Source organism: Zingiber officinale, unplaced genomic scaffold, assembly GCF_018446385.1.
Source record: "Zingiber officinale cultivar Zhangliang unplaced genomic scaffold, Zo_v1.1 ctg45, whole genome shotgun sequence".
Classification (NCBI taxonomy): domain Eukaryota; kingdom Viridiplantae; phylum Streptophyta; class Magnoliopsida; order Zingiberales; family Zingiberaceae; genus Zingiber; species Zingiber officinale.
In genome coordinates this window covers 1-138660 of record NW_024589947.1, presented here as the reverse complement: position 1 = coordinate 138660, position 138660 = coordinate 1, and the positions used below count along the sequence as shown (strand labels likewise).

The 138660-nt window shown below is 37.8% G+C and overlaps 16 protein-coding genes and 1 non-coding gene across 35 annotated transcripts in view; 9 read left to right on the top strand and 8 right to left on the bottom strand.

Annotated features, from left to right (window-relative positions):
* The window catches only part of LOC122037456 (probable histone acetyltransferase HAC-like 1), a 16845-nt gene extending 5965 nt beyond the window's left edge, over window positions 1-10880 (bottom strand). The window contains exons 1-8 of one of the 6 annotated variants that reach the window (XM_042596943.1): window positions 10412-10880; window positions 9744-9819; window positions 9531-9670; window positions 5903-6014; window positions 5377-5656; window positions 4798-5271; window positions 2817-4573; window positions 1-164 (exon numbers count right to left, since the gene is read on the bottom strand). The exon at window positions 1-164 is cut by the window's left edge and continues 133 nt beyond it. In XM_042596943.1, coding sequence (XP_042452877.1) covers window positions 1-164; window positions 2817-4573; window positions 4798-5271; window positions 5377-5656; window positions 5903-6014; window positions 9531-9670 — 2927 coding nt within the window. In that variant the 5' untranslated portion in view covers window positions 9744-9819; window positions 10412-10880. Of the gene's footprint in view, window positions 165-2816; window positions 4574-4797; window positions 5272-5376; window positions 5657-5902; window positions 6015-9530 lie in introns of all 6 variants that reach the window. The other 5 variants (XM_042596942.1, XM_042596940.1, XM_042596939.1 and 2 more) reach the window with 5 other exon arrangements.
* Window positions 10881-48791: 37911 nt separating this feature from the next.
* Window positions 48792-54126, top strand: LOC122037465 (squamosa promoter-binding-like protein 12). The gene is made up of 6 exons (XM_042596962.1): window positions 48792-48899; window positions 50252-50779; window positions 50975-51111; window positions 51334-51600; window positions 51742-52008; window positions 52650-54126. Exons 2-6 carry the CDS (start codon window positions 50385-50387, stop codon window positions 52685-52687), a joined length of 1104 nt encoding a protein of 367 aa, XP_042452896.1. The 5' UTR covers window positions 48792-48899; window positions 50252-50384; the 3' UTR covers window positions 52688-54126.
* A 1766-nt stretch (window positions 54127-55892) lies between these two features.
* Window positions 55893-64042, top strand: LOC122037453. 2 transcript variants are annotated; one of them, XM_042596933.1, is made up of 15 exons: window positions 55893-56224; window positions 56479-56606; window positions 56694-56762; window positions 56835-56948; window positions 58187-58255; window positions 58337-58393; window positions 61419-61472; window positions 61549-61611; window positions 61998-62060; window positions 62278-62442; window positions 62529-62684; window positions 63088-63168; window positions 63251-63312; window positions 63404-63534; window positions 63774-64042. In XM_042596933.1, the coding sequence occupies exons 1-14, from the start codon at window positions 56083-56085 to the stop codon at window positions 63492-63494; spliced, it is 1314 nt and encodes a 437-aa protein (XP_042452867.1). In that variant the 5' UTR covers window positions 55893-56082; the 3' UTR covers window positions 63495-63534; window positions 63774-64042. The 2 variants fall into 2 exon arrangements, with proteins under 2 accessions (XP_042452867.1, XP_042452866.1); XM_042596932.1 differs by having other exon boundaries at window positions 55895-56224; window positions 56691-56762.
* A 61-nt stretch (window positions 64043-64103) lies between these two features.
* On the bottom strand, window positions 64104-65801 carry LOC122037454 (protein CHLOROPLAST IMPORT APPARATUS 2-like). Of its 2 annotated transcripts, none has more exons than XM_042596934.1 (3): window positions 64782-65801; window positions 64433-64594; window positions 64104-64345 (listed from the first exon to the last, which is right to left on the bottom strand). In XM_042596934.1, exons 1-3 carry the CDS (start codon window positions 65799-65801, stop codon window positions 64295-64297), a joined length of 1233 nt encoding a protein of 410 aa, XP_042452868.1. In that variant the 3' UTR covers window positions 64104-64294. The 2 variants fall into 2 exon arrangements, with proteins under 2 accessions (XP_042452868.1, XP_042452870.1); XM_042596936.1 differs by having other exon boundaries at window positions 64439-64594.
* A 5224-nt stretch (window positions 65802-71025) lies between these two features.
* On the top strand, window positions 71026-73453 carry LOC122037450 (ELMO domain-containing protein C-like). Of its 3 annotated transcripts, XM_042596930.1 has the most exons (10): window positions 71026-71175; window positions 71464-71635; window positions 71726-71834; window positions 71904-71977; window positions 72142-72210; window positions 72336-72451; window positions 72534-72588; window positions 72658-72778; window positions 72848-72990; window positions 73087-73382. In XM_042596930.1, the coding sequence occupies exons 2-10, from the start codon at window positions 71492-71494 to the stop codon at window positions 73192-73194; spliced, it is 939 nt and encodes a 312-aa protein (XP_042452864.1). In that variant the 5' UTR covers window positions 71026-71175; window positions 71464-71491; the 3' UTR covers window positions 73195-73382. The 3 variants fall into 3 exon arrangements, with proteins under 3 accessions (XP_042452864.1, XP_042452863.1, XP_042452862.1); XM_042596929.1 differs by having other exon boundaries at window positions 71464-71629; window positions 72658-72990; window positions 73087-73453; XM_042596928.1 differs by having other exon boundaries at window positions 72658-72990; window positions 73087-73388.
* Window positions 73454-73806: 353 nt separating this feature from the next.
* Window positions 73807-77215, top strand: LOC122037449 (glutamate receptor 2.8-like). 2 transcript variants are annotated; one of them, XM_042596927.1, is made up of 5 exons: window positions 73807-74051; window positions 74131-75473; window positions 75546-75858; window positions 75927-76321; window positions 76400-77215. In XM_042596927.1, exons 1-5 carry the CDS (start codon window positions 73907-73909, stop codon window positions 76952-76954), a joined length of 2751 nt encoding a protein of 916 aa, XP_042452861.1. In that variant the 5' UTR covers window positions 73807-73906; the 3' UTR covers window positions 76955-77215. The 2 variants fall into 2 exon arrangements, with proteins under 2 accessions (XP_042452861.1, XP_042452860.1); XM_042596926.1 differs by having other exon boundaries at window positions 75927-77215.
* On the bottom strand, window positions 76796-81495 carry LOC122037452 (protein PHOTOSYSTEM I ASSEMBLY 2, chloroplastic-like). The gene is made up of 6 exons (XM_042596931.1): window positions 81178-81495; window positions 78652-78801; window positions 77883-78592; window positions 77447-77796; window positions 77210-77354; window positions 76796-76937 (listed from the first exon to the last, which is right to left on the bottom strand). Exons 1-3 carry the CDS (start codon window positions 81406-81408, stop codon window positions 78515-78517), a joined length of 459 nt encoding a protein of 152 aa, XP_042452865.1. The 5' UTR covers window positions 81409-81495; the 3' UTR covers window positions 76796-76937; window positions 77210-77354; window positions 77447-77796; window positions 77883-78514.
* A 409-nt stretch (window positions 81496-81904) lies between these two features.
* LOC122037460 (hydrophobic protein RCI2A-like) lies at window positions 81905-82509 on the bottom strand. Its single transcript, XM_042596957.1, has 2 exons — window positions 82318-82509; window positions 81905-82229 (listed from the first exon to the last, which is right to left on the bottom strand). Exons 1-2 carry the CDS (start codon window positions 82405-82407, stop codon window positions 82113-82115), a joined length of 207 nt encoding a protein of 68 aa, XP_042452891.1. The 5' UTR covers window positions 82408-82509; the 3' UTR covers window positions 81905-82112.
* Window positions 82510-88645: 6136 nt separating this feature from the next.
* LOC122037461 lies at window positions 88646-90079 on the bottom strand. The gene has a single exon (XM_042596958.1). It carries the CDS (start codon window positions 89875-89877, stop codon window positions 88786-88788), a length of 1092 nt encoding a protein of 363 aa, XP_042452892.1. The 5' UTR covers window positions 89878-90079; the 3' UTR covers window positions 88646-88785.
* Window positions 90080-91821: 1742 nt separating this feature from the next.
* LOC122037448 (40S ribosomal protein S24-1) lies at window positions 91822-93852 on the bottom strand. The gene is made up of 5 exons (XM_042596925.1): window positions 93682-93852; window positions 93559-93600; window positions 93291-93461; window positions 92135-92221; window positions 91822-91982 (listed from the first exon to the last, which is right to left on the bottom strand). Exons 1-5 carry the CDS (start codon window positions 93754-93756, stop codon window positions 91941-91943), a joined length of 417 nt encoding a protein of 138 aa, XP_042452859.1. The 5' UTR covers window positions 93757-93852; the 3' UTR covers window positions 91822-91940.
* Window positions 93853-98997: 5145 nt separating this feature from the next.
* LOC122037455 (casein kinase I-like) lies at window positions 98998-108504 on the top strand. Its single transcript, XM_042596937.1, has 14 exons — window positions 98998-99679; window positions 99798-99838; window positions 100302-100371; window positions 100443-100591; window positions 100682-100777; window positions 105959-106029; window positions 106687-106748; window positions 106843-106906; window positions 107004-107088; window positions 107203-107329; window positions 107420-107493; window positions 107566-107626; window positions 107703-107836; window positions 107907-108504. Exons 1-14 carry the CDS (start codon window positions 99604-99606, stop codon window positions 108243-108245), a joined length of 1449 nt encoding a protein of 482 aa, XP_042452871.1. The 5' UTR covers window positions 98998-99603; the 3' UTR covers window positions 108246-108504.
* Window positions 108505-110043: 1539 nt separating this feature from the next.
* Window positions 110044-110115, top strand: TRNAW-CCA. Its single transcript has one exon. It is a non-coding gene; the product is annotated as a tRNA-Trp (tRNA).
* Window positions 110116-110522: 407 nt separating this feature from the next.
* On the bottom strand, window positions 110523-117702 carry LOC122037457 (protein SCO1 homolog 2, mitochondrial). 9 transcript variants are annotated; one of them, XM_042596946.1, is made up of 8 exons: window positions 117400-117699; window positions 115686-115818; window positions 115479-115554; window positions 113626-113832; window positions 113282-113371; window positions 113059-113191; window positions 112861-112987; window positions 110523-110840 (listed from the first exon to the last, which is right to left on the bottom strand). In XM_042596946.1, exons 1-7 carry the CDS (start codon window positions 117489-117491, stop codon window positions 112879-112881), a joined length of 840 nt encoding a protein of 279 aa, XP_042452880.1. In that variant the 5' UTR covers window positions 117492-117699; the 3' UTR covers window positions 110523-110840; window positions 112861-112878. The 9 variants fall into 9 exon arrangements, with proteins under 9 accessions (XP_042452880.1, XP_042452887.1, XP_042452882.1 ...); XM_042596953.1 differs by lacking the exon at window positions 110523-110840 and having other exon boundaries at window positions 112738-112987; window positions 113059-113138; window positions 117400-117702; XM_042596948.1 differs by lacking the exon at window positions 110523-110840 and having other exon boundaries at window positions 112738-112987; window positions 115686-115761; window positions 117400-117701.
* Window positions 117703-117866: 164 nt separating this feature from the next.
* On the top strand, window positions 117867-120589 carry LOC122037458 (RNA-binding protein pno1-like). The gene is made up of 2 exons (XM_042596954.1): window positions 117867-118229; window positions 120008-120589. The coding sequence occupies exons 1-2, from the start codon at window positions 117975-117977 to the stop codon at window positions 120428-120430; spliced, it is 678 nt and encodes a 225-aa protein (XP_042452888.1). The 5' UTR covers window positions 117867-117974; the 3' UTR covers window positions 120431-120589.
* Window positions 120590-121148: 559 nt separating this feature from the next.
* Window positions 121149-128508, bottom strand: LOC122037459. The gene is made up of 7 exons (XM_042596956.1): window positions 128072-128508; window positions 127893-127963; window positions 127650-127788; window positions 126018-126104; window positions 125815-125937; window positions 125350-125606; window positions 121149-121574 (listed from the first exon to the last, which is right to left on the bottom strand). Exons 1-7 carry the CDS (start codon window positions 128250-128252, stop codon window positions 121464-121466), a joined length of 969 nt encoding a protein of 322 aa, XP_042452890.1. The 5' UTR covers window positions 128253-128508; the 3' UTR covers window positions 121149-121463.
* Window positions 128509-129754: 1246 nt separating this feature from the next.
* LOC122037463 (trafficking protein particle complex subunit 3-like) lies at window positions 129755-133048 on the top strand. Its single transcript, XM_042596960.1, has 5 exons — window positions 129755-129885; window positions 130005-130102; window positions 130672-130771; window positions 131924-132106; window positions 132763-133048. Exons 1-5 carry the CDS (start codon window positions 129829-129831, stop codon window positions 132883-132885), a joined length of 561 nt encoding a protein of 186 aa, XP_042452894.1. The 5' UTR covers window positions 129755-129828; the 3' UTR covers window positions 132886-133048.
* A 1057-nt stretch (window positions 133049-134105) lies between these two features.
* Window positions 134106-138625, top strand: LOC122037464 (GDT1-like protein 4). The gene is made up of 7 exons (XM_042596961.1): window positions 134106-134278; window positions 134360-134428; window positions 135874-135933; window positions 136012-136059; window positions 137489-137577; window positions 137680-137716; window positions 137796-138625. Exons 1-7 carry the CDS (start codon window positions 134258-134260, stop codon window positions 137895-137897), a joined length of 426 nt encoding a protein of 141 aa, XP_042452895.1. The 5' UTR covers window positions 134106-134257; the 3' UTR covers window positions 137898-138625.
* The last annotated feature ends 35 nt before the right edge of the window (window positions 138626-138660 follow it).

Sequence of the window (138660 nt, the reverse complement as noted above, 5' to 3'; positions counted from 1 at the left end):
GTCCCAACTGTATAATAAAAAGCATTTCGTTTTATTCGAGCGCCACATGGGGAACAATATATTGGAGGGGGGTCAAAAGTGAGTTTTTCTACTGCACAAAGCTGGCATGAGTTCTCTGTCATTGAGCGCTCCAATGCTTGATTCTTCTCAGCTTTTGCTTTACTCTGAAATCAAAACTATAACTTGCTATCAACAAGCATTAGGAATTTCCATAACCTTTTGCAGGAAATGATGAGTGCAGAACATAGAGGAAGACAGTCTGAGACGGACAGATAGAGCTTTATAAGTTTTTCCATCAAATCCATTCATTCAATAGGAAAAAACTAGAACAAGCATCCCAACTATTTGGCATTCTCTGCATGGATCCTAGTCCAGTAGTAGTCGCAATTTTTTTAATACATGAACCTTATGGTGCATGTTGCCCCAAAGAAATAAAATTTCCACCATCCATGCATCGTGGCATAGGAACAGTCTGGAAATATGAAAATTTAACATACACCGGCGCACACACTCACACGCACGATACTCATTGACACAGGCTGGAATTTCAATAAGCTTTTGCAGGAAATGGCAAATGCAGAAAGGGAGAGGAAGAAAATTTGACAAGGACAGAGAGATTTTATAAATTTCTTCCATCTAAACCATTAGTACAGTACAATGGAAAAAAAACAAAGAACATGCATCCCAACTATTATTTGCCATCCTCTGCATAGGATCTAGTCCAATAGCAGTTACAGTTTTTTTTATACACGTGGCAAAAGGCGATTCGCTCATCCCTAGCGCCCCCGTCAACCTATCCCTATGCCAATACAGAGGAGGTAAATCACGGACGGCTACTAGGTATTAGTGACAGTTTTTTTATACACAAATCTTATGGTGAATGCTGTCCCCGAGAAATAAAGTTTCCATCATAGATAGGGCTCTAAATGAATAGGACATTCATGAACAAACTTGGTATTAGGCTTGATAAAGTTCGTTTATGTTCATTCAATCGTAAACATATATATATAAAACAAACGATTAAGTAGTAAACTTGGTTCGTTAACATTTATGAACAAAGTTCATGAATAAAGTTCATGAACAAAATTATTTATTAATATAAGTAAAATTTAATTATAAATTTATTTCTTAATTTTTTATTCAAATATACACAAATAATAATTTTTTATAATCTAAAATTATTCATAATATGTTATAAATAATAAAAGTTGACTAGATAAAAAGCTCGAGCTCAATAAGATTTTTAATAAACAAGCTTGAACAATCTCGATAAGTGAATAAACAAGCTTGAACACAGTTCAGTACGGCTCGTTTACACTCCTAATCATACATGCCACATGGCATGGCTACAGTGTTGGAAATATGAAGATTAGCACACACCTACTTGCATACATGCACCACAACCCGCACGTGCACACACACACCCAAGTGAAAAAGTGCATACAAGTAAAAAAGCCAGCAACCAGGAAAAAAAAAGTCCAGCCATAATGAACATACTGATTATTTTTAAAATTATTGCAAGAGATCTGCTGCTCTACATCATTCATGTGGACTTCTAAAATCTAAGAATTGAATACATAAATAGATGTACCCTTTTTGGCAGTGAATTAGAGCTTATGATATACAAATAGTACATCAGCTTAGATGAACATAAAAAATGTACGATATGTAGGAAACAACTTCAGAAGCATCCTCCAGAATTGTATGCTTAGAAATACACAACAATAGACTTGTTTTCTCAGTTAAAGTTGTCTATGGATGAATTTGATATAGATTGTCCATTTGGAATCCAAGCAATTAAAATTATATTGATACCAAGAATATCCTACATAATAGGCATTATGTCAGTGGATGTAGGTGCAGCGAGGGAAAGGATTTTTGATAGACAAATAAATCTAGTGACTAGTAAAACTGGCTACAAAATAAGGACATGCCAAATATACAAATGATTATTTGCATTTTCACCATTATGGTAAAGTTACATCTTCTGCATTGCCTTGTCGACAGAATCATCACATGTTCTTTGCCTCTAACAGAATAATTGAAGAACATGTTTAACATGTAACAATCACTATCAACTATTAAGTTGTTTCAATGTGCCTTCTACAAATTGATTAGTGAAGAAAAATAGGTTCCATTTAATCTAGGCTGGTCCAAATATCTTGTCTCTATAAATTGTGTTCCAGTTCTTTGGCCAAAAAAAAAAGACGTAGTGTAATCTCTGGTTCAAGAGAAAACTAATGCGAACTTTACCTAAAAGATAAGAAGGTAGAAAGGACTCAAGTACCACAGTTGTGTAACTCCTAAGTTCAAAAGAAAAAGAATTTAAGATCTGAGTGCTCACCTTTCAACATAAGCTTCAACCCCTAAGAAAAGCCTAAATGCTAGCATATTTCTGGAACCTGAACCTCATACGACTCAAAATCAGATCTACACAAAGAATTTACCAGAAAAGATTGAGACATTTCTTCTCAGATACAGAAATGCCTAAATCAAATACACACTCAGGTGCAAGTTCAACGCAACTTTTGAACTGACAATTAAAGTTTATTTAAAGTAGTATAAATCAACTTTTGAAGGATTGCCTAAGGTGCTAGAAGTTTTGTTACCTAGGAATCACAACAGAAACTAAAAGGTAGAAGGATGTAATATATAAATAATATAAGGCTAAACATCAAAAAATCTAACCCAGTTAACTTGAAGGAAGCAAGAAATAGTAGAGACAGAGGAAAATTAGTTATTTAAGAAAAACTACTCAGAAAGATAACTTAATATTGCTGCCATCAAACAAAATTAATGAGTGCCAAAAACCTAACCTGACCAACCCATTGCCTCAGACCAACTATGTGCTCCTTAATTTGTTCGGGAGTGAACAGTTCGATCAATGAAACACCTTTTATTTTTGGCTTTCCTGATTTATTTCCACTAACTAAATCTGTTTGTAGGTTTTCATGATCCTGCTGGATATTACTGACTGACTGGTCTGGCATGTTATCAACCAACATGCTCTCTTGTTTCACATGAACATCAACAGACTTAGTAACAATAGGATCTTTTTTCCAGTTTGGTGAACTTACAAACCCATTGCTTGTACTGCTAAGAGTTGGTTTTTTGTCTTGCCTGGATCCAGAAGATTCATCCATCTTCACAATCACCTCAGAAATAGCAGGAAGAGTTTGTTTGAATTCCAAAGACTGTGCCTCCTGGGGATCAGATGCTTGATTCCCAGATGAAAACTGAACTCGTGAAAAATCATTGTTAGGAGAAAAGGTTGTATTTTGAACCTTCAGGCGCTTAGCCAAATACTCTTTGTCCTCAAAATTTTCAGTTGGCATGGTATCTTTTTTTATTGTTTCAGTAACCTTTTTTGTTTCAGTTTCCCCAGCGGTACCAGATAAAGCATGAGCATGTGCTTTATAATTTGCAGCTAAATGGTTGCGCACTGGGATGCAGACAGGACAATCAGGCACTTTGCAATTGCGAATATGCCCAACAAGTTTCCTAGATTGGAAACAGCGTGGAAAATTACAGTGGTCATTCTTACAGGTGTCCATATGCAAAACCAACTCTTGAACTTTGGTGCAGTTAGCTTCTTTGCATAATCCCTTCGGTGCTGGACACCGGCGAGCATGGTGTATAAATAGCAGCCACCTTACTTGTTTAATATAATTTTGCTTGTTTATATAGTCTTCATGTTCAGAGTTCACATCTCTGGTAGATAGATCACATCGCTGAGGGTCATCTTGCCTTATTGTTCTTTCCAGCTCCTCCTCAAGTTGTTGACAAGATAATTTATCTGGCATCTGTGCATGTAATGGTTGAGAATTCCACTGAAACTGGAGATCCTCTGCTTGCAGTTCAGTTGACAAATGATCAAACTTGTCTGAAAATCCATCAGACTGCACATTTGGATGCAGCAGAGGTTGTGAATCCTCTGAAACTGAGACATGAAAACCTTGAGATCCCAGATGACCAAGGAATTGAACACTTTTAGCATGGTCCTCAGAAGAACCAATCTGGTGGTATTGTGTCTGAGACTGGTCCTGTGCAGATGATGACTGAATCAAAGGATCGGAATAGACTATTTTTGCATTACCAGGTATTAGCTGCTCGGCAAAATGTGAAGCCACTGAGGAATCTCTCGATGAATCAGTCTTTGGCATCAATTGTTGGTTCTGTATGCTACCTTGATGTCTCCGTAATAGTTGATACTGGTTCGGAACATACTGCGGGTAAGCTTGACTAGGCTGCTGTGAAGACTGTTCTGCATGTTGTGGTGATTGTAGTAAATTTTCACTGGTTGACTGGGATGACTGGTAATTCAATTTCTCTGATTGATCGAGAAATTGGGCTCTTACATTCAAAGGAAGCCTCATTGATTGTAAACTAGCATGATGATTTAGCAAACCTGAGTTGGTTCTTAACTTAGGATGCAAATTTACAGCATTCATGTTGTTCATTGCAGATAAAACAGATGAATCAGGTCCAGGAAATGTCTCAGAGGATGTAGCATTAGTTGCATTTGAGTTGTAGACATCATCAACGATAGATGATAGTTGATGTGACAATGATGCTGCAGATAGGGAAAAGGCTAACATCTACTTAGTTTGTTATGAAGAACAAAATCATACATTAACAATAGTAAATAAGTAAACTGGCAGAAGCTACAACATAGATAGTGACATTATATTTGATAACATCAATAGTCCAATGAAAACAAACATAGAGAAGAGAACCAGAGAAGTAAACGTGCAAGTAAAGAACACAGATAGTATGCTTGTGATAGGAGAAGATTACTTGGCTCTCTTAGTTGGTGTTGTTGCTGATCAAAGTTCTTCTGCAGGGGCTTTAAAGAACTAACATAAGGAGGTGGGCCTACAAAACCCTCTGATGTTGCAGAGCCATTGTTCCCAACTAAACCAAATGTACCATTTGCAAGTCCATTTGAGAGCCCATAGGGGGAACTCTGGTGAATAACATTGGACCTTATTCCAGCACCAATTTGATGCAGCATATGGCTGTTCTGATTTACTATGTATTTTTTTTGCTGGAGTGGATGTTGAGCCACAGCAGTGTCAGTGTTAGAAATTCCGACTACATTAGAAGACTCAGAACTGGCAGCTACATGTTGATTATTAAATCCAGGAGTTGGTATCATCTGAGGAAATTGTCTTGACATGTTACTTGGTGTTACTGAGGGCATCATACTTCTTCCACCTGCACCAAGAGCATAATTGGCAGATTGTTGATGGTAACTACTTGAAACTGTTCCTATATGAATGTCAAAAAAACAGTCAGCAAAGGATACCAAAAATATTATTAAAAAAAAATCTTATAAAGGCTTGCCATCTGAGAGGATGGAAGAGGAAAAGTTACCAGCATCATTAAGACCATATGAGGTAAAATTTCCCATGTTTGTTGTATTTTGAGGAGCAATAGCATTATTGATGCCAGTAAGTGTAGGGTTCTCTGGTTGAACTGAAACAGAAGCATTAATACCAATATTGTTGGATATGCCCGGAGTTGGAATCATTGTGCTAGCAGTTGAGGAAGGTAAATTCTGATGCGGCAAAGATCGACTGTGACTGACAACATTCTTGATTATTGATGATAAACGGTTTTCGATTGGTTCTAAAGCTAAATTCAAATAATCTTCCTGGTTGGAAATAATATCATATGTTAGATCAAAGCAAAAAAATACAACCTTAAAAAGCATCACATTTTATGAAGCTTCCTTAGAGAAAACATTGTTTCATCCTAAGAAAATTCTAGAATTGAAGCCAATTAAGTAGTGCTTACGAAAATTATAAATATCTGACTCAAAAAGATAAATGAGGCACAATATTTTAGAAAAGAGATCTTACAAAAATGCAAAGGACCATAATATAACAAAGAAAGTTACCCTAGTGGGAGTATCCTTGTATATACGCTCCTCCAAACGCCTAACAATTTCTGGTAACTTCCGTACCCACTCTTCAGAAGACGTTTGGTTTCTTTTTAGAAGTGCATTATAGCTGGAAAATGTAAAGAAATAAATCAATACTGGTATACAAATTTAACAATTCATTTGATACTTTGATAAGATTACAAAAGTCCAAAATAAGTAGAAGAGTTACTTATGATGTATATTCTCAGCTCTACTGATGAGAAAAGCCTAACCCACAATTCCACAAGTATTGTTTTCTATTGCCATAATGAAGGCTCTTTCCAATTCTAGAATTTTATAAAGTTCTCAAAGCCCTGTATGAACTTGAAATTTCTAGTTGATACCATCTCTAGTCACTTTGTTGTAGTAACTACAAACAAATATGAATACTAGGGGAACATATTGATCAAGATTCATAAGCTTGAGTTAATAATCACCACGGATCAATAAATTTATCCCAGACTAATGATGCAAGTTGCAGATAGAATAAAAATAAAAAATAAAAAGCTGGGACAGATATCATATTGATATTCGAAATAAAGAACTCAATTGTGATTCTTACATAGATCACACTAATTCTTTTCGAAGAATGATGGGCTTAACTGAAGTTATCCCAAAATTAATAGATCAACTAGATGAACTTCGTGTAGCAATTGTGATTAAGATTTCAGTTTAAGCAGGACAGTATGGAGAATTAAACAATTGTGAATAGTTATGTATACAAGTGCACAGTGCACTTGATGTTTCTAAATTTTCATATTGAGAAATTCACTGTATAGTATTTATTTCAAACTAGAAGATAAATGATAAATCCTTCATGAGCAACCGAACCCCATAAAGATAGATGATAAGGCTAGTCAAATAATTACTTTCCATGAACAGTTTCAAATCTAATAAAACTTTCTTATAATATACTTTGTTGTGTCAGGTTTTATCAACCAGGCCTCCACAAGAAGTGCTAGACTGAGTTGGAGAGCACTTAAGAAAGAAGCTGGCAGACACCGAGTAATGTCATGCTTAGGGGAAAGTAAAGATGCATGCTCATAATCACCATTTAAAATCCCAAGTCATGCTGAAGGCGAAATTTTCCATTCCAACTGTTGACCAGCATGCAAGGTTTTGGATACAATTTCTCTGAATAAATAATTGTGTCAAGCTCCTCCTCCTCTGCATCACGAACCCACTTTGCATCTTCTTCCAAGACCGGCATCAAACCACACATGCAACATAATGTATATTCCAAAGGCTGCTTCTCCAAATAATTGCAATGAGCTCCTCCTCCACATCTTCTCCTAAGGTCGCACCTTCATTTCTAAAACCCTAGCTTCCTCCTCCAACACCGATTCACTCTGCTTCTTCTTTCTCCTCTATTGTCAACTCACGTAATGTCTCTCCACATTCAAGTAAACTTCCTCGTCTTCTACTCCTGACAATGGCGCCCTCCTCTCCTCTGTTGGCACACCTCCAGCGTCAACAATGGCACCGATAGCACATCTCAAGCCGGCCAAGGACTAAAACTGTAGGTCGGAACAAGATTTCAATCCTTGCCCGTTATAACACCACATCCGATTCTAGAGTTTACAATTTAGTGGGTTTTCTAGACTTAATTTAGCGAGCATCAGCAAACCTAATCATGCATTGAACAAAACTGTGGTTGAAAACAATTTCCACTCAAGTGTATGGTAAAATTATGATAGAAACAATGTAGGAATGTGAATGACCAAAAAGGACATACATTAACCTGACCAATATATAGCAAAAAACAGTCGTTCTCAAAAAAACATATGTTACTTTTTGGTTCACATTATCTACTAAATAAAAATGAATTTACTTGTAATGTTAACAAAACAGTGTAATAATCAATTATAAATAAATAAAAGTGTGAAATAAAATATAATAAGAAAAAAATCAATATCAGCCCCTAGTTATTTTTTATTAAAAAAAGAATTGAACTGCAATGTATGCCAGCTTACCAAAAATTAGATTTCAGTATTCTTAAGAAATATAGAGTGAAGTTCCTGTGGCAGATTTAGGAAAAATCTTTTGCAATTAATTCAAAAAATTTAAGCAAAACAAGCAACATGTATGGAAGAGGCAACTTTTGTTGGAAAAAAAAAATTGTTGAAACAAAATCTAGCTCACATAAGACAAACTAAAATTGAACATAACGTACAAGTATGCATGCAAATAAAACATCACTAATGGCGTAGTTAGGTAAAGATAGGAGGGGAAAGAAAGAAAAAGAAATGATTTTCCCAAGACAAAAGGAGGAAGGAATTGAATTCCATCAAATCATTTCATTTTATTTCACTCAAATCAAGAGGACGTGTCAAGAAAAAGTCTCTTTATTAAAGAGTCTTTAATAAACACAATATTTGCTTTTTTCCTTTCTATTCCATCGAAATAAACAAGATGGATTGAAGTGAATGGAAGAAATACAATATACTGCCTTTATTTATTTTCTTTTTCACTTGTCCAACTTCATTCCTCCTTCCTCCTTCCTACCTTATAGGTGAAAACAAACATGGAAATGTCATATGTATAAATTATGCAATCGAACATGGTTCTAAAAAAGCATCCCAGACAACCAGCTAAGCAGTTATGATAGGGCAATGCATAGCAAACCTAATACACTGTCACATTTAAGAAGTAGTTTCAAGATGCGGTCCAGGCAGGCTGCTTAATAGGATGCTCAATAGGATCAAGGGGGCATTGGGGAGAAAATATTCGGTAAGATAAAAAAAAATATGGTTCTTTTGTGAATACCAATTCACTCCTTTAACAACAAAACCCTGACCTCAATCACTCTCCCATTCTCAAACTCCCTCTTCACCTGACTCCCTTTATGCTATTCATAATCTCATGAAATAGCTCACTCCAAACTTGTAGAACACCACCAACCACCAGAACCCCAAACCCAAATCACTGATCCAGTTATCCTCTCCCTTTTCTTCTCTTTTGAGAGGTATAGTCTCCACATTTTCTTTATTTACTTCTCTTTTAATATCAGATTATTCATCTTTAATCTTAGTTTTCTCTTGCAACTCCTTCGAAGATTTCTACTCTTTCAGTGTTGCAGAGTGCAAATTTCTTTCTCCTCAAAACAAGGTATCTTCTATCTTCTTCTCCACATCTCCTTTCCCCCAACCCTCCACTTTTAATTGCAATGTTATGCTCTTCTAATATTGCTAGAATTCTTTTCGAATTTCTCCTCTTCTATCACTGTAATGAGAAGAAAAATCCTCATCTAAATGAGATATTGTCTATCTTCTTTTCATCATCTTTTTGGTTATGCTTATTTTGAATTGGATCCTACAAAAGTCTTTGATTCTGTTTACTTGTTTGGTAATTTACTGTTTAGTCAATTATAGTATTTCTTGTTTACTTGTGATTGTGAACTGATTAGTTTACTTTATTGGATGGATAAGTTACTCATTTTAGTTTTTAAACAAATTTAACTATTATTTTTACATTTCTAAGTGTCGACCATGAATGCCCAATACCACATATACACTATCATACTGAGAAATTGGACACTAATGATTATAAACAAGTGCTACCAAAAAAAGGGAATTACAAAACTGTGAGACAAAAACTTGCTTACATCTTCTGTTGCATGGTTTTTCGAGCCTCTTGAAGTTCAGGATCCAATGGTCTAGGTCCGAGATTCTGCATCTGGGATGACATATAGTTTCCAATCTGCTGGGGCGGAACAGGCATTTGGCTAGACATCTGGTTAGCCATCTGCCCAGAGAAGGCATGTGCATTCATATTTCTCTCTTCGCAGACAATTACACAGATTGTCTGAAAAGTTTACCAGTTAGGAGCCAAACCATCAACCCCCTACTGTCAACTGTAACCTGGCCACCATATGTGATGAAAGCACAGGATTTCTGCAGAAAGTGTAAATTTTCTGTAACTGAGAATGATAGAGGCCACTTTCTACATTTGGGCAGGCCACCAGCTCGTGGGATATGACCTAGAAAATCATCAATTTCTGTATAGAACACGCGTTTACCAGAAGATTCAAAGGATATTGGCAAGCGTTAGCAACATAAATAGAAAAAGAAAGAAAACACAAATTGATGTATTATGTACCCAACTCTCAAGGTTCAGTGTCTTTAATCCACTCAAGCAACCATAATCAAAGTTATCAAACATGTGGTTTAGACAAGGATCGTATTCATTCTAGTGGATGCTATAACAATATTCAAGAACACTATATTGGGAATGGTTTAACTCGATAAGTTCGCGCACGTTCAACGACGTCGCTGAAAGCCCAGAAAAAAATATTTCAGGCAAGAGCTAAACTACGAAAATAGTTCCAGGCCTACCAAAATTCCCTCTTTTCTGCACAAGAATGTGTTGCGCAAGATAGGCAGCTCAAAACATAATACTCTACAAGCCCCAAACCCTAGCTAGCTCGGCATCGATCGAAAGCGCACTCACTTGAAACCCTAGAACCCGCAATCGAGCTTAACTAACCTCAAGATGGCAACTTTTTTGCAGTTGACGCCGCTGCTGGACGAGCGCCGGCGGCGATCTCCGGAGGTCGCCGGATCAAGAAACACCGAATCAGCAACCGAGATCCCGTGCAGGAACAGGGACGAATCCAACCGACAAGGAAACGAACCAAAGCCCCTTGATTCGGATACCCAATTCCTTGCTTGGCTTCGACTAAATTAATGCGGCCGGGCTCGTCAAATCGCGCTCTCGATCTCCGCGCTCGCGATCGATGAGTCCTTGTCCGAACGAGGCCTCGATCAAACCTGTGCAGTTAATCGAATTCGACCGCGATTCGGATTCAATTCTCTGCCTTCCTTTCGATTGGTTGGTGGCGCTGTTGCCCACCGCCGATTAAAAAGCGCGTCCGGAGGATGAAGGCCAAAGCTCCAGCCGTCGAACTCCCGGTGGAGCACGCGAGGACAGGTAGGGCAAGCGGATCCGCCCAATACTTCACCTGCCTTCTTATTCAGTTTATCCGCGGACCCTAATGGGCCCCGTACTGCCAAGCTACTAAAGAGCCAGGTGCCCGATGGAGGAAGTTCGGGAGCAGTAAATGTAACGAAGACGATAAACTGGAGTGGGCCAGAGTTGACAAATAGTCAGAGAGGTAAGTGCGCGGGTACGACTCAGACTCGAGCTCCCAGCCAAAATTTATAGGTGATATTTGGATAACAGTCGTTAATGTTAACGGCAAATTGCGTCCTCTTTATTTCCGTTTATGGTTAAAAAGATATTTCTATTTTAAAATATACTAAATGAGTATTTCCCCTTACTTGTTGATTTTATACTAAAATCAAATTATTTTAATTTAATTAACATTATTACATATAAAATATTACTATATTAAAAAATCTTTCTCTTATCTTATTTATTAGGTAAATCTATAATACAGTTTAAATATTCTTCTTAGTTTTAAATTTTAATTCTGTTATTATTTCTAATAATTTAACAATTTAATCAAATTATTTAAAATTAATTTAAATTCATTTATCTTTAAAATTATTTTAATATAACTTGATAAAATTCAACGAAGTATTTTATTTTTCATATTTTAGTTTTTAAAATGGAATTTTTTTAATAATAAATAAAGAACGCTTTTAATTTTTTATCCTAAATTTAAATGATATAAAAAAATGTCTTTTATTAAATAGTGCCTTTGTCTGTTATTTAATTTCTAAAATTTTAAAAAATGTCATTATAACGTGGTAAAAAAATAATTAGCTCACCTCATTAGTACAGTGGAAAAGATATTATAATGAACTTTAAAAAATTATCCTTTAATTTTTTGATAAATTTAATTACGGATTTCATTTATTAAGTATATTATTTTTTTGTCTTAGGTTATAATATCTATTAATATTGAGTTAATTTTATATTTTAATAAATTCCTAAAAGATGCATCAATTTTTCTGATTTTTCAAAATGCGCACTTATTTTTCATTTTATCCATTTTGTCAATTATTGTGCTACTGCTTTCAATGAATGACACAATTGTAATATTCTATTTCAAAAATCAATATTATTATAGTGTTAATTTTCAAAAATTAATATTACTTTGGTACTATTTTGATGTTGTATAATTTTTAAAATAAGCATCTTTATAGTATTTTTAAAATTCTATCATTTAAATGTACTTTTTGATCGATTCTCAAAAACTATTATAAAATTTAAATTTTGGTAGGGATGAATATTTTGTTGGTAATTTTATTGAAATTAGATTATAAAAGTTAATATGATTATGAGAAAATTAATTAAAAGGAAGTATCTTATTTGTCAAATACATTGCCTATTGTGGTTGAGTAACGGAGAGAGCCGCGCCGCCTGTTGCTGGGAAACGACGCAAAGCCCTCGATTTCCGCGGCCGCCTGTCGCCGTGGCGCCAAACAATGATCCCAAGGGCTAATTTGCAAAATGTCACGCCCTTTAATTTTATTTTTTACTACTTTTTTATATTTTATTAAATGGTAAAACATTAACATTTGCTTCGATAGTTTTTAAAAATATCCTTGGTCCAATTTTGTTTAATGACGATCAAACACTCAAAATTTAAAAATAAATAAATAAATAAATATATATATATATAATAAAATTGTCCAATAACTTTACTCGATTGTGCAAAAAGGCGGGTCCCGCCGCCCAGCGGGCCCCTAGGCCTGGCCCCACAGGGATCCTAGGAGGAGGTAAATCAGCGGTGAATATTGGCCCGAGTAAAGCGTGGTGTCTCCGGAATTTAACACAGTCGGCCCAGATTATTCATCCGGTGCACGTCCGTGGACCTTCGACCCTACGACTCATTGTGCAAGGATGTCACGCCTTAACCGGTTGATCCAGCCCGCGGGGGCAAAACGAGTAACCCAATAACTTTACTCGAGGTTATAGAAGAAGAGGAGCCGGTACATAAAATTTTCATCAATATGAAATCTCTAGAAAAGATTTATGGTACGTAATTTTATCATATTTTATAAGAAACAATTTCTGTTGATGCACTTCTAGGATTTGATATTTATTTATCAATATATTTAATAAAGTTTGATCAAGGTTGACTTAGTCAAGTGGGAAGTCCTAATTAAAAGTTAGGTAAGGATGAAAATATACAGAGTGACTAGTCATAATTGGATGTTAAGCAAGAGAATGATCAGAAGTCTATTGAGTAGCTAGTCCTAACTGGATGTTAGGTAAGAGAAAACTCTAGGAGGAGGTAATCCTAAGTAGTGAAAAATCCTGGAGGAGCGAACTCTAAACAAAGGAAAACCCTAGCGGAAGTTAACTCTAGATAATAGGAAGTCTTAGAAAAGTGAACTCTAAGCAAAGGAAACCTTAGGGGAGGTAACCCTAGGTAATGAGAAGTCTTAGATAAATGAACTCCAAGAGAGTGTGACTGTGGTCAACCAGACAAGCAAATTTTAAATGCTGCTAACACTGTTTTATTTTATTATTTTATATCTATTGTGTTAACTTAGTGTTGCAGGAAAATTTTAGTCAATCAGGTTGATCAGACATTGAGCAAGACCAGAGAAAATCCAAATAGGTCTGGAAAATCATATGTTTAGCGGATAAGTCAGGTAAACAAGTGTAGGAGAGAGTTCAGTGAGGACGAGTCCCAATGGAATTGTAGGCGCTGATCCAACTTAGATCCAATGTGAAAATCTAAGTTGAGATTAAGACTATATTTTAGTCTTGACAAGATGAGATCTAATTCATAATATATAAACTATTCATGAATGTATATTTTTAACTCCATGTTGCAAAGGCATATGTAGATCTTTGAATGCATGCATCGACAAATTATAATTCCAAGTCCCGAGTCAAAAGTTATGATCTCCGGAAGATTGTCGTGTCAAACTAGTGGATTGGAGACACCCTAGGTCAATCGAAGGCACCTTGGATCAAAAAAGTTATCAAGATGATAACACACAATTGCATTGGATCAGATAAGCTTCACATGAGATGCCTTAGATCATTAGAGGCGCCAATGCAGTAAAAAATGCACATTCAGCAAAAACACTGAATATATATTACTCTATACATTTCAACTTGATTCTACAGCACAGTTTATGCCCAACTGCTACAGTTAGAACGACATTGACATCGAGCTTTGTTCTTCAACTATAATCTGTGACGGTAGAACAGTGTTTTTGTTTGTTCTTATTATACTTACACAAGAGAGTGTAAGTTGTTACACTCTCTTTATTCATGTATTTGACTTCTCTGCCCGAAAGTTCTTCGGGAGAGAATTTAGTAGACTACTCAATTAAAACGGTCCAAGAGATTGTGGGCCTTGGAGTAGTAGACACGGGCTACGAACCAAGTAAAAACAAAGTGTCTCTTTTCTTTGGGCAATTTGTACTTTTGTTTATTCGTTATGTACTCAAGTTTTCGAAAAGTTTTTAAAAGACAAAAAGAAAAGTTTTAAAAATGAGATTCACTCCCCCCCCTCTCATTCGTTTTGATCCTATAATTGGTATCAGAGCGAGATTGCTCTGAAATAGCGGATGAGTTTTTCAAGCATTTTAAAACATTTTTTCTCTTTTTTAAAAAGTTTTCTTCTTATTCTTTTCTTCTATAGCATTCCCTTTTCTTTCCATTACTCTATTTATCCTAAGACCAAGTCTTGGAATATTCTAGTCTATATTTCTTGCAAGCATGCTGACGTCTTATAAAGAAGGGTGAAACATCTATGAACCTTCACTATACAATCAAGAAGATTTCAATTACAGGAGGCGAACAATGTTGGATCGAAAGCGCTAGAGGGGGGGGGTGAATAGCGCTCGTGACTTTTCACTTTTTTTACTTGGTTCGGAGCCTGGGGCGACTTAGCTTCTACTCCAAGTCTCATGCTCGTTGAGCGTTTACTTTGAGCAATCACTATAAGTTCACGAAAGTTAAAGTTTAGAGTACAACAATTAAGTACAGTAAGAACATATACCAACAACTTAAGAATAGGAATTCGAAACTTCAGGTCGTCGGTGTCTTGCTACAGCTTTATCGGGTGGTTCTTTGAGCAGTGCATGAAAGATGGATCGTGTTTTCGTTATTGTCCTAAGCTGCTGCCTGGAACCTGCTTATAAAGCCTATGGAGGGCGCCTCCAAGCCTATGGAGGGTGCCCTCAACCCCACCATTTCTGCAGCATGGATAAGCCCTAACTTCTTCGCCGCTTATCTGTCTGAGGGCGCCTCCAACCGCATGGAGGGCGCCCTCCACCTGCATCCAGGGCACCCTCAGCTCCATATAGGGCACCCTCTGCTCAGCGTCCAAGGCGCCCTCAACTTCATAGAGGGCGTCCTCTACCATCTAGTGAGAAGACCAGATGCATGTATAATGTTATGAAACATATGTAATGCTATATCTATATCCAAACGCTGACAGAGGGCGTGCAAAAAGAAGGAATGAGAAGGACGCATCGTCTGAACATTCCGAGATGTGATCGATAAAATGCAGGAAGTCAGGACTCGATACATGATATAGTCCTAGACCCTAAGAGATAGTGACCTGAAGTCAGTCGCTGCAGGTGGCCTCTCCTCCCCAAAATGACAGATTCCTACTAGGGTAACACAAAAATAAACATATAGATGGCCTAAGTCCAAGACTAGTGCATACGAGGGTGGGAGAAAACTGAAAATCTCTTCCACCAACTCTGGTGGAGTAAGTCAGATCATTTACTCTATCTAGATTATTATAAAACTGAGCACACAGGTCATGATTAACTGCATGGTTGCAGTACATCTGGATGATAGATGGACAATATTTAGCAAAAATAAATCTTCTTAAATATCTACATTTTAATGGAGTAAATTTATGCCTAAGGAACTCTATCCTATGTCACTCAAAAGGAAACCGAGCATCAGTGGATGAGGTACTACTAGAAGCAGTATCTACATTCCTTCTCTTCCTATTTTTATACAAGCAAACGTATAACAGAAAAATACATATTGAAGCAATATAATGGAATAGGTATACCTAAGAGGCATTTTGGGGTCGGAAGGGAGAAAATCTGGTCGAGGAGGGCGCCTCGGTGTAAGTTGTATCGTGAAAAACACGAACAAAGAGGCTCTCTGTTCGCTAGGAAAAACAGCATGGAGGGTGCCCTCAATGGGTTATGAGGGGCGCCTCCGACTGGTGGGAGGCGCCTTCGTGAGGCGTCCTATGCATTTTTTTTATTTATTATTTAGATTAATTGATTTATTAATTAGGTTTATTAATTTATCAATTAGGTTAATTAGATTAAATGATTTATTAATTAGGTTATTTGATTTATTACTTAGGTTAATTGATTTTTTAATTAATTAATTAGATTAAATTAATTGATTAATAAATTAATTGATTAAATTAGATTAAATTGATTGATTAAATTAATTAATTGAAGTAAATTGATTGATTGAATTGTTCTAATTGATTACATAAATCCATCTCATTCCTTTTCTAAGTTATCAATGGGAACCTTATGGATTTTGTGAGATGGTTTAATTTTACCTTTGATTTAGGTTATCATCTAAGAATTAATTTATATTTGAGTTAGACTTAGGTTTTCCAATTAGTCAATTAAATATCTATTTCAAGGATTGACTTCCAGACTGTAGCGAGGCACTAGACCTTCTTGGGTATGGGATCATCCACCACTTCTAGACAAAGTCTTTCAAAGAAATTGGATATTTAATTTTCTTTTTGAAACCCCTAGGTCTAACTAGTCAAGTATAAATTACGCTTAGGTTCTTATCTAACCTAATGTAAGCATGTATAATAAAAGAAGTAAAAGCAATCATCAAACAATTCTATCTGTTGATAAAAATGGTTTTTCTATTGGCTCCCCCTGGATCATAGCCTCGATAGGATTTATCAAGGTAATGAATTTGATCATTGGGGATTCAGTATTGTCCAAGTCCAACTTGATTAACCAAGTTTGACTTGGGGACCCATGCTTGGACTAATTTTCTATTATTTCGATTAACAAGGGATAAATAAGATTTGTATTTTCTATTAGCCTTAAATCCAAGTCTGGATCGGTTGTAAACGGCTCGTTGTTTTTCAAGAATCAAATCAAGATTCTTGGAGCCCAAAGTAAACCGTTCCAACGTGTCCTTTAGTTCCTTGACTTGATTTTCAAGCTAGAATTCTCTTCCTCAAACTTTTGGACATGAGTTGAGGTTCCAGTCTAAATGAGATCAGTCAAGGAGCTAGGGGTAGTCACTTCTTTAAAGGTTGTTATCTCCTTTTGAAGTGATTTGACCTAGACATTTGATTTAGCTAACTTGCGCATTAAATAATTAACTAAAATATGCAGTGAATTTCTTACAGTGGGTTTGGGTCCTTCGGAAACGAATACAGATCCGTGGCTTCGCTCGGACTCGGCTTCTGATTCGCTCTCGGTCTCTGATTCGTCGATGTGTTCTCGGGCCGTCAGTGCAAGAAAGCTCGTCTGTTCGAGCTCTGTGTCGGAGTCTTCTGACGACGACTCACCCTATGTTGCCTGCAGTGCTTTCTTCTTCCTCTACTTCTTTGCTTCTTTTAGGTTTGGACAATTGGCCTTGACGTGTCCCTTTTGATTGCACTCATAGCAGGTTACTTCGAACTTTACCTTTGGACTTGTTTGTACCTTTTTGGACTGAACCACCTTCTTGATATCCGTCTTTGTGAACCCCTTCTTCTTTCTGTAGAGCATGTGTATTAGGTTGACAAGTTCGAATGCTATCTCGTCGTCGTCATCTTCTGAGTCCTGTTCTTCTTCGGACTCTAGTTCGGTTTTACGCTTTGTTTTTGCTTCCCGGGTTCTACTTGTACCTGCAATCAAGGCAATGCCCTTCTCGGCTTAGCGTGCATTAGTCTATTCATGCAATTCAAATTCGAAAAAAGTTCGCCTAACTTAATTGAAGAAAGATCCTTGGATACCTTGTAAGCATCTACCATGGATGCCCACAAGGTATTCCTTGGAAAAGCGTTTAATGCATACCTGATTATGTCACAGTTCTCCACCTTCTGTCCAATGGCGTGGAGGCCGTTGAGGAGGTCTTGTATATGAGCATGAAGTTGACTCGCTGACTCACCTTCCACTACAACAAAAATTACAAACGACAACGGATATTATCCATTGTCGTAGGGTCAAAAAATCGTTGTAACTGAGGGTGTTGTAGAATGTATTGCCCTACGACAACGGTTTTGAATCCGTTGTCTTTGTAGACATTTGACAACGATTTTTATCCGTTATTGTTTATATGTTAAAAAATTATTTACGAATGATACGACAACGTTTTAAAATCGTTGTGGTAAATAATTTCAACAACAGATATAAATCGTTGTGGCAGATAACATTTACTCGATTTGTTTCTTTTACAACAGTTATAAACTGTTGTGGTATATAATTTTAATATATTTTACAACGGATAAAACCGTTGTCTTTTATCACTTTTTACAAAAAAAAATTCGTTGTGGTTTACATAATTTTTACAACATTTTTAACTGTTGTCTTTAATGTTCATTAATACCAAACAACCAATCTTATTTTAATATAAGCAAACCACCAATACAAAACTAAATATTTACTACATTAAATCCAAAATAAACATCCATATATAATTCATCTTGTAGCCACACATATACAAAAATATACAAAATGAATTGTTACTCATCAAAATACACATGTTTTCCATTACTGTTCTCCATATACATTAAATCACATGTTTTCCATTTGTTGTTCTCCATATGACTTTTAATTTACAAATTAGCAAGGCAAGCTACATCCTAACAAAGCTCACTTCTTGCATCAAAAAAACTCAAGCCTCACTAATTGCCCGACCTGTAAGAGAAAAATTTAACAAAACTTGTCAATTTCCAGAATTCTATATTATAGTCTACATGACAACACGAATTCCTGGAAAACAAGCAATACAAGATAGAACAGATATTAGGTGTTGTTTCATGCTACACAAGTCAAACAAAATGATACAAATCAATGTGTATCAAGAAACAGTCGGCAACATCCATTCATGCAGGACAAAATTCCATTATATTCAACACAAAAGAAGGAATGTTCTTTTCTTCCTTGAGAATTATACCTCCTTGTCACTCGTTTGACCAAACTAACATGCAGTATATAAAGCGAACTATTAAGAGATCAAACTGCAGTATATAGATGTTTTCTATATCAATATACTATGGATCATACACGAAATGTCTTTACAAGCTCTTCATTTCATTCTCAAGCAATCACTAACATGCATATAGATTAACATAGTTGAGCTTGATGAAGCATCATAATTGCCATTCACGATGATACTTGCAAGGTCCAACAAGATGGAAGTAGGAAATAAAAATTTGTCATCAACAATGAATTTCTAATGTACTTTTGGCACAGTAGTATTATGCTCAAGGAGTCATCAACAAAGTATGTAGTTCAACATAGTAAAAATTTAAATGCAATTGTAAAAAGAAAAAAATAATAAATTATAGGATTAGATAAGGAAATTAAACTAGCACATGAAACAAACACAGGTACAGAATTTAGGACATCCCAACATATATCAGATATTCCTTGGACGGTAAAAAATGCTAGGTAAAATGTTAAAGATGTAAACTCATCCTTACCACCTTGTATACATGGAGGCTGTGAGATAGGAGGAAAAACAAAATTGAGTCATGGCATATAGATGAAAACCATAAGGAAAGAACAAACAAGAAATTTGTAGAGCAACTCATAGAATACAAAAGGTCATCATCTAACAATTCACAAAGAGATCAACTGCTTATTTAAAAAAAATCATCTGCTAATTCATCAAAACTAAAACTCAATCTTCATCTTTAGATGCCTAAAAAAATTTAAAAGGTGATTTACCACTACACCATTGTCAGGCTCTCGTAGTTCTTTCAGTGAAATTTGGATAGGTACATATATAACATGATTTTATAAGAAAACAATCATCATCACCGCAAGTTTAGGTCATAGCAATGATGCAAAAAAACATGAGAATGCTCATATCAGATGCTCCTCCGCTATCCACCCCCGGCTTTGGAAAGGAGGTAAATCACAATACTAAACGGTCTCCTATGAATTTATTCCTTAAGAGCATGAATCCTAGAGGATTCAAACTTTACTACTGTAATACAAATCTACCATCCGTTTGCATCGTAGTAGTGTTTTATACTGCAAGTTGTTGGAGCACTAAGTACAGTGTTAACTTAAACTAAGTCTAACACGTCGCTAAGAGTTAAAGCATGAATTAAATAGAGGGGAGTAGAACTCAAGCATACACTGGACCAATGGCGAGAAGACACTTCATCTAGAGAATGCATGAAACATGACTTCTTTTTCCAACATGGTGTGTGACATCGCTTAAGTTGTACTTTCCAAATTCAAGAATCTTATGGACCAGCAGCATGATGCAAAAGTCTATCGCACAATGATCCTAAAGGTCCATGAACGAAAGAAGAAAACACAAAACACTCGGCAAGAATGTGTTGGGTAGGATGTACAAAATGGGGAGAAAGCAACATTTGAATTTATGTGATCACTCCAAAGTCTTCAGAAGTCTGAACAGGCCAGCAGCCTCATTGGGATAATGTTGACGATAATGTTGACGATAATGGCAGTGATGACTAGGCATTAGTCTCATTGGGATTTGTGTAGTTGAACCCAAATGGTTAGTACGAATACATCATGTCTGATGAAGATGGTGAGGATACATGCTAAGATGTCAGTAGTTCAAAGTGGCAAATATTAGACAGCATCACAAACATGATTGAATAAGATGAACATAAATAAGAACTTTCACTGAAAAATCAAAACTGAGCATTAAGCTTAATGTATCCGTCCCCTTAGATTCACGTATCAATAGTTGTCTCGGTGCTATCCAACAAATTAAATTCTAAATGAGAGATACACCTAAAAATTAAAAAAAATTTAGCTGAAACAAATAAGTGCAATGGACAAGTGAAATGTGAAAGAATCGTGAAATGTAACAAAGGTTTTTTTTCTTTATTCATAGAACTGCGGAAACTCAGAAATTCTAGAACTAATATAACTACTGACAACCTTTACTTTGGATTAGAAAAATTGGAATTTACCGAGGTATAGTAAGCAAAAGCAACTATGAAGCATGGAACAATGTTTAAATGAAAGAAGTAGTCTAAAGAAGATGAGACTGACAATAAACTAACATAGTGGCAATAAAAGCAAACAATTCAAACGGCCAAAAGTTAAAGGTAAAAAAGAAATGAAGTTTAACCTCTAAAGGGATATAGGTGCACACAAGTCAAGAACTTCCCTAACAATTATCAAAATTGATCATCACTTGCACAATGGAACAAATTTCAACTGTTGTTGTCTCTTAGATGGATATTTTAATGAAAGGATGTAGTCTAAAGAAGATGAGATTGACAATAAACGATCACAGTGGCAAAAAAAGACAAACAATTCAAACTGTCAAAAATTAAAGGTTAAAAAGAAACGAGGTTTCCCCTCTAAAGGGATGTAAGCACAAAAGTCAAGAACTTCCCTAACGATCATCAAAATTGATCATCACTAGCACAATTGAATGTGCAGGACGTTGGACTGACTAATCCATAAATTCATCTCAATTTTTTGTTTAATAATCAAGCTTATCATCACTAAGACAACTATGCCAAATCATTTAGAGCTACTACGAAAAATACAATTTTGCAATTAAAAATGTTTTTATAGGAAAATGATCATATTATGCAGCTCAGAGACAAACAAATTTTTACAGTGTAGGCTCATTTCCATATTCACAAGAACAGTGAAATACCTACCAACCAAATTCTGATAAGAAAAACAGGCATAGTACCCACATATTTATCACTGGCACAAATATCAAAAGATCTTACTCTGAAATTTCAAGAGAATTCATCAACTTTGAAAGAACTTCAACAGCTATAAGTGGGTTGTGCTCAACAAGATCCTAGAAAACATATATAATCTCATCACAAAATTTGAAATGAGAAATCACATAATAATGAAAATAATACAAACCGGTAGCTTTGAAGGAGTAAGTCCACAATGATAGATGAGTTTCGCATCCTTTGCAAGTTGTAACACAAAATGCTGCAAGAAGAAACAAAAAGAAAGGCCATATTGTTTCATTAATACACAAAATGTTGGAATAGGTGAAGGGAAAACAACTAGTAATGTTCATAGAGCACAGCTGAAATATTGGCCACTATGACCAACAGATGCTACCTAGTTAGCGTGAAAAAGAACATGACCTCTTGTTGGGCAGGTGCAAGTGGGCCTTTTAATGCTTTAGCAATCAAATCTCTCACTGCAGCCCCTCGACTGGTGTCAGCACACATGCCATAATCCCACAAAAGCTCGTGATTGCTGTCAGGATTGAGCCATATAAGCTGTACAAGAATTTGCAGATTAATAACACTAGAGAAAACAATTGAACACGCAAGGTCTCAGGTGAAATTTTTTACTTCTCCATCGAACACGGGGAGCATCGGTGGTGCAGGCCTTATCCATTGTGGACCCAATCCTTCAACAAACAAGTTTTGCATTAAACCTAATATAGCATTGCCTCTATCATCAGAACCAATTCTTGGTTTTGTTCCTGCAGCGGAAAGCTTTGGCCTGAAACAGAGCAATATTACCACAAGGCTCCTAGGAAACTTCTTATATATATCAAGGGGAGGGATATGTTGTATCTAGGAATTTAAAAGTAATAAGATAGGATACATAAACGATATACTCAAATTATGCAAATTGGAGTCAGTGTACTCCCCATATAAACTGAATACTTGAATTATATACTCAAATTCTTTTTAAGAAAAGAAAATAAGCCTATGGTGTTCATATTTGACAACGTAGGTTCCATCAATATTAACAATACTAACTTGGATGGAAAAATGTTTGGTTCTTTTCCTAATCAATCATCATTGGTTAACATAATCATGCATTTAGAGGTTTTAAAGTTTCTTTAATAATATACCACCCCAATTCGCAGATATTTCAAAATAAATACAAGCGCTAAATGTTGATATCATATGAAAATTTTTTGCAGACAAATATTATCCTTTAGTGTTCTGCCTAATAGCTGTGTTATCATAGTATCATCAAATCAACAAGAAGGAGCTTTATAGATGTATAACAGAAAAAAAGACAAGGCAGCATACTAGGAGCAGCCTTAGGTCGTGATGCTGTTCCTGGAAACGGCATTTAAGACTAAAGAATATTTCATTTTTAAAGGCTTAGGCAATTTAATATCCCTCCAGCTAAATGACCAACAATACTAGACAAATGGGAACAAAATTAAAAGTGTATTGAGAAATTACCACAAGAAACCGACTCCATTCACATGGAACAGAACAAAAAGACAAGAAACTCATGGAAATAGGAAGAACAATCAAACGGGTAATGTGCAAAATAACTATAAACTTCAATCAGTAATCAAAACAAAAAGGAAGGACTTTCTTCATTTCCCTTCTACCAATTTTCTGTTCCCCCAAATTCCATCTTCGTCCATCAAGTGGCGAGCCGTGCAAGACCTAGAAAACCTATCCGAACACACTATTTCGACCAATAAAAGTGAATAAGAAACAGAAATTGATGCTTAAAACTGACACATTCAGAGATCAAACACCACAAACTTTGACATATGAGCAGGTAAAGAGCATGATGAAACAAATCAAAAGCTAAAAAGAAGAAGAAAAGAGAATGTTGCGTTTGCAAATACAAGCATAGTGGAATCAAAAGAAGGTTTCATTTTTTGAGACAAAATTTATGAACGAAGACAAGACCTAGGTTATGAATCTACCTTGACTATGGCTCTAGCACAAATCCAAAAAAGACATGACCTAGGTTATTAATCGACGGAGTAGGAGTGCCACCTTTGGCGAAGAAATATACCTCGTCCGATCAAAAGGTTCCACGAGCGAAACAAGCAATAGTGGAAGGTCAAAGGGGCTCGTCGAACTCAGAAACCCGCTCACCAGGAAACGAGAGGAGCGCACCATCGTGGAGGAAGATCCAGCGGAGGCGTGAAGAGATTGTATGAGGAGAGGGAAAGAAAAATGGCTTAAATTCGGGAACGCGAAGGGGAAAACACGGCGCCGAAAAGAAAACAACAAGGTAAAGCAAAACAGCGAGAGGGAAAATGACCAAAGTCAATTACAATGGTATTTTCAAAACTGTTGTCGTAGCCGCTAAAAAAGCGCTTAAAGACAACGGATTTAGAAAACCGTTGTAAAAAGTGTTGTTGATTCAAAAAGAAATCGCTCAATGACAACAGTTTTCCCAAAACCGTTGTCTTTTATATTTAATGGGAGTTCAAAGACAACGGTTTTGGCAAAAATCGTTGTCTTTGAGCAAATACGCAACGCTTTCTCTTAAAACTGTTGTCGTAGAAGTGTTGTCTTTTAACAATTTTATTGTAGTGTTCCTGTATTTTCATGTTATACAATTTATTTAAAAGCAAATCATGTTTAATTTGCTTACCTTTGTATTAGAGGTGTCCTCGTGTAGCTCCATCAGTTTTTCCCACAGCTCTTTCACTCTTGAGAACGGGCCGACTGGGTTCAGCTCCTCCTTTGTTAGGCCACACTGAAGGGTGCAGGTTGCTTTGGCATTGGCCTCAACCTTCTTGATTATGCTTGCGTCCCAGTTCTCGCAAGAAAGTGGTTTCCCCGAGCCGTCGAGTGAAAGTGTAATTCCAGTTTTGATGATTATCCATATCTCGAACTGGGTTTGAAGATACGACTCCATTCGACCCTTCCAATAGCCGAAATCTTCGTCGGTGAAGAGTGGAGGTCGGGTTGTGCTATAGCCTTCTTGATGGGTCATCTTAAAAAAAAAAATCTCGCACACAAAAAACAAGGAATTTGGTTCCAAGACTAGGTATTGGATTTAGTAGTGTGGGATGAAGAGAAATAAAGATGCGAACTCAAGTGGTGTTGCACCAACTTCGAGAGAAAAACTCGATTGTGGTAAAACTAGATCGGAAGACAACAATTTTACCGATTCTGATCGACTCTGAAAAATTGAAAACTACCATGAAAAATTACTTGAATGGTGGTTTCACCAATTCAAAGCGACCCTGCTCTGATACCAATTGTTGGATCGAAAGTGCTAGAGGGGAGAGGGTGAATAGCGCTCATAACTTTCACTTACGTTTCAGAAAACTAAGAGTAAAATGCAGCGAAAATATATAAAATAATTGCAAACATGCAAACACTAAGTTTTTTACTTGGTTCGGAGCCTGGGGCGACTCCTACTACAAGGCCTACACTCATTGAGCGTTTAGCAATCACTATAAATTTGCAAAAGTTACAGTTTATAGTACAGCAATTAAGTACAGTAAGAACATATACCAACAACTTAAGAATAGGAAATTCGAAACTTCAGGTCGTCGGTGTCTTGCTACAGCTTTATCGGGTGGTTCTTTGAGCAATGCACGGAAGATTAATCATGTTTTCGTTGTTGTCCTAAGCTACTGCTCAGAACCTGCTTATAAAATGTGTAGAGGGTGCCTCCAAACCCATGGAGAGTGGCCTCAACCCCGCCGTTTCCGCAATATGGATAAGCCCTGACTTCTTCGTCGCTTATCTGTCTGAGGGCGCCTCCAACCGCATGGAAGGCGCCCTCCACCTGTGTCCAGGGCACCCTCAACTCCATAGAGGGCGCCCTCTGCCCTGTTGCGCGGAGGTGTTCGACTAGTGCCCCGAGGCGCCTCTAAGCTCCATGGAGGGTGCCATGGGTACTATTCATCCGAGGCTTTACATCTTTTTTGCTCCCTGCAAGATGCATTAGTCCAAAATACAAAATATTTCCTACAAAACAGAGTTAGACATAATACAATAAGGTTAAGATACATATTTGACAGTCATCGGACTGTCCGGTTCTGACTTCAGATTTTCAATCGGAAACCCTAGGTCAAACCGACGCCTACTGTTCCCTCACTGGGGAACGCATCATCACCTACTCCACTCAAGAGAGTATACCTGTTACCAGACCGATTTTCCAGACCGACTGGACTTTTGCTCAGCGCCCGAGGCTCCAAGACTTTCTGTTGGACGCCCGCTCCACGACCCACCCAGTCTTTCACCTGGTCGTGACACCAGGACTTTCCACCTAAAGTCTTCGACTCTAGGACTTTTGTCTGAAACCCTCGACCCGCCAAAACTTTTCGCCTAGGGTTACCACCCCCTAGGGTTTTCCACCTGCCTAATCGTAGTTAGGACTTTTGCCTAAGTAAACTTAGGACTTTTTTGCAAACTCATTCAAACATGTTAGATCACAAATAACCTTAACTTTGAACCCTTTGTCATTATCAAAACTTCGATTCGATCGTCGGATGCTTACCGCACCAACAAACAATGGAATGGTTTTTAGAAAGTAACAGTTTTGACAATTTGTTAATATTAAAAAATCTTCTCTGTTAGGATCGATGATCGCGGCTAGAGGGGGGGGGGTGTGAATAGCCGACCCCAAATCTTCGTTTCTTTCTACAAGTTGACGTTAGCGCAGCGGAAAATAAAACAAAGAAACAAAGACAAGAAGATCAAACCTCAACACGCGTCGATGTAACGAGGTTCGGAGGTGATACTCCTACTCCTCGACGTGTCCGTAAGGTGGACGAGCCCTATCAATCCGTCGGTGGATGAGTCCCCGGAGAACCGGCTAATAAATACTCCTTGTGGGTGGAGAAACCTCGCCACAATAGCTTGCAACAGCAATATGGAAATACAAAGAAGAGCAAGAACAAAATACACAATGAATGTACGAATACTCGCTTGCCTTCTCGTCGACTGAAGTCCCGGATGAAGCACCAACTTCACGGACGAATGCCAACAAGCAACTCAGTCAAAGAAGCTCACACGAAGCTTCGGAGCTCAGCAAAGCTCAAGAGCACAGCTTTTAGAAGAACAGCAGCTCAGTTCAGAGGAGGAAGAAGAAGAGAAGTAACTTTCATCTGTAGAAGCCCTCAGCCTCTCTTATACCTGCATCCACCTGCGAAGAAGAAGCCAAAAGACAGCAGAAAACAGAAGACCGTTGTGAGCGGACCGATCAGGCGATGTCCTGATCGGTCCAGGAGCCCTGATCGGTCCTGGGGACCGATCAGAGCTTCCTCTGATCGGTCCAGGGACCGATCAGCATGCATGTCCCTTCCTTTTCTCCCGAACTTCTTGCCTTCTGATCGTTGTTTTCGGATTGGTCTGCAGACCGATCAGATAACACTCAGTAGGCTACTGTTTGGTTACTGATCGGTCACCAGACCGATCCAGATACCCAGTGTATCACTGGATCGATCCACTGATCGATCCAGAGCTTGGTTTTTGCCCAAACCAAGTCCCAAACCTTCCAAACCAACATCCGGTCAACCTTGACCTGTTGGTACATCATGCTTAGCATCCGGTCACTCCCTTGACCTGCTAAGACTCCCCACCAAGTGTCCGGTCAATCCCTTTGACCCACTTGGACTTTTCTCTTCGTGTCAAGTATCCGGTCACTCCCTTGACCTACTTGACCTTCTCAACACCAGATGTCCGATCACCCTTGATCCATCTGGATTTTCCCTTGCCCGGCTTCACTCACCAGGACTTTCACCTAGCTTCACTCACTAGGGTTTTCACCTGGCTTCACTCACCAGGATTTCCAATCTGCCCGGCTTCACTCACCAGGACTTTCCAACTGCCTGGCTTCACTCACCAGGACTTTCCCACTGCCTGGCTTCACTCACCAGGACTTTCACCTAGCTTCACTCACTAGGGTTTTCACAACTGCCTGGCTTCACTCACCAGGACTTTCCCACTGCCTGGCTTCACTCACCAGGACTTATCTGTCTGCCTGGCTTCACTCACCAGGACTTTCCACATCCGGTCCAGAGAACGAGCTACCGAGCCCTCTCTGACTACAGTTCGGAGAACGAGCTACCGAGCCCTCTCCGACTTCCATCCGGTCCAGAGAACGAGCTCCCGAGCCCTCTCTGACCACAGTCCGGAGAACGAGCTACCGAGCCCTCTCCGACTTCCCATGTGCCAAGCTTCCATACTTGGACTTCTCCGTGCCAAGTCTCCATACTTGGACTTTTCCCGTGCCAAGCTCCTTGCTTGGACTTTTCCCGTGCCAAGCTCCCTGCTTGGACTTTTCCGAGTCAGGTCAACTCACCTCGGGTCAACCAGGTCAACCTTGACCACGGGTTGCACCCACAATCTCCCAAGCTTGTATCATTGTCAAACATCAAGATACAACTTTTCTGTTCACGTCAAACATTGTCAAACATAACTCGTCAAACATCAAAACACAACTCGAGTCAAGTCAACTCGAGTCTGGTCAACCAGGTCAACCTTGACCTAAGGTTGCACCAACATTCTCGAGACCCAGAGGCAAACATAAAAGTAATCAATATGTTGATTAATATTTTGCCTAATGAGATCTGGTGTATATTAGCAAAGTACAAAAATGCCTATAAAATTTAGACTCGATTGATCGAGCTTCACAAGAACTTGTTAAAGCTAGAAGACCAAGTCGAACTTGAGTTCAAATCCAAATTTGAATCCCCAGAGTCATCCTCAGAATCAGACTCAGAAGGACCGGACCAAATCAACTTCATGTCATTAATGGCTAAGGAGGAGGTAGATGGATCTAAATCTTGTAGGATCAGTGCACACATGGGAGGAGAGGATGAATCACATGTTTTTTTTTTATAAAAACATAGTCTTTTAATAATTTAAAACAAAGTGCAGTGGAAAGAAAGAAACACAAACATGAGAAGCAGACACGAGATTTGGTCGGTTACTTAGTTTAAAGCCTTCAGCGACTCCTACTCTAAGACCCACGATCTCTTAGACCATATCAATAGGCAATCCACTATAAATCTCTTTTGAAACCGCCGGAAGAATGTTAGATTTTAAGGGATGTCCTAAGGCAATCGTCTTATAGTTTTTACTAAATATAAATTTACTATTTGAGTGCATATTATATGTTTGATTGTCTTAAACTCATTTACTGAATGTCTATAATACAATTCATAGCATGAGAGAAATTGTGATTAGATCACAACTAGTGATTATCTCTACATGTATAATTATGAGCATATTAGAATTTCCCTAGTCGTCGAATTGATACATTCGGACATCATCAATTCTGTAAGGCTAACACGGGTTATACTCCTTAGTTCGCCAAGCAATTATTTTCTCACTATCTGGAGATATTAGGATGTATGGTAACTAGTTCATTAGAATGACTCGCTGTAATATTTCATATGATTATCTATATATATGGATATGTCTGTGAAACTCTTACTGCAGCTCGACTGCAAGTTTCCTTCGACTTGAGGTATACAAGTCATCTTGGTCATGGAGACTTATACTTTGACATCTTAAGCAAGCATCTCCTTGAGGTATGGACCCGGGATGATTGGTTATAAGTCGAAATTCCCGAAGATGGTTAGATAGCCTACAGAGAATTCAGCGCTCCTTGTGAGGAGAAGTATACTCTATAGCCACTCGCTAGGATTATTACTCAAAATCTTTTGCCAAAGCAACACATGTTAAGAGTGTGAGACTCTTGTAGGTCCTTTGGCGGCTGGCTAGAGGAGGGTGAATAGCCCTGCAAAAAATAACACGAACCTTTCTCGAACGTTACAACTTAATTAAACTAACACTTGTATAAAATAAATAAGAAACTAGAAAGAAGAGACACAATGAGGTTTACTTGGTTACAACTGGGGAGGTTGTTAATTCAAGAAAGTTGAAATTCACTATCAAAGTCTCCTTCAGGCGGAGAAGCCTCTTACAGCATTGATGGCTCATTAACAAGTAGTAGAATAAACTAGAAGCATTTACAAGTGTTCTATCTAAGCTTCTGGGACCAAGGCCGTATTTATAGGCCTAGTCGGGGCGCCTGGAAGGGTTCCAGGCGCTTGGGGGGATAAAATTTTATCCCCGTCACAACGGAACATGTTATGTCATGTTTCAGATAAACACTTGCTCCAGGCGCCCGGATTCATAAAGTCCTGGTCTTCCGTTCCGATTCCGCTCGAATTGGTCAGGGTCTTTTGGTCCGGCTCCACTCGCTTGGGTGATTTTGGCCATCCAGAATAGGGCTCACCTGAATCCATTTTTCAGCCTCCGAGCAAACTTCCGCTCCCGCTTCTCATCCCTCAAAAATGTCGTGCGCCTCCTTCTCGTCCGCTAGCGTACTCTTTCGTAGCATCTCCTCCTTCGGATGTACCGAGCTCGTCGGCTCTCTCCCTTGTAGTCCTTCTTGCTAGCTGTGTTTTTCGCTCAACTTCCTGTGCTCCTAAGTTTCTACACACTTAGACTCAAGGGTTAAATACCAACAGGACCTAACCTAACTTGGTTGATCACATCTAAACTACCTTGGGGTACTAATAATCTCTCCTTTTTTGATATGAACAACCCAAATTAAGTTAGGGTAAACAAACATAAAGAAATAATAACAAGGTAATAAATTTATAACTCAACAATGTGCAAAAAATTAAATTACCCTCCCCTTAGACTTAATCTTTCCTTCTCCCCCTTTTATCACATTAAATACAGTACTTTTAAAATGACTTTGGAATATCTAAACTTAAAGTCTAAGGAAAAATAAGAAAAAATTTCACAAAAAGTTGAATTTTAAACAGATTTTTAAAAGTTTTATATTTGGATAACTAATTCATAGAAAATTTTCTAACGGATTGTTTAGATAAAGTCTCATAAAAAAAAAATTGCTAAAATAACTCTAACAAATATAATTTTTATTAAATAAATTTTAACGATCAAAATTTTTCGAACAGAAATTTTGACAAACTATTTAAAACATAAGTTAAATTGATTAAATGTTTCACAGTTAGTCAATTAAATATTTTATTTCAATAATTAGCTTCCAAGTTGTGACGAGGTACTAGACTTTCTTGGATATTGGAATAATAACCACTTTCTAGACAAAGCCTTTTAAAGAAATTAAATATTTAACTATCTTTCTGAAAGCCTAAAAAAAATTAACTTAAGCATGTTTTCGAAACCTAATATAGGTTCCTTCCTACTAAGTTAATTAAAAATTTCTAAGAAATATACTTTTTAGATAATTTTCTAATTTTACCCTTATAATATCTAAATTGCCAATTTAATCTTTATAGTTCCTGAAAGTTGAAGCAGACAAATTTAAACATGCAAAAAATTTTAAATTTTCTATTTGACCCTTTAAATTTGCATTCTCAATTTTCAATTTTTCAAGATCCTCTATTTCTATTTTCAGTTGTTCATTTTCAGTTTTAATCTTGTCAAGATCTTCTAATTGACAAGATATTGCTAAAGTTGATTTTAACTCTTTATTTTCTTTTTTTAATTTACAGTAATTTTTCGATAATAGTTTTATAAACTGAAATAACTTGTCAGGAGGAAGAGATTGTACCTGACTTATCTTGTCGATCTCACAAACTGAAGCTCCCCCCGAAGTGCTGCTTTCTTTCGATGTCGCTCCCCCTTCATCGATGTTCTCAATACTCATTTCAGACGGGCTTGCTTTTTCTTCGTCTTCTTGGTGACTTGCCACTAGTGCAAGTCCGACGATTGCTTCGATCTCTTATTCGAACGACATTTCCTCCCATGTCTCCTTTAGAGTTTTATACTTGTTCTAGGATGCCTTTTTGTTATTTTTCTTGTTCTTGTCCTTGTTTTTCAATTTTGGGTAGTTATCTTTCACGTACTCTTCTTCATTGTAGTGGTAGCACTTTACCTTTCTTTTTCTTTTTGTACCCTATACTTGATTAAATTTATTAAATTTAAATAATTTTTTAAATCTACTTACCATGAATATCATTTCATCGTCCTTGAGAGAAGATTCAGAAACTCGTTCGCCCATCTTTGCCTTTAAGACAATATTGTGCTTTGGCTCCTTCTTCAAATCTGCACATCTCATTTCATGAACTTCAAAAGTTGAAAATATTTCTTCTAAAGTACTTGATTCTAGATCCTTAGATATATAATAAACATCTACTAATGATGCTCATTCAGTAGTTTTAGGAAATGCGTTAAGCGTGTACCTTAGCGAATCTCGGTTGCTTACTTTTTCTTTGAGATTCGTGAGTCCGATGATGAGTTCCTTGATTCTTGAATGGAGGTGTGCGACGGCTTCACATTTTTCTAACTGGAGGTTGCTGATATGGTTCTGGAGCAGGTCCCGTCTCACTAGTTTTGCTTCTGAGGTCCCTTCGTGTAGTTCCAAGAATTTCTCCCAAAGCACCTTGGCTGACTCGTAGGCTCTAATACGACTTCTTGAGGTGGTAAAATGCTAAGCAGATGAAATTCTACTTTACCGTTTGCCATGAAGTCGACTTACTCCTTCTTCGTCCATTGATATTCTTCTTTATCTTTCGGGGCTACAAAACCATATTCCATAATTCTTTTACTTTGTCGTTCTGATTCTTTCTTCTTGCAATTCTAGGTGGAGAGTTTGACGATGTGTTAGAGGTTGGCCTTCCTAGAGCATAAAAATAAGCAACTGTGGACCCTGATCGGAGCATCAAGTGTGTCCCGAGCTGTTGTTGAAGCGCTCACTGCTGTGGTCGCTCAGCTAAAGGAGGATCTTGAAAAGTCTTCTGAACAGCTAGTTGGATCTGAGTGGGCACTGCCAGTAGAAAAGAATAAGAGGTAGGAGCAGGCTCAGCGGCTCGAGCGGCAAATCATGAATGCTCGGAAGCTTCGGGTAATTGAGGACCTCAACTTGAAAAACAAGGAGGCCCAGGCCTTGGAACAGAAGCTTAAGGAGACTATGATAGCTCTGGCGCAAGAACAATCATGTCGATCGGTGGAGCAATAACAAATTGTTGATCAAGATGCCAAGATGAAGTCTCTGAAGGCCGAGTTGGAGGCGTCAAAGGCTCAACTGGCTAAGTTTCAAGAGGACGAGCTCGCTCGGCTCGAGGATTTCTAAACTAAATATTTCCACTTGGAAGACTTCAACCAACTCTTCTCCTATCGGATCCTATGGCTCTTCAATCTCGGCATAGCCGACACCGTCCAACAGCTAAAGGATGGTGGTGACTTGTCTGTCGATGTCTCTATTAAATCCGTTCGAAAGGATGAGCTTGTAGCCTCGCTCCCCGAAGAAGCTGTTGCTGATCTGAAGTAGTTTTTCTACTCAAGTTTTTTGTCAGCTTTTTTTAAAAAATTTTAAGTATGAATCAACGTTCTTCCATCCAGCTCATAGAGTACCTTACCCTCTAAGTCTTCCAAGTGTGAATCAATGCCCTCCCATTTGGCTCCATATAGTATTCCATCCTCAAAGTCTTCTAAGTGTGAATCCTTGCGTTCCCGCTAGACGCTCTTAAGTTTTTGGCCCTTGAGGCCCACCTACCCCACCGCTCAAGTCAACAGTTATCTATATTTAGTGCAAGGATTATGAGCATTAGGCTAAATAGCCCATCAATAATAGACACGACCGATCTGAATCTCGTGGTTATTTATCTTCATGCGCGGACGCAACACAAGCTTATAACTCGTCCGCTCATGTTAAGAGTCTTTAACACTTGTATTTTTGTTCGACAATTTTGATGACGCCCGTGTGGCTTTGTGGCTGTCGTTCGGCTGTTTGGTTATCAATGTTGAAGGGTTTATAGCCACTGCTCGGCTTTAGTTTTTGTCGGCTCCTGGGTTTATAGCCACCTCTCGGCTTGTGTTTTTGTCAGTTCTTGGGTTTATAGCCACCGCTCAGCTTTAGTTTTCATTAACTCCGTAGTTTATAGTCATCACTCGGCTTGCGTACAAGGGTTTATAGTCGTCGCTCGACTGTTGTACAGAGATTTGTAGTTGCCGCTCAACTGTTGATCCCCATTATACTCAAGTTTATAGCCCGCCACTTAGCTTATGCTTTTTGTTGACTCCCAGATTTATAGCCATCACTTGACTTATGCTTTTCGTCGACTCCAAGGTTTATAGTCGTCGCTTGGCTGTTGCTTTTTGCCAGGGGTTTAGAGTTGCCGCTTGGCTATTGCTTTCTATTTTTTACTCAAAAACTCTACTTTCTTATAACTTTTCCGGACGACTCAAGATTCTGAGACACTTGGTGTATTTTCATTCACATTCTCCTGCGCTTATGGAACAAACATTTCTACGAATGTATATGAATTTAATCATGAACCTCTCAACCAACCCTATAGAGTTGAAGATGGTTTGTGCTCCAGGGCCACTTGAGCCTTCTCCTATTTTCATCTTGTAGATAGTAAGCTCCCAAACGAAGCTCTGCATGACTTTATATGGTCCTCCCTATGGGACTTCTGTTAGAATTTGAGGTATGCCCTAAGACAATCGTCTTATATTTTTTTATATTTATTTGATAAGTATAGATTCATTATTTGAGTGTATATTATATGTTTGATTGTCTTAAACTCATTTACTGAATATCCATATTATAATTTATAGCATGAGAGAATTTGTGATTTGATCGCAACTAGTGATTATCTCTACATGTACAATTATGAATATATTAAAATTTTCCTAGTCGTCGAATTGATGTATTCGGACACCATCAATTCTGTAAGACTAGCACGAGTTATACTCCTGGGTTCGGCCAAGCAGCTATTTTCTCACTAGCTGGAGAGATTGGGATGTCAAGAGTTAAACGTGGATGCTGGTTATGATAACTAGTTTATTGAAGTGACTCGCTATAAGACTTCATATAATTTTCTACATATATATAAATATGTCTATGAAGTTCTTACTACAGCACGAGTGCAACTTTCTTTCAACTTGAGGTATATAAGTCATCTTGGTCATGAAGACTTATACTTTGACATCTTAAGCAAGCATCTCATTGAGGTGTAAACCCGAGATGATTGGTTATAAGTTGAAGTGCACGAAGGTGTTTGGATAGCCCACATATGATTCACCGCTTCTTGCGAAGAGACATATACCCTATGACCACTCGTTAGGATTATTACTCAAAGTCTTTAACCAAAACATCACATGTTAAGAGTGCGAGACTCCTGTACACATGTATGAGTAATTTGAATCTGCAAAATGAGGAAGTATTACTTGGACTAGGTGTGACATAGTTAGCCTAGTGGGGGCAAGACACATAGACCATGTCCTAAACCAAGTGGGTATAAGACGAGTGAAAGGAACGAGGTACGACTCACTGTAGTTGCTGAAGGGTTTATAATTAATTCTAAGATCAACTATGATTTTTCAGTTAATTGGAGATTATGATGTAGTACTAGGTGTTACTCATGATCATTCTATAATTAAGTAGTTAATTATGGATGACTAAGATAAACAAAGAACCTATTGGGTCACACGTATTAACGAGTCTCTAAAAGACATAAAACAAGTTAAAGAAAATGATTCTTGGATCAAGAGATAAATGTTTGGTTAGACTATACATAAGACAAATATGAAAATATTTGTCGCAATGAAAGTGTGGATGAGCCACATCTCTTATGGAAGAGTTGAACCATATTTAGTTTAATCATGAATTAGTCATGAACCAACTTGGTTTAGTTGTGAATCAAACTAAGGAGTTAATGAACTAATTTTTTGTGAAGAGATAAAGGATTGGATTTAGGCTTTCTAATCTAACTCATTAATGAGGGCTATATATTCATATAGTTGAGAGAAAATTATACACATGAGATCATTAATTGACTTGTATGATTTTTGGAAAACCTTAACCCAATTTTTCTTCTCTTCTCCCTCTCCCCTCTCTCTTTGTTGTCGCCAACAAGGGGAAGTCTTTCCCCTTATTGCCATGACCACCACAAGGAAGAAATCTATTCCTTGTGTGCTTCTCTTCCTCTTCCTCTTGATTCTTCTTCTTCGTTCGTGGCAAGTAACTTCCGAAGGAGAGGCTTGTACTCAAGGAGTTGTCTTAAGGAGCTCAGCGTGGATACGAATAGAGGCAAGGCTCGACAACGTCACTACGGTTGATGCCCTTCTCGTTACAGGTCATCCGTAAGGTACACCTAGCGTAAATTTACTTTCCGTAAAAATTTAATTATACGATCATGTTTAGCATGTTGTATCCTTGTATGCATGTGGTGCGTGTGATGTAATAATTTAGAAATTATTATTGTTTTATTTTCCACTGTGCATATTTATGAAACATGTTTTAGCACATATCACATCGGACATATCCCAATAGAAGGCGGTCCGGGCGTCCGGAGCTGTTCCAGATAAAATATTATCTTTCACCCGTTGGGTAGCGATTACAACGTGGATAAAGTTTTACCACACTTAGGCGTTTGGAACCATTCCAAGCGCCCGGACCGTGTCATGTCAGTAACGATCAGTTTTGACTAGTGGGCTATAAATAGAGCCTGAGTCTTCTCCTTTCAGAACAACACACTCTGTAATTCAAGTTCTATTCAGTTCTTTATTTCTGAGCGTCATTTTCATGTACGAGGCTTCTACGCCTTTGACGTTTTGTTTAAGAGAAGATTTTTCTACTGAGTCCACTTTCCTTGGAATAACAATCCTCTGATTGTCAACCAAGTAAATCTTTACTTGTCTCGTACTTATTTTTCTATTTATCCCTTTTTAAGTGTGTAATTGTTAAATCCGATTGTTTGAGAAAGGTATTTGTTTGTTTTATTATTATGTAGGTCAATTCACCCCCTCTTGCTGGCTGTAAGGAACCAATAAGTGGTATCAGAGTCTAACTACTTCAGAAAGACTAACCGTCGACCAAAACACAAAAGGCGATGGCCAGACTGAGCATCTAGCCGCCTAAGTTTGAGGGGGAGTTCATAAACTAGAAAAAGAAGATGAAGGTATTCTTCAAAATTGACTTTGAATTATTGTTAATAATGAAATATGATTTTGTAGCACCAAGGATCAATAAAGAAAAGACAAAGAAGAATATCAGTGGACGAAAAAGGAGCAAGTCGACTTTGTGACAAACGATAAGGCAAAATTCTATCTACTTAGCGTTTTATCGTCACATGAAGTCAACCGGATCAGAGCTTATGAGTCAGCCAAAGATCTCTGAGAAAAATTCCTGAAAATACACGAAGGAACCTCTGAGGTAAAACTTACGAGATGGGACCTATTCTGGAACCAAATTAGCAACCTCCGGTTGGAAGAAGGTGAAACCGTCGCACATCTACTCTTGAGGCTCAAAGAACTCATCACTAAACTCACGAATCTCAGAGAAAAGGTAACCAACCAAGATTCACTAAGATATGCGCTTAACGCTTTCCTTAGAATATCTGAATGGCCAACCCTAGTAGATGCATATTACATCTGTAGTGACCTAGAGATAAGTAATTTAGAGGAATTAGTTTCTATATTTGAAATACATGAAACTAGATATGCAAATCTAAGGAGTCGAAGCACAACATTGCCTTAAACGTAAAAATGGATGAACTAGAGTCTGAAACATCTCTCGATGATGACGAAACGACATTTATGATAAGGAAGTTTAAAAAATTCTTTAAAACTAATAAATTTAATCAAGTACAGGCCAAAAGAAGAAGGAGCATGAGATGTTATTGTTAATATTAGCTCTAAGAGCCAATCATGCAATGAATTAGATTCATGAAGTCAATTTAGATTAATGAGGTTCAATGAGTTAGATTCATTGGGTGAACTTAAATTCACCATGGAAGATGAAAGGTTAATTTCAAAAATGACCATTAAATGTTGATTTGAATTTTAGAAGGAAGATCAAAAGACTCTTAATGAAAGATGACTAAGAGTCAATTTACGAAGGAGATCAAGAGGCTCTTCATGAATTGAATTCATAAAGGAAGATTAAAAGGCACAAGGACTTTTGGTATTTCATGAGAGTACAAAAGGTGTGTTGATGATTTTTATCTAGAACTTAAAGGGTTCATATTGTCTTCTTCTCTTTCTCCCTATCTTGGCCGAACCTCCTAGAAAGGGTTGCTAGCACAACCTTAGGTGGTTTCCTTCTCCACTTCGTGAGTTTGTAAGACAAACGAAGGCTTGTTCGTGTGGATACCGTAGAGGCGCGGCCACTTGATCACGCTGAGATCTGCATCTAAAGAAACGCTGCTGTCGAGATTGCTAAGGGCACGCAACAAAGGTATAACTCTCAACAAATACTTAGTAAATGGTTTTCCTTCGCATGGATCTTCTGAAAGGATCTAGGTAGTTTTTCCATTGCGTTTTCTGTGTGTTTAGCACACTAGATCCTTACAGTTATCACTGCAATGAAGAATTGCACGTTAAAGATAATTGCCCAAAACTAAAGAACAAAGATAAGGATAAGGACAAGGACAAAAGATCGACCTAGAAGAAACACAAGAATTTAAATGCAACATGGGATGAAACGCTATCAGAATCGAAGATTGAAGCTTATGTCGGACTTACGCTAATGGCAAGTCACGAAGAAGATGATGAAGCAAGTACATCTGAGATGAACATTGAGAGCATCGATGAAGGGGGAGAAATGTTAGAAGAAAGCAATAGTACAAGGTGAGTATTAGATAATGAGATTGACAAGTTAAGTCAGGTACGATCTCTATTTCCTAATAAGTTATTTAAATTTATAAAAATGCTGTCAAATTTTTTTTGTAAATTAGAAATTTAAAAAGAAAAATGAGGAATTAAAAATAACCTTAGCAACATCTTGTCATTAGAATATTTGGACAAAATTAAAAATAAAAATAGAAAATTGAAGAATCATGCATGCTCACATGTTCAACAAATTAGAAATTATTATGGACTAAATTGACATTTCATATATCATAAAATCCAAATTAAAAAATTATATCAAAATAAGTTTCAATTTTTTTTTTAAATTAATCTGGTAGGTAGGAACCTATATTGAGTTCTAAAATCGTACTTAAATTAAATTCCTATGCATGTTTTACTCTTAATTTTATTTAATATTATTTTTATTTAGAATTATCTAAATAAATTGTGTCGTATAATTTTTTTGTTAGAAATTAATTAGTGATTAATTTTTCCGAGAAAGATGATTTCAATTCCTATTTGTAGAAAAAATTCAAAAAATTTTGACCGTTGAATTATTTTTTATGAATTTTTGAATAAAAATTATAATTTTTTATTTAAAAATATTTTACAGAGTTATTTTTACAAACTTTATTTTTCTATTAAAATTATGTTCTCGGTTCATGAAAATATTTTCAAAATTTATCAACTCTTATTGAATTTTATATGAATGAATTTTCCAAATGCTAACTTTTAAAATTAAAAATTCTCAAAAAGTTAATTTTTAAAAATTTATTTTTTTAACAATGGTACTTTAATACATTCTCAGAAATTTTTCAAAAAAAATCGAGTTTAAAAATTATTTTAAAGCATTTTTTTATGAAAATACATTTTTCCGTTGAAAATATTTGATTACTATTTAAAATATTTTTAATTTTTCGTAAAAATTTTATCTCAACTGTGGATATGTCTATGCAGCTACCATAAAAAATTTTAAATTTTTTTTTAGGTAAAAACAATTTTAAAATTATTTCTCTAAAACTACTTTATAAATTATAATAATTTTCTAGAGTTACATTTCAATTTTTCTAATAGTCAATTGTGTTTTCCTTAGAAATTATTTCTTATCTCTATTCAAATATTTTCTCTATTTTTAATTTGATCAAAGGACTTTTTTTCATTAAATGCTATTAATGGTAAATTATGTACTTGTTATTTTTAATATTAATTTTTTATTTACCATAACTTAGATTGCTCATATAAAAATGGAGGAAATTGTATTCCATTGTAATTTTGATGTGATCGACTGAGTCAAGGTAGGTCCTGTTATTTTTTGATGTCTTGAGTCTAAGTGCGCATGAACTTAGAAGCACAGGAAGTCGAGCGAAAAACGTAGCTAGTAAGAAGGACGACACGGGAGAGAGTCGACGGGCTCGGTACGTCCGAGGGACGAGGCACTACGAAAGAGTGTGTTAGTGGATGAGAAGGAAGCGTGCGACGTTTCCGAGAGACGAGAAGCTGGAGCGGAAGGTTGTCCAGAAGACCAGAAAATAGGTTCTGATGAACCCTATTTTGGATAACCCAAATCACCGAAGCAAGCGGAGCCGGAATGGAAGACCCAGACAGAAAGTCAACACGAAGTTGATTGGAGTCTAGGCGCCCGGGGCTATTCCTGGCACTCGGAGTCCTGCCTCCCTGACCTCTTTGGTCTAGTCGAGGGTGCCTTGGCGAGACGCCCTTGATCGAAGGCAGTCCATGCGTCCGGAGTTGTTCCAGGCACTCGGACCAGATCAAATATTATCTTTCATCCGTTGGATAACGGTTGCGGCGTGGATAAAGTTTTATCCACACCTAGGCGCCTGGAGCCATTCCATGAGCTCGAACCGTGCCACATCAGCAACGGTCAATTTTGACCAGTGGACTATACATAGAGTCCGAGTCTTCTCATTTCAGAACAACACACTCTATACTTCAAGTTCTATTCAGTACTTTATTTTCGAGTATCATTTTCGTATACGAGGTTTCTCCGCCTCCGACGTTTTATTCGAGAAAGAGATTTTTTTACTGAACCTATTTTTTTTGGAGTAGCAATCCTCTAATTGTCAATCAAGTAAAATTTTTACTTGTCTCGTACTTATTTTCCTATTTACCTTTTTAAGTATGTAATTGTTAAGTCCGATTGTCTAATAAAGATGTTTATTTGTTTTATTATTAGGTAGGATAATTCATCTCCCTTTTGTCAGACGCAAGGGACCAACATACTGATTCAACTATATGAAAGCTTCTCATTGATCATTAGATAAATTTAGAAAGCATAGATCAAAAGGACGATCCAACACCACAAATAATTCAAACACCATAAACATTCATTTTCAAACTCTCATTCTTTAGGAAACTTTTCTTTCTACTTACCATCACACCAAACTCCAAGAGTCTACCGGATAAATTTGGGGTCACAAGATTGGTAGATTTGTATTATAAAATCATACAATCCCTATCAAATTTTTTTAAAAAAAATTATGATTAAATATTATTATAATAGTACCTAGTTAATAATTATAAATACTATTTATATATAAATAAATTAATAATTATATATATACACACGTACGGTCCTACATCGTACAGTGCGGAATGGATACGCGCATGACATCAGCAGCATATTTTTTATTTTAAGTTAAAAAATCAATATTTCCTTCTATCAATCTTAAATACATCAATATATCATATAAACATATTAATATACTTCGTAAATATTTAATTTTTTTAACTGAATATATAGATAAAAATCTGAAATTTTTTACTTAAAAACTATAATCTATATGATTTATAGAACACTGGATGACATCATTAGAGTTTAAATTAATTATACTAACCAACTAGTACTCAATAATCAAAAGATTATATATTCTAAGGATAGTTTTGGAAAAAAAAAATACAGATGACTCAAATTAAAGTTAACAATTGCTCTAATAAAAAATATATAGAATTGTTTATATCTCAATTATATTAATCCTAAGCAATCTGATGATTGTGCTGCGACTCCACCGCGAAAGTTTGCCGGCCGCCGCTAGCGTCGTGAATATAGGCTTTTATTTCTTTCCCTTTTCTCCCTGGTCCGCCATGAACGGAGCTGAATACGTCGTCGTCGACGACAAGCACGTGATCTTCCTCACCACGAAGACAAACTTCTCTTCAGACAACACTGGCGCCTCCAAGGGCCGCAACGTTCTTCTTCTTCCACTTCATCGCAGAGAAGGCCGGCTGCTCCTTTTCCGAAGCAAGCCGTTGGGCGGAAGCTGGGGAGGTGAGAAAGTTCAAACGTTTTTATTTGGCAAGTTTTGATATTACCTAAATCACATATCAAATTTCATAATATTTGATCCAGGAAACTGAGAAGACGGGACGGCCAGAGTGATGTCGTGGCTGGAATGTTGACCAAGTTATCATGTATCGGAGGAGAGGAAATGATGAGCTGTCTTCTATATTGATTCAGTCGTAAGAAGATCTCTGATCAACACTACCTGCAGGCAAGGCCCAAGTTTCTTTGGTCCCTGACATCCCGATGCTCGAGGTGGATCCCACGAATATATAAGAAGCACTCTAAATAGTAGAGCAATGAAATGAATAGGAAATGAGTACGGTGACATACCTTGGCCCGGGAGGCGCCCGATCTGGTAGACCGGTGAAGTACTGGTTGTGACGCTGATCGTGTTGTCGTGATCCGGAGGAATAGATGAATGCAAGCCGGATGAGGAGCTGGGTCCATAATCGACAGCACGAAGCCGAATGTGTCATACCTCTAGAAAGGCGACACGCGGCCAAAATATAGTATCGACGCGTAAGCCAGAATCTGACAGCGACACGTAGGCCGGAATATAACAACACACAGGCTAAAACAAAATAGCGGTTCGTAGATCGGATAATACCAACAGCTCACAATCATAATAGTGGTACGAAAGCCGAAACACAATAACGACGCAGAGTTGGAACGGAATAGCGCCTCAATGGCAAGAACACAGCGATGGCTCGAGGGCTAGATTAATGCTAAAAACGCACGCCAACGTGGATCGGATACCAGATCGGCGTCAGAAGTGTACGACAACGCGGATTAGAGGTCGTCTACGATGATGGGGGATAGCTGTGGCTCGGAGGCCGGCTACGATGATGGGAACTGGATGCGGCTCGAGGCTGATCTTGCGCTGGCATTGTCAGTAGTGGAGGAGAAGGCATCGACATCAATAACAGTGGCGCTGGTAGCAAAGATGAAGAGGAGGTCGACGGAGGGCGCGGGCTGACCAGTGGCGGTCGGAAAGGGGCAGAGTTGGTGCCTGGGCTATGGCGTTGGAGGCTGCCAGCGCCAGGGAGGCGGCGATGGCGGTCTCAACGCTAGAGACGGCGTTGGCGTTGGGGCTGCCGGTGAGAAGAGAGGGAGAGAAGAGAAGGCTACTCGCGGTGCCTTGGTGTGGAGAGGGCGGCACAGTGTGCGTGAAGTTGGCGTCGAGAGAACACGAAGAAGGCGAAGAGTCCTCATGCGAGAGAGAAGAAGGAGGGTTCGACAGTGTGAGGCGACCCTGGAAGGTGGCAGTTTGGTGAGAGTCAGAGGCAGCGTCCCTGTGCATCTCCATGGTGGTGACGAAAGCAAGCAGCTGAAGCCTCTCCTCCCCTTTTTCGCTCGTGAATAGTGTCTCATGAAATACCAAATCCCTCACCATGTAAAAAGACCAAAATGCTCCCTCTTTCTCCTTAATTCCTCCTAAGTCCCCAAGAATACTTTCGTATCACAAGCCTCCCCTTTAAATCTAGTTGAAGGGGGCGTAAGTCTGACTGACTAGATAGTCTGTCGTAAAGGCTGATTTACTCCCGAGTATAGAGTCAGATTGTTAGGTTAATCGTGTAATGTCGAGCCCGTATCTATGACGATGTCGATCGAGTAACAGAAGCGGTGTCAAACAAGTGACATGAGCGATGCTAATCGAACAACGATAGCTAGGGTTGTAAATGAACCAAACGTTCGTGAACAAGCTTGGTGTTCGGCTTGGTAAGAGCTTGTTTATGTTCGTTCAATATACATAAGATTAATTAAACAAACAAGCTTGGACAACTCGTTAAGCTAAACAAATAAGCTTGAACACATATGTGTTCAGCTCGTTAACGTTCGTGAACAATGTTCGTGAACAACGTTCACGAATCATATTTATTAATAAAACTTTTTTCAATATACTAAATAAACAATAAAATAAAATAAAATAAAATAAAATAAAATAAAATAAAATAAAATAAATAAATAAAAATTATCAATCTTAATAACCAATCAAACAATTAAAAGTTTCAAACAATCAAACAAGCTAAGCTTGAATTGAGAGCTTGATAACATCTAAACGAACCAAGCTCGAACCAAGCTCAAGCCAAGCTTCAAACAAGCTCAACCTCATAAAAAATAAACCAAGCCAAGCTTGAACATTCATTTCAAAAGCTTGGTTCATTTTAAGTTCGGCTCGGCTCGGCTCGGTTATCTTATCAAACAAGCTTAAACACCCCAAAGCTCGACTCGGCTCGGCTCGTTTACAGCCCTAACAATAGCAATGATGAGCGAGCGGTAAAAAATAGCACTGCCCGAGTGTCGAATGAGATAGGTACCGACAGAGCAATGAGTGAGGTAAGTGTTGGCCGAACTGCGAGCGCCTGGCAGAGCGGTGAGAAAAACAAGTGCCGAGAGAATGCCAAGCAGGCGGCCAAGTGAATGCCAAGTGATGTCGAGCATACAAATGCTAAACAGGTGATCGGGCAACTGCCAAGTTGGCGACCGAATGGATGTAGAGAGGATGCAAAGCAAATGACTGGTCTGTTGCCGTGCGCATGCAGATCCCATGAATCGAACAAGCACATAGCCCGTGAGATCAAAGGTGCGAAGAAGCAAAAGTTGTGGTTCGAACGGGCATAGAGCCTAAGAACTAAATGGGAGCATAGCCCGTGAGATCGAAGATGCATGAAAGCGAAAGTTGTGAGCCAAGCGGGCGTAGAGCCCAACAACTGAATGGGAGCGTAGCACGTGAAATCGAAGGCGCACAAAAGTGAAAGTCATGAGCCGAGCGGGCGTAGAACCCGTGAGATACGTTGGTCCAAGACCAATAGAGGCACTCTTGTCTGAGACCCGTGGAGATGGTTTGACCCCGAACGTGGGAGATAAATACCTCAATAAGTTGGTCCAAGGCTAGTGACAACTACTCGACCTCGAACAGGGGAGATAAATACCTCAATAAACTGGTCCGAGACCAGTGGCGATTACTCAAACTCGAACGGGGGAGATAAGGAATCTAATATGCTAGTCTGAGACCAATGGAGACTGCTCAACCCCGAAGAGGGGAGATAAGGAATATGTTATGCTGGTCCGAGACCAGCGAAGACCACTCGACTCCGAATGGGAGAGATAAAGAATTTGATATGCTGGTCCGAGACCAGTGAAGGTCGCTCAACCCCAAACGGGGGAGATAAAGGATCAGATATGCTGGTCCGAGACCAATGAAGGCCGCTCGACCCTGAAAGGGGAGATAAAGGATCCGATGAGCTGGTTTGAGACCCGTGAAGACCGGTCGACCTCGAACGGGGGAGATAAGGAATCCGCAAATCTGGTCCGAGACTAGTGCAGACTGCTCGATCCCAAATGGATGAGATAAAGGATCTAATATGCTAGTCCGAGACAAGTGAAGGTGGCTCGGCCCTGAACAGGAGAGATAAGGAATCCGCCAAGCTGGTCCGAGACTAATGAAGACCGCTCAACCCCGAACGGGTGGCACGGGAGTCTCTAACGCTGAGCTTGTGGCTCAAATATAACTCAAACTTGGCTGAGTGGCTCAGGAGTCTCTGACACTGAGCCCGTGGCTCAAGTATAACTCAAACCTAGCCAAGCGGCTCAGGAGTCTCTGACTCGGGGGTTTATGGTCGCCGCTTGACTTCTAGAGCCCGTGACTATAATATAACTCAAACTTTGACGGATCGACACGGGAGTCTTTGACTCAAGGATTTATAGTCGACGCTCGATTTCTAGAGCCCGTGGCTCTAATATAACTCAGACCCAACCGATCGATATGAGAGTCTCTGGCTCGAGGGTTTATAGTCACCGCTCGACTTCTAGAGCTCGTGACTCTAATATAACTCAAACTCGGCCGATCAACACGGGAGTCTCTTACTAGAGGGTTTATAGTCGTCACTTGACTTCTAGAACCTGTGACTCTAATATAACTTAAATTCGGCTGATTGGCACGGGAGTCTCTGACTTAAGGGTTTATAGTCGTCGCTCGACTTCTAAAACCCATGGCTCTAATATAACTCAAACCCCGCCGATCGACACGGGAGTCTCTGGCTCGAGGGTTTTTAGTCTCCGCTCGACTTCTAGAGCCTGTGGCTCTAATATAACTCAAACCCAGCCAATCGGCACGGGGGGTCTCTGACTCAAGTTTATAGTCACGTTGGATATTTAGTCTACAATCAGAGAGCTAGGTCTTGCGATCCTAATTAGAGAGTTGTACCGCTAGTTTCTGATCGGGGAGCTGTGGCAGATCCTATGATCGAAGGAGAAAATATAATGAAAAAACTGACCTGTCGACCAGCTGAGGATCTGACTCAGTTCTTTGACTCCCGAATACCCATGGAGTGAGGAGAATATGATATGTCTGTCGAAAACCACCGGAATCATGATGATGACAGAGTTTTCCGGCGTCGTCCATCTTCACGTTCTAGATCAAACATAGTTCCCACATACGACGTCAATATGATCCTATCGGGAAACTGAGAAGATAGGGCGGCCGGAGTGATGTCTTGGCTGGAATGCTGACCAAGTCGTCATGTCCCGGAGGGGAGGATATGATGAGTTGTGTTCTATATTTACCTAGTCGTCAAAAGATCTTTGGTCAATGCTACCTGCAGGCAGGGCTCGGGTTTTCCCGATCCTTAACACCCCGATACTCGAGGTGGATCCCACAAATATATAAGAAGCACACTAAATAGTAGAGCAATGAAATGAATAGGGAATGAGTACGGTGGCGTACCCTGGCCTAGGGGTGCCCTTTGGTAGACCGATGAGCTGGTCATGATGTTGATCGAGTCGTTGTGACCCAGATGAGTAGATGAATGCGGGCCGGATGAAGAGCTGGGTCCGGAAGCGACGGTACGGAGCCGAATGTGGCATGGCTCTGGAAGGCGACACATAGTCGGAATACAATAGCGACACGCAGGCCGAAATCTGGCAGTGACACAGAGGCTGGAATATAACAACGACACACAAGATGAAACAAAGTAGCGGCTCGTAGGCCGGATAATACCAACAGCTCACAATCATAATAGTGGTATAAAGGCCGGAACACAGCAACGACGCAGAGTTAGAATGGAATAGCGGCTCAATGGCCAGAACACAGCGGTGACTCGAGGGCTAGATCAATGCCAAAAACACACGCCAACACGGATCGAATACTGGATCGACATTAGAAGTGTACGATAGCACGGATCGGAGACTGTCTACGACGATGGGGGACGATTGCGGCTCAAAGGCCTGCTACAATGATGGGAAACGGATGCGGCAATAAGCTGATCTTGTGTCGGTAGTGGAGGAGAAGGCATCGACATCAGTAATAGTGGTGCAGACAACGATAATGGTGGCGCTGGTAGCGGAGATGAAGAGGAGGTTGACGGAGGCTACGGGCTGACCAGTGGCGGCCGGAAGAAGGCAGAGCTGGTGCCTGGGCTATGGTGTTGGAGGTTGCCAGCTCTAGGGAGGCGGCGATGGCAGCCTCAACGCTAGAGACTACGTTAGCGCTGGGGTTGCTGGCGAGAAGAGAGGGAGCTAGAGAAGTGAAGGTTACTCGCGGTGCCGTCAGTGTTGAGAGGGTGGCACAGTGTGCGTGAAGTCGACGTCGAGAGAACACGAAGAAGGTGAAGAGTCCTCATGCGAGAGAGATGAAGGAGGGTCCGACGGCGTGAGGTGACCCTGGAGGGGCGGCGACCCGGTGAGGATTGAAGGCGGCGTCCCTGTACATCTCCATGGTGGCGGCGGAAGCAAGCAGCCGAAGCCCCCTTCTTTTCCCCCCCCCCCTCTTTTTCGCTCGTGAATAGTGCCTCATGAAATACCAAAACCTTCACCATGTAAAAAGACCAAAATCCCCCTCTTTCTCCTTAATTCCTCCTAAGTTCCCAAGAATACATCCGCATAAATATTTAAATCATTCAATACAATTTTTTTCGAAATTGATTGATGATATAGAAAATTCTAATCATTTCAAATCATAATCAATGGATTCCATAAAACATCTTTAATATTATTCCAGGGTACAGCATAGATGGTGGACGCATGACATTTCTGGCATAATGACTATGAGTCAATTCATAAGAACTAACAACCTAGACTTTACTCCACCATACACCTAACGCATGTGTACTTATATTTATCTCTCTATATATCCATGGGGTTGACACTAAGAAGTCCGTTAAAATAGCAGATCTACTTTTTTCTTAAAACCTCCTTAATGCTCCCATGAACGTAATTGAGTGGGTACTCGGGTGATAGATTTGTATCATAGGACAAGGTTTGAATCCCTTGAGGATCATTCCCTTAAGGAATAACTATTCAGTACTGTGATTTACTTCCCTTCCACAAACTTTTGGGATGGGCAGGAGAGGGGCGTCTAGGTGAGCATTATCATATTTTATATCACTTAAAACCTCCGTAATGTATTTATATTATCATATCTAAATTCAATAGCATAAATGGAAGACTGTGAATTTTTAAGTTTAAAAAAGTTTGATAAAATTTATCACAAATTCATTATAAGATATAGTAATAATATTTACTAACCAAAATCAACAATGGACTTGTAGAACACTCTTGATTAAAGAAATATTAAAAATTTTAACTTTCAAATAGTGTAGATTAATGTATAAAATTCTCTTAATATATTTATGTTCTCATATTTGAATTTAATTTGATAGCGTAAATTGAGATGGGTAAATTTTTAAATTGGTCAAGTAAAAATTTTTTAAAGATACGCTCTTAGTTTAATTTACCATTCTTAATATACGCTATCAAATTTAGGTCTAATGACATGACATAGATACATTATAGAGATTTTTAAGAGCACATTATTTCGAAAAAATTATTTAGATCCATAAATTATGTCGGACTAAATTGACCGAAGGACCTGTAAAATAGGTACTTTGAGAATATGATAAGGGATTTAAGTATTATGGAAGTTTATTATGTAATTTGGATAATACCAAAATTTATTCAATAAAATATGCCATTTCCTTTCTCTCCAATTTCCACCCCAAGTAAACACAGCGCTGATCTTTTGTCATGACGACGTCACGCCGCGCTCACTGGTTCGACTTCGAAGAATCGAAGGGACCAAGGAAAAGGAGGCAACTTTCTCTCGGCGCTTGTCCGGTCCCCGCTTCCGCCAATGGAGGACGACTCCGATCCCACTAACGCCACGGCTTCCCACTCCCCGAGACGACCGTGGAGCATGGGACAGACACAAGTGGCGAGCGGTCCAACGCCCCGAAGCCCAAAACCCTCGTCGCCATTCCGTCTCAGATTCGAATAAGGAAAAGAAGGTAATGAATGCTTTCCCTGCTTTCTCCGAGAGGAGTTCTGCTCCATTAGTGGATTTGAGTGGACATTTGTTGCCTCTTTGCTAAAAAAATTGGATATTGCGCTTGCCCGCTTCCTCACCAACGTGGAGTTGTAGGGATAGGCTTTTTACCTAGCAAAAGTAGATGGTGGGGCTTTATTCCGATCAAGTGGGCAACAAAACGTGCCCTATGGGATCAAAATCCCGTCTTTAGGCTTTACTACTTCTTAGATCATGCGCATTGCGTAGGTGTGTTGTATCCAAGACACAATTGATGATGAATGAAAATGATTAAACAAAGTTGATTGAGTTTAGGGTTTTTTTTTCGTTTGCCTAAGCTACTGTATGACTTTGTATCTTTGAAGACATGTAGAATCATATATCTGGTCCCTAGCAGGAGCCTCGTATGTCAGAAACTCATGTGTCTGGTTCATTCAGCTGGGGGCTGCTGTTAAAGCGAAAGGAGAAAGGCATTGCAGGAGCTTTACTCATCTACACAGCTTGACTTATTTGTCTTCCATGAAAAACTAATGAAAAAGTGAAAGAGTCTATACGGTTCGTGGTTAAAAGGTCCTACATGAAAATTTGAAAGATATGAAGTGTTTAGTGTCATCCATCACCGGGAGCGGTACAAGTTAATTTCTCATTGAATTTTGCTTCATGTAATCCTCCTTGATGTCCGATGCATTGCCAAACTGCATTACCCATGACGTGTAGTAGGACAATCATTTAACCATTTGCAACTTTGATAGGAAAAGACAGCACGAACATAGCCTTTTTGGTGGGCCGCTTATCTTCGAGTTATGTTTTGGAAGCAAAGTTGAAATTGTTGTCTTGATTAGTCAAACAACTAGCTGGTGGGACAAGCTATTTTTTTTAGATAAATTCTGAATCGTTCAACATCATAGCAAATGTTTCTGTATATTGTGAGATTCTTCTTCTGTTAGGCTGGTGGACAATAGGAAAGTAAGATAAGTTCACATGCTTCAAATTGTATAGCTGAATAATGTGTTTAAATCTGAATTTGGGTCTCTCTTCGGTGTCCTTGTGTTGACTAGTGAAGCTAGGAAAGAGATTAAGCTCTGTTGTCTATGTATGTGGAGTCTAGGTTGTCATCAGTATGATTCAGATCATAAGTTGAACCTGGTCCTTCAACTTCCTAGGTTGGAACTTCTTTCCCAACTGTGTTTCTTGTACTCCTGTTATTTCTCGAAGAGCTAAACTATCGTCTGGTGATTTGTGAACAGATGTGTCTTTTACATTTTTTGGTCATCTCGAGATTTTATTCAGTTAAGTTCTCCACATTTTTTTTTTTGCAATGGATTGGACTTCAAGGACGCCTGTCCAATGGAATTGGGAAACTTTGGGGCTCTTTAATGGTGAAGAAGCTGAACTGTCTCAACCTTCAAAGGATCCTAAATCAAAACACAAGAGCGGCATAGCCATTGGTACTGATTATGCATATTCAATGGGGACGGCCGTGTGTTCTAGCTCAGAAGTGGGTGACTGCTCTCTTCAAGGCTCCAATTCAGCGTCTGCTGATTCTTCCAAGGCAAAGAAGAGAATACAAGAAATCAATAGGTCAGTTGAAGGATTCCTTCATAATCACAGGGTTGTCAAATCCAAAACTTCAGATCCCTGTATCGGGACTGGTATTGAGAATTCCACTTCTTCAAGTTATATCATCTCATCAATTTGTGAGAAAAGTATGCTGAGCACATACTGCCAAGTAGAAGGCTGCAACATCGACCTCACTACAGCTAAAGATTATCATCGGAAACATAGAGTTTGTGAAGACCATGCCAAGTCCCCTAAGGTTTCTGTTGGTGGTCAAGAATGCAGGTTTTGCCAACAATGTAGCAGGTTATGTTGTTCCTTTCCTCGGTGTCAATTTGATGTATCTAGATTTCTAGTTGCTTAGTCTTTTCCTCGTTAGAAGCTTTACACTACTTGCAAACACAATCATGCGTCTTTACGAGTTCCTTAGTTAATCCTCATCCTTATTCTTCCAGAGATATTTATTTCTTCATGTGAATAAACACCTTGGTCATCTTCCAGATTCCATGCTTTGTCAGAGTTTGATCAGAAAAAGCGAAGTTGCCGCAAACGCTTATTTTATCACAATGCACGTCGACGCAAGCCACAGCTAGGTACAACCTCATTCAGTTCTCCAACACTACCTGCATCTCTCTACGGTACTCCATTTTATATAGTCTCAACGTTTTGAAACCAGTAGCTTTCTTTGTTCGACTAGTGATTTCTAGACTACGGTAGTGTCGAATTGTCTAATATATCTATGACTCTATGAGCATCAAGAAAGGGCAAACTCCCTGTCATATCTTGGGAATTTGATATTTCTGTCCTATAGTTTCGTAACTTTTCATGTGTTTTCTAAACTGATACAGTGGTCTATTCAGATGATGGACGGCAGGCAAACCTTATGTTTGTTAGAGCTCCATTTAGTCAAATGACAACCAGGGCAAGTTCGATAAGGGATCACTCGAGCAGCTTACAACATACTCAAACCGGCGAATCTTCCATGATGAAGTTGAGTAAAACGAAGGGCGTTAAAAGGCAACTTATTTTTCCTTCCAGTGGTCTATTGTTTAATGGCTCAGCAGTTAGCCATGATATGAGCTGGCTCTTACCATCCGGAGTAGCAGCTGCGGAGGTCCCCGATCAAGGTAATCATTTGAAGGGTAAACCAACAGTTAGATGGTCTTCCTCGATCGTCAATCAGCTATTACTAGATTTCAGATAAACATACTATATCAGATATTGTTAACTCATTACTGACATTTTGTGAATGACTGTGATACTTGCAGGCCTAGAACTGAATATCGCATTCCGCTCAGACGGAGCAACGGATGTTCATAGTGCTTACTCTCTTCTGTCAACCAAATCTCATACTCCACCAAACAGAGGAACTACTTCTAATTCTCAGTTTGCATATGCGAATAATAACAACGATGCAGCTCGTCCCACATTGCACGCATTCGACGAAACAAAGGGCCTAGCGACATCACTACCATTCGGGCAACTGTCGTCAAAGACATCCTTTGGCACGGGTTTCTTCGACTCCAGTCAACCAGGTTAACATCCTTTGAAATGAAATTTGAATCAGGTGTTCAATCTACATGTTCCTGTTTATGTCCATGTCGAATCACCTTGCTTATTGTTCGATTTATGGGATCGACGAATCTCTTCGCCTATGAATTGGATCACTTTGTAAGGACAAAGAAAACCAAGTTTAAGTTTTCACTAATTTTATTTTTCCTGAATTGCTTTTCCTGTGACATTGAAAGCATGAACATGTTCTTCCTCTTTATAGTAGGATAGTGGATATAGTGCTTCTTTATTATTTCCATTGCAAAAATCAAAGTATTTTTCCTGAATTTTGATAGGTCGATTTTAAATTTAAATATAAGGTGAAACTCCTTGATCATTTTGTTGTTCCTTAACCTCACACAGGAGTTGTATTATATGAAACTTGGTAAATCATTTTTTTTACGTAGGGTGACATAAAGAGCTAGTAAATTTGTTTAGCCTTATTACATTTCTCTATGAACCAATCACATTGTTTTACTAAGAATTTTATCCAATAAGGGCCTCCTATTTATCTTGATTTTGTCATTTCCCCCATGTTTTCTTGGTTGTCTAGGCATCATTGATTGAACTTTTTTCTTGCCCTTCAACTATGATTGCTTATAATTCTCCCTTTGTTTGCAAATAGGATTGGAAAGGCACCCAATGGATCACAATTTGATTTGAAGCAATATATTGATAATAACATGGATCACAAGATTTTATCCCACTAAGTAAGGTCGATTATATGGATTCTCATACCGTTAAGTTTGATCCTCTATTATATTTTCATTTATATTTAAATAAAATTTATCCTGTTGATTGTTACATTGCTAATTAAGTCTTCTTTAATGTCCTTTTTTCTTGATTAATGAGGTATTTATTGGTCGTCAACATATCTATTCATATCATCTATATTTAAATTGAATTTTATTCTTGAGTTGTAGCAATATGATTCGAAAATTAGCGAGCTGTACCTCATCTTAACCATCTTATTAGTCATCACATTATCCTCCCTTTCTGTCCTTTCGGATGAGTCTAGTGACTAGCGCATGAGGTGTTGCCACAATGAGGTCTGGGGTTCGAATCTCGGCAAAGCCGAGGTAAATACTTCCTTTATGTGCTAGTCATTATTCCAAAGGTTAGTAGCCGTCCGTGATTTACCTCCTCCGTGTTAACCTTGGGACAGATTTGCGGAAGCGCTGGGGACGAGCGTATTCACCTTTTGTCATAACGTTATCCTCCCTTTCTTTAATGATGGACAAGATTTGTTCACATCATATGATGAACTCCATGAAAGCTTTGATGGCATAGACCTTTAGGAAAATCTTCTAAGTGGCATTCATGCATACGGCGAGACTACATGTAGTTTTGGAAGTCAATTGAATCCAACAATTAGATTCATTCGATTTTGACTCGGCGATACCTTTTTATTTGCAAGCTAGCAACGAGGAATAGTTCATAGTTTGGGACTGGAAAACCTTCTACTTTCTGATTCTGATTCTTCGTTTATCGATGAAACTTGGGGTTTAGTGGCGACAAGTTAGGATTTTTATATTTTTTCCGATAAGCTTTTTCCCTTGATTTGAGTTCTGAAGACCAGTGATTGTTCAAATTCCCCTATTGGTTTAGTACTTAATTTGTCACATTCACAATGGTATAATTTTGCATTCATTGTCTCCTGTTTTTTTGTTATTGGTATTGACGGATGATTAGGAAAGATTGAAGCTTTTTAGTAAAGATTACTTATGCCTTTGTGCCTATGCATGCCAAAAAAATTTTAGTAGTTAATGTTTAGTTAAAAAATTTAGTAGTTAATGCTTAGTTAAAAAAAAGTTTGACTAAGCTGAGCAATTTGGGATTCTAATTTGGACATATTATTTTAGTTTATATGCTTTGCTTAACTACTCTATCTTCCAAAGGATAATAATGTTTTTAGATAAAGTTTAGAGTTATTTCTGATTTGTTGGGCTAACTATTTCTTAAACTAATGTTGTTCTCTTTTTGTTTCCAATTGATATTGAATTAATAATAATAATGATACAACTAAGCCTTTCTAATCGGCTTATTTTGACTAATTTGTTTAGCTTTTATGGATTTTATTTTGTTATTCAGCTTTAGAAAACTGTTAAAGTTTAATGTTTCTATCAAATTAATTGGAATAGTTGTTATCTTATCTACTTATCTATTGTCAACTATAATATGAGGGCATCTAGAAATAGAAAAAAATAGAGTTGATGATCAAGAATTTATTCTCAAGTTGCAGATGATAAAAAGTCAAAAATTGGAATGGTATTCTCATTACTAGATGATGCATATTCGTTCTATAACTAATATGCATGAGAAGTTGGATTTAGTTCAAGGAATAGCATGAGCAGAAAAAATAAGATGATAAATGAAGTGACGTGGAAATAAATTGTATCCTTTAAAGAAGGGTATATAGATCTAATATGGAACAATAAACATCCAAATCCTGATCAACTAATAAGGGAAAGAGCACGTGGCGCAGTTGGAAAAGGTTATAAGTCAAATATTGTATTTGTCAAGAAACATGCGAGGCCTGATTAGATTGTCTATATATACATACACACGCGTACGTACGTACCTTTTGACGCATCTCCCGTGCATACTTGAAAAAAAATCGGTTTGATTTTTTTTTATGCTTAATACTATAATCCAATTCTTAAATTCTAATGGCAAAATTTTAAATAACATATCTACTCACTAAAAAAAATAAACAAAAAAAATAAAACAACGATGTCGGAGATGAAGTCCGCAGCGAGCATGCGGTGTTATCGAACACCTTGTCCATACTCAATTTTTTTCGATTTAATATTTTTTTTAATGAATATTATACTCTAACTCATATATCCTGAAAGTAAAATTTTATTGGCACAATTGGGAGTTTAATAAAATAAGTAAAAAAATTATATTGGACTTCCTTCCGTGATAAGCATCCAACATTATTTATTTATTTATTTATTTGTTTATTTTTTTTAGTTTGCAAGTATGCTATTTCAAGTTTTGTATTTAGGATTTAGGGATTAAATTATAATATTAAGTATAAAAAAATATTTTAGATGCGTACAAGGTGTATGACGTGTGTATATATATTGCATCTAATTTTGTTTCGATTTGATTTTTTTTTTTTTTTTTTTTTTTTTTTGCGCTTGATACTATAATAAATGACATAATCAGGATCTTCAATTGCTTTAGGCGGTTGCTATTTTGTGGCTAAGCTTTTTGTGGTCCATTGCTCCTCAATACAATAAAAAAAGTTCTTTTTAAATTTGGTATCAATATATAACTCTAAAAATTATTAGGTTGCACTAGACTGTAAGTCTAAAAATTATTGGACTGCTAAATTTGAGCTCAATATATAAATCGGGCTATTATGTTAAATGTAAAAAAAAATAATGATAAACCTAATTAGTTTAATATCATCGGTTTATTTTTATAAAACTTTTCTATATATTATCAGAATAAATTAAAAAATACAACCTAGTCTAAAAGTCCAACCTTATTTGATTGCACGTATGCAAAACGCGGTTGTTAATAAAATTTAATAATGATTTTTGTATAATTATTTAGATGAATGAAGAGATCTTATTAGATCACAAGAGGTGGAATGATGTTTCTACTAGAGAACACGTGTACGATATTATTCGTCTGATAGGCATCGGGCGGTCTGCGTCGAACGACAAGTAGAGGCTCTCGACAACTGCGGAACTAGGGGCTGCGCTGACGCGTGTCATTTTCTGCCACATTGTCTTTCATGTGGACCCACTTAATCAACCCAATATGATTGATAAAGCACCCCGATTTTTATCTAAACGACCAAGGGCTGAATCCTGTGGGCCCGGATAATTTATCCAATAAAATAACGTAACTTGATTAGGGTACGATAATGATAGTAGGATAAGTAATTATTCAAACGGAGTTCTAGCTTTTAAGGGTTTCCGTTCCATTTCCATTCTCCAGCACGTCGAAGGAAGAAATTTAACAGTGCTCTTCGGATAGACGGGCGGAGGCGATCGGTTTGGTTCCTTCTCGATCTCTCTCGGTGGCGAAGTGTTCCCGTCATGGGGGTTTCGACGCTTTTGATAGCTTCGATTGCGATCTCCCTCCTGTTCATCGGAGTATGGGCAGACGCAGCGGTGGACGCTTCAGATTCGGCGCTGAAACTGGAGTCGGAACAGCTTAGATCCAAGATCTTGTCCCTGGGTCAGCGCCGGTTTTGAATTCGATAACATTTATAAAGTTAGCGATTTAATTCATTCAGTTGCTAGGGATCTGAGAATTAGTAAAGAGGCGTCCTTTTCCTGACTTTGTAGTCGGAGATCTGCTTCTTTTTATATCTTCTTTTTGTCTAACTGCTTGTGTCCTTAAATTTTAGGACTTCCATGCAATATGATAATTTTAAAAAATAAATCAAAAAGGTTATATGCGGTAACGTTTTGTGGTTGTTGTTATTGTAGAATCTAGTATTGCGGATACAACACGTGATTTGAAGAGCAAAGATGAGAGTATTGGCCTCATAGGAAAGACGATTGAAGAGAAATCGAGAACAATTCAGTTACTGCAAAGTGAGATAGAAGCACTGCAGGTCAACTTATGATAAAGAAGATGTTCCCTTTTTCTGCCTTTTTGTTTCTATGCATTTTATGGTTTCTAATTATGGATGGCGTAGAAGGAGGGAGATGGGCATGCAGAGGAACTTGTTAAAAAAGCCAATGCTCGAGCTGATGAGCTTGAAAAGCAGGTTAGGAACAATTGATTCAATTATGATATATTTTGTGGATATATCTTTTTATGACGTGTTTTGTTTTTGCAGGTGGAAAAACTTACGAATAAAATTGAGTTGCAGAACAAAAGAAGAGCTGCTTTGGATGATCTGGCTCATGAAGCTGAAGAGAAAGTGCAAGAACTTCATCTGAAATGTGAAAAAGTAATTCTAGCATACTGTTCATTATTTGTTAGATGCAAACATCAGTTCTCTGTTGTCTTTCATGTTTCTATTTCATCATGATGCATCCTTCCACATCTAATCAAAGACTATTTTTTTGTTTATTATATCGATGCTTGACAATCAAAAGTTGCCACATGCTTTTTGAAATACCTAAAATTTGGTGTCTTCTTCTCTGGTTTGATATTATTGTGTATTTCTTCTTCATATTTGCTATGTTTCTTTTTTCTCACTTTGCATAGTAGCATGTTCGATTCATAACAATTTGAGCAATATTAAAAGAATAGTTTATCTTCATGGACAACTTTGTGATCAAGGATTTTGTATATCAAGATTTATCATTTGCATAAGAATGAACAGACAGATGGAGATATTATCCAAATGGTTGGCTGTTTAAGAGGATATAGGGCTTTCTAATCATGTGCAACCATGATTTGATCCTTAAATAATATTCTAATGTCCAACCATCCTATATTGGAAAAAGTTAGTGCGCTAAGATTAGAATGTTAAGATGAATGTATAGAGCTATTAGGGTAGACAAAAAGGTATTATTTTACAAGCAGTTAGGTATAAAATGGTATGAACATGTTGAATGAAGACAGCCAGAGAAGTTGATATGTTAAAAGTGTGATGGGCAAGACATTTTAATTGAAATAGATCCAACTAACAAGGTCTACTAATAATGTCATTCACATAGAGCTTATTGGTAAGATAAAATCCATGCAGCCGATGCCGGATAGTTGAGACATGTGTTCTGACATTCTGTTGTATTTATTGTTAATCCAATCAACTTTGATAGTTAGTTTCTTTTAGTTAGGCATACATTAGTTTAGGAATGTAATTTTAGTCCCCTATATGTATAATCCTACATGTTTTAATCATAAAACATTTTCCATTTGAGTGTCTACTTGCTATGCTCATTTTCAAGCTTCCATGTGTAAATAAAGCTATTTTATTTTCTTTTGAATGACACAAGTTGGTTCTTTTGTTAGTGCAGACTCAAGTTTGGTCTTTTAAACGATCTAGATATACTTGTGCATTATAATCTCAACTACCGAACCATGTATAGTTATAGTTTGGATAAACATGTTTGTTACCATTATGTTAGAACCAAATTTTTGGTCTTATGAACCCCTAGCATATATCAGACACTAACATGTAAGTTTGTTCTCCATGCATTATCCCTACTGCTTTTATAATTTCCCATATTCTTTCTGTAGCTCCAGAAGGTAAATGAGGAGCAAAAGATTAGGATAAGTAAAACTGAATATGCCCTTCAAGTGGCAGAGGTTTGTGATATCGTCTTCTATTAACTACAATAAAAACTTTTAGATACTGAGTTTCTTATTGTTTACTATTCTCTTCTATAGGAAGAGCTTATGAGGGCACAATTAGAAGCAACAACCAAGTCAAAGGTGTTGGCACAGGTAATAATATTTTTTGTAGACAATTGCAGTAGTATCACACACATTGATCTTTCGCTAGTCTGTTTCATCTTGTTTGATAATTCTTTATAGCAGTTTGAACAACAATTGTTTTCTAAATAATGTTCTTGGACTATCCATTGTTGGAAAACGCGTCGCTTGAATTTTTATGGGCAAAAATCAAAAGGGCGTCCCAAATTAAGAGAAACATCAAATGAGCACTCTATTGTAATTTTATTCTGAAAATACGCTTGACCCAACGCCAGACAACTTCTACATGTTGTAGCAGCTAGCAATCAACTTCTACACGTTGTAGTTGCTAGCTTCTACACGGCCGATTGTAATAAGATAATGCTCAGTTCAAATGTAGTGGATGTGATGGAGTCCCCTTAGTTTGTTTTATTCTTTGAAATATTATTTTAATCAGATTATCACTCTCAAATAAGCAAAATTAACATAAGTTAATTACACTGTTGTAGAAGCTAGCAGCCAACTTCTACACATTGTAGCAACTAGTTGCTAGCTTTTATATGGCCAATCATGATTAGATAATGCTCATTTCAAATGTAGTGGGTGTGATAGAGTCCTCTTAGTTTGTTTTGCGCATTGAAATATTATTTTAACTGGGTTACCACTTTCAAATAAGCAAAATTAACATAAGTTAATCATACTATTGTAGAAGCTAGCAACCATCTTCTACACATTGTAGCAGCTAGCTGTTAGCTTCTACATGGCTAATCGTGATGAGATAATGCTCATTTCAAATGTAATGAGTGTGATGGAGTTCTCTTAGTTTGTTTTGCTCATTGAAATATTATTTTAACTAAATTATCACTCTTTCATTAAGCAAAATTAACATAAGTTAATCATACCGATCCTGTCTGAGAGTCGAGTCGACGGAAGCTGGGGAGATGACGCTCACGTTGACTTGATGTAGATCAAAGGTGATGTGGGCCTCCGACGAGCTAAGCCTGCAACCACAAGTCGTTAGTGCCGAGCCAGGGAGGGGTTCCCCGGCGATGGCCCTCCGACGCTCAAGTCAGTCGCCGGCGGCAAGTGGATGAAGTAGAGAAGAGAAAAGAGCAGCAGCGTAACTGTAGCTATAGTATTGAAAAACATACCTCCGTCGAAGTCGGGGGGTCCTTATATAGGGCTCCCAAGAGGCGCGTGCCCGCTTCCCAAGGCGTGCACGCTTCTCAGAGCATACCTGGAAAGGATGTGTCGGAAAAGTGTGTCTGACGCCATACCTTAACAGCCTGAGCATATCCCTGACGTGACAGTGGAAGCTTCCACCGTACGATTCTCTGTCTGACCATGCCGTCGACCACGCCGTTTGCCAGTAGCACGAGTTCCCAGAAGGATATCACTAGCTACTCCTTTTGTCTGTTACTGGGCCGAGCGGGGGAGCCGCTCGGCCAGTCTGTCATCCGGTTGATATCGCGACGGGGTCGAGTGGGATGTCCACTCGGCCAATGGTCTGCTATCTTGACTCCGTCCTGTTGAGCGAGGAAGCCATGCCTGCCTGGTCGGGGATGTGGTCGGGGATGTGTCCGCTGTTCGGCCGAGCGGGACGATCGCTCGGCCCCCGTTCCTCCATACTTGAGCCTTTTGAGCGTCGGAAGCTCGGTATCTGGCCGAGCTGCCATATTGTCAGGTCGGGTATTCCCCACGCCGATCTGGCAGATGGGTCGCCCGATCGGACGGACTCCTGGGGCGCTAACCGCCTTGACCGTCTGTCAGGCGGGCCCCACCTTACCACCGGATCACTTACTATTGTAGAAGTTGGCAGCCAACTTCTACATGTTGTAGTAGCTAGCTGGTAGCTTCTACACTGCCAAATCGTGATCAGGTAATGCTTTTTTCAAATGTAGCGCGTGTGATGGAGTTTCATTAAATTCTTTTGCTTATTGAAATATTATTTTAACTAGGTTATCACTCAAATAATAAAAATTAACATTAGTTAATCATATTGTTGTAGAAGCTAGCAACCAACTTCTATACGTTGTAGCAGTTAGCTGCTAGCTTCTACACGGCTAATCGTGATCAGATAGTGCTCATTTCAAATATAGTGGGTGTGATGGAGTCCCCTTAGTTTGTTTTTCACATTGAAATATTGTTTTAACCAGTTATCACTCAAAGAATCAAAATCAAAATGATATAAAGTTTAGAGAAGCTAGCAACTAGCTTCTACACATTGTAGAAGCTAGCATGTAGCTTCTACACCGTGTAGAAGCTGGCATGTAGCTTCTACACTAGCAACCGGCTTCTGCACGTTGCAGAAGGTATATGCTAGCTTCTACACAGCCGAATGATCAAATAATACAAGGGTATTTTGAACAGATCACATTAATTGATGCATTCATTTGACTTTAATTGAAAATGGGGCGCCCATATAATGAATTTTCCAATGATGGATGTCCTTTTGATTTTTTCCCAATTTTTATTATCCTTGTTCTCTTAAGTGCAGCTCTTTTCATAGCATATATCTATCCATGAATGTGTTTTGAAGGTATACATCCTATTTAAGTGTTTACCGATACTTTTTTCCCCATGTGGATCACATTAGCTATATTAATGTACAAATTACAAGGTTTCTTTGCTGGTTTATTTTGTTTCTTTAACTTTATATTTATTTTAGGTGGTTGAAATGTAGTTGTGCTTCATCCTTTTTCGCGTATTGCATATTTTTTTGGAGGCATGTTGAGAATGCTCTTTTAAATTTTTGTTATTAAGCTCCTTGATTGAAAATAATTTTTTTGAGTTAACGTACTTCATGCTTGGATTCCTTTAAGATGAAATCAATTAGATTCTTATATAATAGGATTTGAGTGTGGTGGGGGGACCAAAGACATCTAAACACTTGTAACTAGTAGATAGTCGTTTGGCGCAAATCAATCACATGTCTACTTGTCTGCGGCCAATATGGCTCTAATCACACAATCCTTGTATATTATCGAGATAGGTAATATATGTTAATGATGCATGATAGATGAACAAGTTCACTTATTCCATGTTAATCACATTGAAGGTTCATGGAGCATGGTCGCCACCTTGGCTTGGCATTCATATTGATCGCTATCAGGTGTATATCACGTTTGAAATGTTTGAAAGTGATTATATAGTCAACATACAGTGGTAACTTAGACTTTTAATCTCAGGAAATTGTGTCAACTCATTGGAAAGACCATGCAAAACCCGCACTAGATTCTGCCTTTCTTAAGGTACGTTTGTACTATGTGAAAACATTTTCCATATTGGGATTTTTTCGCATATACATTTGATCTCAAGTACTATTATCTGTGACATATTTTTGGTTTATTTCTTTTTAGGTCATTTACAGTTTCCTTTACGCGGTTAGATTTGTTTTCATCTCTGCCTATCTGTGTTCTCCTTTCTCCTACTTTGCCTGTCTTGTTATCATTTACTGTGTTAGGCTGATGAATTGAGATTGCTCCTTGATTGTTTCTCATATAAGTTACCTAGTGTATCCTTAAAAACATAGATGAGCAGTTGGTATCGATCTATGCTACGTGATCATTTTAAGCCACACTTCAGTAAAATTTAAATTCATTCAGATTAAAGTGATTAATTTATTCGTTTTTATCAGGTCTTGGAGAAAGCTGACCAGGCAAGAAGATGGGCAGAGCCCCACTTCGAGATAGTCAAAATTGTAAGTTTCTCAAGTCAATAGTTCAGCATCTTGTAGAATCGATATACTTATGTGTATTTGTCATATTAATTGGAAGCCTCCTGAATAAGATACTGTGATTCTTTATTATATTTTCAAACTATCAAATGTTTGAGTTGCACATGCATTTCAATTTTTTGTTCCGGGTTAGTGAGTCTTCTATTTCCTAATGACCTACCTTCCTGCTGCTGCCCTGAAGAAATGGATTCCTGCCATTAAAGAGCAATGGTCAATGCTTGCCGTAAATGCTGAACCCTATGTGCAAATTGTCTCAGCCAAAACTGCTGAAGTTTATCATGTGTCTAAGATTACCACATCTACGTATGCAGTCAAAGTACATAAATTTTTGGATCCTTACTTGAAGGTAAATACCCAGTACCTTAATGTTTATTTTCTTTCTTATTTAATTAATTGCTTAAGCCACAAGAATTTCATGTTCTATGTTACTAGGTGGCTAGGAAGGTTTCTAAGCCTTACATTAATCAAATTGCCACTTTGACCAAACCACATGTTGAAACGTTGAAGGTTGCTTTGAGGCCTTATACAAAACCTATAGTTCAAACTTACAGAAAGTTGCACAAATCTACAACAACTTATCACCGCCAGGTACATACTTTATTTTCTCTATTTCAAACTTCTGTATGCTTTGAAACTCACTCGATCCTGCCAACTAATGATCTTTAACTTTTAATGGTATTGCTATGTTGCATGAAGTGGGATGTGGGTGGGAAAACACAGTCTATGCTATTACTTGTCATTTTGCAATTTAAACTTTTTGATTTTGTAATGTCATTAGAACCTAAAAGCATTTAGTTTTCCAAGTACTGGAGATCATTCCCTACAAATTTTATATTGTCAATCTTGGCCAGGAAATTTTATGGGCGGTTTTGGTTCTTTATCAGATTTATTTTTTGTGATTTTTGTCCCAGAGATTCTAATGCTAGGATGAATAGTTCCGGCAGCAATAATGTTGATCAGTTTTTGATTATTTTATTTGATTTCATTGAAGGCTCAAGCGGGCATCTATCAATATTTAAAGAAAAACGACTTTACAAAATCACTTGCATTCAAAGAGCTGGTTTGGTTTATGGTATATCACATTCTGACTTTGTTTGATTCTATCTCCGAATGTAATCAGAATAGCTAACTGTTTACCAATGATGGATGTGCAGGCTTCTGCATTGTTGGTTTTGCCTGTTTTCCTTGCATACCGACTCTTATGCGATGTTTTCGGGTAAACTTCATTCTTTTGTTTCCTTATCTACTATAATTCCACGATCGCATTCTTTTCTGATATCCTTATCATTTGATTCTACTCGCTTAAGGATCAACTCTAGAAAGACAAAAAGGCCAACGCGAAATCACGAAGCAAACCACAAAAACTGCAGGCCTAAGCGAAGGTATTATGACAAGTAGAGAATGGCGATGTTTCCAGGTTATACTGCTTGCACCACAGGTAAAAGTTTAGTTCATTTGCTTTCCTATCCAAATTTTCAAATGATCTATCGGCTTGCTTATAGTTGATAAAAGAGGCGTATGGTATCGGCTTCGATATAGATCGAGATAATTCATTGCTCTTAGCCTCCAAATTAATATTCTTAAAGCTCTAGACTCTCACTATATACTTTTTTGAGCAGATTGGAGATTCAAACTTTTGTCTATAGCTGATAATTGTTTCATTTTGTTTTAATGCAGATGATTGTACCAATCGAACCTATCGTTCCTTTTCCATCCATGGCGATTGCAGTGCAAATCTGTTTCAAGTTTCGAACATCCATTTCGCTGAGGGAATGAATTCGATCCATCACTCTGAAAATTTTTGTAGTGCAAGAGTTTCAGTATGCTTTATTTTTCTCAAATCTTTGCATATTTATTATTTACTGGATCATATTTTTTTTCAAGGTTATTTACACCGTCGTAACAATCTACGACAAAATTAACTATCTATATCTTAAGTTGCACTAGATCGAGCCACGAAGATGTTTTCCATTGCAACAAATCTACTAGGAATGTCTACTTTCGATAGATAAACAAGTCATTGCAACTTTTCAACTATTTCAAAAACTGTCTTCTTGTAGATAATTTGTTTTTTCTTTATAGGTCACTCTCTCAAGGAAGAAGAAGGAGAAAAGCCTCTTGACAACTAAAAAACCTTTCAAATCGAATTCGAGTTCAACAAAACTTTGCCCGTGAAAGAATGATGCCAAACCATGGCCTCATTGGCTCTCTTCCTCTATCGCTTCGAAAGGCCTCCTCATGAACCTCCCCTGCAATGCCGACACTCCAATCTTTTAGATCCGATACATGAACAAAATTCATGTCACATAAACAAACAAAGAGAAAAAAAAGCTTACACTTGCCTTCATCCTCGGTCGTTGGTCTGCATTTGTCTTTCGCACCTCGTATCGGATCTTCTTCGCGAACAACCGGTTCCTCCTCTTCTCCTTGTACCGAAGAACACTTGCTTCCCTTACTCCACCGGCGTCGAGAAAAAGATCAATGTCTGCCAATCTTGCCTGCAAAACACATTTTCGTCAGATCAGAAACGAATCATTCATTCAAGATCAAACTAATTTTTGGAGGGAAGTTTTGATTTTTCAGCTATTTTTGGTGTTGGAGAATTCTAAGCGTTGAACAGTTTTCCCGCGTGTTCTTGGATGTTTAAAATTGAAGCTTCTATCAAGGGCGGATTTTGATACTTACAAGAACATCAGAGGCCGAATTTGGGGAGTCGGGGCCGTCGGAGAAGATGGAGCTGTGGCCGGACCATGACCGGAGGACGTCCTCATGGCTCAGCTTGAGTCCCAGGCTAGCCTTCAGCTTCGCTGGCGATGGAGTCGAAGCACAGTTGGTTGTGATGGCCGTGGTGGCTGTTGCTTCGTCGTCTTTGTCGATTTTCTTTTTCTCCTTCTTCTTCTTATCCGGTGTCATCGCTGGCGGAAACTCCGCAGGTGGCTTGAGGTCCGGGTTGATGTCGCACACCGGAACCGCCGGCGACCGCCACCACTCGCCCTCGTCGCTGTTCCTCAACGCGCGCCGGAAGTTCTTCATGAAGCCGAGGCCAAGGTGGAAATTTGCGCCGAGTTTGTGGCCGATCAGGCTCCGGAGCAGGGGGTTCATGCATGAATCGGAGCGACTCGGTTCGCCGTCGGCGGAACTCTTCGCGGCGGAGTCGCCGATGATGCTGTCGATGCCCCCTCTGCTTTCCTCGTCGAGGATGGACTCGGCGTCGAAGTCATCGTCGAAGGGGTCCAGCGGAGTCGGCTCCCGCGAGCCGTTGCTCGCCGGGCTAGCGCACTCGCATTCCGCCGGCGGAGCCCGGTGCTTGCGCTCGAGGCAGGCGTCTCCGTCGGCGATGAGGTTCTCCGGGCGGGGCTTGTGGATTAGGAACGCGGCGTCGCTCAGGACCGGGAGGGGCGGGAGCAGGTCGTCGGGCTCCGGAAAGGCGGCGGCGAAAGGCGCGTGCTTGGTGAGCTTGGCGGCGGAGAAGACGGTGGGGTAGACGGTGGCGAGGAGGGCCGCGGCCTCGTCGTACGTCTGGTTCGGCCGCTTCCGGGGAGCCCTCGCCTTCTTGAACGACACCGCGCGCGGCGCGTTGCTCGATTCCGAGACGGTGGACGACGGCGACGAGGAGCGCGCCGGCGACGGAGACAGAGACGACGGCTTCGCGATCTCCAGCTCGAATCCATACGCCCGCCCGCTGCCGAGGCAGTACGACGACATGGTTACAATCGAGCTCCACGAACAAGACGAACCCTAAACCGCCATGGAATCCTTCCTCCTCCTCTCTAACCCTCAAAACCCCAAATTTCAACCTTTCCCGACGAGAGCGAACAGAACCGGAACACCCAATTGCGGCGGAGTTCGTCCGGCGACTCCAAAGCTCAGAGCTTTCCTCCCCCCGCTCGTCCCAAACCACAAAACCTCACCAATTCCAGCCAAAACAAGCCGCAAAAACAACCTTTTGCGATCCTTCTCCCACCGTCCACCAAGAACAAAGAACAGAACCCATAAAAGTCAATCCTCCTCTCCAACAATGGAAGTCAATTCCATCCCGAAATGGAGATTGGATCTGACGAGAATGGGATTTAGAAAGAGAGCCAGGAGGGAAGCGACAACCGAGCTCCGCCACCGCCACGGCCGTCTCTGCTCTCCGAGAATTTACTTCGACATCGAATCCTTTGGCTTCTTTAAGCTCGCCGTCTCCATTCGCTTATCTGCTGACGCGGCGGGCAGCCATTGGCCGGACTAGATTTCGCCGCCGACGTGGCCGGGCGCAGGGTTTCACGTGAAAGGGGACGAAGGTAGATCTAGCGAGGAGGAGGACAGACGCCAATGATTCGAGCCATTTGGATTTGGTTTGCACGATCGAGTGGTTGATGTCAACCCTACGTTGTGTCGCTGGGATTCAATCGCTGACGATGAGGAGAGAGAGAGATTATGAGGAATTGCGGCTGAGGTGGAAGAAGAAGATAGAAAGATTTTTATACTAAATATCTTTCTAAAGGATAGATTTTTGTTGATGATTCGGTGGAGTAAGTCAGTACGTGTGACATAGTCAGGTCAAAAGCAAGTCTAGTTATAAGTTAAAGTGAGTTCGAGTCAAGTCAAGTTAAGTATGAATCTGATAAAAAAAAATTATTATTGTAATTTTTGGATGGTGATCAACCTCAAATAGTTTTGAATCATAACTGATTCTATTTGAGAGTCGAGGCAATGGACGTTGAGAGAATGTGGCGTTCTTATTGACCGTGTGTGGACTCTGAATAAGACGATCCTGTAACCACAACAATGTCAGTGCCGAGCCAGGGAGAGGTTCCCCAACGATGACCCTCCGACGTTCAAGTCAATCACCGGTGATGTGGGAGCAGAGAAAGAAGCGAATTGAAAGAATCAGAGTAACAGTAACTACAGTAATCTTAGCATCCCTCCGTCGAAACTTGGAGCTCCTTATATAGGGCTATAGAAGCGCGCGTGCATGCTTCTCGAGACGTACACTCTTCTGGAAGTTTTCCCTGAAAAGACATGTCAGGAAAGTGTCCCTGGCACCATACCTCAATGATCCGAGCATATCTCTGACATGACAGTGGAAGCTTCCGTCGTACGATTCTCTGCTTGATCATGCCGCTAACCATGTCGTCTGTTGGGGGCACGAGTTCCCACAAGGATATTGGCTGATCCTTTTTGTCCATTATTGGGTCGAGCGGAATAGTCGCTCGGCCAGTCATCAGCCATCCGAGTTATATCTGAGTGTAACTGCTCGGTTGCGATCTTGTTCCGTCGGTTCGATGTAAGTCCGAGTGGGATGGGCGCTCGACGCATGCTTCGGTGGCACATCTCTGAGCGTCGAAAGCTCGGTATGCGACCGAGCTATGATAACATCGGATTGATATCGGCCTGGCTATCCTTCACCCCGGTCGAACAAGTGGGTTGCCCGATCGGCCAGCGATATAGGGACGTTGACCGTCTAGACTTTGACTTCCATCATGACAACGTCCGTATGAGGGATGAGCCCTTATCACCGAATCAGTGACCATGTCTAAATCAACTCTGACTCGAGTCTAGCTCATTGTTAATCGTCTAATTTTTAGATTTGAACGTGATAATGGACACCCCGAGCTACAGTTCTCACACGAGAGTCATGAACGGGTGACACGGTGGACACGATCAAACTTAGGATTCATTTGAGACATACGCCCAACGACTAGTATCGTTGCCCTTTGTCAACTATACATATCTATTCATTCGATCCACTTAATAAGTTTGGGTAAAGAATAAGTACTTAAGATGAACAATTAATCGAGGGTTTGGAATCATAATAATATTTGAGAAAACCCTAAATACACAAACAACCTTGAGACCTTTCAGCAAAACCCTAGATGTTCCTTATCCTTTCAGTGTCCACTGGATGTTTGAAGAGGACAATGACAAAGAGCATGAGCCAAAGGAAGGAAAGGGGACCAAACACCGCGCAAATTTTCGATTGAAGGAATACATCCAAAAGAAAGTGAATTATTTTTCACTGTTTTTCTCTTAGATTTTAGATCGATTCGATCAGAAGAGCATGCCAAGAAAGGTGAAGTTTCAACAAAAGTTTTGCAATAAGAAGTGATCAAATACTAAGAATTGTTCTTTGGTGTCGCGTTGAGTTGAATTGTTTGTGGTGTTTTGCTACGTTCTTATATACGTCGATAGTTAGGTTATGATTTTCAAGGAGATTGACAATAGGTTATGTTGCATGATGAACGATGGAGGGACTCCCTAGACAATGAGAGTTCATAATTTGACCTAAAACATATTACATCAATAATAGAGATATTTGGAAGGGATATTTTTTCGAATATACTCTATCGGAAGGGAATATTAGGGAGGAGATTTGAAATCACAGGGCGTAAAGTTATGTTCGATGATTTCTCTTTTTATTTTTTAACAAAAATATAAAAATATATATTTAATGGTGGTATTTGAGGAGGCAGATCTCCTGGACCATTTTTTTGTGGTCCAGGGGATGTGCCACTCGCATTTATGGTAAGATCGTGGTCGCGATCCGGTCGCAAATGGTTGCGATCCCTTCTTGGGTTCACTGTCCTCACATAAGTGACCAGGTTACTGGGCGTCGAGCGAGGGTGGCCTCCGGTTGCCCGCTCCGAACAAAAATTATAATTTGATGGAGAAGGTGAACCCAAGAAGGGATCGCAACCATTTGCGGCCGGATCACGACTACTATCCAGCCGCAAATACGAATGACACATCCCCTGGACCACAAAAAGTGGTCTAGGAGATCCTGCCTTTGAGAGTGAGATATTTAATAGGTAGATCCATAAATACTTGGTTTGTGGGATATTTGATAGTTGAATATGAGATATTTGAATGATAAAATATTTGATTGATAATATGGACCTTAAATATTTGGGAGAAATATTTGATCTTATTATGGATGCTCTAAGAAATTTAAATTATTTTGATGTTGCATCGTCCATCAAATTCATTTGTATTTTTTGATTTATCTGATGATATATAAAAAATTTTATAGAGTCAGATGGGTTATTCGGATGATAAGATCCGAATACATTATTTAGATTTTAAAAATATATAAGAAAATATTCTTTTGTCTCATTAGAGATTTTTTTAGTGCTAGGAGAAGGTCAGAGGTGAGTTTTTGTTATTTTTCATCGTCGTTATTTAGAGAGCGAGAGGACATCGGAGGTCTTCATGGGGAAAAGGGTGTGAATGTCAATTTGACAATCTTCCAAAACAAACAAGATCTGCTACGCAATCTGCTTGAAATTGGCTGTTTCTTTATTTTTTTTAAAAAAAAATACTTTTTTAATTATTTTATAAAAATAATTAAAGTAAAGAAAATTTGAGTAGATATCCAGAAAATAAATAAAAATTTTGCAGTGTTGTTACTTTCTGGATCTCTGAATCTGAATTTGCACAGGGAAAGTGCAAGAATGAGGGGATGAATGGGATGGGTCCCTGTGCATGTATATTTTATGGCATATTTGTGGGGCCCATGAAAAGTTTTCTTTCTTAATTATATTTTTTTTAAAAAAATAAAATTATGATTTTCTTTTAAAAAACAAAAGAATAAAGAGTTATTTTTTAATTTTGAAAATATTGATGTTAGTGTTGTGAGATTATTAAATTATAACAACTATATTTCTATGACTAGTAGAACATAATAACGCTATGAAATGTTATGGTAATTTCACTGAGGTCAAAAATTTAAAAAGATATTTTTACATCGTTAAGAATTCATCTTAAAATTTATTGAAATAAATATCCATGTAGATACTAAATCTATGGAAAGAAAATAATCATATTATAAGAGTTATAAAATGTAGTTGTTACAAGATAGTATTATTAATATTAATTAGAATTGTGTGTCCATTATGATCTCATATATGTTATAATAGTATTGGAGATAAACATATTTTTTAAAATGAAAATATGGTAAGATGAGATAGGGTGTTATTTTGATAACAAATTTGATTTTATGAATAATTTAGATTTGATTTTATTATTGAATGTGAAATAGTTTGAGAGTTGGCTCAATCATAATCAGAGTGTATGTTGACTCATCTACTTCAAATATGACTTTTAAATCGGACATCTTACAAATAGGAAGAGATATTTAAAACTCTCTCCTCACTAATTAATTATAATTTTTTAATTTATCTTTTTATAGATGATCGTGAGGTTTATCGTATGAGGTCATTAGGATGATAAATTTCACCTTTTACTATAATAAATATATATTTTTTTATCTTTTTAATATGAAATTTCTAACTCTACCTTTATAGATAGATCAAGCATAGTTTCACTCTAGCTAACTCAACTAATGAGGAAGGACTAGAGTATCACCTACACCACCCGTAAAATATAATTTCATCTCATTAGCTCTAATGAACATAATTACAATGTCATTATCTCATGTTAATTTTGTTTAATCTAATTAAAATAAATAAAAGAGATTCTATACTATCTATTATATTTTAAATGAATATTAGTTGAAAGAGCTGGACTACTCTTTTAAATATGTTTCAAAAGTATTTTGAATAATTTACTTTAAATGGAGTTTCATATGACTTTAATAGGGAAAAGAGGATACATCATTTGTCAAAAATATGTGCGCTTTTTTATTTTTATTTTAAAAATATTTATTTATTATATTTAAAATATTTATCAATCACTTATTTTCCTCTAAATTTTTTAAATTAAGTTTTTTTAAATTTTTTTTAAAAAAAATAAAATTATAAACACCCCATTTTTACCTGTTCTTGTTTATTTATAACTTACCCAGCTGGAAATGATCGTCACCGGTCGTGGTCTCCACTTTCTTATCCAATACTGTAATGGGTAAACAGGAGCAGAGTATGTTTAAGGATAAGGACGATCCAACGACCGGGTTGGTAAATATAACGTCGAGGACGTGTCCCTTTCAACGGAGTTGAGCGCCTCAACGTCCCTCGCCCTACGCTGCGATGTTCTTCCATGGATCATCGACGACCTCCCACGTTAGATCTTAGAGCAATCAAAGGGACTCTTCATCTTTTCTTCTTCTTTTTGATCGGATCGCATTGAAGCGCCTTTGGTAAGTTTCTTTCCCGCTATACGTTTTTCTTTTGCGTCGATCGTAATGCGGCCAAATTTCATTGTTTTTTTTTCCCGATTTAAGTAGCATTTTGTTGGAGTAGGATTAGCGTTTAGATTTGTTGTTTCCGGTGGAAGAATCGGTGTAGTTCTCATAGTTTTTTTCCCCCTTTGTTGATTGTAATTGATTTTGTAAAAGTCGCATTTGATTTTGGGCGAAAAATCAAAGGGCGATTCTTAGGGCAGATTTGTGTAACTTTGGCCCTAAATCTCTAATCACATTGTACAGGCAGGTGAAAAATCCCCGAATTGCTGCAATGGCGCTAAAAACCATTAGAAGGAAGCTTCATTCCGGAGATGCTGATGGGAGGCGAAGTGAGGATCTGGATCCACCAAAACCTTCCAGCAACTGCGAAGCACGCCTCGAAGATTACATTGATTTTGGATATTACAAGGCAACGGTTGTGCATTCTTCTAAGAGATTGAACAAGTTGTCCAAAGCGGACTCTTGCCATTTATTTCATGCTTAACGAGTTGTTTATTCTTTAAAGGGATGCAGCGATAGAAACAAAGATTGTTTGGACAACAAAAGGAAGGAAGTAAATATTCACTGGACATGTGTTTTGTCCAATTTGAGCACACAGTGGTCTCATAGGCTAGGTATTGTTCTTCAATCTCCTCGAGGCTTAAGCTATCAATTTATATCTCAATTTGTTCTTTCATTTGCAGCAAATACTGGATCAGTTCTTGGAAGGTTATTGCCTGCTTCCTCTGTTACTACATTTGATCTTAGTCCCTTGCAGGTGAATTGGAGTTATTTCTTGTATGCATTTTCACATAATCATCATGACAATGTTTCGATAATAGGCTATAGGTGTTTGATAGCAAAAGAGAGAGTATCTTCGTTTTGTGTAACATTGAGTTCATTTATGTATCTCCAAGTTATGTTTTTGTAAACAACTTTCAGGAAGAACGGTTGAGAAGCCTTAAGAGAAGGCTACATGTTCAGTTCGACGCTTCTTGTTTGGACCATCAAGTATGCAGATTTAGTTCATTCGTTCATTGTTCGCGACCTTTGTTGAGCATTTGTAGTTCTCTAGTCGGCCTTAAGAGGCCCTTGTGATCTGAATGTGTCCAGACTGATACGAGTTTCTGCTGCAGAATGCCTTGAAACATCTTTGGCAGTTGGCGTATCCTAATTCTGAAACTCCCCCTCTCAAGTCTGACTCATGGAAGGAAATGGGATGGCAAAGTTGTGACCCATCGACCGATTTTAGGTAAGGCTCCAAGCTCAATATTTGTTTTTGACTCGATCCATTACCCTTTCACGATAACCTGATGTTCAATTCTGCTGATCAGGAGTGGTGGCTATATATCATTAGAAAACCTCATCTTTTTGGGCAAACATTATCCGGTTAGCTTCCTTTTCGTAGTAGATATGTCCTTTGATGTTCTTGGCTTTAACTTATATGAAATGTCACAGAATGCTTTCCAAATTTTGTTGCACAAAAGAGAAGGCGAGAGGGCCACATGGGAGTATCCCTTCGCCGTGGCGGGTCTCAACATATCGTTTATGTTGATCAAGATGCTAGACCTCGAATCAGGTAATTCAAAACCCACCATTCGGATGGAGGCTCAGTCGATATTAGTACTGAAAGGCTATTTTGTTCCAGAGTTGCCATCATCAAAAGCAAGAGTTCGATTCCTGCAACTACTAGAATTCGATGCAGAAGCATTCGATCATCTATACTGTTTGGCTTTCCGAATGTTGGATGCTCAGTGGCTCGCGCGCCGTGCTTCTTACATGGAGTTTAACGTAACACCACCTATCGTTGCATCTTCGTACTACTCGCATTACTGAATCGACTTATGCAATGACGAATGACTCGGGATTTCGATGTTTTTGGTGCAGGAGGTACTGAAATCTACCAGAATTCAGTTGGAACGAGAGCTCGCATTGGAGGACATTACCAGGGTAAAGGATTTGCCAGCATACAACATGTTAGCCTCGATATCTTGAGCCAGGTTCGAGTTAATATTTTCCTCCCGCAAAATGAAAATTTGATTTACATTGGTAATATTGTTTTCGAGAAAAATCAAATCATAAATGTAAGAGAAAAAAAAAGAAAGTGTTTGGTGATTACAGAGATTGATTTGGTTTTTGTTTTATGTTTCTTCTTTCTCAACAATTCCTCTCTTTTATGCTCACCATTGCTCACTGAATGATCAATTGCATGATCAAAGTGTTCATATTCATCGTAACAATAAAGAACAATAAATCTTTGTGTGTGTGTGTGTATTAAAATGGACCACATTGCGTTTGGTTGAATGTGGACCTGTTTGTGCCTTCGAATTAATCCCCAGATGAGACCTAGTCGTCCTTATCCAAGATGTCAAAGTATTCCAACTGAATTCAACACGTGAATCATAGTTGACCTAGGTTTACAGATTGATGGCCGACCGGATTCCTCTTTTTCCACCGCCGTTGAGTTTGCAGATTGTGGAATCTTGGTAAATAATATATACAAAAATAGTTTGGAGGCGTGGGATCTTTAATCTATAACAACACAATCCTAGTCTTCTTCCAATCTCAGACCGTCCCTTCGTCCATGAAAACTCCTACACTGTCTTATCGCTGCCTCGCCGGCTTCCTCCTCCTCTTCTCCTTCCTCCTCCGCTTCCTCTCCGCCGCCCACGGGCCGTCGGAGTTCAAGGTCGGCCTCATCCTCGATATGAATTCCTCCGTCGGGAAAGTTTGCCGCATAGTCGCCGGTATGGCACACGACGACTTCTACGCCGCCCACCCTGCCTCCTCCGCCCGCCTCCGCCTCCTCCCTCGCGACTCCCACCGCGACGTCGTCGACGCCGCCGCTGCCGGTACGACTATTCTTCGCTGCGGCTTCCCCCGATCTAGTCAAATCTTCGCTTTGATTACCGATTGAGTCTTTAACTGCAGCGATGGATTTGCTGGTCAACGAGGAGGTCCACGCCATCCTGGGCCCGCAAACCTCCGTCGAGTCACCGTTTGTCGCCGACCTCGGCGAATACGCTAACGTCCCCGTCGTGTCGTTTTCCGCCACCAGCCCCGCGGTGTCCCCCTCCCGCACCCCCTTCTTCGTCCGCGCCGCCGCCTCCGACGCCGCCCAGGTCGCCGCCATCGCCGCCGTCGTCCAGGCCTTCGCCTGGACCAGCGTCGTCCCCGTCTACGAGGACTCCGACTACGGCACCGCCCTCCTCCCCGTCCTCGCCGACGCCCTCGATGCGGTCGGCGCCGCCGTCCCCTACCGCTGCGCCGTCTCTCTCGCCGACTCAGACGATCGCATCTCCGCCGAGCTCTACCGGCTCAAGACGCTCCAGACGCGAGTCTTCGTGGCGCACGTCACTCTGCGGCTCGCTCGCCGCCTTTTCCCTCTCGTCCGGCGAGCGGAGATGATGGCGAAGGGCTCCGTGTGGATCGTCACTGAAGGGCTCACCAGCCAGTTCGCCACCATCGTCGATTCGCAGCACTTCCTCGCCGAGTTCTTGCAGGGCGTGATCGGAGTGAAGCCATACGTGTCATGGTCGCCCCGCCTCCGGCGATTTAATCGGCGGTGGAGGAGGGAGTTCCTGAGGGAGAACCATGAATCCGACATCACGGAGCTCAACAACTTTGGAATTTGGGCCTACGACGCTGTGTGGGCAGTCGCCGCCGCCGCCAATCGCCTTGGCCCCGCCGCCGCAAGCCACGATTTCCTCAGGCCCAACACCACCCCGACGAGCACGGACTTCTCCAGGATGGGGGTCTCAAGCACCGGCCCCAAGTTGTTGAACTTCATCAAGACGGCAGAGTTCGAGGGCCTCGCCGGAAGATTCCGGCTCCATGACGGGGAGCTCGCCGTGGCGGCGTACCAGATCGTGAACGTGGACGGGGGGAGCGTGAGGGAGATCGGCTTCTGGACGGAGAAGCATGGGCTGAGCAGCGATCTGAACTCGACCGCCGGGAATAAGCTGCGTCCGGTGATATGGCCGGGTTACTCGACGTCAGTGCCCCGTGGGTGGGAGACGCCCACGGGCGGGCGGCGACTGCAGGTGGTGGTGCCGGGATCACCGAACCAGACGCTGCAGTTCCAGTCGTTCGTGAGCATGAAGTACGACTCGGAGACGAACCAGACGCGGGCGAGCGGGTTCGTGATCGACGTCTTCGAGGCGGCGGTGCAGCGACTCCCTTACGCGCTTCCCTTCGATTACATACCTTACCGTAACGCCAACGGCTCCGGCGGCGGCGACTACAACGCACTCGTCAAACTGGTCGCCGACCAGGTCACTTCTTCTTTCTTCTTCATCTTCAGTCTTTCTTTATTTATTTTAATAAAAATAATATTTTCTCTGAAGGTATATGACGCAGTGGTGGGTGACGTGTCCATCACCGCAAACAGGTCGCTGATCGTCGACTTCACCCTTCCTTTCACGGTCTCCGGCGTGTCCATGGTCGTCCCTCTCCGGGACGGGCACAGCAGCACCGCGTGGATCTTCCACAAGCCGCTCACGGCCGACCTATGGCTGACAAGCGTGGTCTTCTTCATCTTCACCGGCGCCGTCGTCTGGATCTTGGAGCACCGGACAAACGAGGAGTTCCAGGGCACCGCTGGCCAACAGATGGGCATCACCTTCTACTTCGCCTTCTCCACGCTCGTCTTCGCCCACAGTAAGCCACTGAAACTCTCGTTCTCGCACAGAGATCGGCGTTTCTAAGCGCTTGCCGATCCGACGCAGGGGAGAACTTGACGAGCAACCTGTCGAGGATGGTGGTGATCATCTGGGTCTTCGTGGTGCTGATACTGCAGTCCAGTTACACGGCGAGCCTGACGTCCATGCTCACGGTGCAGAAGCTTAATCCGACTCTGAGCTCCTTCGAGGAGCTCAACAAGACAGGGCTGAGTATCGGGTACCTCAACAACTCCTTCACGAAGGGGCTCCTGCTGCATCTCGGTTTTCAGGAATCGAGATTGAGGCCGTTCCGGTCGCCTGAGCAGTACCACCAAGCTCTGGCAGATGGCAGCGTGGCCGCCATTGTCGACGAGATCCCGTACCTGAGAGTGTTCCTCAGGGACTACTGCAACAACTACTCCATGGCTGAGCAGATCTACAAGACCAGCGGATTTGGATTCGTAAGCCCATCTGTTAGACGTGGAAGATCCAAAGTCGGGGAGAAGATGCTGATGAGCGTGTTCTGTGGTGCTTTGCAGGTTTTCCGGAAAGGATCTCCGTTGGTCGCCGACCTGTCGAGGGCGATACTTAACCTGACCGAGGGCAACGAGATGACTGAAATTGAGAGGAAATGGTTCGGCGATCAGACGACCTGCCCGAACCAGGGCAGCGTACTCTCGCCGGACACCCACAGCCTCAACGCGAAAAGCTTCTGGGGCCTCTTCCTCATCACCGGAGCTGTCTCGTTGCTCTGCTGCCTTTTCTACTCGTTACGCTCAGTTTACCGTGACAGGCTCTCTCTTACCGGCGTCGTGTCAGGGAGGTCCTTCGGGAGGAGGCTTCTCTCCATTGCTCGGCTCTTCGATGGTCAGGGCAATGGTGATCCTCCGGGTGCACCAAGGAGTGGCAAGCGGATGGAGATCGGAGCAGCCACAGCAGGTGCAAGTCCAAGTTCTTTACCGAGTTCCAGCGACCAGGAAAGCCGAACGAGCACCTCCGATGATTCATTCACAGGAAGCTCTTCGCCGGAACTCGGCATCAGCCAGATACATGAAGCAATGCCACATCCTGGTGAGCCTGAAGAAAATCATTGATAACATATATGAATTCAGGACACCAAATAAAACTTGACAGGAACACATTGATTTTCAGTAGATGAAGAAGTTGAAGTTAACAAAAGCAGAGTTTTTTAGCTACCCTGAAAACCAAGTATGATGCATTTTTCTGAGATTTTTATTTTTATTTTTTCAATCATACTGATGAATTTTTTGGGGTCCTTTTTGTATCAAAATGTATTATTCAAAATAACAATTACAAAGATTTCGCATTAATACAGTTCTTGTACTTACTTTAAAGTCCTTTTTCTTTTCAACATTTCCTAATTCAAAATCAGTCCTTATTCACCTATGAGAAGCTCTTGCACAACTTCTCCCAGAATTCCTTATTAGGCGCAGCTTCCTCCAAGCTTGCTTTCACATCATCAGCATAACAATTCTACAAAAAAAAATTAAAAAAAAAAATTATCAACACAAACATTTCAATAACTGACATTATGAGAAGAAAAACTCTTGTTGCTTAAAGCTTACACAGATTGATTCATTGGCGAGGAGACGATCTATGAGACTATGCAACATGCCTTTATTGTATTCAGGGTGACTTTGAATGCCCAATCTGTGATCTCCTATGTAGAACATCTCGATTCCAGTCTTCTTGGACGAGGCGATCACTTCTGTTCCGGTCGGACTTTGCCACACTTGCTTCTAAACCCTAGACCTTATCTCGGTAGCATTTGAAGATCGAAACACATTCCGGAATGACTTCCAGTCTTTCCAAGAACTTAATATGCCTCAACTCATCCTCCATGATCACCTTCCTTCCCAATGTCCCATCCGCCACAAGACTTCCTCACTTCTCCACCAAGTGCTCTACACAACACCTGCAAGAAAAAGAAGAAATGAAATTGAGGAAGTATCATGTCAAACTCCATGTTCAAACTAATTCCTCAAGTGAATTATATATTACCTGATGGCTTCAACAAATACGTCGAAGTAGCCCTTGTACTGCTTCTTGACTTAGTCAAGAGTCCTTGCTGGCCAAGAGCAATGCATACATTTTCTCTTGCTCTATCTTCTTCATTCTGAACTCTGAAGTTGATTGAAGTGAAGAAAACATGAAATGCTACTATATAGAGTTGGCCACTAGATTGTGAAAGGAGACAAGTAGGCAAAGCTTGTGAACATATTAATGAGACTACTTTAGGGGAGATGTTTGTATGGCTGATCTTGCAAACAATTTGAAACTTTCTAGCTCTATAAATATTAGGCTACAAACTGAAAATGTTCTGAAAGTTGAGAATTTGATTACAAAACTAGCTAGCTTCATGCAACCACAACTTGTTAGGGTCAACTTGCTTAGTTTGTTTAGTAACAATTATGCTTATACATGGGAAACATTATGTATACATTTATATATAAATCGGATCATTCATTTCTATCATTCTGAAGAATTTCTCGTTATTTAATAGCTTCAAGTTTCAACATTCAACTATGGAGACTCTGACAGTTGCAGTAAACGTTAAAAAATGCAGTTTTATCCTGCAAAATAATCTGAATCATGGTGTTTCCAACACACTATACAGCAGAAAAAAAGGGACTTCATTTGGGAGGTGGAGGATCTTCCAGCCACTTTGCACGGAAGCCTGTGCCTTTGCAGTCACGACAAGCAGCAGAACCCTGGAGGAAAACCAAATGAGTTGCATTGTAAAAGTCGAGGTTCAAGGTTCATAGAGTACCTTTCCCGTGCATATAACACAGGCAGTGTTTCTAGATGGCACTTCGCAAAGCATTTGATTGCCAAGGATGAAGAAGCCGGTGCCAGCGCACCACTTGCATTCGACATAGCCATTTGATTCACAAGTAGAGCATGCTATTGGTTTTGGTTGCTGCTTCAGGCGAGGGAACATAAGATATACGGAACATTCAGCAATCTTATAACAACATGAAACGTGGATGAAAGTGGAATTCATAAGCCACAATCTGAAGTAGCCACCACAATCTTCCTAAGAACTTCATTACCTTCAATAACATAAAAAATAGCAGACTAACAGTGATACAGAGTTTCAGACTTCCAGTGGTCCAGACTCCAGACAAGGAGACTAGACCAACTACAGAATCCTCTAATTAATCTATAGGCACAAACCAAGAAGAAACATTAGGTTAATCATCAAGACAAGCCATGAAGTTCCCTATTGAAATGTTTTCCAAAGTGTTCTTCCAGGAAATGATATACAAAATAAACCTTATTAAGTTAAAAAAAAAATCCTATGAAATTAGAAAAAATAAAAACACAAAGTGAAAGACACACTAACATTTTGACGGTCCTACTGAAATGATTGATCATCTGTATCCTTATTCATGAAGTGATTAAAGCTTTCAAAATAAAAAGAAATCGTGGTCAACAATATTGCTCCACACAATATTGATAAGTATTATTTAATAAGACAATTAATGAAAATACATAAAGCAAAAATTAAATTTTAATATAACTTTTATCGACTTAAAAAAAAACTTATAATAAAGTTGTTGGATGATTATTGTGGTATGCTTTAAAAGAGTAAGCAACAAGGTTTAAAATTTCGACCCGTGCCAAGGTTTCGGTCTCAGACCGGAACGATACGATTTCGGTATCGTATCGTACCATGTTGATACAGTTTCGGTATTTTTTTATTTATCTATAAAAATGATAAGATAAATATGTTTATTGAGTATATAAAAATAAGTTGTATATTGATTTATTATAAGTTCTCAATTATTGAATAATTTAATATTGTTAGAAAAAATAATTAAAAATAATTTTATTTAAATAGAATTGATATATCAATAATTCAAATTAAAATGGAAGTATCTATTATAATAATAATACTAATAATTAATATAAGATATTATTTTTTATTAATAATAATTATATAAATTAACTATTTATTCATTTAATTAATTATTAATTAAATAATATATTTTTTAAATAGTAAAAAATATCAAGTAAAAATTTTTAAAAAAATAAAAAAAAAATCAGAATATAAATATAATTTATTAGAATTTTTTAAAAAAAAATTTAGAATTTTTTTACATTTTTTTAAAAATTTAAATGAAATTTAAAATATATTAGAATATAAATAAGAATTATTATATATTTTTTAAATTTTTAAATAAAATTTAAAATATTATTTTTTTCAGAATATTAATTAATAAAATTTATTTAATTTATTTTAATTTTAAATATATTTTTTATATTTTATTAAGAAACTTTAACTAAGTTTATAAAAACCTCTTCGAAATATCACACATCCTCCTTAAGAATTGTTTAAATTAATTAAATAAAATAAATAATTATTACAAACGAAAAAAAAAATCGCGAACACAGTATGCGAGATCGCGCCTGCGATCGATCATCGCAATCTTGTGGGGGGCGTCCGACGACCCTGCGGGACGCCCTTCGGCGCTGCAGAAGGCATCGCGCACGACGCCTTCGGTGCCGAAGGTGCCGCGGGACGCCGCCGGAGGCGTCCCGCGTCTCCTCTAGCGCCGAAGGAGGCGTCCCGCGTCTCCTCCAGTGCCGCCGAAAAACTGTCTGTGCCGGGCGGCACGGAACGGCATTTCAAATCCTGGTAAGCAACATCTAGTCATTATATTTATATGAATATGATAATTCAATAATGTTAAAATTATTGTAGGATGAAAAATGATTTGATTGCATATTTACATTGATGAGCAACTCTAAGTTCCTATCTTTTTACATTAGTATATGATGAAATTACAAACCATATTTAAAGATAAATTCCTTCATGTATATATTATTAGCACAAAAAAAATGATGATAATGATTGTGTTAATCAATGATAGTATTGCATTGTCCCAACAGGGGTGCCCAGTTAGCTAAAGTGTGACAGTTTTGCTAAAATGAGGCAAGGGGTAATTCCCGGTGGGTGCATGCCATCAAAGAAAAAAAAAAAAAAAACCCTCCCACCCTCTAGCTACTAATCACCTTTTGCTACAATGATAGTGTTGCATTACACTACCATTTATCCAAGATCTATGGGCTTCAATGCCCAAATTGATGATACAAAGAATTTTGACTGATAACACAAGAATAACATCCTACTGGGGTAGCCAATTAGCAACAATAGCACAGACAACCATAGCAAAACTAAACTAAGACAATATGGACGCCATTATCGAAAGACGGTACTCTACAAAACCCTAGCATCGGAAAAAGGACAATAACATCATCCGGCAAAGGAGAAAACCGGTCAAATGATTACCTTAGAGATCAGCCACGCAAGCTCCATTCTCTTGGCGAATCCGTATGAACTCTCAGAGGAATTGACCACGGACGCCCTCGCTAGAAGAACCGGGACCTTTCGGGAGCCTCCAGAAGAGTGAGCAGCCGAGGAAGATGAGATACCATAAAAACATAAGCGCATAGGAGAAACGAGGGGCTTCCCCGTCGCCGACGGCAGGGCGCCGGCGAAGGAGCAACAGCCGGTCGCCATCGCTGAGCTTTTTCCCTTCGCCTCCGGCGACGACGTCCACCCTTATCTCGGTTCCGATTTCCGCTAACTCTCGGTTTAATGTATGTCAACGAACTAATGTCATGTTCAGCTTTGGGCCATGACGCGTGGCATTTTGTGACTGGCTACCTAATGGGAGCACGATAGAGTTGCATAATCCTGAGGAGTAGCAGAATAAAAGCAAAAGAGAAGAATAAAAAAGGATTTCTATATTTTTGTGGAGTTGATGCTTAGATATTTATTTAATGAAGATATCTTTAATTTATTTTTTTCAAAACGAAGACAATTTTTTTATTAAAGAATTTTATTTTTTTAAAAAAAAAATGACCTTTCGATAAAATTGATAATTAAAAACGTCCTTTTTAATTTTTACTCATATATTTTTTTTCCTAAGCACAACCTTTATGACCACGAGATGAACTAATCTCGGTCATCCGCGATCCAACGACTACGATCAATCTCACGTCGATCCTACGGCTATAAAAGGGAGCTTTACCATTCATGGTGATTTCAACAACAAGAACAAGAAGAGGGTTTCTTCAAAGCCCACAAATTCATCTTCCAGCTCGAGCAGCCATGAACAAGTCTACAATATCGAGCGGTCCACAATAGGAGAAATTATGAGAAAAATATGCGACAGGAAACAGGGAATCAAGGCGACGGATTTTGATGCTCGGCGTCGAGGCCTAAACGAGAAGGAAGTAGTCCGCCGCCGGAGAGACGCAGAGGATGACGTAGACGGCGTAGATGATGCCCGGGATGTAGCCGAGGATGGTCAGCACCACGCAGATCCAAAACTCCAGCTGCAGATTAAACCACCATTCGGATCATCATCATCAGAAGAAGAAGAAAAAAAAGAAGAAGAAGAAGAGGAAGGGGAAGATGGCGTACGCTGCAGCAGCCATGGCGGAAGCAGACGCCAACAGGGGGGAGGAGGATGGCGCAGAGGATCTCCAGGAACCTGCAGCAGCAACCTGCCATCACCTCGATCTCGATTTTCTTCTTCGCCTTCCTCGACCTCTCTCTTGTGGCTGTGGACTTGGAGAGGTATCTGTCGATCTCGATCGCCCTGTGAATTATTTAGATGAGACGGCCTTTTTTTAAAGAAAAAGTCGTTAATAGGAATTAAGATACTCACAAAATTAACCCTAGCCAAGCGCTATTGGCGTGATTGGGTGGGCCCCACACGGCTGACGAAGGAAAAGAGGTAATTTCAGGAGCCATCCCTGGGGTTGACAACAAGCAATCTGTAATTCTCGATGCATGACACAAAGAAGGTCTGATTGCTCGCTGACCTAGTTAACCACCGACCCAATAGGAGGTGAAGTATCTGACTCGAAACGACTTGACCTTTGTTCGACTTGCTTGTGGTGATGAATGACCAATATCTTGAGTTGATGCTGGATAAATATCGAAATTCAGATTTGAAAAAGTAGATCCAAACTAGTTTTAGTTTGGGAATTCAATCGAGTTTGAAAGGAAAATGAAAACAAATTTGGGAATTAATAAAAACTAAAAAAACAAATAAATGAAAAAGATGGAAGCCAAATGGATTGCTTTTACTTCACAAACATAAATGGAGGCATACAAACCCTCCCTCTATTGCAAGGGTGCAATCCTTGAGTATGTCTTCGTCGTACTCCCATAACTTAGTGTCCGCCTGTTTTCGAATTCACCCTCATTAAGAGAAGTGATTTGATAGGGAGATATCAGTTGTAGGGCGTCTAGAGCTGCCTTTGGAGGAGCCATCGGAATAGGTGACAGTGACGGCACTTGTAGATTCATGATATCTTCTTTTACTCGGCCAACCTCGACTAGTCCTCCGTTGATCTCCCGCTCGTCATAATTCACTTACATATTGTTGGCACTCCCGTGTAGAGTGAGTTTCTGTTTGGTGGTATGCGCAATAATGAACCACCTCGGAAGGCTCCCAACTTAACTTAGACGCCGGGGTCCTAGATTGTTGGCACTCCCAATGTGGGTCTAATCTTCTATAAAAAGGAAAAAAAACTTAGAAACATTTAAATCATCGCTAGGAATACCAAAAATAGTAATGAAGAACATATTTGGACTTCTTACCATTTTAGAAATCCACAGGACTTAAAATTGTTACAATCTAAGATCTATAGGTTGATCAATAGATTTCAGTCGAAACTCATTGCTTGACTTAAGGACATCATATTGTAATCATTTCAGGTCTTGTGGATTTCTAAAATTGCAAAGAGTTCAAATATGTTCTCCATTGTTATTTTCGACTTTCCTAGTGGTGAAATAAAAGTTTTGAAAAAATTAAATCTCTCTTATTTTTTTTCCTTTTTTGTTATTGTTGGGTCTGATATCTCCCCATATCAGGCCCAATGTGATCTTGATATGGGAATATATCAAACTCAATGTGGCTCTGATCTCCCATAAGAGACATGAGAAAAAATTTAAAAATATATATATATATTTTTTAAAACCTTTAGACCACCCCTAGAAATGCTGAAAATAACAATGGAAAACATATTTGGATTTCTTATAATTTTAGAAACTCACATGATCTAAAATGATTACAATCTGAGGTCTAAAGGTCAATCAATGAGTTTCGGTCAAAATCCATTGATCGACCTAGAGACCTCGGATTGCAACCATTTTAAGTCATGTGAGTTTCTAAAATTGTAAGGAGTCCAAAAAATACTCTATTACTATTTTTTAACTTTCCTAAGGGTGGTCGAGAGGTTTAAAAAAAAAAATTTCTTCTTTTTTTCCTTTATGTTAGGTCTGATATCTTCCCATATCATGCTCAACATAGACTTTATATGTTGGGTCTGATATGGGAAGATATCAAGTCTAACATGAGTCTGATCTCCCATAATAGGCCTGAGGAAAAAATTTTTAAAAAAAAGTGAGATTTTTTTTCAAAACCTCTAGATCACCTCTATGAAATTCTTTGCCATTTTAGAAATCTATAAGACCTAAAATGATTACAATATGAGATCTCTAAGTCGATCAGTTGATTTTGACCAAAATCACTTATTGATAAATCTACTTATTGATCTAGAGATCTTAAATTATAATCGTTTCAGGTCTTATATGAATTATATCAGACCCAACGTGATCTTTACATTATGGTTCTTTTGATTCCACCTTTAATTTATCTTATAAATTGTTTTAAGAAATTCTATTATATTTATATATAATTAACGATAGATATTGGCAATGATGATAAATAATTTTTATTAGTAACTAAAAAACATAAAGTTTTGAATATTATCATAAGGATTAATTTATATATATTCTTTCAGATCTAATTACAATTTAGAATATTTAAAGAACATTAAAATAGTCCCAATAGACAAAGAACACTAGATTTCTTAATTAAGCAAAAACATTAATTTTTAAGCAAAAACATTAAAAAAATTGTGATATTTTACTTTTGTAACCTGCATCAAAAGATAATATACAATAATAAAAATAATTTTTTTTAAAAAAGTTAGTAATGCATTAATATATATTTTTGGATTTAATTAAAATTTAAAATGTACCGAGATTTACTTTATTAAAATTTAGAATGCACGGAGAACTTGAAATCTAAAAAAGGTGAAACTCTTATTTTATTGATTAGGCTAAAATATAAATGTTGTAATATTTTAACTATTTTAGTTTGACTCTTATCTGAGAAACTATGACACTTTTATATTATTTATATTTTAGCTCAACAGGTACATGATATGAAATCATATCAGACTCATTTTAAAATGTTTAAGTAGATTGTTTAAGAGCATTTAAACCTCTCCAGATAAGTTAAAATAAACAATGGATAATAACGTTTGACTCCTTGTAACCTTAAAAATCTGTAGGATATGAAATAAGCACAATCGGACCTTTTTAACTCCATAAGTGGATTTTGATATGAAATTAATCCAATCGGACCGAAATCCACTGATGAACCTAGATAGGTTCAATTGGACCATTTCAGATCTTGTGGATTTATAAGGTTACAAGGAGTCAAAATGTGTTATCCATTGCTTATTTTAGTTTCTCAGAAGGTGATAAATATTAATAGAATAATCGACCAACAAATCCCAACGTGAGCTTAATATAATTCTATATCAAGTCCAACGTGGGCTTGATTTGAGATTTTTTAGTTGATTCTTCTAAAAATATTTTAACACCACTGAGAAGTCAAAATAAGTGATGGATAATACTATTTGACTCCTTGCAGGTTTAGAAATCCATAGGACCTGAAATGAATCAAATTGGACTTGTGTAAATTTATCAGTAAATTTCGATCAAAATAGATCTAGACATATCTGATTGGATTCATTTTAAGTTCTATAAATTTCTAAAACTGCAAGGAGTCAAACAATGTTATCTATTGCTTCTTTTGACATTTTTAGGGGTGTTAAAATGTTTAGAAGAATCAACTTCTCAGAAGACTTTTTAAGTTCATATTATCATTGACACAAAAGAGATGAAGAAAAAAAATGAAAGGAAAAAGAAGAAATGGGTGCATAAGAGGAAGGAGAAGAGAGAGAGAAATGATAGAAAAAAAAAAAAGAAAAATGGTTAAATTTGTCAAAATGATGAATGAAAAGAGCACTGTAAAAATTTACATCCTTTGGTAAATATCAAACAGAACCCGTCTTTTGATAAATTTAAAAATCCAAAGTATGTCTTTTGGTAAATCATAGTTGTAAAAACAAGAATACCTTACCACCAAGAGAAATAGAGAGATATAGGGAGCGTTTGGTTTAGGGTAATAGGAGTGGGGAATGAGAATGAGAATCATTGATTCTCATTGTTAATGTTTGAATTATAGGAATAGAAATACAAATAAGGGAATAAATCCTTGAAATTGGGTAATAACTCATTCCCATGTACCCCTCTTCAATGAGTCATTACCCTATTTTCATCAATCAAAATATTTCCTTATTCCAAAAATACCCTTGACTTAAAACTAAAATTTTCTCCATTAATATCAAATATCAAAATATATTTATTTATTTATTCTTTCATATCACTTATCTCTCCTTGTTCTCTCTCATTATATTTTCTCTCTCATCATTTTATCACACTTTCTTGCTCCTTAATCTCTCCTATCACACTCTCTTTCCTCTTTTTTTCTCATTACACTTTCTCTCTCATCATACTTTCTCTCTCCTCAATATCTTCCATCGCATTCTCTTCCTTCTTTTTTTTCCTCATCACACTTTCTCTCTCATCATGCTTTCTCTCTCCTCAATCTCTCCCATCACACTCTTTTTTCTCATCACACTTTCTCTCTCTTCTATCTCTCTTATCACACTTCCTCCTTTCGACCCCCAGTCACCTATCCTGCCCAGCATTAACCGTGATTTACTCCCTCTGGAATCTTGTGGGGCCGGGGCCAGGGGGCCGCTAGGGTGGCGGTTCCACCTTTTGCCACACTTCCTCCTTTTTTTCCTCAACACACTATCTCTCTCATTATATTTTCTCTCTCATCATACTTTCTCTCTCCTCAATCTCTCTTATCACACTTACTCCTTTTTCCTCAACACACTTTCTCTCTCATTATACTTTATCTCTCATCATACTTTCTCTCTCCTCAATCTCTCTTATCACACTTACTCCTTTTTCCTCAACACACTTTCTCTCTTATCATACTCTCTCTCTCCTCAATCTCTCCCATCATATTCACTGCTATCTTTTTCTCTCATCATACTTTCTCTCTCCTCAATCTCTCTCATGACACACTCTCTCCTCATTTTTTCTCACTATATATTTTCTCTCTCTTCATCCTCTCCTATCATACTTTCTCTCACATCATATTTTCTCTTATCATGCTCTCTCCAATCACACTCTCTTTTTTCATTTTCTCTCATCACACTTTCTCTCTCAGAAGATATACAACTAACCAAACATTACTTTTAAGAGTGATATCCATGCTCATACCCATTCCCATTCCACAATACAATGATTTCCATTCCGATTCCTATTCCTAGGAAAGAACCAAACGCCCATAAGTGGATTTTGATACCTCAAAAATCTGTAGGATCTGAAATAGGTACAATCGGACCTTTCTAGCTCCATAAGTGGATTTTGATATGAAATTAATCCAATCGGACCGAAACCCACTGATGAACCTAGATAGGTTCAATTGGACCATTTCAGATCTTGTGGATTTATAAGGTTACAAGGAGTCAAAATGTGTTATCCATTGCTTATTTTAGTTTCTCAGAAGGTGATAAATATTAATAAAATAATCGACCAACAAATCCCAACGTGAGCTTAATATAATTCTATATCAAGCCCAACGTGGGCTTGATTTGAGATTTTTTAGTTGATTCTTCTAAAAATATTTTAACACCACTGAGAAGTCAAAATAAGTGATGGATAATACTATTTGACTCCTTGCAGATTTAGAAATCCATAGGACATGAAATGAATCAAATTGGACTTGTGTAAATTTATCAGTAAATTTCGATCAAAATAGATCTAGACATATCTGATTGGATTCATTTTAAGTTCTATAAATTTCTAAAATTGCAAGGAGTCAAACAATGTTATCTATTGCTTCTTTTGACATTTTTAGGGGTGTTAAAATGTTTAGAAGAATCAACTTCTCAGAAGACTTTTTAAGTTCATATTATCATTGACACAAAAGAGATGAAGAAAAAAAATGAAAGGAAAAAGAAGAAATGTGTGCATAAGAGGAAGGAGAAGAGAGAGAGAAATGATAGAAAAAAAAAAAAAGAAAAATGGTTAAATTTGTCAAAATGATGAATGAAAAGAGCACTGTAAAAATTTACATTCTTTCGCAAATATCAAACAGAACCCGTCTTTTGATAAATTTAAAAATCCAAAGTATGTCTTTTGGTAAATCATAGTTGTAAAAACAAGAATACCTTACCGCCAAGAGAAATAGAGAGATATAGTTGTCACATAATTGTGTTGAACCTCGAATTATTTAAAGCTATAACTTTCCATTATGGAAAATTTGTGCATGGAGAATATTAAATGAGTGGGAAAGAAACATTCGATGACTTTCCCTAAAAAGGAACAAGACAGTTATAATTGAATATGACTTCTAGAACCAAATGCCAAAGGCCACCATTAAAGTTTCACACAGCTCGTCCAACTCATAACGTGTGTATTGTTTTTAACTTTGACTGAGGGGAGGACTCTCCTCATTGAACCTTTGACTTTGACGAGGAGTGTTGACCTCATGAATCGAATGATGGTGTTAGAACTCAATCTGTGTAATAATCATCTGAGTATGATTTATGAATGAACACTACTGCATACAATTTAGGAGTATGAGTATGAAATTGAAGGAGAATGGCAGTAATCAATCAAGCATCAGCAGCCATGAACAGAGTGAAGAGAGAAAAATGATACTTAGCACTTGAAGATGTGCACCAGCAGCGAGAACCCTTCTGGCTTCTGCAATTCCAGCTCCTCGAGACTCGACCACCCCGTCACCGTCGAGCTGCTCGCCGTGGATGCAGAAGAGGCCGACGACGAGCTCCGACTCCTATGCTGACGCCAACGAGGAGGAGTTGCCACTCTATCTGCTGCGCCATAGCCAGTGTTGGTCTCGGTCTCCTCGAAGGCGGGAACTTTGTGGATTCCGTTCCTTGAATCCTCATCAAAGGAGAGATCTTTGACTGAGCTGTTCGGCGACACGTCATCCTCGAATCGGAACAAGAACACGGCGCACACCCTCGCCGCCGCGGCGTCGCTGCTGGGGGAGGCCTTGCTCTTGAATAACCAGTCGTGGAGGTCCCAGGAGACTTGCATCCAAGTGCCGCCCTCGATCTCCAGCCTCTCATTCCCTCGGAACTTCCATTGGAGGCAGCGGACGTGGAAAACTTGCTCGCCGTCGACGGCCACCGACATCCTAGAATCCCGTCCGCCTTCCTTGGCACCCAAGTCGATCGAGATCTCCCGCTCCCGGCGTCCACACAGCGCCACTGTGTGGTACGTGCCCCTGCCGCCAAGGTCCTCTACCGCTGCCAGCTCCCGACGCGCGGCCAGAGGCGGAAGCAAAAAGGGGGCTTTTGGCCGCCGAGCTCGCGTTTTCCTGTACGCCTCCTCGACGAGGTCGCCGGCGACGACGAGCATCACGCCATCGACCGCGACAGCGACGAAGAACCCCCCGGCGGGCTCGGGGCGGACCGATCGGCCCGACGAGAAAACCGCCCGCGAGAGATCCCACGCGAAATCAACGCGGCGGCGGTCCCTGACGCGAAACCGCCGCGATCCCCTCCGCCCCCACAAGAACGACGGCCGTATGGAAAACGTAAAGTGCTCGTCATCGGAGAGGCGAATTTCGGCGCGGAGGGCGAGACCAAAGGCGGCGCGGGACCATGTGAGGGCGGCCGGGCCGCGACGGGTCTCGTAGATCGAAGTCGTAAAACTTGGCCCGGCGCCCGTCGACGGTGACTCCGATGCGGCGAGCCCGAAGCAGGCTGCCAATCGGAGAGCCATGCGCTCCTCCGGCCTCCGAATCGGATCGCGATCGGATCGAGAAGAAAGGTAGGGTTTTGATCGACAAACGGAGATTTGCAGGACGAATTAGACGTTCGCGTTCTTGCTCGTAAACCGCCCTTCGGATGCCTCTTTGCCTTTATAGAGAGAGGGCTCCGTCAATAGGAATGCACCATGTGGGGCCCAATGGACCCTAGGGCTCACTCTCTTGGTTTCTTTTTAACGTTGGTTAGGGTTTTATAAATACTCTTGGCCGGTTGCAATTCCATGGTAGAATCATAAAGGCATTGGTCAAACATAAAGGTGGACTTTGGTTGGGGGTTGACCTTGAACCAATAAATTGGTGAAGAAAACGACTTGTCCAATAGGAAGAGATCTACAAGGAACCTTTCATTTTGAAAGATGAGCTACAGATGTATAAGTTTGAAGGGGGGCGAAGTTTCTCATGAGTTTTAGGGTTTCATTGTTGTGATACTTGGCTAATTATTCGGATTTCAGATTGTCTGGCCATGTGTCTCGACTGAGATTCAGCCCATTTTATGACAAGTCGTGGTGTAATTCTCCTTTCTCGCATTTGATATGTGTTGCCAACCAATGTCCAATGATTCTAAATATCTTAGGCATTAATCTAGTTTACGACCGCAAGATGTGTCTATTTATGTCTCTGAACTCAAAATGTGAATCTATTTATTTCGCAGACTTATCACGATGAGGGAGAATATTACTAATATTCTATATTATATAACAAATTTTCACAAACCCAATTCATTGTATTACTAATACATTATTTTTTAAATGTGCATCTTAAATAAAAATAAACTAAGTATTTAAATTAAAAACATTTATCTTCTATTTTTTCAGAAACAATTTTATTTAATTTTCTGATGAGATGCCCAAGTTAGTTGTCAATTGGTTCTCTAGATTTCAAGGAGCAATTGTTAATCACTTTGCCTTGCTTTCCGCATGAATTCATGGCAATATGCACTGCACCAAGACTTACAGCTACCAGCCATCTCATTAACATATTTTAAAAGTAAAATAAAACATTAACAAAAGAAATATTTAAACTTCCAATATATAAATATTATAATAAAATATCAGTTTAAATTTACTCCATATTTTGAAAATTATAAAAACTTTTCCTATGTTAAAAAAGGCGACTTCCTCACCCTAAATGCTCCTCACCATAGATAAAGACTTGACTCACTAGATATAAGAATTTAATTCCATGCTCTTATATAAGAATCTATCATCCAAATTCCAACTCAGCTATACTCATAGATTCCAACTCAGCTATACTCATAGAGACTACATGAACCACTTTTTTAATTGTTAATAAAAAATATTCTACTTATGTTGCCTAATCTTAAGAGTCCAACGACCTGTCAATCCCACGTTTTTAATTCAACCACCATTAAAAAAAAAATCTTCTATTAATTCATCAAAATTGAAAAAACTCTATGTGATTGCATCATTGCCCCAAGATTGCATCAACTACTTCCATTCACAATAAAAGATAATATTGTTCACCCCAAACAGTCTAATATAAGCAAGTAAATCATGAAAAGAACATTTTATCCGAGCACAACAACTCTTTATAAGAAAAGGTTAAATAACCAACAAGACATTTGAAACCCGCAAAAAAATAGAAAACTTGCATCAACCACGTACTTTTATAGTAAAAAATGATACTTACCCTTCCTACATAAATTAACCACTTGCCCCGTTATAACAAAATAATCACCCTCTAACCAACTAGATACCCAATAGGGATTCATCATCAACCACTTGAACCACGATTGCAGTGTTTATTATTAGTTGTTGCAATCTACCACAAAATATTTTTTGCACTCATTTGAAGACTAGGAAGCGATACCAGACACAATGTGGAGCTTGCAAAAGTTTGATAGAACACTCGGTAAGCAAAATGATGAAACCAGGAAGTTGAGAATAATATCACAGGTGATCAAAAGCTAAATTTAAGTACAAAATCATGATTCTGAGGTAAATCAGCAAAAACAAGAAAAAAAACACAAACTATTGATAAGGAAGACGATGATTGCTCATTTCTTCTTTCCTGCCTTAGCAGCATCTCCTGCCTTTGTCTGTAAATTGAAACATGAAAAAACAGTAAGCATCTCTAGTGAGGTATTCCAAACAGGTCACCTGGTGTTAATTAATGAAGATCTATCTAGGGTTAGCTCACTACTCGAGATCTAAATTTTAAAAAAAGTTATAATATCTGACGGGGTGTTACCTTCTTAACGCCGCGGATCTTCTTTGTCCTGTTTTTCCTTTCCTTCATCTGCTTCCTGGATTTTTCTACCTTAGTTGCAAGGCCATTCTGTCAAACACAGCGCAGATAGTAAAATTAGCTTTACTAATGCTAAAAAGGATGGCAATTTTTCTCAGAACACAAGTCTATGCTAACAAACTATTAACAATCTTTGAGCCATTTTCAGTCACTCTGAAATGCAAATTGTGAAAATGCTGAGGATTTTGACGGCTTTAAGTTTTCATAAGCATCTCGTCAAATTCTGGAACAACTGGCTGCTGTTTATAGTCTAAGCTTGAAAATAACATTAATCTCGCAGAGTAAGTAATATACTAACAAACATGGTAAAACTTTCAAATGATTCATACAAGCACTAATATTCTGAATAATCTCTACAATTAACCACAACCAATAACCTAAACAGAGACTTGCAAAAAAAAAACAGATTTTATAAGTGTGTAAGATATTGTCTCGAGACCATAAACACCATCATCCAGATAACAGTAATAATTTGTAGCATTCTGGGATCAATCTGAAATCTAGAATATGAAAACGTTATGAATTCTGAGACATTTTTTTAAAAGTTTATATAGAGCACCTTCCTTAACTTCTGCAACAACTAACCATCGTTTATGTTCAAAATTTGCACTATAATATTACTCTCGTACCAGAGATAAAGCGACATAGAAAATAAAAAACTAGGCAAAATTTTCAAAGATAAATAAACTGATCTTCCAACTAAGTATAATTAACCACATCCAATAAACTAAACAGAGTATCCACAAAAAAAAAAGATTTGGATAACAGATGACAAACAATAATTACTGCAATCCAGATAACAAACAATAATTTGTAAACTTCTGAGGTCACAAGATGGAGAGAAAGAGGCACATCCTAATGAGCCGATACTTGGGCTCGTACTTCTTTGCATTTTGCCATGATAAAACAAGAACAAGTCTTCCAACTATTTTCTACGGTTAATAACATCCAATAAGCTTAACAGAGAATCGTTAAAAATAAGATTTTGAAGGAAGATTAGCCAAGAAGGTATTATAGCAGGAATATAAGCACCATGATCTAGATAACAAACAACAATTTAAACATTCCGGAGAAACGAGATGGCAATTAAGAGGCATACCCTAATAAGCCGATACTTGGGCTCATACTTCTTTGCATTCTCTAAGGTGTCATAGATCAAACCGAATCCCGTCGATTTGCCACCTCCAAAGTGGGTCCGGAATTTGAACACAAAGATTGTATTAGGATCCTTCACTTCATAAAGGTTCGCCAACTTCTCTTTCAATTCCGCCTAAACCACACAAAACAGAAATCGTACCAGTTCAATTCCAACAGCAAGAAAGGACTTCCACACCCAAAGCGAGGCGAATATGTAGAATAGAGCGTACCTTGGAGACGTTGGCTCTCCCAGGGTGAAGAACATCGATGACCTGAAACCAACCAAGATAAATCACAAAAAAAGGCTTCTACAATATTAGAGCAAAAGGGAGCGAAGGGCCTAAGAAACCAACGAATTGCTTCCTGGAAAGAAGGCGATTGGTCATGAACTTGCGGGTGCGAATGGTGACCGCCTTCGAATCTGCCATCTCCTCGCTCTCTCTCTCTCTCTCTCTCTCTCTCTCTGTGCAACGAGCGGCGACGGGAAGACGCAAAGGTACCTTGTATAAACCCTAATCGTGACGTCGTCCTTATATAGCATGCCACAGTGGGAGTTTAATGGGTCCGAATACTGATCCAGCGGCGGCCCAATTATTAAATTGGGCCAGGGCCGTTATCTGAAATAATATGATTTAATTAATTTTAGGGTAAAAATTAAAAAGCCACTTGATAACTAACTACGGACAATAACTACAACAACAATAAAAATTTATCTCATTAGATTAAGGTTGCAAACAAATCAAACTGATTCGTGAATTTTTTTAACTAATTCAAATAACGTTTGATTCGTATTCGATATTATCGAATTGGAGTCAAACTTGAACCTATTCGATAAAATTTCAAGTTGAACTCTAATCTATAATATCGAATTGGAGTTAAACTTGAACCTATTCGGTAAAATTTCAAGTTAAATTCTAATCTATAATATTTTGTTTGACTGTTCACGAGCCGCTAGTGAGTTTTGTATAATTTTATTATATATTTATTATTTTCTAATATGTTATTCAATAAATGTATTGTAATGGGTTTAAAACTTTGAACTTGATGAGTAAGTGTAACAAGTGGATAATGCTTAATGGGTTAATGATTTATGGGTTAATGGATTAGGAAAAAAAATAGTAATCCCAATTAGGCTCTGTTTACTTGGGAGAATGGAAAACAAAATTAAGGAAAAGTTTCCACGGTGGAAAAATTTCCGCCGTTTACTTCATTAATATTTTCCGAAGGAAAAGTAACGCAATCCATCAGCGGATAATTTTGGAGCCAAAATCGATCACCTCAAAATCGGACGGAAAGCAACGGATGGAAAAAAAAATGATGCATGTACCCCTTTTACATTCACAAAATTACACCATATACCAAAAAAAATGACGCATGTAGCCTTTTTAACTCACAAAATTACACTATGTACCAAAAAAATGACGCATGCACCCTTTTTTATTTACAAAATTACATCATAAGTATTCACCTTCCTCTATCAAGGTAAACAAGTGTGCAAAGGAAAAGATTTCTTTACCCTTTCTTTTCTCTTCCTCCAAAGATAACTTTCTATCGTTGATTCTTTTCCTTTCCTCATCCACACTCTAGAGTAAACATAGCATTAGTCTCATTCACTATCCCTGAGGGTGATTGACCCGGCCCCACAGTAGTTTTTCACTCGCCACTAAGATAAATTGAAAAGCGCATGCGACGGTCAGCACAGAAGTTCAACATCCTTTGGTTGTGCCCTCCATTTGAAGGAAAAATTCCTACAAATATATCATTGTTAGGGATCGAACCGCATGTACTTAAGTGACAACCTGGATGTCCTACCATGCTACCATAACTCCAGGGACGTGGGTTAATGGATTAGAGCATCCATAATGGATGCATTAATCGAATGTTATAACGTCCTCTTAATGTTAACACTATTATAAAAAGGTATTATAATACCCCTTCACTTGAACGCGTTCAAAATATTGAACGTGTTCAAGCAAACGTGAAGTGGTGGCTGCCTCCACCCGTGTGTTTTTTTGTTATTTTTTTAATTTTATTTATTTAAAAATTATAAATTATAATATTATTTTTTAAAAATAGTAAAAATATTTTTTTAAGTAAGATTATTATTAAAAAATAATAATAATTTTAATATTTTAAAATATATTTATTTAATATGATATAATTTTAAGATGATTGAATTGACTGTGGGACCCATAAATAATAGGTGTTAATGTTAAAAGAAATGCGGGTGAAAGATATATGTTGTTATAATGAGTATGTGACAGTGGACTCATACTTTTTGATTAGGTGATGCCCTTATGAGTTAATGGATAATAGTTTATATTTATATTATAACCAGTCCTTTTACTAATCGGTTAACCTTAATCTTTCCACAAAACAAGTGCGAAGGAATTCATATGAGCGGAAGGTAGCTAGGGTTACTAACATGCGATTGTGTTTCAAGTGCAAAAGAGTGTTGAGGTTAAAGATTGAAGGCGATAGGGTAGTGCGATTGTGCTTCAAGTCCTAAGGATCTAGAGTTGGTGTTGGAGAGGGAGAAGGCGTCGGGGGACTACTTCTTCTGCATTGCTAACATCGAGAGCTCCTAGCGGCTCTGCTACCGCCCCTCTATAATAAGATTAAGTGCAACTTCTCTTGCTCTCACTGCTAGCGTTGACTATCTCTTCTATGTTACCAACGTCGAGAGCTCCTGGTGGTTTTGTTGCCTCCCCTTTGTCGAAAGATCAATCGTAATTTCTCTTGTTTTCACTACTTAATGAAGACCACACGGAAGCTCTCTTCATCCCCACGTACTTTTGCTTAGAAAAACTTAAGATGTATGTCTTTTTTTCCTCCTCAATATATAATTTTTCTTTGAAGTATATATTTGATTCAATACTTTTCTTAGTTATTTTTTCCCTTTTTTGCGGAATAATTTATTTTCTATTTTTCTTTAATCTTTCTGTTTATTTTTTCCTGAAATAGTTGTTAAATATTGATTTTTAATGCAATAGTTATTGAATTTGATAACTTTAGAGTTATAATTTTACATATTTAATACAACAATGTTTTCATGTAAGTTATTTGTATGATTCATGTCTTATGCTTGAAGATATGTTGATTAGGATTTAAAATACTTTGAATAATTTATTTCATTGTTAATATTTTTCGGTTATACTTTCTCTTTTGATTTATAAAGAATATGGTTGATTCTTCTCTAGCAGCAAATTTAGTTATTCAAATTTCATTAGATTCAAAAGAAACCCCAGAAGAAATAATAGATAAATGAGATAATGTGACTAACAATTTAATTGAGGACAATAATTTACTTCACAAGTCAAAGAAACAAAAGAGGTTTCAAGTATGGTCAGACATGATTGAGGTTGAGGATCCAAATAGTGATGAGTACAAGTGTCAACATTGTAATCTATTCTTCGCAAAAATGAAGTCTACTACTACAACACACTTAAAATGACACTTGAATCATTGTACTAAACACTTGAAGTTCTACAAAGAAACTTGAAGATAAACTCAAACAACAACAACTATTGTTAGGCTTCGAAAGTGTTGAAACAACTATGCCACCTTTGTTAATTGATGAAAACTTTTGTATGGAACGAATGAAAGAAGTAGCTGCCTCATAGATCCTAATGCATGAACATCCATTTATAATATTATAAGAAGAGGTTTTAATATGTTTTGTAGACGTGGAATGCCTGAGTGGACTTATATATTACGAACAACAACAAAAAATAGTTATTTTACAATATACGAAGTTGAAAAGTAAAAATTACATGGTTTGCTGAAAAAAGTAACAAAGATTAGTCTCACGATAGATTTATGGAAGTAAGAAAAATAGAACACATGATTATCACTGGTCACTGGATTGACTCTTCGTAGAAATTGAATAAATGTATTCTCAATTTTTTTTTTTTCATATTCCTCCTCTTTGTGGTGGTCCTCAAATTTAAGATACTCTTCTAAATTGTGCAAGGGGCATGACAAATTTAAAATAAGATATAGCGGAGGGGGGGGGGGGGGGGGGGAGATTATTCCATATTCGGTGTTGTGCATATATATTAAATCTTAGAAGAAAAAAAATGTGGAACCGTCACATCAGCGGCCTCCTAGAGCCGGTCCCACGGATATGGAGGGAGGTAAATGCAGGTACACAGGTGGAAAGTGCATGGCGGAGATGTTAACCCCAGGTAGTGACACCCCGGGGATCGACCCCTGGACCTTTCAGCCACATAACCATTCACTCTCCATCTGTGCTACGCCCTGGGGACATATATATTAAATCATAGGGCATCTCCTATGGGGGATATTTGGAGAAAATATTTCTCCAAATATCCCCTCTCTCAAATATCCCCCATTGTGGGGGATATTTGAAAGGAGAATAGAAATTGCCGGGCACAACTTTGTGCCCGGTGATTTCATTGTAGGTGGCATGAAAGTGGACCCCACAAGTTGTAATTGAGAGATAAAAAATATTTGGTAGGTGGGACCCATAAATATTTGGTCAGGGGATATTTTATTGTGAGATTTAGAATATTTGATAAGTGAGATATTTGATTGATGATATGAAAGTGGGTCCCATAAATATTTGGAGGAAATATTTGGTGTCATTGTGGATGCTCTTATAGCTTAGGATGACCTCAATGAAATTAAGGATGTTATTCATGTAATTTGTCAGAGTTTGGATTTCATTAAAAGAACAGATGCTACATCATGTAATTTATTGAAATTGTGAAATAATTGAAATTACAAGAAAGAAAATTGGTTGATGATTATAAGACAAGATGGAATTTAACAGCAATTGCTTTCAAAGAAGTTTTTTTAAAATTTAAAGATCAGGAACTTAGCTACCTTCATTGTCCAATAGAAAATGATTGGGAGAAATTATAAAAAGTATTTTCAATTATACAAATATTCTATGAAGCAACTAAAATTATTTTTGGAAGCAAATATTCTACTGCTAATCTTTTTCTAAAAGAAGACCATCGAGTATAAGTAATTTTGGATTAAAAATTTTGTGATGAAGAAGTGTTTATTAGGAAAATGGTGCAAAAAATAAGGAAAAGTTTGAAAAATATTGAGGTGAGTGCAATTTATTGTTGGATCATGAAAGCGGAGGGGGGAGGGGTTTAATTTTAAAAATGTTATATTTAAATAAATTTATTTAATTTAATTTAATTATTATTAATTAAGTATTTTATTTTATCCTTCTATTCATATTATATATTTATTATAGTTTAACATCATCTAATTAAATATGGTCTAAGTATATATCCCTATCATCTTGAAATTATAGTTCAGAGTTTCCTTCTATAAATATAGTTTCAATTTTCTCTAAAATTATAAAAAAAATGATCAAATTAAAAAAATAGTTTTTTTAAATAAAATAAACTGAATTATCATTTTTGTCACTTTTTGACAAAAGAGATTCTCTTGTAATGAAAATGACAATAATAAAAGGCCCCTTTTAATTTTTGCCCTAATTTTTAATTTTATATTATATATGATTTTGTATAAATAATATGATTTATTTACGACAAACAACCCCAAAATGCCACTAATGTGAATTCAAAATTATTGAGGGTGTTTAAACGAAACAATAACAGTGTGGGATTAAAGTGATTATTTTTTCTCCAATAAATTAATATTCCACGGTTGGATTTATGCTTTATCAAGCGATTATATGCATCATTATCGTGGGGACTTAGTCGATTTTTTTCCTCGTCTCTAGAATCCAGATCTTGGCAACCGCCGGATCCGATCCTTTTTAGGGCAATCGGCAGTCATTTCTCAGGCGGAGTGTTTTTGGTCGATCGAGTTGGCGGATTTGTAGTCTTCTAGGATTTCGGTGAAGATTTGTTCGATCAGAATCGGTGGGCGGACGGGAGCATTCATTGATTCGGTTTTTCGTAGGGGCTGCCGCTTCGCTGAGGATGCGTGTGGGATCTGGGTGAAGGAGTAGGGCTCCAGTTCGCTGTGGTTTCATTTTTAGGGCTTTCTAGATCTGAGATTGAAGGAGTGAACAGTTTTGTTGTGCTTCTCTTCTTGGATATCCTCAAATTGGTTGCTTGGATTGTTCTCGATTTGTTTCCTAACCGGAAGCTGTTGTGCGGTGGCTAGCCGCTTGCCTTTGATTTGTGGGTCGATGAGCGTTGTTGGGCTGAATGCCGGTGGTCTGCGTTAGGAAAAAGAGCAATTTTTATGATTGATGATCTAGAGATCTGTGGTTTTGTTCTCGTTTGAGTGTTGTGGGTGTATTAGGGTCTCGATCGTAAATCATGGATCACGTGATCGGTGGAAAATTTAAACTTGGGAAAAAGATCGGTAGCGGTTCTTTTGGCGAGCTCTACCATGGTATGCTGTATTTCTCTGGCTTTTGCGGATCAATCTTATAGTTTTTTTTTTTTTAAAAATTAATTTATTATCATTTTTGTTTGCTTTTCCCTATTTGTTCTTGGTTGGTTTGATTCAGGTGCTAACATTAAAAGTGGAGAAGAAGTGGCAGTTAAGCTGGTACGTGGTGCTACAATACACAAAATTGAAACACATATATCTTCAAAATATTTCCATGCAACCTTTTATAAGATGAGTCGATTAAAAGACTACTCAAGTTTGAATCTTAATGTGAAACGTGGAAAATGCTTACCAGTAAGATTTTTAGCTGAAGATTACGAGGAAGTTCATTTTTTATTTCTTGTGTTTTTGTTCACTTGGAAGGTTATAACTTATAATCAGGGAAAGAATTAGGCAAAATGAACTGTATTTTGAGGTGTGCAAAATCTTGTTTAAGTTTTTGTCCTCTCTGTTGAAGCTTTCTAATATATTTCTTGGCTATTGAAAAGCGTGGTCACTTTTCTTATTTTTACTTGCATTAATTTTACTTATCTGTATTTCTTGTACTTGAATTTGGTCTATTGATATGCTTGTAGTTCCCAGTTATTCCTGTCTGATCTTGGCATTTACTAATTATGATCAGGAATCTGTGAAGACCAAGCATCCTCAACTTCATTATGAATCAAAGGTGTATACACTTCTCCAAGGAGGAAGTAAGTAATTATGATTCATTTGTCTTCTTGGTTGATGCATAATGATGATTTTGTTTTGCATTTCCATGCAGCTGGAATCCCCCATCTGAAATGGTTTGGTGTAGAAGGAGAATATAACATTATGGTCATTGATATTCTTGGTCCTAGTCTTGAGGATTTGTTCAACTACTGCAATCGGAAGTTCTCATTGAAAACAGTATTAATGCTTGCAGATCAGATAGTAAGTTTATATTTCTCCTTGGATTTTAGTTTGATATTTCAAAATTGGACCTTTGATAGCACTGTTATAATACTTATTTGTTTTTGAAAGATAAACCGGGTTGAATATATGCACTCAAAGGCTTTTCTTCATCGTGATATAAAGCCAGATAACTTTCTTATGGGCCTTGGTCGTAAAGCAAATCAGGTGTGTCTATAATATATCTACATTCTGCTTCTAGAAGTCAGGTCGATATGTTTTAGCTTAAGATAGCTGCAACTGAATGACCTCCGGAGTATGATGCTCATTCTAATGCATTTAGATATAATCAAAATTGTTCCATATGCTATTGTCATATTAAGTTTGTTAATAAGGGCCAAGAAAAAAATGCCCTTAATGATCTGTCTGAATTTTACTTTGAACAAGCATTCCACAAATGGCCTAATGGATTATTTGGATAACTAGTACTTCCTCTCCTAAGTATATATCCATGGCTGGGAATCACATAAAGCTTTCTTGAATGTTTTTATTCTGAATGAGAGAGCTTTGATAAACTATCATTATAGAATCCTCATGTTAATACATCTTTAGTTTCATTAATAGTTGTATTTATGTTATTATTGATGTCAGTAAATTTTCCCAGGCTCATTGTGATTCAAGGGATGACATTTTATTTTGCTTAGAACAGTTTTGAGTTGATAATTTTCTTCTTGACAGTTCTGCAGTTCCAAGTACGTAATTACACATGCTTTGGATGATTGTCAGTAACTTATAGAGCAGATCACTTAGATCCAATAACTTAGTTTTCAGAATGATGGCTCTGATAATTCATCTTCTATATGCATGTGAGACTATTTCATTTTAACTCCTACTGATGTCCATTGACTTAATTGAAAATTTACCTGAACTAGATTTTTTGAAATGTAGTTTCCAGCTTATTTGTCAAAAGTTGAAACTACTGTGGTCAGTGATGACATATATCACTTCAATAGAGGTATAGGAATAAAATATACGGTGTATGGGACATGAGACCTTTAGAAAGAAATTGGTTTTTTGTAGGTTCATAATCAATCTTTGGATAATTTATTTATATACTCTTGATATCTTAATGTTAGGACCTTCGGATGGCTAGAGAGGGGGGGTGTGAATAGCCTCCTCTAAAATCTCAATTAATCTCCTCACAAAAGTTTGTTAGCACAGCGGAAATAAGCAAAAGGAAAACTGATGCATGAAAAGAAATAACCCACCACTAACACAACAAGGATGTACGAGGTTCGGGGATAACTTGGCCCTACTCCTCGGCGTATCCGTAAGGTGGACGATCCCTTGATCTTTCGGTAGATCACACCCCGGACAGATTCCGGCTAAGTATTTCTCCTTCTCGGTGGAGTAACCTCTCCACAAAGTCTCAGAAAAGATTTGAAATGAAGCACAAGACTTACAGAGTTTAGTGGCTAAAAGGAATGAACATTAAACTTACAGCCACGATGAAAGCAAAGTGCAAAGACAGAAGAAGTTCCTCAGCCAAGAGCTCAAAAACACAACACTCTTGCTTGATCAACAGAGAGTTTTTTTTTTTCATTCAACTCACAAACCTCTCTTCTTCCTTCTTCTTATTCCTCTGCTTTCTCACTGTCTTCAGCCAGAGCCGAATCACTGTCACCTGTATCGAATCACTGCAACCAACTCAGGCGTCGCCAATCACTCTTCCTCCTCATCTGGTTCTCTGAACTCACACCAATACCATCCATGGTCTTCACTGGTGTCTCTGAGCTCGAACCAATAAGCAAGAGTCAAGCTGTTGCCAACTGATCGCAGCCAGTGAACGTTGACGCTCCAATTGCACCATTTGCAGCGAAACACAGCAGAAAGAGCACTTGGTCTTATTCTTCTGATGGAGCTTAATTTGAATTTAAGCATTGGCACGACACCTGCAACCTGTAACTCAAAAAGCTTACAACAGATGGTTAGATCAGATGAATAAGAAATCGCAGAGAAACAGCAGAAGACAAACGACATCGTTGTGGATCGGTCAATGCCGATCCATAGCTCCGACCGATCGTGACACATCCGGATCGGCTCGATGATGTTGACGGCTCAGGACCGATCATTATAGTGGATCGGTCCACGCATCGATCCCCTATTGTTCGAATCACATCGCTTCATCGACGGTCACCGACCGATCGATAACCCACGTAAAGTCAGGTTACCGATCGGCCACGAGACCGATCGATAACTATAGATCACCGATCGGCCGATGCATCCGATCCATACCAGTATCACTGGATCGCTCAACAGACCGATCCAATGCCTCTGTTGGTTTTAGAGCTACCCAGCCCTAAACCCTAACGTCTTCCTGGTCCAGAGAACGAGCTACCGAGCCCTCTCTGACCTAGTCTGGAGAACAAGCTACCGGACCCTCTCCGACTTCCACATCCGGGTCAGAGAACGAGCTACCGAGCCCTCTCTGACATAGTCTGGAGAACGAGCTGCCGAGCCCTCTCCGACTTCGTCCGGTTCAGAGAACGAGCTACCGAGCCCTCTCTGACCTAGTCCGGAGAACGAGCTGCTGAGCCCTTTCCGATTTCGTCCGGTCCAGAGAACGAGCTACCGAGCCCTCTCTGACCTAGTCCGGAGAACGAGCTGCCGAACCCTCTCCGACTTCGTCCGGTCCAGAGAACGAGCTACCGAGCCCTCTCTGACCTAGTCCGGAGAACGAGCTACCGAGCTCTCTCCGACTTCGCGTGCCAAGTATCCGTACTTGGACTTTTCCTCTCCACATGATCAACCTTGATCATTAATCAGTCTGAGTTTAATTAATATCTGATACAAACTTAAACCATCCCTTGGACATCAAAAAGCGGTCCAGACAATCTAAGCTTTGTCTTGTTACATATATGAATAGCTAGTAATTATTCATAATTTACCTTCTCTATATTTATCTAGAGATAAATTGATGAGATCATGAAGGAGAGTGAATCATATTTCACCATATAATTACAATATCAGATCTAGACAAGTAAGCAATAGAAAAACAAGAAAAATAGAACACGGAGCCGGTAAACTAATGAAACTTTGCAATTGCTTGATAGTGTACTTTGCTGATAAATGAAATTTAGTGCAGGGCCGTCGTCGTTAATCCATCCATAATCGCCGATGTCGCCGCCGATCGTCAGATCAGCGTCGCGGCTGGAGCAAGAACCGCTCATCGCATCCGGCCGGCGACCGCCGCAGATCAGATCTTCAACCAACGATGGAGCTCCTGAATGATCCTGTACATCATTCGATAATCCAACAAAGTGTTCTGACCAAAGACCAGGAAAGGGGTCCCTGGCAAGACCCTCTGACACTCAAGTTAGTATGTTTTTCGACAAGTGGGTGAAGAAGCATAGTAGAAGATATGCACAAGCGTAAGGTTTAGATGATGCAATCTTGCATATCTTGCTAATGGAGAGGACCCTCTTTATATACCAAGTATACCACACCAGATGATCAAAGAAGAAAGAAACAAGAGGTTAGCAACTTTGCTTTATAACTTACATCAAAACAAAAGTTATAAAACAAAAGCTGCTGCTGCACTTGATTTCAGCCTCGTGCTCTTCGATTATCTAGTCAGTAGTGTTCGTGAAATGTCTTTCCATATATCCCGACTCTCCGCACTTTATCTTCACCCTTCGATGTCTCATCCGACTCCATTTATGAGTATTTCTTCTGACATCCTAGACCGGTGGGCTAGATGAATTAGATGTTGATTTTCCTACTGCAACCTTGAGATTATCTCCGCCACATTACATTCTCTTTAAGATTGTCACAAACCGCTTCCGCCAATCACATCTAAACCCTTGTTCGAGATCCGACCATATCATTGTTCGATGCTTTATGGATCGCGCTTGTCTCGACTTCACATCATGTCTAGCATATATTCTTCGATCATCTCCTATAGTGAGCCAAACAGCTTCTTATATGTCTTATGGGCATATAATTACATTGGCTCGACCTTCTGATTGATGTCTCTAAGGGTAGAATAGTCAAGATGGTCAGACACAGACTTGGGAAACGGGCATTTTCCAAGTCCGCATCATAGGAATGTTCGTGGAAGGATGGGAGAGCACTAGGTGAGTTACCACGGCACCTCCACGACAGTCATCGCCCTCCGCCGCCGACGCTGAGAGGCAGATCCGATCTACCGCGATCGCCGAGCCGAGAGCCGCATTGATCAAAGACGATGGCCGTCACGAGCTCCACGGCCGACGCTCGATCGACCACACGATGATCTACGCAGCATGGCACACATCAGCGATTATGGGATGGATGGCCAGATATCCACCTCGCGATATCCATCTCGAGCCCCAGCATGCTGCCACGGACCCACCTCCTACCGATGATGCTGATGCTCCTCATGATGAGGAGGTTGATTGATACACATTGTTCTATGCTGTCATTTTGATTATCTATGTTTTGGATGTTGTTTGTTGGATACTTATGTCTGACCTGAATATTTGCTGATTTCATATATTTATGCTGCTCATTTTCTTGTTTTTCTTTATGTTTCACTTCCTATTGACTATTAATATGCTGTTCATATGCCATGTCTTGTATTTCTTTATTACTGTCTTATAATATACTTAGAGGGCATTCTAGGTGGATTAAGAAAAAGACAGTATGGGTTAAGGGGGAGTCCTTTAACGTTTTCTTACCTAATTCGCACCTTTTCGGTGTTTGACAAAGGGGAGAAGATAACTAAGTTTAGAGATAAATGAAAGTTTGGCTTTAGGGGGAGGATCTTGATTCCCCTATCCTTACATGGTGTTGTATCTGTCTTAGGGGGAGGATCTTGATTCCCCTAAAATTAGGGAAATATGAACATTTCTGATCTAAACTTAAATCAGTGTCAACATCAAAACAACAGCCAGGTCAGACTGTATTAACACTTAAATCCTATTTACTCTTGATGTCTTAAATCCTATGTTTGATAAGTGCATTATGAATAATTATTCTATCGATTTCTAGGTTCTATAGTGGATGCAAGAGACATGACCTAATTAATTTGCCATGACTGCACTTGGCCAATGCCATGCTTGCCGTGTTAAACCTGCCATTACAAATAGATATATTTAACTGATTGCTCTCTCAAGTCTTAACTGTGCTGCTATCCATCACCTCTGTTAACAATACTAACTAGGTAGTATGTATCACTGATGTTCTTTCTTCTTTCCTATCTTTGTGAGGTTTGTTGTTCTTCATGACAAGATTTGGTTGTCTTTGGCATCTGTATTGATGTCCTGCAAAAGCTAGATTTGTTGCAACTAAGTGATAAGTATGACATTTTTTATGAAAACAATATTTACTTTTCTGATTTGTTGGTTGTTATTTCCTTTTTATTCTCAGGTTTATATTATTGATTATGGTCTTGCAAAGAAATACAGGGATTTCCAAACCCATAAGCACATACCTTACCGGTAAACAAAACTTGATCTTGATATGATAATTCTGAAAATATATTTTGATTGCTAATACATTTTGCTTATTGACATTGATGTTATGAAAATAGTAACAAGCATGTAGAGTCTTAGATGAGATATTCTTGTTGTTCTTAGTTTATCGTGTGATTTTACATATTTCTTCATGTGGCTACTAGTCACTGCCAGTAAGACTTTTATGCCCCTTAAAATTCATCTTTACTGCACATGGATGGTTAACAATAACATTTGAGACGTCCCTGAAGTTTTTCTAATCAAGATTAATTAATGCATTTCAGTTTGCACTGTTTGTTCTGTAAGGAAATGTTTTCCTTTTGGGTTAATATCAAACAATTGAGCGTAACAATAGATGATCTATGGTTACTATCAAGACATGTTCAAACTAAACTGAACAGATAGTTGTCTTTATATAATAAGCAAATTTTGTCTGTAAATGGACTTTTTTTGGAACCTTGGTTTCATTTTCATTTCCTCCATGCATCCTAATGGCTTTTGATATATTTTACACTTCTTATCATTGGTTTGGTAGGTGTGTCTGCTTGTTTATTTTGATGATAGGCGTTCCTCTTTGTTATGTCCGGATGTTATAGTTAATAGTTCTTGGTTTGGGGGTTTATAAGGTGTATCCATTTACAGAGAGAACAAGAACCTTACAGGAACTGCAAGATATGCAAGTGTTAATACACATTTAGGAATTGGTGAGTTTCTTGGTCCTTAAATATCGATGCTGGTATTTTGTGTTTGTGGAAAGTTCTTTTTGTTGTTTACTGATGTGTAAATGTTTACATGCAGAGCAAAGCCGAAGAGATGATTTAGAATCTCTTGGTTATATGCTTATGTATTTTTTAAGAGGAAGGTTAAAATCATTCCATCCTACTGTCTTTCTTTTGTCTTTGTTACAATTGGATACTTTTGAACATGACGATATCTCTGTTTGTTTTACTTTGCTTCAGCCTTCCTTGGCAAGGGCTAAAAGCTGGCAATAAAAAGCAAAAGTATGATAAGATTAGTGAAAAGAAAATGCTTACTTCTGTGGAGGTGATTCAGAATCTTACGAACTTGGGAAAAATTTAATCAACCAGTTTACTCTTTAGACATTTTCACGTAATGATTGTAAGAAACTTTTTGGATGATCAATGTTGTCTAATCCAGGCACTTTGCAAGTCATTTCCATTAGAATTTACGTCTTACTTCCACTACTGTCGATCCTTGCGGTTTGAAGACAAGCCAGATTATTCTTACCTGAGGAGGATATTTCGTGACTTGTTTATTCGAGAAGGTCAGCAAAAGCATAATTGTTGTCTAGTGTTCTCCTCATCCATCTTTGTTGATTATACATGAATTTGGCTCTCGATCTGTGTTGTTACAGGATATCAGTTTGATTATGTTTACGATTGGACTATATTGAATTATCCTCAGATTGGTGCTAACCCTCGACTGCCTGTATGTTTCTCGTCATTTTTTACCTTTTTTTGATGTCTTTGTTTATGATTATGAATATTATTTTTCTTTCAGCAAGTGAGTGATAGGAATGGAGCTACGGTCCCATTCTCTGAAAGGCCTGAAGGAACTTCAGGTTCTGTTTCTTTTCTGAAGTTACATCGTAATCATTGACAAAGTTTTCCTGCTAAATTGTTTCTGCTTATTATCAGGACCCATGATTCGTGATAGATTCTCAGCTGCAGTTGAAACACTCGCGTGGATGAATGCCTCCGGCTCCGGTCATCACGGTGACAATTCCAAGCGCAAATCTCCCAATCACGTACTGTTATCGTCAAAGCAAGCTGTAAGTTCAATTTGTTTCTGACCAAGGTGGATTGTTTGTGTCGACGACATATTTCTGCTTCTACTTTCAGGTTGATTCTGAGAAAATCCACCCATCATCTCGCAACGGAAGTACTTCAAGGCGGGCTACTGCATCTAGCGGCAGACCCAGTTCCGTTGAGCCTAGCAATGCACGTAACGGCAGAACAAGTGGTATATTTTCAAGCGGCAGCCGACCATCCAGCAGTAGTCATCAAAGAGTTCAGCAGCCTGCAGGAGAATCATCCTTCTCCAGAACAGCAGCCGCTGTTCGAGGAACTCGTAACGAATCTCTTCTCCGCAGCTTCGATCTCCTCTCTCTCGGCAACGCCGACAAGGCAAGAGGCAGAAGCAAACAAAAAGCAAACCAATCTCCTATCCTTCCACCATAAGATAAAATGGTGATGCCCTTGAGCACATTGTCTCTTGCTTGATGCCAATAAATTGTAGTTACAAAACCCAAAACTTTCAGACTGAGAATCGAATTAAAGCACAATTTAACATCAATTAAGAATTTGGGGTCAATAAACTGCATAAGAGTCGGTGTGTTTCAATCTCTTATCCATTTTCTCTCTCTTTATTATTAGTAATATTTGTTGTAAAAGTAATTAATCAGCGTTAACAAAGGTATAATTATCGTGTGTGCTTCCATGTTTTTCTTCGTGAGTTTTATTTGTAAGTTGTTGAAATAGTTGGTTCACTTGCTGTCTAGATTTAAAGGTTATTTTCTAAGTGTTTAAATTTTTGACAATTTATAAAAGGGTGTATTTGTTTTTTATTTTACCGCACTTGTCAACCATGTGTTGCATCATGCATGCAAAGAACCTGCATGGGCCATTACATTTTACCACCATGTCATAGCCGGTCCCGTATTCACCGTGATTTACTCCCTCTCATACTTGTGGGGCCGAGGTGAGGGGGCCGCTGGGTTGGCGGTTCCAACCTTTTGCAGCATGCATGCAAAGAACAACATGACGGTGATGGATTTTAAAGAATGTTGATTTTTAAAAATCAATATTACTTTACTACTGCGCAAATCAACACTACAGGGGTGTTTTTTTTTTGAAATGTAACACCTCGGTGTTGTTCTTTGAAATGCAGTGCCATGACGAGTAGTGAAATGAAAAAAAGTGGACTCGTTTGGAAATTTCACAATTTACATGTGCCATTGCTGTGTGAAAAATGAACGGGAGATTTGGCGTAACAGTAAAATTATTATTTTATGATTAATAGATAAAATTATTACTTTATGATTAAAAAGTTACGAGTTTGAATTTTGTAAATAGTCTTTTACAAAAAGTATGATAAAATTATATATAATGGATCTTTTCTCGAGATCCGCATAACAAGAGTTTGTGCACCAAGTTGTCCTTCTATTGTTGTAATTTTTTTTGTTATGTTTTACAATTTTTTCATCCAAATAGTCAACGTTCTAAGAATTATCGTCCTGATGGAAGAAAATTCTTCTATGACATTGCAGCCCCGGAGACTTGTTATATCTATCTTGCTAATTTATTGTAACGGTTCACTCAATCATTGACCAATTTGGACCTTACTTTTCAACATGATTTTATAACCAATCTTAGATTGGACTAGTTAGTCAAACTGGATTAGTTAGCTCAAATTCTTCTATGACATTGCAGCTCCGGAGACTTGTTATATCTATCTTGCTAATTTATTGTAACGGTTCACTCAATCATTGACCAATTTGGACCTTACTTTTCAACATGATTTTATAACCAATCTTAGATTGGACTAGTTAGTCAAACTGGATTAGTTAGCTCAACTTATACCCTCAAGATGGTACGATGGTTAACATATGTGGTAGTGCTATATAAGATGTTAGATCGAAACTAGGTGTGTTTGAACATGCCTCTCCCATAACTTAACCACTTATATTAATGATTACTAGTCACTCATGATTTATTTCCTTGGTGTTAGCTTAGGGATAAATTGGTGGGAACGTTGGGCCGAGCTAATCGCTTTTGTGACGTTAGTTAACTGAACTGCAATGTCTTCCGGGAAGATAATTTTATATAATAAATAATGATTACTTTTGTTTAACACAAGTGGATCCGTGGCGCAATTTACATGTGCCATTGTTTTTTTTTTTTTTAACGTTAGTTAGCTGATGTTCCGGGAAAGATATATTTATATAATAAATAATGATTACTCTTATTAAACACAAGTGGATCCGTGGCGCAATGGTAGCGCGTCTGACTCCAGATCAGAAGGTTGCGTGTTCGATTCACGTTGGGTTCAATTGCCCCGATTTTTTTTTCCAGCCGAATCATTGGACAAAGCATTTGCTAAAGCAACCAAATAATTTGCTAAAGCATTTGGAAAAAGGTGTTTGTTTGAAAATTAAAATAGCATTTGATTGATATATATATTTTTTAATAATCCAAATGTCCAAGTAAACAATTTTGTTGATTTCCTTAAATTTTTTTCCTTGAGCATATTATTTTTCATTTTAATAATCCAAATGTCCAAGTAAACAATTTTGTTGATTTGTCTATCGAATAGATTGTTGATTCGTCGTCTATCGAATAGATCCAAAACACGGATCGACTTGCAAAATATTCTGCCCCTGGTCCTCTTACTTTTAAACCGAGTGGTTTACCACTGCATCACTTGCAATATTTAATTTTAAACTTAAAAAATTTAAGTTAAATTGGAAAAATAGGATGCCATAACTAAAAGCCTCCGACTTTGTATTTTTGCCCAACCTTTTCAATGAACAAGCAAGTGCAACAAAACCTTAAACCCTAAACCCTAAAACCCTATATTCCTACTATCCACCATCCACCATTCAACTCAGAGCTTGGTTGGAGTGACTGAATGCCTTCATTTCTCACCTTTCCCACCCTTTACTCATTTGATCTAAGCACAATTAGGCGAGCAGAGTTTGAAACAATCTCTCCAGTCCAGTGTCTTCGAAGAAAAAAGATCAACAATGGTTTTAATGACATTTGCTCCTTTTACCTCTGCAAAAGATCTTTCCTTTAGCAAATTCAAGGACAAGACTAAGCTAATTTTCATGTTTTGTGAACTAATCATAAGCCATAGACAAGTAGCAATACCAGGAAACAAAGCCCTAATAACTAGTGTGGTAAACCATCTGGACCATCAAGTCAATTGTGATCAGTGGCTACAATCCTAAAACTCAAACCTTTAGAAGAAGTTTGAAATAAGATCAAAAGTTGCACGAGACCACCCGTTTAAATTATATCATAACTCCTAAATTTTAAAATTTTAAAATTTTGAATCCTAGATAAAAAAATATATCCTGTAAACCTTTAAAATTTTTAATTTTAAACACTATAACTTATAATCTCAAACTTATTCAACTCTTAAATTTTAAAATTTTGAATCATAAATATAAATAATATACCTAAAATAAAATAAAAAATAAAAAAAAAAAATACTAAGATGAATTCAGGTGCCTAGATTCATTCCAAACATTTGTACCAATTTACACACGGACATATGTATCAATTCCAAGTGTCCTGAGTCAAGTCTGGACACCTGTTATTTTTTATAAAAATATATTATATTTTTTTTAAAGTTGGTTTAAAATTTAAGATTTAAAATTTAAGTAAAAAAGTGAAAATTAAGAAAAAAACATTCATTTTATTTTTGATATTGGAAATTTGCAAACCTATTTATGTTGTTGGCCGATACCTGTCCTTGACTTGCCTCATAAATTTTAGTACAATATCTTTGACTTTAAGAAATTAAGTTTCAGTAAAATTCAATTAAATTGCTGTGGATTCTCATTAACTTCATAGATTATGTGCAATTAACCACAACTCATTGAATATGATTTCCTCATGACGGTATAGTGGTTAAAACATAGGATGTTGCCACATAAGATATTAAGGTCAAAATTCGACATGCCCGAACATGTCTCCCTCATACCTTGCCACATACACTAATGACTAGTAACTACTCATGATTTACCTGCTCTGTGTTGACTTAGGAACGGATTGACGGAGACGTTGAGATGAGCGAATCACCTTATACCATATATTGAAATACGATTTGCGTCCCCTCAAGATGATACGATGGTTGAGATAAGATGTTACCATATGAAGTCATAAGGTCAAAATTCAACACTGAACATGTCTTACTTCATTTATTGACCACTTATACTAATAACTAATACTCATCTATAATTTACTTCTTCTGTATTAAAAGATGACACTAAAAGCAAACAAATTATCTTTTTTCATCACATATTAGAATATGATTTACGAATCACATTTTACCACCTATTAGAATATGATTTAAAGTCCACTCCAATATTAATTAAAGTCTTTTAAATAGCTTAGTTTGCCCCTCTTTTTTAGTGATCAAAGCCCTAATATAATTCCCTACTTCTTTAAAAAAAAAACTATGTTTTCTTAGTGAGAAAAGTAAATAAACATAATAATTATTTTATGAGTGCTAAACAATTTAATATACTATAGTAAGAAAAATATTTTTTCAATATTTAAAATATAAAATAAGAAAATAATTATTTTTACCTCAATTCCTCTTTTGATCCCAGGGCGTAATTGAGATTGTACCAAAATGATAGACTTGCATTAATGGATAAGAATTTAAGTCACAACTGCCATGAATAACCCTTTCACTTAAAAAGCCAAACCGACGAAGAGGAAATGAGGAATGCTTGACGAGAACATGATCAAGTTTTGCATCAATTCCTCCTCTCCCCCCGGCCAAATCAATTTGGGAGGAAGAATAAGAGGTGACCAATTATTGGGGATATTGGGACAGAAAAATTCTAAAAAGAGAATAATTTATTTGGAAAGGAAGTACTTCAACCTTTTTTTAAAAAAAAAAGTCTGACAATGCAGGAGTAAGAATCACCCATTGAAATGATTCAGAGTTAAAGTTGGAGGAAAATCAATAAAAAATGGAAATTCTTCAACAGGCAATGAAAAATAGAGAGGGCTCTCTATGTGTTTATTCATAGCTGGTCAAAATCACAAAGGTACTTACCCCAGTTAGCTGCTTAGTTCATCTTGAACCTTTGTTTACCTCCATGATTATGGCATCAGCCAATTGTTGTGGATCATACTCGGCTCCAAAGAATCTAACCATCTCCATATTAGGATCTAACAAGTACCTGAGTTGCACCAAAAGTCAAATCATCACTGCATGCTTAGCTTTAAGCAAGATCAGTTTTAGAAGCATTACATGTTATTCGACGATTCAACAAGATAATCTTGGCCTTCTTCGTCGACCTTCTTGAAGTATGCACGGAACTCCTGTGCTGTCTGTCTCACAGCAGATACAGGACCTGTTAGTCCTATGATCCCAGGATCGAATTCTGGGAATATAAACTGAAGTAAGAACTAGAGCAGAAATGGCATGGCTCAATATTAAAGAGGAAAAGGTAATGCTAACTGCCAATACCAACCTTTCAGATAAGCCTTGAGTTGAGCAGGGGTATCACGTTGAGGATCGATAGTGATAAAAACCGGTGTGATCTTAAAATTGTAACCGTAGTCTGTTAAACGCAGTTTTTCAAGGAAGAGTCAATCAATAATCTTCTATGATAAAGAACAAGTCTTCCAGACACTGTACAGATTACCATTTGTGCATGTGCATATTATAATCTTTATTTGCACATAAAGAAGATTTAAGTATGATGAAGTTATCTTACAACTAAAATGGATCACACAATCACATGCTACCATATCAGACAAGTAGTTTTAAAATATGCATTAAAGGTAAACCAAAATATCTGCCAGAAAATATCACCTAATATTTTCATAACGTCAGCCATTTTTTTAACTTCTCTTGGACCAGCATCAGGTGATGAAGTGTACCCAAAGTACATCAGTACCCAGTTACCACGGAAGGTTGACTCAGTTACAGTGTTGTTTTCAGTATCGAACAGCTTGAATGGTCCACCGATAGCTGGTCTATTGTTATTATTCCTCCCATAGCTAACACTTTGTTCTGAACCTGGAAAAGATTGCAAACCGTCAAGTTACAATTAGAGTCAAAATGGCTTATTATATGAAACAATAGGAAAAATGAAAAGAAAAAAACAAGCAGCAGACAAAATGCTCCATTCTTTGGGATTGTCAGAGTGCATAGTTTCTTTTTTTTTTTCCTGTTTAGGACAATAAAACCGCCGATGCAGGCCCCAAATTCCGATGAAAAAAAGTGAGAGTTGCATTAGGTTATCAGACAAATGTTCAATGAATAGATCGATCGAGCTATTGTTGTCATTTCTGTTTAGCGAAATCCCAGTAGTTAAATTAAGCGCCAGCAAAATATTTTCTTAGTCATCCCCTATGTTTCCTCACTATGAATTCTAATCATCCTCAGTTATTGTAAAGAGGATTGTAATTAGTCCTCTATCATAAGTGATACCTTTTGGAAGTAGTTCTTACTCTTCACTTCAACTGCATCATGTAATGGTTTGTTACTATAATAGAAGTTGGGCAAAAATCAAAAGGGCACCCCAAATTAAAAGAAACATCAAATGGGCGCCCCTTCAATGATTTTATCCCCAAAATACCCCTTTGATCTAACATTATTGTAACAACTATCGGTAGCTATTACAACGTGTAGAAGGTATCAAGTAACTGCTACAACGTATAAAAGCTACCCCGTAGCTGCTACAATGAGTTTAGTGTGAATTTGGGATTTAGGGTTTACAACGTGTAGTCGTGTAGAAGCTACCTAGTAAAGTTGCTACAACATATTTAGGGTGAGTTTAGAGTTTAGGGTTATAACAACTACATAATAGGTTCTACAACCGTTTTAAAGTGATTTTGATGAAATTTAAATTTTGATCAAAATGATAAATAGTATTTTTATATAATAGTGTTCAAAGATCCTAAACCTTAAATGCGTTGTAGCAACTACTGAGTAACTTCTACACGATGTTAAACCTGAATCCTAAACTCACTCTAAACACATTGTAGTAACTATTCGATTGCTTTTATACATTGTAGCAACTATCCGTTAGCTTCTATATATTATAACAGCTACCCGGTAGGCTACAACATTGCGCCAAGGAATATTTTCGGGATAAGAAGGGGCCCCTTTTTGATTGATTTATTTATTTATTTTTATAAAAAGGGGTGTCCTTTTGATGATTTATAAAATTTGGGACGTCCTTTTAATTTTTGCCCATAGAAGTTTCCATGGGATATATCCAAGCATTTTTTTTATTGATTAAAGCAATCAGCAACTGATTAGTGTCCGTCAAGCTTATGTGACTATTTACTATCAATTAGGACGATATTTATATGAAAGATCCTAACAGTTCAGATTTGCTAATGACAGGCAATATAATAAAAATACCACTGATTCTGCAGCTATCAGATATATAATTATCTCTAATTGAACAATTATGTTTCACAAGTTTATTCAAGGTCTCCGAGTGATGAATTCTTGATGGATTGCTCAGAGACATCTCAACAAACTAACAAACTAATTGAGAGGTTAAGGCTCAATATGTGTGAAAATGGATAGATTTCATATCAATTTGTTCACATTATATTGGATGAAGAAAAAAAGTAAACACACTTAAATCTCACAAGCAATGAACAGCTGACAGTGTACTTCTATGAGACTTAATATCAAAAGATCCACACCTTTTAAAATCGCTCGTTTTTCATCATTATGGTGAATGTACAGGCCTGTACCAGCAATCAATAATACAGCTGCAGGCTGTGAGAAATCCAAAAACAAAATTCAGTCATGAGAATATCCATTAGAGAGATTTCAAATGAATGGTTTGGACAATAAATGTATTCAATAACAGTCACAATGAATAATTTGATACTTTTCTGTCAGCATACAATAGCATAAGTGCTCCATGACCGAGATTGCAAGGATTCACCATCTTCTAAAACTCGATTTGGAAACTTCTGATCCCTGTAGTTTGATCCATTATTGTACCAGCGAGATTGGAAGTAAAGAGAATGATAAAGCCTACAGCAAAAATGTACAATTATAATTTCCAAATTTATGATGGAACATACATATATATAGTATATGGACGTTCATAAGGGAAATAAATACAAACAAACCCCTAAATAGATATTTTTTTAACATTTTGCTAGCTTGTTGCTAAGAAGCATGCTAGTTCTGGCATAGATTCTCCTCTGATAGAAACATCTGTGCACAAGCTACTAAAAGGACGTCTAACATGCTTATACATTATAAACTGATACTGACTTTCATAATGCACACAATTTAGTACCAATTTTCCTTCCTTCCCAGTTGACTTTTTAAAAATAAAATAAAAATTGAAACATTGAATATTTGCAGTTTCTTCATTCCTATGGCTATATATTTAGTTGAATGAGACATCATGGTATTGTCAAATCTACTAACTTTGTTTGCACTAGGTCATGAGGATTTATTAATAATCAATAAACTTTCAAGCTATGTATGCAACATACATGGCCTAATGTTTGTTTTGCCAAGCCACCAATCAGTGTGAAAGACATTGTGCTTAAGATACTATGGTAGCAGCACTCAGACATGTTCCCAAACCTCCCCAACATATTCAGGACAGTGGACTTGAGCGCTTGGCTTTAGATGGGTACAACAAGGATGATTGTGTGAGGGAGACTGTGGTATCCTTATAGTGAAGATGGTGATCATTATAACTAACAGGAATTTTGCAGTTTGTGCCAGAGCAATTGCTATCAAATTCCATCTCTAAATTGCATAGATAAGCACATTTACAATGCGCATGGTAAATGTGATGGTCACTGTTGAGTCATGCGTAACAAAGCTGCATATCCCTGGAATCATCTCACAATTATTTACAGTTTACAGAAACCCATTTCCCTAGGCCTCCACAATCCAGCTAGAAGAGTCCTCTTTCAATGTTTTTACAAAATTAAACAATATTCATGTTTCCTTCTAATCTTGATTTCCTTGAATAACAAATTATACAAAACTTCACCACCTCACAAAATTAATCAGGCAATCATAATTTATCAACTCTCAAGCATTACAACTCTACTAAGACTGCATGAAAAAGGAGTGTGATATATCAGGAATACTCAACCAGATACAATGAAATAGTTGCAAAACTCATAAGTTTATGCTGCATGAGCAAGAACCTTCAATGCATTATTTCCTTTAACAAATATTTTTAAGAGAACAAACCCGCCGCAGTGTCAAAGATTTGAACCAAACACCTTGGAAACTACTTCGAACTTTAGAGACCTTCAGCAATGTGTTATTTGACACATTTCTAAACCTTTCAAGATTATTACACCAAAGATTACAAATCATTTTTCTCTTAAATAGAATAACTGCCGAGAACATCAAAAATCAATAGTTGATTTTATAAGATACCACCCAAAACTTACTAACCATTAAACATGTGCAAACTAGGCACGCTAGAAACTAAGTCCGATACTACGAGCAATATGAACGGAATAAATGGGCGAAAAGTCAGCTTCAAAAGAGACCACCGTTTGATGTAGAAATCAACACGAACACATAAGAGACACGGCAGATCGAAAAGGAACAATATAAAGTAATAATACACACCGAACCGATCCTGACCGAGGGAGTAAGGGAGTCGGATCTGAGACGGCTACCGCCGGGAGAACGGTGAACCTGCGGAGAGCGGAGCGGAGCATGCCGTCGGAGGGAAACCGCGCTGAAGAAGGAAGCTAAGTGGAGAAGGAGCAAGCAGCAATGATGCCGATGAGTTCCGCCATCGTTGGTAGCTGGAGAACCGAATCCGGAGGAAGGAGAAGAAGCAGCGGCGAGGTTTTCGGAAAGGGCTCGTGCTCGCTATCTCCCTTGACGCGTCGTCTCTCCTCGGAAAGGGCCGGTGTTGTGTTGGTTCGATCCGATGGGCTGAACACTGGAATGGAGGATCCGGCCTGCTTAATTTCAGTTTCAAACCCGTTTAGGATCCACCGCCTACAATCCCCACAACGATTAAGATCTGATCCGCTTATATGAGGCCCATTACGGCCCATTTGTTAGTGCCCTAGATTATTATTCTTTTGTCTCTCTTGTAATTTCTCTTAGCCACCGCCTGCTCCATCTGCGCCTCCCTCTAGCGTTGCCGTGCTGTCGGCTTTTCTCGGTTCCAGTTCGTTGCCGACGAAGCCATGGAGGTAGAGAAAGTGGGGGAGGCGAAGAAAGAGGTTGGATCGGGCATGGAGGTAGAGAACGCGGCCTCTTCCGCCGGAGCGCCTCGTCCGCAGTTCAAGGCGCTGAAGCCGCATGAGATGTCGGACAGGAAGATTGAGTTTCGGAAGGTATCGGTGCCGCAGCACCGCTTCGCGCCGCTGAAACGGTGCTGGATGGAGATCTACACCCCTATATATGAGCAGATGAAGATTGATATAAGGATGAACCTCAAGGTTTGATTTGATCAGCGCTTTCTTTTCTTTATCTTCCCTTACTTGAATTGGTGACCTGAGAAAGTTTAGAGTTTAGATTTGTCCATTGCGGATCATTCCCTACTGAAGAAAGCTGTTTTGCTGGACCCCCAAAAATCTTTTTGTTTAAACTTTAGTCCAAGCAATCCAATAAACTCCACTAATGTTATTGTGCGATGCAAGTTATCATTTTTTTTTGTTTAAACTAATCGATTCTTCATGGAAATTGATAATTGGAGAAATAGCCCAATCAACTTTTCTTTGTACTGACCAGTGATTCCATTTCTTATCCGATCAGTTTTTTCTCTGTTCATGTAGAGCAGAGTGGTTCTTGTCATATATTAGGTGATTCTCGATCAAAAGAAGAACATTTTTTCGTTAGGCTTGCTTTATTGGACCCAATTAGGGGGGTAGATGTGCCCTTTCTTTTCTACTTTAAGATTTTATCTCTTTAGTTCATCTTATTTGATAGATTCATGCATAACATTTGCCTTTTTTTCACACTAGCTCTTTTAAACTAATTAATTCATTTAAATATAGATGAAGATATACTAAGGAAGTCGAGCCTAATAACATAGGAGAATTCATATAGCCATTCACTTAGTGAGATAAAAACTTTAGTTGTTGTTGGTTGTTATTGTAATTCATCTTTTTTATATTCCTTAAAAATATCCATGCTCACCATGTTGTGGTGCTTGTGTTTAATGCTGAAGCCTGATAAACTAAGCCCTCCACTCATTGTATTTCTACAGCTTTGGCTAAGGAACTGGTAATGGTAGTTTCATATAAGTATTATTTATGGTATCTATTATGTATGTCTCCATTAGGGAAGGAAACAGAAACTTGCAGATTTGTTAGTTAAAAATAGTTACATAATTTAATTAACTGAATCACTATTAGTGAAACTACAATCACTGATAATCTTTTTTTTTTGTATATTATACTTGTGGAACTACTAAGTTTTTAGTTTCTTTGGAATTCAGGACTCATGCCCTTTTGCATGATTTAGATTGAAGTAGAGTTTAGATAAGTTAATGATCAGTCATAGTTATTAAAGGCGCTTGCCTAGCTGCGCCTAGGTGCAACTAGGCGAGCCTCTTGCTCTTGTGCGTCTTAAGCGTGCGCCTTGTTGAAGAGGAGGAAGAAATTAGCCTTGATGAAACCAATGAAGATTCAACTATACAAATCTGAAGCATCTGGTGATGGTGATAAGATTGAGGAAGATGATGAAGATTTTGATGATTTAGATATTTAATTTTTTTTTTAAAAAAAAATTGAATTATGTGCATAACATATTTATTTGTTAGTGAATTTATATTTACATTATTGTTTAATATTTTATGGACTATAGTTTTGTTAGTGAAATATTTTGTTAGAAATTCTCGATATATGTTTGAATTGTAAAAATTTATACTTACAGCACCTTACTTCAGAAGGCGTGCGTCTCACCTTGCACCGTGCGCCTCAGGGCCCATAGCACCTATGTGCTTTTGGGCATCTCATGTCTTAAATAACTATGTGATCATTGACAATACTATATTGATTTTCACATATGATTCTTAGATATTCTGTTATTGGATTTCCTTTACTGATATTGACTGAGTACCCTAAAATGTAAAACAATTGTCGAATTGTTCAATTTTGGTTTGGGATTTTAGCGAATTACTGTGAAAAAATCTATATTTGAAATTCCATTCAAATATTTTTGTTATTTGTGATTTGGCTTTAAATCACTAACTGGGGCTGTTTATATTCTGTAGACAAAAAAGGTGGAGCTCAAGAATAGAGCAGATACTCCAGACATTAGTAACTTGCAGAAGAGCGCAGACTTTGTCCATGCTTTCATGCTTGGGTTTGATGTTGCAGACGCCATTGCTCTGTTGCGTCTGGACGATCTTTATGTCGATACCTTTGAGATCAAGGACGTGAAGACCCTACGAGGGGAGCACCTTTCTCGAGCAATCGGCAGGCTGTCAGGAAAAGGAGGCAAAACTAAATTCGCTATTGAAAATTCTACAAGAACTCGGATTGTGATTGCAGATAGTAAGATCCACATCCTGGGGTCTTTCCTGAACATAAAGATCGCTCGAGATTCTCTTTGCAGTCTTATATTAGGATCACCAGCAGGAAAGGTCTACTCCAAACTTAGAACTGTCGGTGCCCGGTTAGCTGAAAAGTTTTGAAGTTTTTCTTAAAAAACTTTTGCCATATTAAAACTGATTTTTTTTAGTTTGTGCCAATTGAGTGCAATGTTTTGAGGAGCCCATTTGAGTTATCAAACATTGTTTGAGTAATGATGTAATGTTTGTTCAATGATAAAGTCTGATGACTGTTATATCTTCCTGCAATTTGCAATAACTTGATTATCCTATCAGAGTGATTCCGATGCCTTGGTTGATGATCAACTAATTGAGTCATGTTAACCCAATAAGTCGACTATCAACAACCCGAATAGACCTTTTGGGTTGATCAATTCAGATTGGTTGACTAACATGCCCAGTTAGTTGGATCAGACCATTTGATGCAGTTGGTTCAATCGTACTAATTGATCTGACTTGACCAACTAGTTGGAATCAACAAACTTGAATATACCAAGTGAACCATCCAAAATAACCGATCTGACTAGATCATCTGGACCGATTGACCCAATGGGACCTTCCTAATCAACCAAACTAACCAATTGGCTCTGCTAGATAATCTATACGGACCGATCGAATTGGATCAACCGACACAATCAGCTTGATCAAATGTCTAAAAAATGTGCCCTCGGGATGGACGAATTGACGAAGATTTTAGATGCGAATGAATCGTCTTTTGCCACAATTGATCCAATGTCTAAAATGTTTAGTCCAATAGAACACCAGAAAATAATTATTCATTTGATCTAAACACACCATAAAATAAATATATTGGAACACAATTATCTAATTCAGTTCTCGTAAACACATGTAAGAGTGACCATGATCATAATCATAATCCAACCTGAAAATTCCTCAATCAAACCCATGACATCAATCATCCAAATGCTCAGCAAATCAAAAAATAATGTGTGGAGCCAAGAACTGATTCCCAAACGAGATCAGATGCCACTGATACAATTTACAGGAGCATAAAGAATAAAGATGTGAAATCTCACTATCACACCGAAAAATTCCCGGTCGCATTGCATGTAGTCAATTCTGTGAAATGGCAAAATCCTTTTTTCTTTCTGTGAGGCTATACACCGACAATGCCTGACATCCATGGCACGACGATGGGTGCATTTGGGTGATCGTTCCGGTATGACTCTGAGTACTTGTCTTTGAAGTTCAACTGAGGTTTATCAGCCTGCATTTAGCAAAGTAGAAAGAATGCTCATTAGGGAAAGAAGACAACTTGTAAATGACTTAGCCAACTTATAAATGGTGCATCGATGTATCTTTTTAATCCCTTGCACATGTAGTTTCTCTTTTTATCAGTTAAATCTTCCTATTTATATTTCAAAAGTCAGCTTTTTAACATTAAAAATTGAGATATCCTTAGTGTATCTCAGCACTGAACTGAAATATGTTTAAAATATAACAGATGATCAAGATAAGCAATCATATATATATATATAGAGAGAGAGAGAGAGAGATTTGATATCCTGCACACTCATGGGCGACCCTCACAGGTCCGGGCGTCCCGATTTACTTTTGAGAATTGGGGCACTAGGGAGGGCATCCGGACCTACGAGGGTCGCTCATGAGTGTGCATGTTAAAAATTATATATATATAATTTTTTTTTGATTCTTTGCATATCCTTATATGAGTGACCGTAGGCAACAAGAGACGTACCTTGGTGATGCGGCGTCAATTTGAATGTTTTAATCTCTCTCATCCATTGTGCATGCTTATTTTTGCTCTTTCTCTTCCCTTGCTTCCCTCTCTTCCATAAAACGAAAGCACTAAACTATCTTCGCCGCTCATCCGCTCCTCTCTTCCTCTGCTTCCAACCCTAGATACAAGTCATCTTCTTCAACTCTTAGCTCGCGCTAAGTGAGTTAGGGTTTTCGCTCACAACTACACTGGTCATCTCCCTCCTCTCCTTTTTCTACTCTTGTTTCAAAATGACACAAAAAGGTGTTTTGAAGGTATGTTGAGTGTTTGTCTTTTACCCATCGTAGTTTCTAAGAACCAGCTATTTAAAAACCACTGGGAGAATACTTTAGTGCTTGATTTCGAAGAACATGATGGTGTTGGTTTTCAAAAATTGCAACATTACTGCTGGTTTTTGAAAACTCATTGATGACTACACATTGGTGCTGGTTTTTGAAGACCAACACCAACGTTGGTTCTGGTTTTCAAAAACCCATTAACTACACATTGGTGCTCATTTGCAAAGACCATAACCAACATTAGTGTTGTTTTGCAAAGACTAGCACCACCAACGTTGGTTCTGATTTTCAAAAACCCATTGATTACTACATTAGTGCTGGTTTTAAAAAATGGACACATTGGTGTTAGTTTTAGAAAACCACCACTAATGTAATGCTGGTTTCTCAAAACCAGCACCACCCAATTTTAAAAAACACAAAAGTCACACCAACGTGTTTTAGTATATACTGCATATGAAAAATAGCACCATCCCAACATATTGATAAAAACATAGAAGTCAGAAAACATATTGTTATATGTCAAAATCTTATAACCATTATTTGTGCATATGGGCATTTGTTTATTTATGTTAATGTACACTTTGAATTATTCCAGTCATGATGTTGGCCATAAACTCCAATGGACCAGTGTGTTAGGTTATTTTAATGAGTTTTTTTTTAGCCGTCCAACAATGAAAGGACACGATTGTGGGTTAGTTCGTTTACATGATCGACGCAAAACGATCATTAAACAATCCCCTTTTGCTGTATTTTTGGACATACAAAATATTCAGCAAATTCATGGTCTACTAGTCAATATATATCAAAATTAGAATTCAAAATCTCAAATCTTTAAATTTTCAGGTACACTTTCTATTTTTGATAGTTAGAAGCAAATAATAGAAAATTAATCATTGTAAATTTGTAGGTGTCCCAATTACTTTCATCATAAGAGATGTATCTCTGTTGCTGGATATTTCAGATAGAGGTGCTTCCGTTCCTATGAACTCAACTAATGGATGACCTTTTTCTTGCTCGCTTCTCTAATAAAAAAGAACCTACTAGATCAAGAATTGAGGAGTTGCTTAAACTCTATTCTCATGGAGTTGAAGTAGATAATGATGTTTTAGTATTTTGTAAATTATACATTTTGTATATATTTGTTTGTATGTTATTTTATTCTAGTACATACGAGGTTCCATTAGGTCTTGTAGATATTGTAAATGATTTTGAAAATCTAGATAGATTCAATTGGGTTGAAACGATTCATCAATTTATTGCTCCCCAATTACTTACCATCGGGGATCTTTTTTCACAAAGTTAGACATATCAAACAACCACTTCGGTTTCATACCTAAAGGGATTTGTTGGTCTTTTGGCTGTAATTTTTTTTAATGGTAAATGTGATTTTTTATATGGCCATTATTATTTATTTAAGATTGAGTATAATGAAACATGCATGGTTTTTGGAGCATGTCTCAATTCAGAAATCATATAATATTAAAGGTCCACGAATAAATAAGTGGAGGTCTACTCCACATATTAGTAAGGTAAGAGCTATGTTGGACAAAGTCTCACCTGAAAAGATAAATATCGAAGACTATCACATAACTTTTATTTGCATTGTTTAAATAATTATTTTTAATTTGATAGATTATTAGTGAACTAGTCCCTACCCCAAAATACATTGGTAGAAAATCTCCCTTACCTCGATGATGCTCCACATCCATTAGAGACATCACCGGTACATGATATAGAAGTCAGATGCCCAAGTGATAGTGAATGCCCTAATTGTATTATTCATCAAAACCGAATCAAGGAGCTAACAGGAGAACATGCAGCTAAATGAAAGGGTGACAGAGAAGCAAGAGACTTGGTGTCAAGAAAAAAGTAATTTAGTGAAAAAAGAATTAAAGAACTATAAGCTAATCCAACAATAATTAGTACTTGATGAAATATGTGATTAGTTGCAACAAAGCATGTTTATCATCCAATGGGAAATAAGTAACAATAAAATATCAGAACATAAGCTCACTTGTTGCTAAATTTAATAGCTCAAGCAACATTTGCCCAGCATGAGAAGCAAAAAAATTGGAACACATTGCTATGGCATGATTATGGAGATTATGATAAAACTAAAGAGTAGTATATAACAAACTACAACAAGAAAGAATTTTGACAATTAAGCTCAACAGTAAGTCAAATAGTAACTTTTAAAGGCAACATGCTAGATTTCAAAGTGGTTCAAGATCTATGGCAAGAAGACAGCCCCGCACTCTCTGGAAGAGGGTAAATGTGGTGGTGGGGCACTTGTCCTAACGTAGTAGCCCTTTGCATGGAGAGGTCAGACACTTTGCACCCGTTAGGAATTGACCCAAGACCTATTGGCGCAATCACCCATGCAAGTACCAACTGTGCAATCCGTGGGACAATATAACCCAAATATAGATACTTGATTAGATGTCAATTGTTGCCACTGAATGAATTTCAGGCTTTTTAATGGAATAGCATTCCAAAATTATTTTTTTTGGAAAAAGTTCCAAAAAATATAAATCTTGATTTGTCAACGTATTGTAGATACACAAGACCTAAGTCCCTATATTCAACACTCGATCAGTATTAGATAAGAGATGATGAATATTGGTCATACAAGTATCAAGAATTCTCATCATAACTATGCGTAGGATGAACACTAAAATTCACAAAATGATGTGTTGGACGCCAAAAGTCATACCTACGTTGAATATACTCATAATAATGTCCAAGTAATATACCTAGCTAGTGAAAATGGTATGATAATTTTGGTGAATGACATTAATCCCATCTTTCTGAAATGCTTCCTACATTTTTCTCTCCCCATTTAAACTGACTTCATAATTAAAAGAGATGAGTCGTTTGTGTAATTACTGGAGGAAGAATCTGAGATTCAGTGGTGAAATAATTTAGCAGATGCACAAAAAAAAAAAATTAAAAAGAAACTGTCATACTTGCTTCAGCCAACATTCCTGATGCTTGTGTTCATATATATCTGGTGAATAGCACCCAAACTCTGATGGGCAGTAAACCCATATATTGCACTTAATTTCCCCTGGCTTTGCGCGTTTTGCCTGGTCTAAGCAAGCCTGACAACAATCTGCTGCACTTTCTTTATGGTGGGTAAGACCCCATCGAACAGCAGTTCCATCAAAATCAGTATGAAGTTCAGCATGACATTCAGGTGGCATAGGTCGACCAGGAATTATCTCTTCAATGCAGTGTAAAAAACATTAAATTAGTTGCTCTAGATTGACTAAAGGAAATATTAAACTTATCCATCATAACTTGAAAACAACAAAACTATCAATTAGTAGATTTCCACTATTGACTAAAAAAATAAAGAAAAAACACAGATGACAACTGTTGTAGTTAAGAAACAAACTTATAAAAAAATTTGGAGAGACAAAAAGATTTACCAATATCCCGTTCGTTTTCAGGCTTATCATCATGCTCATTATTAATAACACTAGTTGGCATCCAGAGTCCAATTTCTTCCATTAAACTAGGCCAATTAGTCTTCAATGCTCGTTTCAACATTTCTATAAACAACAAAAGATATATTTAGGAACAATCACAATAGTAGCAAAAGAACATAAATGCATAAGCAATCATAGCATACTTGCTTCTTGATTAGAGATGCTTAAATTTAAAGTTGTTGCCTTTCTGATATCTTCAAGCTTCTGAAAACGCCATAAGCTCAATGCAGCTGCTCCAAAATTAAAACAATCAGTGTGTGGAACTGGAACTGTTACACTGTTGGTGCTAAAGTTTAATTTCAAAGAAAATTTGTACTTGAAAAATAAATTCTCATGTAGGATGCAAAACATGGATGTAGTTTAACACCAACCCTCAGTTCTTTAGCGACAGTCTGAGATTAGTTGATTTATTGAAGTTATTTGTTTATTATTTACCTTTTATATCAATGTATTGATGATCTCTTTCAAAAAATAAAGTGAATTATATTATACATATATTCATATATTCCTAAATTGCACTTACTCATATTATTTACTTCATAATTTTAAAAGCCCCATTTTAAGCTGCATCACTTAGGTGGACATTGAAGATGGCGATAGAGCGACACTGCATATGATATCTACATATGCAATTTAAAAAATTATTTAGTTCATTTGAACTAATTCAAACCAAGCCAAGTTGACATAGAGTCCTAAGCTAGCCTATTTAGTAGCTTGCAAGTGTTACCTTAAACAATTATTAAGTGCCTAACTAATTACTGCCAGAAGCTAAAAAGCTATTAACTGTTCATAACTAAGGTGCTTATCATAATTGGAAATAGTAGATATTGCAAATGGAAGAATCAATGTAAGCTAAAAGTTGCCTACATTAGTTATTTTTGTAGTCCCAAATCGGTTGCATTATGGATATGCAACATGAAAACAAGTGGCTCTAATTAAACAACAAAGAGATTCTAATTAGAATAAGAAAGTTTATATTCCAATAACAACCAAATCTTATCCCACTAGGTGGGTCAGCTATATGAATCATTGAGTTTTATCCCTTACTATATCATCAATTATATTTAAATAAATTTTATCTTTTTTTATTGTTGCTAACAAAATTTTCCTTGGTATTACTCTTCCTCATTTGATATGCACATTTGTCATAGTTTTCCATCGCTTAATTGGAGCATCTATCGGCCGTCTACATACATATCCGTACCATTTTAAACATGTCTTCCGCAGTTTCCCTCAATAGGTACAACCCAACTTTCTCTCTAATATTTTCATTTTTTTTATCTTGTCCATCCTTGTATGTCTGTACATTCACCTTAATATCTTTATTTCTACAACTCTCATCTTTTGCTCATGTGCTTGAGTAATAGTCCAACAGTCAGCTCCATATAATATAGCAAGTCTATCTACAGAAAGTTTATACTAGAGAAAAAAAATGCAGTTGTTGAGTTACCTACGCCAACCAAAGACAACCTCCAAGCCAGCATTTTACACAAAGCACACGTAAAATGAAGACTATGTTTTGGTAAATTTTCTAAATCAGAAATACTGATAATCCAACAAACCATGAGCTTAGACCTATCTAAAATCCGACTGAAACAGGATTTCCATACAAATTTTAGGATGCTTTTAAATGCAAAGAGTAAAATTTTCAGGCCTATGATATTTCACCCTGAGTGAGCAAACCATGTAGTTGTCCGTGCACAAACAATTCGGCAAAAAATTACATAAGAGAAAGAGATGATCAATAACAACAATCAAACAAAAGGATGACTAACCTTGCTGCTCTGTCGTGTTAGTATTGTCAACGCCTTCTAATCTATGCAGAATTTCATGGGCCAACTTCTGCTTCACTGGTAGAGGCAACTTTAATCCTCTCTTCTCTTCTCTGGAGAACTCCTTTTTTAGCTTCCTCGCCTACTCAAGCCCAATGTAAGAAAAAAAGAAAAGAAAAAACTTGAACATTAATTCTTGATCCCAGATCGTGTGATTTAAAATACTAATTAAGCCGGTGAGCTTACTGCTCTAACAAGGGTCAAAGGCTCCAATTCTCTTCGAACCCGGATCGATTCTTCCATCCTCTTTAGCTGATCTGCGGTTACAAAACTTCCAAGGAGTAAAACCCGCAACAACAACGCAGTGAAATCGCGAAAACAAGTCAGTACACAAATCACAAACAAGAAATGGATCGTCTTTGTACCAGCGAGAGAACTGCTGCTGAAACCAGACGAAAGAGAGAAGAAAAACGAAGTATAGAACCAACGGATCACGAGGAGCGACGCGACCAGATTAACGCAGCAAATCACGATGGTGATCCGCCTAAAGGAACGGCAGCACTTGCCGCCGCTGCCCCTCCCCCACTCTGCCGCGCCCCTCGCCATGTCCGTTCACCTCCCCCTCGGCAGCCTCCCTGATGACATCGCCGCACGCCGTCGGCGTCAGGTCCCCTTACTCGATCGAATCTTGGGTTTCGGCGAAGTTGGTCCCTGAAGAAGACAGACGAGCAAGATGAGGTCCGATATCCCTGGAGAAGCTCGCCGGAAGGCGGCCAGATCTTTTCAGGAGTGAGGGAAGGGAAGAAGCGAAGCCGGCGAAGGAAAGAAGGAACTTGGAAACCCCAAACCAATGACAGAGAGAAGGGGAAGAAATATTGGGCAAATATTCAAAAGAAACCCCTTATTTTCATTTCTATCAAAAGTCACCCTTTTCAAAAAAACAAAAGCAAAAATGAATCCCATGAATTATTTAAAAAATAAAAAAAATAAGCCAATATATTTTTCAATTTAAAAATATCCTTTATAACCATTAAAATAAATAAATTTAATTTAATTAAAATTATTATATAAAAATACAATTCTATCAAAATACTCTTTACTAATTTAATTAAAATTATTTAAATTTAATTAAAATTAATTTTAAAATCTTATAAAATTGTTATTGTTATATTTTATTATTATAAAATTATAATAACTATGGTAAATTGGTAATAGATTAATTTAAAGAAGTTTTAATTAAATTTAAATAATTTTAATTAAGTTGATATAATAATAATTTATATATAATAATTTAAATTAACTTGAAGTATTAAAATAAAAATTTTAAAGGACTAAAGTCAAAGACATCGTTTTCTTTTCCAAAATAATGGACAATCAATTTGATTTTTTATTAATAAGACACCTCATTCTACTGTGTATAATTATCCAATGTGTTGCTCTCTCACTTAAATGTGGAGTCGATTAGGCACGATGTGTAACAATTATTGTTTTCATAATGTTCTTATTTAGTTACATATACTTTATATGTTAAAAATATTCATATAAGAATTGTAGATGTCATAATTAAATTTATAGTTATAATAGCTATTATAATTGCATATACAATCCAGTAATAATAATTATAATTTTATAGTTGTTATAATTATATATCCAGTTGAGTTGTTGTAATTACAAATTCAATCTAATTGTAATAGTTATGATTTTGTAACTATTGAAATTATAGATTTAATTTATTTATCTAATATTCATGTGACAATAATTATAATTTTATAGCTATTATAATGTGTTTGATGAATTTAGATCAGAGATAAAAATAAAAATAATACTGAATAACAAGGGAGTAAATGTAGGGGATGTCCTTTTATTTAAAAAAAAAGACCGTGGGAATAAAAAAATACTAAATTGGTCTTTTAATTTTTGCCCAATTTTAAATGAGAAATACTCTTTTATTTAGTATTAAAATATTTTTAAATATATATGAAATAAATAAATAAATAAATCTACTTAATTAATTATTGCTGGAATTATTTTATAACCGGAGCGGATTCTCATTGTGTTTAGTATCCGAAACCCGATAGCGCACTGGTTTCTTTTACTACCGATAGCTCCATGGCCGCGGCCGCGAAACTCCTTCCTGCGCCACGAGAAGCCAAGGAGAGCGACAAGGAGGAGCGAGCGAAGAATGGCTCCTCTCGTCCCCAAGACCGGAGACGCGATCTTCGCCAGTATCGATCGCGTGGTAGGCCCAATGAACACTGCAGAAGCCTCGACGAAATCAGAGGCCCTAATCGTGTTGTCCTAGTTCTCTTGTTTCATTCCATGGTACGGATGATTTGATCTCGCTAACGGTGTTTTCAGAATGCGGAGCTGTTCACGCTCACGTACGGGGCGATGGTGCGGCAGCTCCTCACGGATCTGGAGGAGGTCGATGTGGTCAACAAGCAGCTAGATCAGATGTACGTGTTATTTTCTCCTCCTTGCCCTTTCTCGCAGTACTCTTGTTTTTCTTAAATCGCATCTTCATCAGTCACTTGACGATCTAGTGAAATGTAGTACCTGATCGTGAGATCTACAAGTTTAATCAAATAAGTACGTGCCAAAATGAACTCGATTCAGTTCTGCAAGATCCAAATTTGAAATTCAGGCCAAATTAGTATTTAAACCAAGCCTCCAAAACTTAGTTTTTTAACCCAATTTAAGCCATTGCAATGTCTAAGAGACAAATTGAAAAAGATGAAAAAGGAAGCCCTAAGCATAAATACCCGACACTTAAGGACCAGAACTTACTTTGTCATCTGTTTAGTTTTCTAGGGAACTTGATAAAGAATACTTTATAGATTTCCTTGTGAAATTACATGATGATCTACTTCTAAAGTAGATAATTCTTGGTGTCGTTTATAGTATGTTCTTGTTATTGTGATAGTTTCTATTTATTACAGTCTATCACTGCCTGCTTAGCACTACTATTCTTGATATTGATTTATGGTATTACATCATTGTCACGAGATAATTGAATATCATGTAGGGGATATAACATTGGCGCCCGCTTGATTGATGAATTTCTGGCCAAATCCAATGTATCTAGATGTGTTGACTTCAAGGAGACAGCTGATGTAATTGCAAAGGTAGTTTGAGCCCTGAATTCTCTGTTTCTCTTTGTTAATATTCTGTATGTGCATCAAGGCTGATGATATAGGTTCTCTGTTAAATGCCATCTACAAATGGATTGGTTTGTTTTTTCCAACATAACCCCTGATTTGCCTGGTTATGGATCTTTTATCATGAGCATTTGTAGCTTTATTGATGTACCTAGATAGATGAACCTCAACTTGATGTGGAAGTCATTAAGTTAACTAAGTAAGTAAATTTTGTGTCATTGAACTAGTCCACCTTAATTATTTATCTGTGGTTTTTATTATGGCCAATTTGTTCTTCAGAAGGTTATTGTTCTGCATAAATAAGTTCTATATATAAATTGAAGGCTGGAATGACTTAGTCTTGTGTGGTTATTGTAGAAGTTTGCTACTCTTATTACTTAAATGGCATTTCTTCATTTCCTTTATATTTAGACTTTAGCCAATTTGTTCTTCAGAAGGTTATTGTTCTGCATAAATAAGTTCTATATATAAATTGAAGGCTGGAATGACATAGTCTTGTGTGGTTATTGTAGAAATTTGCTACTCTTATTACTTAAATGGCATTTCTTCATTTCCTTTATCTTTAGATTTTAGCCATGTTCCTCGTTTCTCCTAGCCTTAACTGATTTTATTATATTTTATGCCTTTGACTACTCACAATTTTGAAGAACATGCCTTTCTGTTCTAAGATAATTTTGATTGTATTGTGATGTGATTGTTGCTTGTGAGGAAGTTAGTTAACTTCACGAATTTCCAATTTTTACTTGTGCATGTATTGATGATAGATCACTTAGTTCGTCAGACTTCGAAGCCAAGTTACTTGAGTTGCAGCCTTATTGTGTGAAAAAATCATATGTTGTTGAAAACAGATAATAATGTCAACAATCGTTTGTTTGCAATATTTATGGTCGGTTACACCAATCCTAATGGCAACATGGCCTTTACAAATAGTAATCAAATTCCATTTATAGCCTATTAAGTAGCGTTGTGTTTCTTCTTGATTAGTTTGTATTGTCATATTGCTTGGTTTCATTTTTTTCTTATTAAATGTCTGATTTCTTCGGCTGTATATTTTTTTTATTAGCAATGTAGCACTGAAAATAGTTTTACTAATCAAAATTTCACTGTTTGATAAAGCAGGTTGGTTTAAAAATGTTCTTAGGGGTTACCGCATCTGTGTCTAATTGGGATCCTGAGGGAAGCAGTTTCAGCCTTGTTCTTGATGATAATCCATTGGTAGACTTTGTTGAGCTTCCTGATACTTTCCAAGGTCTTCACTACTGTAACATCTTAAGTGGAGTTATACGAGGAGCATTGGAAATGGTTGGTTTTCAATTTCTTATAGACTTTTTACTTGTTGGTTTTCACTTTCAAACAAGCATGTTGTCACTTTCTGATGTCATAGTACTAATGAATCCATGCTTATGAAGAACTCTCTCCTTCCTGTGTATGCACCGACACACCTCTTACCTAATGTAGTTTCGGCGACTGTCTTTTTGCCTATTTAACTTCATTCTGTGTGTTTTTTTAGAAACTTCCATTCATTCTATATGCATTACACTTCCACAATAGCAGTTGGTCTTACATGTATGACCTAGTTCCTAGCTTCTATCCTATGGCTCCAAGTAGGTCAATGGAGATTACTCTTTTTGCTCTGCAATCACTTGGTGTACATGTTTTACACATTTTTCTCAGAAACCGAGCAAGCTACTAGATTCCTTAAACTAAGAATGTGTAAGCTTTTTTTTCAGTCACGAACAGGGTCTTTGATGTTAGCTTCCATGCTGATAACAAAGCCAATTAGGCTGTAGTTGGAAGTTCCCACCAAAGTTAGGATTGTAAAACTTACTATGAGATAGCTTAAGCGCCCTCTCATAATTTAAGCATCTCGATTCCAGTAATATGCGCGTTTCTACCATATTTAAATGTATTTAAATAGGCAAATATTGAGTGAAAATAACTTTGGGGGGTCATGGCAGGTGTCAATGAAGACTGAAATCACTTGGATTCGCGATATGCTCCATGGAGACGATGCATACGAGCTCCGAGTGAAGCTTCTGAAGCAGATCCCAGAGGAGTACCCTTACAAGGATGATGAGTAAACTAGATATTTTGCTCAATGACTTAAAAAGAACTCGAATAGTTTCCTCTTTTAAAGTTCATTTTAGATTCTCACTCGGTTCTTTAGATGCGCACCATACATGCGTGCCTAAATACAACTTACACAAGATATGCAACATTTCCTTTGGGTTAGTTGTTCGAAAACCGCATCGGCGAACTGGTATTTCGCCATCGTGTCGCGAGGTAGGGGTGGCTAGATAGATTGATGCTTGGTTTCCGATCTTTGCACCTGCTATCTGCTTGCTTGAGCTCTTGCTAAAGATGATAAAACATGATGGAGATTGATAAAGAATTGTAACAGTTTGCCTTACAAAGTTCAAGCAATATCAGTTTGCTCTCGGCCTTCTACTACGTTTTCCATCGGCACCTTGCATGCCTTTTCAGTGAAACTGTGAAAGTCGGGTCAGGTGAGCTAAATCGACTGATTGTTCGAACGGGTCGATTAATAATTTGGACGGTCCAAAGGAGACAATCAACTAATTGGCCTAACAAGTTGGATATTTAAATATATAAAATAAAAATATATTTAAATATAGATGAAATTATAATAAGTAATACGTAGGACTTTTTTAGTTAGCTATAAGTCAACTCCACTAACGGGGTAAAATTTTTATTGGTGTAGTTGTACGACATATTAAATTCTTAAATATCTCATAGAATTATGCTTGCCTAGATTCCATGAACATTCTTTTAAAATTGCTAGATTTTTTTTTTTTTTCATTTTCACAATTACATCGTCTGATTAAAAAATGAGTTTGGGTTTACTTGTAGAATTCAAATACCATAAATTAATTCTCTGATTAAGAAATGTAATCTCAAAAATATCCAACAGTTGATGAACTAAGTCACGTCCGCTAATATCACTCAATTTTAGATTAAATTTATAGCTAGTGAAAAATAAAATAAAAGCGTTGACTTTGGCACATTGGTCCAACCCGGAATGAGTTGACTTTTATTATAACGGAATCTAAAATATTTTAATATTTATAATAAATTAATCTTACGCAATATTAAAAAGAGAGCCCTTAAAATTATTAAAAGTAATTTTAAATGGAAATATAAGGAATTTAATTATGCCATTAATGCTCTACTCTTTTTCCTTCTAATTTGTGTAATTGTGTGGAAATGAAGCAGAAAATTTAAGCACGTGACGGATATAAATAACAAATATTATTTATTTATTTGTCTAAAACTTAGGGTTCTCTATAATTAGCCGGCAAATCGAGCGGAGATCGCGATTTGGCGATTCGTGGACTCCATCGTGAGCCCACTCGCGTTCCCTCTTCCGATTCAATTTGCAGAGATTTGACGCCGGGAGACTTCGGGGTTGGGTTGGATTCGAGGAAGGCGGAGATGGGGTTGTCTCTAATCGAGGTGAGTTTTCCAGTTCAATCAAGATCTGAGCTGGTGTTGATTTCTTCGTTGATCTATGCTTTCGCGCTTTGTTTCATGCAGGGTCTCACCAAATCGCTAGCTATGACCGTGCTATCGGAGATCGGCGACAAGACATTCTTCGCTGCAGCGGTGAGTTTTAACGCTCTGTTTCCTGATCTTCTCTTGGTGTTGCTATAAGATCTTATTCTTAGTCATAGGATCTACGTTAAACATGTAGTAGTAGAGTTGTTTCCCCTCTCTTTTATTTATCTCGGCAAGAAGTTGAAGAACTCATCAGTATGTTAAGTTTGGTGATGACCGCTAAAATTTGAAGCATGTGGGTCTCAAAAAATCCTCCATATAAATTTTCAATCTGTTGGTTTCAAATATTAGTGGCTGCTGAATTGCTCTGGGGCCCTGTTTGAGACCCAAAAGACGATAGTTGATAACTTGATATAATGAAAAACATGACAAATTGAATATAGACTAACTGTATTATACCTTTTTTTTTTAATTCCTCCACTATGAATAACAAATTAAGCTAAGTGTCAAGTTAATCTTTCTTTAAATAGTTTCTGGTCATGCTGTGTAGTGTCTGATTGAATGTCTTTTCATGTATATCTGGATTGTGATTGTTACAAATCCTCCAATGCCGAGCAGATTGGATAACTTTTATATGTGCTGGACAAACTTACAAAAGAACAATAGTGGTTACAGTCCTAACCAAAGAAAATTCCATAATGTATGAAGTAGACTTCTATGATTTGTAACCATGCATCCGACCTGAGGCTATACTCATCCTTTGATGCTTGGTTCACTATGCTTGATTGTGGCATCCTTAATCATATATACTAAGAGAAGAACAAGGTGATTTCAAAAAATATATAGAAATACAAACGGAAGTCCAATGGCACAAAAAATATATATATACACACGCTTTTATGGAAAGGAAGAGTGCTATGACCACAATGTCACATGCAAACAATGACTTGAAGGAGTACACACAAGAATGCAAACAAACAAACAGACAATTATTCAAACAAACAAACAACTATTCAATAAACAATTTGGTGTTGTTATGAGAGCAAACAAGACACCAATTATTCAATAATCAATTTGGTTGTCATGAGAGTAAGCAAACAATTATTCAAAAATCAATTTGGTTGCAGCACCAAAAAGCCATAAGGCACATATTAAATCACGACAAGATACTAAGCAAAGTCTTTGGAGAAATCAAATTTCTTCCCCTGGACACACTACTACCACCAACAACAGAAACAAGACAGGAAGCTCTCAGACTTCACCAACACCCATTAATGCTTTATGTTTGCAACACTTAAACTGTGAGAACATTATGAGCACATAATTAAACTGTGAGAACATTATGAATGCATAATCTCCAGCTTATAAAATTGAAATAAGTAATTGATATTTGATTGATACTCACAATATGTGACTGAATATGATAGTACAGCTCTTTTCTTGCACACAGGGCTTTGTATTTTTTTTATTTATTTATTTTGAGATAATTGATTCTGGTTTCTAATGGTATTCTAAACACTGATTTAACTGACACTATATATTTTCATCATAAGATCTTGGCGATGCGTCATCCCCGCAAGGTTGTTTTATCAGGATGTTTATTGGCCTTAATCGTAAGTTGTATTCCGTAGGTCTTTTATTCTTTGTCATCTTAGTGATTGCCTTTACATGTGTTATGCCTGATGTTGTAGGTTATGACCATTTTGTCAGCCTGTCTTGGTTGGGCTGCTCCTAATCTGGTTAGTTGTTCATTATCTGCAAGAATCACTAGATTTGCTTTTTAAATTTTGTGTTTACTGATTTCAGTTCATTGATCTATCATCTGACAATTTTGCTCAAGCATTCATTTTCCAGTAGTCTGTTCTCTTGCAGTATTACTTGAATGAGATAATTCTTGGAATTATTTACACATTGAAATAATTTGGAAAGAGGAAATACTAGAAATTTTAACTCTCTTTTTTGGAGCAAACATCTTATACTTTCTTGACTGCCTTGTGTTATTAATTTTTTCGCATACTAAATTAACTTCCTCAACTAAATTCAATCAATCCACCCAATTGGAACTTTTTTCTTGTTCTTCCTTTTTTTCTCTTCCCAGTGATCTTTTTGCATCCATCAAAATGGATATATACATGCCATGTGTAAATATTTTTCTATGCTCCGATTTTCAACTCTGAGATAATGCAATTGAATGTAATCTACCAAGTTTTGAAGCAATACTAGATTTTTTTTGTATTACATCGGTTTAGGAAATCTGTTATAAGGAGAAATTGGTTCAGGATACATCTTAGATGATACGAGAAATCATGTTGAATTTTTGTACTATTAGCGGACTACTTAATTTTCTTAGATAATTTATTTTGATCAAGCTCGATTGCATTGTATTTTTTGTATCTACTCCAATTAGATCATGTATCATAAGATGGCTGGAATTATAAAATTGGGAATCAGAATAAATTAGTTAATAGATTTATCCTTCCAACTGTCAAATGTTTTGTTGTTTGTTCTCATGGTTTTCCTTGCGGAAACTCATATTCAAGCCTGCTAAATGGCTGGCTTTGCTTATATTTATCTATATGGCTCTGCCAGCATAATCTGTGACCTCTTTTGCAGTTAGCATCTTAAATTTCTTTACATTTAGCTGGAACTGCTAATAAATGGAATATATCATATAACTTATTTAAACTATTTATAGTTTGAACTGTTCGATTATAGAGGAGTTTGTGACATCAAATTTTTTTTCCTTTGGTATGATCAATTCAAGAATTTTTATGATGCAGAATACCATTTTGGCTTCTTTGAATGAGAATGGGGATTGTGTCATTCTTTCTATTTTCTTCATATTCTTGTATAACCTTCTTGTTAACATGATTCAGAGTACTCTTTTTTATGGCACTTGTGTTGACAAATACACTCAGAGCTTGAATTTATGGAGCATTGAGATTCCAATTCAAATTTACCATTGAATATATTTGCTATACTGCATCTCTTATTTACACACCTGAGCAAAGAAATTAATCAGCAGATATACCCTGGAGTCCAAATCCGGAAGTGAAATTTACAATTATTTCTAGTCATAATGCATTTTCCATGTAGTTTAAGATAATTACACTGGCTTTAGCTTTTAGGCACTTGTTCCATGTCAGATTGGTACTTTTTCTGATACAGATTTCTCGCAAATGGACACACCATGTGACAACTCTACTGTTCTTTGGATTCGGTTTTTGGTCGTTATGGGAAGGATTTACAGAAGATGGGTAATCTTTTAAAGCCCTCCTTCAGTCTCCATCAGTGTCATCTCATTTATCACCCATATCAAGCTTTTAATGTTATCTGACACTTTTTTAATATTCCTTTAGCGAGGCTGAAGAATTTGCAGAAGTAGAAGCTAAATTGGTTAGTCAAGATTATCTTTAAGATTTGCGCCTCCACTAATATTATGGTTCAACTTCATTAAGTTCTTTCAAATGTTCAGAGTGCTGATTGGAAGGCTGAAGGAGTTAGCTCCAAAGACAATCCTAAGGTTTTTGTGTGTGTTTGTGTGTTTCTGTATATGAATTCTTATGTTTTCATATGACATTCAAACTACAGTCTAATATTTTCACTTTCCTGTCATTTACCTAGCAACTGCAAGTTCATGGGTAGAATAACCAAGAACGTCTCATTGTTGAAATTTTTTCTTTGAGTCTGCTAAATTTATGTAGTGCTAATTCCCATCAAAATGTATGGTATCGAGATAAGTAGGCTTGTTCCTAGTGACATCAGTTTTGCAATGCAAGGGGGTTCTTTTGAGCCTTTACGGATGCAGTATTAACTACTAAAGATTTAGTTGTGGATTTATTTAGTGCTGATTCTTGTGAAACTGAATAGTGTCAAGATAGTTAAGTTTGTTTGAACTAATGTCTACATTGCAATGGAAATGGGTTCTTTTAAGCCTTTATAGCAGCAATATTAACCACTAAAGATTAGCCTGAGAAGAAACTAGAAGCAGCAGGATAATGAACAATAACGCTTGAATTAATGGCTGTGAAGAAATGGTAGGAAGCCATATCTCTAGGGGGTATTTCTTTTCCACTTTTTGATCTTGGTTGATACCAATGATCCATGTAACCAACCGTATCACCTTATCTACATCTTATTGTTGCTAGAAGTTTCCTATTATGAGGCTGGTTCTTTAGTTAGAGCATTGTCAGCCTACCAGTGCAGTGTTTTTTTCATTCTCTCATAAATTTCGAACAAGCAAGCAATATTTTCATAAAGAAGATATTGTCAATGGCTGATCTAACTAAATTAATTTGAAGCAAACATTTCTTTTCTTAGTGCTTAATTTAGTGGATGTT

Excerpts from the sequence above, each read along its gene's own strand:
- LOC122037465 (XM_042596962.1), top strand. The coding sequence starts at position 50,385 with ATGGGGACGGCCGTGTGTTCTAGCTCAGAAGTGGGTGACTGCTCTCTT. Across the intron at positions 51,112-51,333 it reads ACTACCTGCATCTCTCTACG|ATGATGGACGGCAGGCAAAC; the intron begins GTACTCCATTTT and ends TGGTCTATTCAG. Across the intron at positions 51,601-51,741 it reads TGCGGAGGTCCCCGATCAAG|GCCTAGAACTGAATATCGCA; the intron begins GTAATCATTTGA and ends TGATACTTGCAG.
- LOC122037453 (XM_042596932.1), top strand. The coding sequence starts at position 56,083 with ATGGGGGTTTCGACGCTTTTGATAGCTTCGATTGCGATCTCCCTCCTG. Across the intron at positions 56,225-56,478 it reads ATCCAAGATCTTGTCCCTGG|AATCTAGTATTGCGGATACA; the intron begins GTCAGCGCCGGT and ends TTGTTATTGTAG. Across the intron at positions 58,394-61,418 it reads AGTCAAAGGTGTTGGCACAG|GTTCATGGAGCATGGTCGCC; the intron begins GTAATAATATTT and ends ATCACATTGAAG.
- LOC122037454 (XM_042596934.1), bottom strand. The coding sequence starts at position 65,801 with ATGTCGTCGTACTGCCTCGGCAGCGGGCGGGCGTATGGATTCGAGCTG. Across the intron at positions 64,595-64,781 it reads ATTCGGCCTCTGATGTTCTT|GCAAGATTGGCAGACATTGA; the intron begins GTAAGTATCAAA and ends TGTGTTTTGCAG. Across the intron at positions 64,346-64,432 it reads GACCGAGGATGAAGGCAAGT|GGGAGGTTCATGAGGAGGCC; the intron begins GTAAGCTTTTTT and ends TCGGCATTGCAG.
- LOC122037450 (XM_042596928.1), top strand. The coding sequence starts at position 71,492 with ATGGCGCTAAAAACCATTAGAAGGAAGCTTCATTCCGGAGATGCTGAT. Across the intron at positions 72,452-72,533 it reads GACCCATCGACCGATTTTAG|GAGTGGTGGCTATATATCAT; the intron begins GTAAGGCTCCAA and ends TCTGCTGATCAG. Across the intron at positions 72,589-72,657 it reads TTTTGGGCAAACATTATCCG|AATGCTTTCCAAATTTTGTT; the intron begins GTTAGCTTCCTT and ends GAAATGTCACAG.
- LOC122037449 (XM_042596926.1), top strand. The coding sequence starts at position 73,907 with ATGAATTCCTCCGTCGGGAAAGTTTGCCGCATAGTCGCCGGTATGGCA. Across the intron at positions 74,052-74,130 it reads CGTCGACGCCGCCGCTGCCG|CGATGGATTTGCTGGTCAAC; the intron begins GTACGACTATTC and ends CTTTAACTGCAG. Across the intron at positions 75,859-75,926 it reads CACGCTCGTCTTCGCCCACA|GGGAGAACTTGACGAGCAAC; the intron begins GTAAGCCACTGA and ends GATCCGACGCAG.
- LOC122037452 (XM_042596931.1), bottom strand. The coding sequence starts at position 81,408 with ATGGCGACCGGCTGTTGCTCCTTCGCCGGCGCCCTGCCGTCGGCGACG. Across the intron at positions 78,802-81,177 it reads TTGCGTGGCTGATCTCTAAG|CAACCAAAACCAATAGCATG; the intron begins GTAATCATTTGA and ends CGCCTGAAGCAG. Across the intron at positions 78,593-78,651 it reads GTGTTATATGCACGGGAAAG|GGTTCTGCTGCTTGTCGTGA; the intron begins GTACTCTATGAA and ends GTTTTCCTCCAG.
- LOC122037460 (XM_042596957.1), bottom strand. The coding sequence starts at position 82,407 with ATGGCAGGTTGCTGCTGCAGGTTCCTGGAGATCCTCTGCGCCATCCTC. Across the intron at positions 82,230-82,317 it reads TCCGCCATGGCTGCTGCAGC|CTGGAGTTTTGGATCTGCGT; the intron begins GTACGCCATCTT and ends TTTAATCTGCAG.
- LOC122037461 (XM_042596958.1), bottom strand. The coding sequence starts at position 89,877 with ATGGCTCTCCGATTGGCAGCCTGCTTCGGGCTCGCCGCATCGGAGTCA.
- LOC122037448 (XM_042596925.1), bottom strand. The coding sequence starts at position 93,756 with ATGGCAGATTCGAAGGCGGTCACCATTCGCACCCGCAAGTTCATGACC. Across the intron at positions 92,222-93,290 it reads CCAAGTATCGGCTTATTAGG|AATGGCCTTGCAACTAAGGT; the intron begins GTATGCCTCTTA and ends TGTGTTTGACAG. Across the intron at positions 91,983-92,134 it reads AGATCCGCGGCGTTAAGAAG|ACAAAGGCAGGAGATGCTGC; the intron begins GTAACACCCCGT and ends TTCAATTTACAG.
- LOC122037455 (XM_042596937.1), top strand. The coding sequence starts at position 99,604 with ATGGATCACGTGATCGGTGGAAAATTTAAACTTGGGAAAAAGATCGGT. Across the intron at positions 107,627-107,702 it reads AAGGCCTGAAGGAACTTCAG|GACCCATGATTCGTGATAGA; the intron begins GTTCTGTTTCTT and ends GCTTATTATCAG. Across the intron at positions 107,837-107,906 it reads TGTTATCGTCAAAGCAAGCT|GTTGATTCTGAGAAAATCCA; the intron begins GTAAGTTCAATT and ends TTCTACTTTCAG.
- LOC122037457 (XM_042596946.1), bottom strand. The coding sequence starts at position 117,491 with ATGCTCCGCTCCGCTCTCCGCAGGTTCACCGTTCTCCCGGCGGTAGCC. Across the intron at positions 113,372-113,625 it reads TGACGTTATGAAAATATTAG|ACTACGGTTACAATTTTAAG; the intron begins GTGATATTTTCT and ends TGCGTTTAACAG. Across the intron at positions 112,988-113,058 it reads GTTGAATCGTCGAATAACAT|GTACTTGTTAGATCCTAATA; the intron begins GTAATGCTTCTA and ends GGTGCAACTCAG.
- LOC122037458 (XM_042596954.1), top strand. The coding sequence starts at position 117,975 with ATGGAGGTAGAGAAAGTGGGGGAGGCGAAGAAAGAGGTTGGATCGGGC. Across the intron at positions 118,230-120,007 it reads ATATAAGGATGAACCTCAAG|ACAAAAAAGGTGGAGCTCAA; the intron begins GTTTGATTTGAT and ends TATATTCTGTAG.
- LOC122037459 (XM_042596956.1), bottom strand. The coding sequence starts at position 128,252 with ATGGCGAGGGGCGCGGCAGAGTGGGGGAGGGGCAGCGGCGGCAAGTGC. Across the intron at positions 127,964-128,071 it reads CAGCAGCAGTTCTCTCGCTG|ATCAGCTAAAGAGGATGGAA; the intron begins GTACAAAGACGA and ends TTGTAACCGCAG. Across the intron at positions 121,575-125,349 it reads AGGAATGTTGGCTGAAGCAA|GCTGATAAACCTCAGTTGAA; the intron begins GTATGACAGTTT and ends TGCTAAATGCAG.
- LOC122037463 (XM_042596960.1), top strand. The coding sequence starts at position 129,829 with ATGGCTCCTCTCGTCCCCAAGACCGGAGACGCGATCTTCGCCAGTATC. Across the intron at positions 130,103-130,671 it reads AACAAGCAGCTAGATCAGAT|GGGATATAACATTGGCGCCC; the intron begins GTACGTGTTATT and ends AATATCATGTAG. Across the intron at positions 132,107-132,762 it reads TACGAGGAGCATTGGAAATG|GTGTCAATGAAGACTGAAAT; the intron begins GTTGGTTTTCAA and ends GGGTCATGGCAG.
- LOC122037464 (XM_042596961.1), top strand. The coding sequence starts at position 134,258 with ATGGGGTTGTCTCTAATCGAG. Across the intron at positions 134,429-135,873 it reads AGACATTCTTCGCTGCAGCG|ATCTTGGCGATGCGTCATCC; the intron begins GTGAGTTTTAAC and ends TTTCATCATAAG. Across the intron at positions 137,717-137,795 it reads CAGAAGTAGAAGCTAAATTG|AGTGCTGATTGGAAGGCTGA; the intron begins GTTAGTCAAGAT and ends TCAAATGTTCAG.